This window comes from Callospermophilus lateralis, chromosome 20 (assembly GCF_048772815.1).
Source record: "Callospermophilus lateralis isolate mCalLat2 chromosome 20, mCalLat2.hap1, whole genome shotgun sequence".
Taxonomy (NCBI): domain Eukaryota; kingdom Metazoa; phylum Chordata; class Mammalia; order Rodentia; family Sciuridae; genus Callospermophilus; species Callospermophilus lateralis.
Window position 1 is genome coordinate 6806268 of NC_135324.1, and position 144179 is coordinate 6950446.

Sequence of the window (144179 nt, forward strand, 5' to 3'; positions counted from 1 at the left end):
TACAGATGCTCTGTACTGCAATAAAAGAGTTGAGTAGTTATAACAGAGATCACATGGCTTGCCCAGACTAAATACTATCTGACCCCTTACAAAGTTTGCCAGTCCCTGTTCTGTATCTCAGATGGAAAACTAAGCCTTTTCTACCTGGGAGTCTTTGCACATCCTGATCGAACTGCCCAGGATGACCTTCACTCATTTTTCCATGACTGCTTTCTTTATCACTCAGGTCTCAGCTTCAGTGTCAACTCCTCAGTGTGATTCCTGTCCAACCAGTCTGGAATGGCCCTTTCAACTACCCTAGTCACTTACCTATTATGGGCGGAGGGGAAAAAAAAAAGGTTATTTTTTTCCCTAAGATTCCCAGGGCCTTGTGCATGCTAGGCAAGTGTTCTACCACTGACTGAGCCTGGTACTTATAAAATGTACATTTAGAATTAGCCAGTTGGATTTAGTTTAGATGATTCCAGTTTTGTTGGCAATATTTCAAATATCCTAACCAGGAGCCAGCTGAACATATTTCTTTTTCCATCAGGCCTAATCTGGGTATTGATCTTGGTTGGTAATATCAATGTCATAAAACTTTTTCATAGGCTGATTAATCTGGTGCTGTTGGCCTTGATACACACACAAGCATGTTATCATCTTCCATCTTCTTCATGGCAGACTCAGTGGTTAGAGGAACTTAATAACAGCATAGTGTCTGAGCTTGCCTGGGGTATCTGGGCTGCCTCTGGAGCCAGAATGTCACAGATAACATATGCCTTTCAGCACTACGTTCTTGGTCTTCAAAGCATTTGCTTTGGATTTGGCTTTGGCAAGGGCAGGAGGAGCTTCCTTCTTCACTTTTGGTGCCATCTTGGTAAAAAGGGTTCAATACCATGGTACAGACTATTAATTACATACTAGTTTCATTCTCTCTCTCATTAGAATATAAGCTTTAGGAGAGATCTTAATTTGCTCACCCAATCATCATTTTAATCAGCATAATAAGCTTAGCACCAAAATAATGCCCAGCATTGTTTTTGAATGAGAATGAAAAAATATCTGCTAAACAGATGAGGTCAAGGCCAGGGAAACTATGCCAGTTCAAAGGAGATTTCAAAGGTCAGTTCCAACATAGCAGGCTTACTTACAACACTGGCCTGACCTCATCATAAAAGGCCAGAGGAAGATTAATCATTATTCCTAGCTCTATTATGGGGAAAACAACCCTACTGAGAGCATATTCTCCTGAATGTGGGTCCAACTTGCCCTTATTAGGTAAGGACAACACTGGGAAAACCAAGCAAGGTCAGATGAAGGGACTAACAAAAAAAAGTTCTCAACTTTATTATGGTTAAGAATTTTATTATCAAAATTATTACATCTCTTGTGAAAGTTCAAATGTTACAGCAAGGTGTAAACACTCCACTTGAGAAAGAAGTGAAACTTCTTCCCTTCCAAGAGTTCCCCCCACCCCCCGCCCCCACCCCCCCTAGAGGTCTGGTCTTGACAGCACCCTGCCCACACAGAGTGGCTGGGGTCTCTGCACGTGCCAGGCAGGGTGAGGGCCGCCTGCCCGCTGGCCTCTCCCCTTGGTTAATAGCCAAGGGGAGAATGCAAACCCCAGCCCAAATGGAGAGACATTTACATACGTTTTATATAATATACAAAGAAACCGGCATCCCAGGCAACATGATTTCCACTCCCAACTCTCTCCCAGACTGATGGGTTTGTGGGGGAAACAACAAAAAGAAAAGTACTCTGCTTAAGTTTCAGCATTGGAAAAAAAAAAAAAAAAAATCTCCCCTCATTTGAGCAAACACCTGATTTCAAATTTTGAAAAGTGAAATTTTGTAACAGTCACACACAAAGAGAGAAGACTGTGCATATGATAGTTGTAGGACAGGATAGAAAAGAAAGGGATGCAAGAGGCTGGTTAAAAAAAGGAGAAAACAAATTAGAGGAAAGGAGGGAGACTCACAGTATTATCTTGTCCAAAAGAAAAGAAGTAAGGTCCACTGCAGCACCAGGGATCACACCTGTCATATATTCACTACCCCTACCATGGTTATAACTGAATACAAAATTAGATAAATAAAAACACGCCGGATATTACAGTAAACAAGTGAAAGAAATAAGCTGGCAACCGTATGGAATTTTAAAAGATTGTGTACCCCACCTGGGCTGGCTCCAGGGCTCCTCCAGGGGTGTACAACAGGCACAATGCACTGATGGGGAGAAGCCAGTCTGCTCTCGTCTCATCCAGAACAGTGTTAGGGGTGTGGGTGGCTTGCTAACTCCCTCACCTGCCCACTCTCAAATAAGCATCCCCCAAAGAAACGTGGGGCAAGCCCACACACAATCACAGTCCTGTCGGTGCCACTCCACAAACCTATCTTCCCATTCTTACCCTGCAAGTCACAAGTGCATGCTCCCCAATCATGGAGGCGATCCTGCTCATGGGATCGTCAACTCCTGATTAGTTGGGAGTAGAAAAAAATAAAATTCAAAGAAATCCCAGACCACTTGGGATCCTTCCTAATCAAATCTATTGCCAAAAGCTGTTAAGTAGCAATGCAATTGGCCCATCTCACTTCTCATTCCACTTCTGTCTACTTACTCCATGGGTTACTAAGCTGTGTAACAGCTTGGGAAGGAGGAATAGAAGATTGTCGGCTCCCAAATAATCAAGAGCTGACCACAAGCTCATCTTCAGAGAGCCAAGCATCCCTCAGTTGGAGCAAGATCCAAGCTTTATTATCCCTGCCTATTTCCTGGTGATTTAAGACAAAGGTAGGGAGTACACCTTGGCCAGATATCTGCTTTTGGAATGGTTGTCTTAGGGATAACATTTACATACCTACCTTTATTCTTAAGTGCATAAAACCCTAACACTATTCAGATGGCTTGGGGCTTTGAGATTGGCTCTTTTCACTTTTTTTCCTTTGAAACAAAAACTTTTTTTTTTTTTTTTTTTTTTTATTATTTTAAAAAGATGTCCTCACTGCACAAGTGACTACAGGCTACAGGCAAGGATGGGAGACAGAGGCTTCAACACAACTCATTGCACTTAGAACCGTTACTAACCAAAACACCATTTGCTTGTCAACAATGTACCCTTAACAGCAGGGAGAAACTTCTTTATAGTCTCTGCTTCAGACAAGATTTACATCTTTCTCCAAGGCCAGAGGCCAGTTGGGACCACAAGTCTTGTTTCTTGTCGACCAGACCCAATCCTCTGGCATCTTGTACCCCCCTCCTCCAGCAATATGCTCGGCCCAGGATCCAGAGGCAGCTGGAAGGAAGCAGCTATGGGCTTGTTCAGTTCTGTTTGCCCATGTCCAGAAGCCCTAGGAAAGTCCTGTCTGAGTCTTGACTCCTGACCCTTGCAGTGGCTGGAGTCGGTACTGGTGCACACTCCCACTCCCACGGTGTGGGTAGTGCTGTGAATTGGAAACCGCAGATACCCTGGAGGCCTGGTAGGCAGCGGACTGCCCAGCACTGGGCAGACTGATAGTCCGTAAGTCTGATGGCAATGACGACCTAGAGTTCTGAGGAAAGGAGGTGGAACTCAGAGTTCCTGTGCTGGACTGAGAAACCGAGTCTGAGGTTGGTGAGTCTGAGGGGCCCTGTGGGGTAGGGCTAGCAGCACTAGAAGGACAGCTCCTCCTGGGAAGATTGCTGCCAGTGCTGTTTCCAGAATGTGGCTGGCTGCTATAATACCCTGGTGTCCCTGTAAATGGGGCCAACGAGTCTGTGGACACAGGGTGGGCGGGGCTGGGATAGGATGCAGAAGAGAGGGATGATTCAGAAGAACCGTGAGAAGGGGGGTTTCCAGGTCTCAGTGCAGTAGTTCGATAACTGTATCCTGGAGATTGGGTGGGATGTCCTCTAAAGGGAGAGGAACTCTGTTGAAGGAGACTTTGTGATTCTGTCCGTGGACTATCACACTGCAGGAGCTAGAAAGAGTTTGGAGGAAAGCATAAGGAAGTGAACAAGTCTCTTCAATGGCTTATGATCTTCACATTTATAACTTTATTTATTTATTTATTTTTTGATACTAAAGGCAGCCAACTCATTGTCTCTGATCACCTTATTTACTTTTGTTGTATGATTTATACTTGAGGGAAGGCAGACGACAACTTACTTCCAAGCCTGCTGAGACAATGCCAACACCAGCATCTCCTGTACAGGATGGCTTGGATCACAAAACATTCAGAAATGAGAATATATTCTTCTACCCAGAGATCAGCACTTTCTCAACTTACCTGGTAGCTGTATCTGGAAGGGCTGTAAACAGTTGCTCCTTTAGAGAGCGCTGAGCTCAATGTCTCTGAGCCTTCTCCATCCGCAGGGTCTAGAAGGTATTATAAAATCAACTTGGCTTCTCAGAGCAAGAGAGAAAACAGCCAAATCACCAATGCCATCACCAACCCATGCTGCTCTCTATGACAAACTGAGTGAGTGCAGCATGCCAGAAGGGCAAAAGGAGTGGTTAATTATGGGCTATGTTTTAAATGCCTGATCTGATTCCCGTCTCCTTCCTTCTCTTCATCCTTCATCGAGGTGGAGCTCCAGGAATTTGGAGAGATGAGAGTTACAGAAAGGTATCCCTTGGGAAAAAAGAGCAGACAGAGAGCAAGCAATGCTAGACCTTACAAAATGATGTAGGCCCAAAGAGCAAGACTGAGCTGGAGCCTAGCAAATAGCAGAACCCAAGTGTGCCAGAAACTGACTCACCTCACCCTAGCATTTGGCATAAACGGTGAAGAGCCTGGCTTATGTGTCCCTCAACCTGATTGACAGAAGGCGGTCATAGACTCACCTGAATCTTTCTCAGTGATGTTACTCTCCCATGTGGGAGAGGGTTCTCCCTTTTGGGCCACCCTCACACTGCTTCGGAGGACCTTAGGGATGCTCCCTCCTTCTCGAAGTCTTTCTACTGACGTGGGAACCATCCTGCAAAGGTGAGAGGGACAAGTTTAAGCCAGAAGACTTATGAGTCAAAGAGTCTAAAACAAATGAAGCTCTCACATAGGCTGTACAATATATTCTCTCAAAAGAAAAATCACTTTTAAGGATGAAGAAATAAAGGGAAAAAATGAGTTAAAGATACCAACTTTTTAAGTCCCCATTTTGAAATGCTAAATTTTCTCCTCTATGAAATTATGCACCTGACTGCGAAGTAGCAGTTTAATAAAGGGTTTCTTAATGAACATAATCATTTGAGCCATGTTTTTTCTTTCTTAGACTCAGTTTAAGATGTCTCTGTTTCATTCTCTATTTTATTCTTTGATACTCAGATCTTGTCACCAGTATTATTTACCTTTTTCTCCCGTTTTCCCATATTAGGGATTGAATTCTGGTGCTGCACCACTGAGCTACATCCCAGCACCATCCTTTTAATTTTTTATTTTGAAATAGGATCTCACTAAGTTGTTCAGGCTAGCCTTGAACTCCTGCTTTAGACTCCCAAGCAGCCAGATTTGTTAAGTGTTTGTCACCACACCCAACTTATTTCCTTTTCTAGTAGTCTCCCCTAAACCAGATAAGTTCTTTTAGAATGTTTTGTTGTTCTGAATATGCAGTTGCATGGAACAGAAATATCTGTTGCTAATTCAAATGGAACTTGGCTGGACTCCTGACTTACCTTTTACGTGAACTGAGAAAATAGGAGAGGCAGTGTTAATGCCCAAACAAAATAGTTTATGGGCATCCATAGCTGTATGTTGTCTAAGAGTGCTACTCTATAGATTTGCTGGTAATTCTTTGCTTTTGTATGGCTAGAAATGTAGCTTATACTATTAAATCAGCTGAGGAGGACAGATAGCACTCTTAGACAGCTGTGCTATTAGATAAAGTGCTCCCAAATACTTAATATCAAATTGGGAATGATCCTAGGAGGGTATACTTCCCTCCTGAATTTAACTATAAAGCATCAAATATAAACTTACCACCTACTACTGATATTTTCTTGAGGTCTGCAGTGAGATGAAGTGCCTCTGGAATCCGATGGGCTTACTGCCTCCAAATGGGACATTGAGGAATGAGATGGGGAGAATTTTTTATGAGGGGATGACGGGGTTCGGGCTGAGGATCCCTGCACACCATGGGCACCAGTGTCAGAAACAGAGTTACTGTTGCTCTGCCCAGCTCCTGCAGACTTGCTTTTGCTCTGTGCAGAGTCTCCTCCCCCACCAGCAGAATTCTCCTTGGCTTCTTGTTTCCGTTTACGGTACTCCAGCAGGGATACCTAGAAAGAAAAAAAAAAAAAGAAAAAAATAGTACATTAGCTGGATATCATTAGTGGAGTACTAGCAACAGGGAAAGAAGATGGAACCCCAACAAACCATTGGTCAAGCCGTGCAAACAAAGCAGGTACCAAACATGACAACTTTTTCTAGGTGTGATAGTTCTGAGCAGTTACAAATTTGAGACAGAAATCAGTAAATGGAAGAGAACAGTCTAGGAGATGCCATTTTTGAATAACAGTATTCACCAAGCAGACTGCAACCCTTTTCAACAAAACAAAAACACATCACAGAAGTGTGTTATAGTTATTTGCATCTATGGGACTACTTAGAAAAGCTTGTATAATTACAGAAAGTCTCCCCAGGTTGATTTTTTTTTTTTTTTGGGTGCTAGGAGTTGAATCCAGAACCTCGCACATACCAGATAAACACTCTAGTGAGCTACATTTCCAGTCTTTTATTTTTTATCTTGAGACAGGGTCTTGCTAAGTTGCTGAGGCTGGCCTGGAACTTGTGATCCTCTGGCTTCAATCTACAGGGTTCACTTAGGATTACAGGCCTGTGCCACATCAGCTGCTTAGCCCTTTTTAAATACTAGTTTGAGGCAGGGTCTTGCTAAGTTGCCCAGGATAGCCTCAAATTTGGGATTCTCCTGCCTCAGATTCTAAAGTAGGTGGTATTATAGGTATGTGCTTCCCAGGACTCTGGCCTTCCAGGAGATTTTGATGGCTATTGTTCATTGACTACAAATGAAAGGAGTTAGGTGTTCTATGTTCTAGCCAATGTTCTGAGGTTTTAAATATGCTCTTATTTTTCAAGACATAGAGATTTAGTATTATTTGTCTTATACATAGACACTAAAATAAAAAGAGAAGAAATTACCAGTTTATAATTTAGCCAAGTTACCTCTAGAAAACCTATACCTACCTGGAAACTTCCCCAGTGCCCCCATGACCTGCCTCACTCATTCTTTCTTTCTTAAAAAACAAAACAAAACAAAAAAACTATCTATCTATCTATCTATCTCCTTTATTTTATGTATTTATCTTTATGTGGTGCTGAGGATTGAACATTGAACCCAAGGCCTCAAACATGCCAGGCAAGCACTGTACCAGTGAGTCACAACCCCAGCCCACTCATTATTTCTTGATTGCCACAATAGACCCTATTTCCTGCCTCCCTGGCACATGCCTCTTTGCTGATGCACCACACCTGCTTATGTCGCATGCTATACAATGTCTTGCTAATTCCTGAATAAACTGTAAGTTGTATGAGGGCAGAGACCAAGTTTATTTGGCAGTTAAAAACAAATCCTCCCTACAAACAACAACAAAAAAACCGAACCAACCAACCAAACAAAAAACCTCCAAACTGCACAAAAACTTGGTATACTTCACTTGCCCAATACATTTTCAGAAGTGATTCTGAATAATATTTTCAATCACCTTTGTGCATAATAAATAAATGAAACTAGAAATTCATGTTATTTTTGTTTCTGGTAGTCAGCACTATTCATGCCAGTCTTTGAAACCCATTACTCTCTTAGTCAAAATTACCTGCTTGAATTTCCTACTCCTTCTATCCCCTAAGGGTTCTCATTTTTCTGTCCAACTGTAAAAATATTGACAGTAAAGATAATTATTTACATGCATTTCTATACATGATCTTGGAAAGAAGCCAGTAATAATAAATTCTGGTAATGCATTATCACTGTAATAAAAATACAAGAAGCCACTAAGTTTTCAACAAGCTTGTTTTTTTTGCCACACAGAAAATTCGGCACCATTAGCCCTGAACAATAAATGCAAATCACTGTGTAAACCACAAAGTACTCCCATGCATTTTCAAATGCCCATAGTTGAGAACCACTGATACAAAAAGTACACTTTAGGTTTTGTGATTTCTAGAACAGGTATTATGTATAATAAGCTCTCCTGGCCCTGCTAATCTCATTACCTTTCTTTAGGTGCTCTTACTTTTTACCTGACACTGTAACCACATTCAACTTTTTGTACCACAATGCACCCCTGCTGCTGACCTAGTGAAGTGTCACAGATTTACTTGCTCTGCTCATTCTACTACAATATCTTCACCCTCATTTGTTGGCTACCTGACTCTTGCTTCCTGTTTGAGATTTTACCAAAGCAATAACTGCAATTTCTCACTCTACCTCTATCCCTTAAACAGGCTACCACCTTTCAGACTAGGCCAAGTTCCTCAGCTATCGTGCTCTTACCACATGTGAATAATTCCTTTGGAGCATCTATCTCACTATTAATGTAATTATCTCTAAAGCTCACTCTCACTTTCTATAAGCAATTAGGGGAGAATCTAGGTAATATAGCAAGGTGGAAATATAAGCATGCAATCTGGAATTAGACAGTGTCCTGATTTTTCCATTTACTATGAGTGACCATGGGCTAGTTTTTCAAATTGCCTTAGTTTCTTTATCTGCAAAATGGGAAATCACCTATCTCACAGGACATGGTTAGGATAAAATGAATGTAAACTGCTTATCACAGTGTCAAAAACCTGGGAAGTGCTGAATAATTTAAGTTTTTTCCTTTTCACTGTGTTAGCCTTTCAACTGTCTAGCAAATATATGGCACATAACAGATATTTAAATTTGTTGGATATTTATTATTATATTTCGTGCTGGGGCTGGAACCTGGGTCCTCATGCACGTCAGCCAAGTGCTCTATCACCAAACTACATCACCAGCCCTGAATATTTACAATACTCACCAAAATATACTAAACTGACTTTCACTAGGCATGATAGAGACTAGGTCTTACTTATATGAGAAGCCTGAGCACCTAGAACTTGGTAAATATCCACTGAATTATTCGATTAATGGTCTTGGGGAGTGGGGAGCTCTGTAACATAAAAGACTTACCTTTTTCCTTTGTGGTGGGTTCTGGGGGGCAGATGGGACCCCTTCACAGGTCCTTTCACCACCAGGTGACAGGGATCCACGAGAAAGGTCTTTCATAAAGCCATGTTCATATCTGCTGGGGAACCCTTCCGCTGGGGAACAATATCCCCCATCCAAATGTAAAGGCTTCCTATCCCCTACTAGGGGAGACCCTCTATATAATCCATCTGCTCGAGGCATAGCATTCAAAGGGGAGTAGGCATACATCAAATTGAACTCTGTCCGAAATGCCTGGTCTGAGTTTCTCAGGAGGGTCTGATGTCCATCTCCACTTCTGCTTGGGAAGCCAGTCTCTGAGGTGGGCCCAATGGAGGGATGAGGAGCCAGGTCAGGATGACCTGAGTTGAGCAGGGAAGGTCTGTCAGCACAGTTGTTAGTGTTGGAATCAAGGTATCCTACTTTTGTCAAATCCAGGTCTTTTCGGTGACAGAGCTGAAAGAATAAAAATCAACGGAGACATAGGGCAGGGGAGAAAGGAAAAAGTCAAAGGGTAGAAAGGGAGGTGAGAGGGGCAAAGGTGAACAAGGAAAGAAAAGAGGGATGGAAGTAGAGGAGAGAAAGCCATTAACATTGGTGAAAGTTCCACAAAGCAATAGATACAGGCCAGATTACTAAAGAATCCTGGCCTTTCCCAAAATGCTTTAAAGTCTTTCTGGATGAGAATACTGGGAAAGTTAGAATTAGGTAACTGGCCAAATGTGTCTATTTTGCCTGCTTAGCCTTTCATCAGGTTTGCTGAGTCATTGTGCACTATACTATAAGGGACTGGTGGTATAATTTGGAATATACCTGAGCCCCATGCAAACTACAGAGGTACCTTAAGATTAACTGGCTTTTGGTGTTATTAATTTTTACTATTGATGGAAGGTGGGTGTAGGGAAAAAGGTGGAGAAAAGTAGAAGGTAGACAGAAAGGCAAGTATTTAAGCTACTGGTTCAGTAAAGGAGAATGGCATTAAAGACATCAACCAACCAGTTCTTCATTCACTTTCACTATTAAATAAGTGTTTCTCATCTCATACAACTTCTTGACCACTCAATTCTTTCTTTATCCTCTAATGTATGCCAAACATATCACAAGACCACTGATGCTCAACATTGCAGAGCATGTGAAATGCTGAAATGTACCCAAAATAAACTTCACCTTCAATTTGGTTATCATTAGCTCTAACACCAAGATTTACCACCACTAGGCCAACTGTAGCTTAACTGTCTACAAGCATGGTATCAAAACCCCAAATGCCACACCATGTCAGTCTCCAAATTATATTAACTTAGAATTTTTAACAACCAGCTGAGGAGAAAGTGAGTGAGCTGTACTTTCCTAACAAGATAGTTTAAATACCTGCTACATTAGTGGAACACAACCCTTTTCCAGTTTCATACTGATTTTATAAAATCTGACAGATGCAGAGTTTGGCTAACTCTCATGGACTTTAGCCCTAATTTTTAAATTGGAAGTGAGTGGGGTTAAAGTTTCAGTAGATTCTGAAAGGTTATAAGACTTCCTCTTTAAGAGGAAAAAGTTTCCATGTAGACTCATGGGGTTAATTAAGCCAAACCTTACAATAAAAACTCTAGCACTAAAATCTGATTTTGGCATTTCCATAGCATTAAGGTTTCTGAAAAACACACTCAACTGATATTCTAAGAGATACCACTTGTACAGCAAACTATATCCCAACCACTGCAGAATGAAAGGAGGCCTATGACACAGAAGCCATGGACTCAGTTTCCTTACACACCCATTAAGAAGCTACAGAAAAGATTTAAGAAAGCTGTGAGACAGAATAACTTTCCTAAGGAAGCTTCTTTAATCTATCAACCACAGCCCCAAACGTCTGGTTACATAGAGCTGTCAGATTAACCCTGGAACAAGGCATAAGTCACTGTCCAACTCTTCCAATATACACTGCCTAAGAAAATAAATATTAAAAGACAGCTCCTACCAACTTTCCTTATTTGTTAACAAAGAGACCTTATTTATTAATGACTTTAACAAGGCTCTTATCACATACTCAGCATCCATTAAACTTCTAATTCTGTTCTTCTTTAATAGAATTCTTCATCCACCCCCTCCCCCAAACAACAAAGATCAACCCCATCACATACACATAGCTGCTTAAATTTTCCTCCATCTACATGAACAATCCTGTGTAGTCACAGTCACACAGGAAGAAAGATTCATTCAACTTGCTGTGACTGATCGGCCGCCCTCCAGCCCATCTCCCCATTCACTCAGACCCCCAGCCCTCCCCATACACTCAGGAACACACTCATGCACACTCACTCTCAGCCTCCAAGTGTGATTGAGATGGTGTGATAACTACCTCGGGTGACAGGGACTCGGGCCTATGCGCAGGGGAACTCTCAGGGGAGGATATGTTCTAGAGGAGGGAAAAGCATCTTGTTATTCATCTACTCCAAGTCAAGAAGCAAAACAAAACAAACAAAAAATAAAGCAAGCATAGATGTTAGCCACAACTTGGGGAGGAGGGGAGGTGTTGGATAAGAATGCACCGGGGAAATTGTTTAACTGCAGAATTCATCTAAATGGATAGAATGACTTATTAAAATGCTTCCTGGGGTCTTCGAAAGCATTTAAGGAAAAACTGGTTAGAATGTTTCATGCTGTAAGTAAACACCTCAAGCATACTATCAGGAAAGAGGTGAAATTTTATAGGGTTATATATTTTTTTGTATCAGAAGAAAGTTTAGCAACTTTTAGTACTTGTTATTGAAGGCATCCTACTCCCTATTCCTTTTTAGAGGAACCTTGTTCATACACCCACATCCCTTCTCATCATCCCATTCCTTCATTGTCTTATATGTCTCAGGCCACCATGGTTATCCAGGGGGAACATCTTAGCATACTGGGGACTAACAAGAACTGGTCAGTTTCTCTTGAATGAGAGCCCAAGGAAGTGTGAGTGATGAAATCCCTAACTTACAAGCTGGATTTGGCTCTTGGCACAATCTAATTGGACCGGAGCACTTCTAAACAATATTATCTTGGTTAGCATCCATTTTACTTCAGGGAACATAGCAAAAAAAGAAAAAAACATGTATGTTCACCTAGAATCTACACAGGGTAGTACTCTCACCTGAGGCAGCACTTGCCCAACAATAGAGACTAGGCAGTGGGCTCATGATAGGTAGATGTAAATGACATGTAAAGAAAGTAATGGTGCCGACTGTGACAAGGATTCAGAATGCAAGGGCTGAGGTGAGAAAAGGATTTCCCAACATTGTGGACTCTGGACAAGTGTGGCTCTGGTGGCTGACCTATGCTCTAGTGGGTAGGATTAATGATGCTGTTTTCAGCAAAGCAGGCTTTTAGCTGTGAATTTTATTCAGTGGAGGGTGGCTAGTATCTGTGTGGAGTATGGATCTGAGAGCAGAATAGAAGGGAAGGGTTATTCTAGTGAAAACGAGAGGTGCCTTCCCAATGTTACTTTAATTTCTCTTTCTAGATGCTGTCCCCCACACCGGCCCACTACCTCAGCACTGGAGTTTCCTCACTTATCTCCTGAATATTCTTCCCTTTTCAAAAATATTTTCCCCCAAAGTAAGCTGTTTTTTTACTTGAATATACATAGAGTGTGGCCATTAGTATCGTAATAAGGATGGGTCAGGGAGGTAAAGTTTTTCTTTTTTCTTTTGAATATTTATTTTTCAGTTATAGATGGACACAGTATCTTTATTTTATATTTATGTAGTGCTGAGGATCGAACCCAGTGCCTCACGCAAGCTAGGCGAGCGCTCTACCTCTGAGCCACAATTCCAGCCCCTTCTTCTTCTTCTTCTCCTCCTTTTTTTTTTAATGAGAAAGGCTAAATTTCCTTAATTAAATCACAAGTTTACAACAGTGAAACCTTGCACTGGAATTTCTGCTATTTAATATTTTCTTTCCTTCCTGGTATTCTGCTTCATTAAAATGATTTTTGAGTTTTTAAATTTTTTAAATAAATAAAAACCCCTTTCGTTTGTATAGTGTTTCACAATTATTCAAAACAATATAAGGAATACAGAATGCACTGACTGCTTGTTTTGGAGGAAAACTTACTTTCTGATTTCTGTAATATCACTTATAATAATATAATTTGCCTTGATAAAACATGCTATTATATTCATATAATCTAATGGCCTCCAGAGAGAATTTTCTCTCATGATATATATATATATATTTTTTAAGTTATAGATGAACATAATGCCTTTGTTTATTTTTAAGGGGTGCTGAGGATTTAAACCTAGTGCTTCACATGTGCTAGGTAAGCACTGTACCACTGAGTTATAACCCAAGCCCTTCTCATGATATCTTATTATAAAATTCAAATTGCTTAATGAAAAGTCAACTGTAAGTACATAAAATAAAATAAAGAAGTTTTGAATTTGCTGCCTTAATATTCCCTAACAAGAATACCATAAGGAATTTGAAAAAGAGTAATTTTTCTAGAAAGGTCAAACACAACCAGGAGGTTTATTTATTTATTTATTTTTTTAAATCTTTATTTTCTAGTTGTAGTTGGACACAATACCTTTATTTCACTTGTTTATTTTTGTATGTGGTGCTGAGGATAGAACCCAGGGTCTCGCACCTGTAAGGCGAGCACTCCACCACTGAGCCACAACCCCAGCTCCAGGAAGTTTTGTTCCAAAAGTAAGATATTATGATCTAAAGTAAGGTACAGAACAAAGCTGTGCTTTCAATGTTATTTTCTCCTTCTGAGTATACACAAAAATTCCAGCTTTTTTACTCTTTAGTTTCTCAAAAAGGCTGAATAGGGAGGGTGGGATTGGTTAGAACATTTAATGATCAAAACAACCTCTAGAGAAGTGAAAGCTAAGTACGTTTAGTGGTCAGAAAAAAGTTTTCTGAGAAGAAATAGTGTCCATTTAAGGTAATTACAGAAGAAAGCAACATGCAAAATAGGAGTTAAAAAACAAAAACAAAAAACAAAAACGCATGGACTCTATTCAAACCTGCCACCCAAACTTGAATACTAAAATGATTCAGAATTACATTTTGAAACAGCTGAGGTATAGATTTCTAACTTAATCCAAAGAAGTGAATGTAACAAATTTGACTTTTATAAATGCATGTTGCTAGTCTTGTGTCCATTTTTCATTCCTAATGCATTGAAACAAGAAGGGAAAGTAACCTGGAGTGGAAAAAAACAAAAACAAAAAGACAATCGCCATAAGCCATTCTCCAATGCTTTCTAAATCTGCTCACTGAGGCTCCAATGAAAATACCAAACAACCTGGCAAAGACACCTCACCCATTTACATGGAGACACAACCCATCAGTACAATCTAAGCTCTCAGGCTGCTGCTACTAATGGTTACTACAGGCACCTAGAAGCCTCTTTTGACCAAAGTATACAGTAAAGATGTAAAAAAGATCCAGCATGCTAATACCTAAAGTTAAGGAGACTGAGGAACTGCATGCCAAAGAGAAATGAATGTGATCTGTGGTAGCACTCTTCCTATTCTGAGAAGCACAGGGGCTGCCAAGATGAGAAGCTACCAGGTTAACAGGCCACACTGACCCTGAGATTTTCCATTCTCTTGGTGAGATGGGGAAGGAAGACAGTAAAGAAACATTTGAAATGACATTATATTTGAAATGAAGAGGTACAAATGATGATTTTTCATATCTAGTACACCCCCAAAACCAAACCCAAATCACCTCGAACTGCAGAGGAGTGTTGCAGCGACTAGCAGTAGTAAGAGACGTGATTGGCGAGAACATGAGGCTGTATCCATTTCGACACTCCTCTTCTCCTGGGTGAGTCTGGCCAGGTGCGGTCAGTTGGGGGCTCTTTGAGCCTGAACTGGAAGGGGGTGGTGTGACCGGAGACAGAGGCCGAAGTAACTTGGTAACATTCTGCTCCATCAGATAGCGAGACTTCCATTTCTTTAATGGGCTCAACAAGTCTGTGAAATACAAAGCTCGCATGAGAGATGAACTGTAGCTTAATGGGAAGCTCTGTAGTCAAGCTATTAATCTCTGCCCTATAATGACTTGTATCTCTTTTGCCTCATCTCATTAAATTAACTCCTGCAATCAAACAAAAAACCCAGAGAAACTCTTAATTATAACTGCACTGAAAATAAGTCTTAAAGCACTCTCTCAGAGAAATTCAAATTACTCTGACAGTTCTTTCCTTTTGAAGACACTTAGGTCTGTTATATTGCCCCTGCTGTGCTGCCCACCATCCTGCTGCCTTAGCCTTCTAAGGAGCTGGGATTACAGATGTGGGCCACCACACCCAGCTCTGAATCTGACAATTCACATGACTGATACACAGAACTAATTTACTGTATCAGAACAAAAGAGAAATTCTTCCTATCACACCAAGCTTCCAAAAATTTTAAATCTGTGTTACTTTGTTAAAATCACCCTCTACTTAACTGCCACATCACCAACTAAAATTATTGGCATGCCAAATTGCATATGCCGTTTACCTTTTCTTATGTACTTGTGCCCCCTTTCAATGGTTCTATAACATTTTGAAAAGAAAAGGCATACATAGTTCCTTGATATGGATCTAATCTCTAGTGAAAAGTGTGTATTGATTTTTATAAATATTTATCTCAATCATTAAAAAAAAAATCTAGATGTTACTCCTTTTCTCATTTGGCTAACCCCATTTTCTATACTTCTTCAGTCTACTTAAAAAGCAAATTACTACACTACATATGTCAATGACCTTTCAGGACAAAGCAGCCTACTTACTGGAAAATACATACTCCTAATTCTATTCATTGATTGATTTAACAATGGCCATGAATTTACTTAACACCTCCTATATGCAAATCACTGATGCATAATGACACAGGTGGTGGGGGGGAGAGATAGTCAACACATATTCTATTTTCAAGAGCTCAAAAATTTGTAAGAGAAGCCGGGTGTGGTGGCGCATGCCTGTAATCCCAGCAGCTCCAGAGGCCGAGGCAGGAGGATTTTGAGTTCAAGGCCAGCCTCAGCAACTCAGCGAGACTGTAGGAGAAAGCACATATAAAACATGCTTGATACGTTTGATGATATTGCTATGTGTTAAAAACAATAGTTAAAGTCAAGTGTGACAGTGTGTGCCTGTATCCTAGCTACTTGGGAGACGGAGAAAAATAATTGCTTGAACCTAGGAGTTCAAGTCTAGCCTGGGCAAGTGTTGTGTGTGATTTTTACATACTAGGCACTGTTCTATGTGAAATATCTGACTTAGTATTAACAAATCTATAAATCCAGTAGTATTGTCACCCCACGTTAAACAGGAGGACATTGCTGCATGTACAGAGATACAAGGTAATCTAGCTCCTATCTTCATTTTATTATTTATTTATTTTTTTTTGGGTGGTGCTGGGGATTGAACCCAGGGCCTTGTGCATGCGAGGCAAGCACTCTACCAACTGAGCTATATCCCCAGCCCTCCTGTCTACACTTTAATCACTATGTTGAATTACATCTGCAAAGCTTAGTGAAAGGAGTGAACCTATCCAGGATTTCAGGTAAAAGTTTTGGGTCAGCAGTTAATGATTAGAATAAAACTGGTAACTGGGAAACTATTTGGAGTTAAGAGGTGTAAGGCACCGATTAGGGTAACCTATTTAAATGCAGAGAGAAGAATAAATGCAAAAATATTGGAGATGTTTATATTCTTTCTGGTATCTCAAAAATTTTTTTTAATTTTCCTATGCTGGAAGTATATTCATGCTTTCCTTTTTTTTCTCCTAGATACTAAGTTTTCTCTCCTCTTTGATAAAAAGACCTCTGTTCTGTTAGGTCCAACACTGATAATTATTAAAGTCAAGTAAGTGAAGTGATAAAGTTCATTGTAGAAAAACTAGAAAATCTGGGTAAAAACTATTGCCTGCGAATCAGTCTACAGGAGACTCATTTAACATATTTACTGAGTACTTATGACATTCTAATGCAAAAAATAGACCTGACATATCCCCTTATGAAGTTTATAGGCCAGCAGTCTTTGATTACTCACTTTCCCCTCCCTTTTTATTTCATTTTATTTTGTTGCACAATAGTTGTTACCCCCTACCCCTTTTGTGGTGCTGGGGATTGAACCTGGAATCTTGTGTGTGCAAGGCAAGCATTCTACCAACTGAGTTATATCCCTAGCCCAGTTGTTAAACTTCACTCAAGTACTTCTCAGGATTATTATATATGTAGGCTGAGATTGTGGCTCGGCGGTAGAGTATTTGCCTGGTATGTGTGAAGCACTGGGTTAGATCCTAGGCATCACATAAAAATAAATTAAAAAAAAAAAAAGAATGAAAAAATCTTTATTTTGTATTGTGTCCACCTATAACTAAATTTTTAAATATATATATATATATAAAACATTATATATGTAAAAATACACACAAAAATTGAAATCATACTCACAAATTAATGTACTGCATTAAAACCTTCTTTCTTAACATGGTCTTAATGACTCCTGTCTTATTCACACTGCTTAATAATTACTTTTACTCAGAAATACATGGTAAAAACCTTGCTATGAAAATAAATAAGTCTGTAATTCAGTTTTTTAAGGACTGCATGGCATTAATATTACCAAAATTTTATCAGCTTAAGTACCTTTCATTTTTTTGCTATTATAAATATACTTCAATAAACAAAAATTTTACTCCTACATATTTTCTGCACTTGTTTCATTGTTTTTTTCTTTCTTTTTATTATGACAAATGGCTACATGCAGGATTTTTAAACCAAAAGAATGTTCACATGTTTACTAAAATTGTATTTATTCTCTTTTAAAATATATTTTTTAGTTGTTGGGAGACCTTTATTTTATTTGTTTATATGTGGTACTGGAGAGTTGAATCTAGTGCCTCAAACATGCTTAGTCACAACGCTGGCGCCTAAAATTGTATTTATTCTTGTGAAAACTGCTTGCTCATGCACCTAAGCCTGCATTTCATTGGTCTTTTTCTTGACGTTACAGGCTCTCTAAATAATGATACTGATCCTTTGAAAAAAATGTTTCAAATGCAGTTTCTTGATTTGCTGCCTGCTTTTAAATTTTATTTAAATATTGTCTTTGCTATGTAATGTTTTATGTTTTTACTTAGTTAAATGCATGAATCATTCATTTCTTTGATTTTCTGCCTCTGATAATCAGGAATATGTGTCTGACACCCCACCCCAAGACTATAAAAATACCAGTGGGTTCTCTCTTTATCTCCAGGTACAACTGTTTAACTTTCATTCAGGTTTATTTTCTAGTGTACTCTCTTTTTAACTACTGTGGACAGAATATGCTTCTCTAGTACTTTTTTTTTTTTTTTTTAGTTAATTCTCCTGGGATTTCTAGGCAGATGATCATATTACTTGTATATGACAACAACTCATGCACCCTTTCTTTATCAGTACTTTTACCTGTTATTCTTTTTATTTTGAGTAGTCTCTTTGGCTAACAGTTCCAGGATATGTTAAATAATAACAGTGGGATAATTTGATAACCTACTTCAGGGCTTAAGTGGTTTTTACAATGGAGTTTATAATTGGCAACTGTTTTTTACATAGATTAAAACCAAGCATGTTATTTTATTATTAAATTTGTAATAGCCAATGTGCTATTACTGTTCCTTCCCTATTTGACCAACAAATGAATTATATTAATAAATTCTCAAGTATTAAACTATGTTTACATTCCTAAGAGAAGTGGTCCCTAGGACACTTGGTCATCGTATAATATTCTTTTAATACAGACTTAAGGTGCTAATTAAGATCACAAATCTAATTTAAAACTGTTACTATACTGTTTTGCTCCCCCCTTTGAGAGAGAGAGAGAGAGAGAGAGAGAGAGAGAGAGAGAGAAAGAGAAATTTTTTTTAATATTTTATTTTTTCGTTTTTGGCGGACACAACATCTTTGTTTGTATGTGGTGCTGAGGATCAAACCCAGGCTACATGCATGCTAGGCGAGCGTGCTACCGCTTGAGCCACATCCCCAGCCCTGCTGTTTTGCTCTTTAAGTTAGTTCTAATGCTACATGATTTAAACTTTTAGAAATTTAAAGTCTTTTTTTTTAAAAATATACTTTTTCAAAGTTGTATATGGGCACAATGCCTTTACTTCATTTATTTTTATGTGGTGCTGAGATCAAATCCAGTGCCTCACATGTGTTAGGCAAGCACTCTACACTGAGGTACAACTCTTGCCTGAGGAATTCAGAATTTTTAATGTAACTAGTATTCATGTTTGACAAGAAAGAATACTCTGTGTAGAGTAACAATTATGGATCTGATACTGTCTTGAGCATTTTATGTGCTATTCAATCTCATATTAGCCCCATAAAGCAAATATCATTATTCTCATTTTACAGATGAAGCTTAGAAACACTTAGTAACAACATATAGTTGGTAAAGGACAGTATTGATTCTCAAATAAAGGTCTATTTGATTCTTTTCACTATATTGATATGTCTCCCTTATTAACATCTCTTTGGTATTTTTTTTTTGAAGTTTCTTTTAGTTGTAGACAGACATAGTACCTTTATTTTATTTATATGTTTTTATGTGATGCTGAGGATCGTACCCAGTGCCTCACACATGTAAGGCGAATGCTCTACCAACTGAGCTACAACCCCAGCCTCTCTTTGGTATTCTTGAAAATAACAACAACAACAAAAACCTCTAACAAATATTTCCTCAGTATTTATACTAACTTTTAGCAATATAAGTCACTCAGGGGCGTCTAACCATTGAGCCACAACCCCAGTCCTTTTTTTGGATTTTATTTAGAGACAGTTGCTTATGGCTTTGTTCAATTGATGAAGCTGGCTTTGAACTTGCAATCCTCTTGCTTCAGCCTCCCAAGCCCCTGGGATTATAGGCATGCACCACCATACTTGGCCTAGTGCTTAATTTATAAATTTTTCCTTATGTTTGTTAATTAAGTGAATCCTCCCACTGTTTGCTACAGACATTTTTTGAGCAAAAGTTCAAAAAATGCATTGATAACTAACAGTCTAATTCCCCACTAAATAGGGCATGTAGAAACATACACTTTCTAGTTTTCAAGGCACTTTTCCTTTAAGTCTCTGCTAAGTCAGGACATGAAGTGCGGTATAATCTCCTTTTCTAATCTTACTCACACACCTACATATTACACAGCAGACACACATACACACACACACACACACACATAGACCTAGACCATCTCACCTAAATTACTCTAACTAAACTTCAAAAGCTGCCAATAGCTGGGCATGGTGGCACATGCCTGTAATTCCAGAGGCTTGGGAGGGTGAGGCAGGAGGATTGTGAATTCAAAGCCAGCCTCCCCAAAAGTGAAGTGCTAAGTAACTCAGTAAGATCCTCTCTCTAAATAAAACTAGAGATGGGGATGTGGCTCAATGGCTGAGTGCCCTTGAGTTCAATCCTTGGTACCCACCCCCTGAAAAAAACCTGCCAGTAAATTGATAATACTGATGGACATCTGCCAATGATTTCTTTATATTAATATTATTTATGTTACACATGGATTAGTTCATAACTTATAAGGTATAATCCAATCTATGGAGAGAAGAATAAACTAAGTCAATAATTTAAAAGGTGGTGGCCCAGTTTTTCAACCCTAAATTAAAAAATCCAAATAAAAGCATATATATATATATATATATATATATTTTTTTTTTTTTGGGTAGTTGTGGGGGTGATGGGGTACTCAGAATTGAATCCATAAATGTTTTACCATTGAGGTACAACCCCAGTCCTTTTAAAATTTATTTTGTGACAGCATTTTGCTAAGTTGCTGTGGCTGGTCTCAAATTTTTGATCCTTCTGCCTCGGCCTCTTGAGCTGCTGGGATTACAGGAGCATACCACTGTGCTCAGCTAAAAAAAGCAGACTTTTAATATAAAGCAAATGTTACTAGTAAAAGTTTATTTAACTGAATTCAAGTTTATAAATATAAAAAATATTTTTATGAAAATATGAAATATTATCTTGTGAGCTATAGCTTTATATAAGTTTGAAAATCTAATTCACTGAAATACACCCCGGACCTGAAATATTTTTTCAGTTGACATGAACAGGAGAAATTTTGTTAAAAAGACTGTACTAAATAAGTTAACATGTCACCACAAGTTAATATACGAATGCTTTCAAAGAGAATCCCTTCAAGAGTCACTGTGAAAACCAGTGGTGGAATTTTCATAGCCATATTGTTCAAAAACTCATAAGGAGCTTAAGTTGAATTTAAAGCCATGTCTTCTCAAATATTTTATACTAATTATACAAGTTCACTTGAAAACAACCAATTAATAACAATTCCTTATATTTATTTCATTAATCCTCTGCCCCTCAACCATGCCCCCAACTCAAACACTTACATTTTTTTCCCTGAATATTAGTATTTCACTTTCTTGCCTTCCCCCCTTATAAATATGAATATATATTCCTAAACTTACTACTTTAAATGTATCTAACCTTTTTTATAACCATTTCTGCTGTTATCTGTATACTGTCTAGTTCCTTCTTTGTCGTCCTTGGAAAACTGATCCCTGACTTGAGATCTCTCTCTTCCTCTGTAAAGACAGATGTAAAGTAACTATTTAGAGAACATGCTATTTCTTTTTTTATATCAGAGTACGAATTCTGAAATTTTTAATGTGGACCTCAAATAATGATTGATCATGTATTTAGAAAGGTTTTAGATACATACCTGCATTGTCTTTGCAGATACTAGAATTACTATTCTCATTACTTTGGTATAGTTGCTGCGTTCTAGTCTCTTGGGGTACAGGTGTTTGAGTCATCCCTTCTTCCAAGGCTTGCTTTATCCAGCGCTATAAGGGGGGAAAATCAGAGAATTATCAATAACACCTTAAAACTTTTCAGTACTTATTTTAAACACACTAAACTAGGTCATTTTACATCAAGTGCTGGGAGAGGCAATCCAACACATTCATCCAATAACATGTCAAATCTCAATCTCCAAAATAAGTTTTGTATTTCACTGTATTAGAATACTACCCGATCAATTCCTCTACCAGAAGAAATTAAGGGGGAAAAAAAAAATACAAGTAAAAACTCCAACTATCATACTGCTTAAGACGGGGTAAATGGGAAGAAATAAGAAAGAAATCTTAACATTTATTTAAGAGACTGGTCAGGTCATACAGAACAAAACTAACACAGAAATATGTGCCTAAAAAGAAGATAAAGTTTATTCTCTTATGAGTTGTCTGCTCTATGCTGGGACATCTGAAGAGATAAAAGATTCACAGGAGGACTTTGGATGAGAATAAATAGCTCTTTATTACATACCAAAAGACTTACTCAGAAGTGGAATAACCTATGAACTTCCCCCAATCAACTAGTTTGGTTAAATTATGCAGGAATAATGCAAATCACCAGAAAAAAAATCAAAAGTCAAAAAGAAGACCTCTCTAATAAGTTACTTTCTTTGGTAGTGAATATTGGAATCTAAATTGATGAGAAATAAATTTAGGTCAGACTGTAAGCCTACAAAAATTAGGATAGTAAGAATTTATATCCTGTGGAAGAGAGAACATATATTACCAATAATGTATCTCTTAAGATACATAGTTGTAGGTTCCTCATTGTTCTGTGGTTCCCCTTCCCTGACAGAAGACAGATTGAGTTTTGACAAACATCATTTTCTAAGTTAGACTCTGCCTCAAATGCGAAGAGAAAAGGTGAATAAGTTTCACACCTTTAAAGAACATGTATTACAGATAAGCAAATATTCTCTCCACCAGAGAGAACAATTCTGATAGATTTTCCCTTTAGAAACTTATGATGTAAATGTCACTGTGGACTGCCAAATGAAAACAAAAATAAAATTGTGAACATGAGGAGATGGGAGTGAATCAATATATAGAGGAGACAGGAGTGAATGAATATATAAGAGACTCAAGGATCATCTGAATTTCATTAATATTCTAGGATATGACCAGGTCACTGAAAAGACAAGACCCAAAACTCCCTTACATACAGAATACCTTTAGAGCTGAAAAGAGATCTTAAAGTCATCCTGTCTAAAGCATTCATTTAGCAGAGGAGAAAATTTTACTTGGGAAGACGTGAGTGAAAAATCCTTTGTCTTAGATACCCTTAGTACAAGTTTTTTTTTTTTTTTTCTTTTTCTCAGAGAAGATGACAGCAGTCATTTGGTGGTTCCTGAGTTTTCCTCTAGAAGTTAATTTTTATAGCGTCAAGTAGATGTACCCACAAAAAAATTTTACATTATGGATCTGATGACCACAAAAATGAAACATAAAAGAAAAACAGGGGTATTCTAGGAATAAGATGCTACCACAGTTGATAAGGTTAAACATAGCAAATACGATCAAACCTATTCTCTTCCTTGGCCTGTTTAAGATTCTTTTTTTTTTTTTTTAATTTTTGTTTGTAGTTGTAGATGGACAGAATGTCTTTCTTTTATTTGTTTATTTTTATGTGATGCTGAGGATCAAATCCAGTGCCTCACCCATGCTAGGCAAGTGCTCAGCTGCTGAGCTACAGCCCCAGTCCCTGCCCCTATTGAAGATTCTTATAGTATTTCAGGACAAGTATAAAAAAGAAACATGAAAACACTTCTTTGAATCTAACAAGCTCCAATCACCCCTATTAATTTTAGAACACCCCCCCCCCGACCAACTTCTATTTGGTTACTAAAGAACATTTCTCCTTTCTCTGAAACTATATTAAGGAGAAAAGTTTGAGGATCAAACCTAGTGCCTCACCCATGCTAGGTAAGTGCTCTACCACTGAGCTACAACTCCAGCCTGAAAAAATGTTTTTTTTTTTTTTTTTTTGAAAAGTCAAAGATAGATGAGAAAGGGTAGCATTATTATGGGGAAAGAAGAAGGAAGTAACAGGTTTTGGAATCCCAATACCTGAGTTGAAACACGGCTGTGCCAATAAACAAGATGCTTTAATTTTGGGCAAGTTTTTTTGAGCCAAAAGTTCTGAATCTAAACTGTGCCCAATAATACCAAACCCCACAGGGTTGTCATGAAGGGTAAGTGAGAAAACATACACAAATTTTCAGTATTTTTTCAATGAAATTTCAACACATACTTAATGACACACATATTAATAATCCTTCAGAATATACAATAAAATACCAATGTACAAGTAAAGTATTTCATTAGTCTGGTAGGTTTTTAAGAAATGGAGGAGACTAAATGATTTTATAGAAAACGATAAAATGTATAAAATGACTAAAGATTTGCTGGTCATCTATTTATTTATTTATTTATTTTTAGAGATAGAGAACTTTTTAATATTTATTTATTTTAGTTTTCGGCAGACACAACATCTTTGTTTGTATGTGGAGCTAAGGATCAAACCCGGGCCGCACGCATGCCAGGCGAGCATGCTACCGCTTCAGCCACATCCCTAGCCCTTTGTTGGTCATTTATAAATGCTTCTTTTCTAAAGTACTGTTTAAGTGAAATCTAAAAAATAATAAAATCATAAGATATCTTCTTTTAGGAACTATGGCTCAATTTAATTTAGACACTCCAGGGATATCAATAAATGTTCTGACAAATACTCTATCTGGGTACAAATATATATAGATCAGACTTTTATTTGTCTCATACTATTTTTAACTTATGAGGCCTACATTCTTTAACCAGATATTAAACAGTGAGCCTATTAAGAATATGCATTGTTATAACTAATCCCATGGAAGGTAGTTTTTTTTTTTCATTTATTCATTTAACTTATATTCTGAGGGATTTTCAAAATTTATTATGGTTTGGTTTAATCATGGAAATGTTCTTAGGTCTTGAACTAGATGTGTCCTTTCTAACCAATCTAAAAATAACTCTTCTCCATTCCTACCTAGGATAAAGATGACTTCAATTTCTAGCTAAAAGATTCAATTTTGTTTATTCTGCCCACAAAAAAGCTGCATATTTTGTAACATAGATTTGTTTATAATAAATATTAAACCAGTGATTTAATCTTAACTAATCTAGATATAAACAATTTAAGACCCCAATGCTATGATAATTCAATGTACAGTCTAATGTCTCCCTAAAGACTGATCACGACACATACAAAGTGCTTAAGTATAGCCTGTATAAAATGAGACTAAGGATGAAGGCTGAGACTGTAGCTGAGTGGTCCAGCACTTGCCTAGCATGCACAAGGCCCTGTTTTCAATCCCTAACACCACAAAAACCAAACAACCAACTGGCTGGCCAGCCAACCCACACATCCACCCACTCTCCAAAATAAAAGAGGCTCAAGAACGAAGATAGATGCATACAGATGCATTTAGAGAATATAATATGGATTTGAGTTAAATGGAATTTTTTTTTTCTCTTCTGTCAATGGAGATAGAAAGATGAGCTTTCAGATTTAAGTCTTAAATCACAACCAGGTCAAAAGGGCTCAAAGAAATGGATTTTCTACTGAATGTGAAGTCACAATTTTAAACACACATTTTCAGTCTTTAAAGGCTTCTGCTACTTGGAAAAGTAAGAGTTTAATTTGTCTTTGAGCACAATAAGACTGTATCCTAGAATCATAATTATCAAGAGGCATTTCAAGAAGCTAGTTCATATTATTTACAACAAAGTCTTTATGCCAACCCCTCTTAAAGACCAAAGGAAGAGCGTTTACCAACTAGCTTGAAAGAATCTTTTAGCAGCCAACATCCTTAGAAATCTAGTACCATGTCCAGCCAAACACAGAACAAGAAAGTTATTTTAAATATATTAAGCCATCTCTCAACTTGCTCCTCATTTAAAGACTATATCTACCCCATTTCTAATTTTAAACACTCCTTACAAATATATTTATGATTTTGAGCTGTTAAATCTTATTGAGCAATGCTAAAAACAGGAGAAGGATCAGTTTTCAGTTTTGTATCTCACACTAGAGCTAGCAGCATTCTAATTCTTACAGAAGTATAATCATAATGCTTTTTACATGGCAAACCATTTTTCTTCTCCTCAAATAATCACTAAGACCCAAGATAAAGAATTCTTCCTAAGTGACATACTTGGTATAAGAAAGTTTCCCTGGAGACCCAGTTCTCCTTCATTACTGAGGCAAATTTCCTGTACAAAAGCTTTTCAGAGATTTTCTACTTATTTTTAAAAGAAAGTCGTCACTGCTTTTATTTCTGACACCTGAAAGTCACTCCTGTTACTTTATTATTTATAAACCCTCTTGGCAAGGATCTTGTGACCAAATTTCTGTTTATGATTTCTTCTATTTGGGATTTTCCCCAAACAAACCAAGATGTACTCAAATACTTAGGTAAGACGCACAATTAAGAAAAGACAGTGCAGCACATGCTGCTGCTCATCCAGCAGTAGTGCTCTTCCTTTATGTACATATTCCTGTTGCCCTCCTCCCCTCCGTATCCCACAGTACTTTGGCTCATCTTTCACTCCCCCCCACCCCCCAAGAAATAATTTCTGTTCTTTGGAGAAAGAGAAAAGCTTTAAGTTTGGAGAAGTCAGGGAAGACCTGCCTGGAGTTGGAGACTTCATCACACCAAATAATCTACATGCAGCATCCTCATGTACGTGATGCCAGTGGAGGAGGGCAATGGCAGACACTGAGGAAGGCAGCCTGAATCCAGATCTGAGGATAAGAGAAAAGGGTGTTCCAGGGAACAGAACTCTACCTCAAGGAAAGACCAAATGAAAAGGTGTCCTATACTTCTAGAAACACTGACACGACATAATAAGTCTGAGGGAGTGATCTAATCCTGAGAGACACCTTTGAAAAATATGTAGGGCTTCTGGGAATTAAGAAAGCACATTCCCCAAACAACCAACCACAAACACTGCTGCCATTAGATCCAAAAACACTAGGTATCTAGAAAGAGAGAGAGGTAGAGAGAGGCAGAAAGAATCTTTTACAATAGCTTCCATATTCTCTAGGGAATAGACAGTCCAACCTGTTGTCATTTGATCAAGAAACAGGAATTATGCCAAACACAACAGGACTTTTCCCTCTAACCTCCTCCAAGTGATAATAGTGATCGAATTGATTCTAAACACAATTTTATCAAATTTTACTCATTCAATAGTGCTCTAAAGTATCTGGGGGCCAATCACACAGTAATCACAAATGGATGTTAACAAGTAACACAAGAGCACAGACATAACATACCCCTCCCTACCCAATCATCAACTGCTGTGTGCTCTCACAAGAACCTCAAAGGCTCCCAAAAGAGACAACAGTGAATATTCACAAAATTGAGAACCAAAAATACAGTATACATTTCACGTTACTCCCATTGGCTTCTGATTTATCAGTATTCGTGTTGAACAATTTACTCATTATCAGCGCACATGGATACAGTGGCTTTCTAGAGTATGTGTTAAATAAATTATAATTTTAGGCACCCTGCCTTAAAACAAAACAAAACAAAACAAAACAAACAAACAAAAAAAAACAATTACATAAACACAGACATACCTTCTTACAGGAGCTGAATGTGCCATCAGGCAGAAGGGGCCTCCGACGCCTCTCAGGCATAAAGGGTGAGCCAAAGCGAATGTAGTGTTTGGGGGTGGTGCAAATTAATGGGGAATGAATAAGACCCGGTAACATGTTCAGCGTTGTTGCTAGTACAGTTGGGTCTGTGGTGATACGTAAAGGGCATTCAACAGGGCACTCTTGCTTCTCGGCTTTGTCGTTCAGCCATTCTGTAACTAGATACTATGGTTAAAAAAAGGAGAGAGATCATTAGTTAATGCTGCAGATGAAAAGCCAGAGGCAGTAGTAGTGCAGTTCACAAAGACAAACCTCATCTAGAAACTAGGACAGATGCCACAGCTGCAGTGAGAATGAATTGGGCATTCAGAACACAAGGCTATCTTCCTTTACCCTCTCTGTGTCCACTAAGAGAGGAACAGTTTCAGTTACCAATGATTTAAGTTCTGTCTAAAAATAAGGGAACAAAAAGTAGTAGAATGGCTTGAGGCTTTCTCATTAAAGGATTTTATCTAGAACTTGTGATCTAGCAAACACTGAGATTAATTTTTTTCTGGGGATTACAGGTACTTGTGTTTTATTAACACACCTCCTGCCATACTAGACTCATGAAGATGTATTCATGACTTACCTTTTTGGTTTTGGGGTACTTAGATGTAGCACGGTTAACATGAGATCCAGTAACTGATATCACAGTTGGGTCAGATCCTGTTAACTGCCTGTTTTCTCCTGAACTGTCTATACTTCCAGTTTCAGTAGGAGTTACTGAGTTGTTACTTCCTCCCTCTTCCAAGGCAGCTTGTGACAACTCTGCCTGTTGTGCACTGGCCTGCTTCTGACGTTTTAGTCTTTGGGCTGAACTGGTCCGGTACCGAGAAATTCGACTCTTCGGTCGGGGTCTGGAAGGCTTTGCTGGAGGTGGTTTGGGGACTGGTTTTTCTGCAGCAACATCCTGTAACAACATCAGGGTCAAATGCTGACCAAAAATTCTTATCAGTAAACATTCTATCCAATTTCTTCTTTAAGCATTCTGAATGCCTACTGGTGAAAAAGATAAGGATTTGGAAACAGTCATTTAAAATGTATTCTTTAAAAAAAAAAATTATTTTTTAGTTTTAGTTGGACACAATACCTTTATTTTATTTATTTGTATGTGGTGCTGAGGATCAAACCCAGGGCCTCACATGTGCTAGGTGAGTGCTCTACCGCTAAACTACAATCCCAGCCCTAAAACGTGTTCTTTAAACCCCAAAATTTATACATTTAAATTAACTAAAGAGGTTGTGAACAGATATCTGGGTTAGTTATTTCTATTTCTGATAAGCATCTATAAAATAGGTCATAAGTCAACTAAAGGGAAACACCTAATTTTAGGGTTCTTAGCAGAAAGAGAATTCCTCCTTGTACTTCTTTCCTAGACAATGAGGTCTCAGCTTAAGGCTTAGATTCATGGCCGGGGGGAAGGAAGGAAAAGAAGGGTTTATCTTGAGAATCCTATGAAAGGTACATGAGAGAACTCAAAACAATTTTATTTTTTGGTGGTGGGGATTAAAACTGGGGCCTCATACATGCTAAGCACTCATTCTAACATTAAGTTCCACCCCTGGCTTATAAACCGAATGATTTTTATAAATTCACCACCAACAGTTTATCTAGCAAAAACAGTACCAAGTTCCACTGAAGCATGAAGGTATTTAGTCATTCAAATTCTGAATTTACCTGTTTCCCTGAACCCCATAAATCAGCTGATGAAAATGTTAAGTGCCGTTATTTACTATGACAAGGGACAAACCCCCAAATATGGATTTTAACCATCCAAAAGATAGTTTAAAAGGTAATTGGCAGGGGCTGGGATTGTGGCTCAGCGGTAGAGTGCTCGCCTAGCATGGGCGGGACACGGGTTCGATCCTCCACCACATAAAAATAAAAAAGCATTGTGTTGTGTCCATCTACACCTAAAAAGTAAATATTTAAAAAAAAAAAAAAAAAAAAAAAAAGGTGGGCTGGGGACGTGGCTCAAGCGATAATGCGCTTGCCTGGCATGTGCAGGGCGCTGGGTTCGATCCTCAGCACCACATAAAATAAAATAAAGATGTTGTGTCCATTGAAAACTGGAAAAAAAAAAAAAAAGGAAATTGGCATTAGCAAGAGCAAAGATGCCTAAGCCCTGGTCTTTTCATTTCTTACCCCTGCTTGGGAAGACCTCCGGGTGTTCACTCCAATACTCTGTGGGATGCTTGGGATGGAAACATTTGAAGTAAGGTTGCTAACTTCAGATTCAGAAGCTTCTGTTTTTGTCTCTTCTCCAACAGGAGTCTCTGAGGTGGTGGCAGTAATCTCTATGTCAGGGCTGCTCTGTTCCAAGGGCTGATCTCGCCGTTTCTTTCTCTTTTCTAAGTTTTCGAAAGCATGCATAATGGCTTCAACCTTCCTATCCTCTCGGGTCTAGAAAGAAATAGCATTGGTATAGAAGGAAGCCCCAGTAGGAATAGGAGAATGTCAATCCAGAAGTGTTATTAATGTAAATTTATAGAAACTTACTTAACTACCAATAAGATAACACATATCTTTGAGAACATAAGATAATAACTAAAAACAAACTTTTTATTTTAAATGCTGGTAACAGGTATAAAAGAAAGCAAACCAAACTATACTTTCTTTCAAAAACCCAAATGGGCTTTTTGGAAAAAAAAAAATTATATTTCTTTTTTAGTTGTAGTTTGAAACATACCTTTGTTTTATTTATTTAATTTTATGTGGTGCTGAGGATCGAACCCAGGGCTTTGCATGTGGTAGCCAAGTGCTCTACCACTGAGCCACAACCCCAGCCTGAAAATTTTTAACATGTAAGAAAAAAGCCATCAAAACCAAATTTTCTGCAGTAGAGCGCTTGCCTACTGCGTGCGAGGTCCTAGGTTCGATCCTCAGCACCACATAAAAATAAATAAAAACAAAGGTATTGTGTCTACTTACGACTTAAAAAAAAACCCAGAACCCAAAAAAACTCCATAAAAACCTACAAAATTTCTAAGTCAGAGGAAAACAGTGCCAACACATCTTGTTTTTAACCACTGAGTTTTGGGCTAAAAAGATTATTATAAAGAAACCTCTTAAGGCAAGGATTAGATGGTCAACAGACAACTACTCCATGCATGTGTGTGTTCACCTATGTGTAGAGAAAGAAAATAGAAGCAAAGGGATGTTAGACAGCACTCACCCTCCTGCTCTGAGCTGTGTTCTCATGGTCATCTATAACCTCTTCTTTCTCTTCTTCTGGTTTTTCTTCTGGATTGTCTACTTCCTTTAAATAGAAGCAATATTAAATTATATTCTTAAACTGGGGTGGGGGAAATCAATCAATTTTATTCTGGTAGCTTAAAATTGCCCAGAAATAATTTCTAGAGCTTTCATTTGTTATTCATGTGAGGCCACATGGCAAACAGATGATAATCCTCATTCTCCAAATGGAACCTGGACAGTAGCTAAAAGGTGTTTTTTTTGTTTTTTTTTTGGTGTTGGGGATCAAACCCAGGGCCTTGTAATTACTAGGTAAGAGCTCTCAACACTGAGCTATTGAAAGGATATTCACAAGAAAATAAATGAATGCAGATGTATGCTGATATAAATAGCTATTAAGTATATACTACTGCTTCCTTAAAAATGAAGGAAACCTGGGATAAACTTTTTGGAAAGGAATGATACCACATAATCTGACCAGAGGAGATTACCTCATGATCACTGGATAAAGTTACTTTTTCTGGAACTTCTTGTGGTTGCTGGTCATTATTCTCCTCTGAAGCCTCATTCTGCTGCTCCATCTCTAGCTCTTTCCGTCGTGCTTTTCTACGTCTGGTCTCTGCCCCAATGGTAGGGAGGATTGGAGGAGGTGGGAGTGGCAGTTCTGCAGCATTTGGATTCCTTTTCTGTATAGGGCAATTCCGGTTCCCCTTGTGACATGCACAGTCCACTTTATAATTACTGCTCCAAAGAAACAAAAAATGTACTTGTCTCAGTATCCTTGAAAATCAGGTTTATCACCATTCATTCTTTTGAAACACCAGCAGGATAATTTCCTTTGGAATTATCTTTAAATAAGTTCAAAAAATTAGAGTGTCTCTAAGAATACTTTAATATTCTGTTTCTCTATATATTTCCCACTCTGTGCCTATGTATGGCCTGTAGAAAGAAAAGTACCCGCTAAATTTAATTCTCAATTGCTTTTATGCTTATCGATAATCAATCAGTAAGAGTCTGAAATGGCCAAACTTCTATTATGCTCATCATTACTGCGTCTTCACTTTTATTTGAAGGACTACTTATTAATTTTGCTTTTTCTTATTCCTGGGCGGTATGAATTTACCATATAATTTGGATTTTGCCCAAAACAACCAAAAGAGAAAAAGCATCTACTTTATAAAACCTATTATATATTCACCTATGACTTGCTATCTGTTTTTTTAAAATATATTGTCATATACAGCTAGATTACATAGTTTGAGTAAATGAGGTGAATCTTTTGTCTCATTTTGTGTGGCTCCTGACACAAATGCTCTGCTCACACTAACACATGCCATATAGCTTCCAGGAGTGTCTCATATACCTTTTTGCTATTCCTGCTAAAGAGCCATAAGTTACCACCTTTGTTAGGTGACTTTGTAAATGGTTACAAAGAAAATATCAAAATCTCTAAAAACAATCTTCAGTTGGTCTTCTCTTTCACAGGTAGAAAATATATCATTTGTGAAAAGATTAAACCAAAAAATGGCAAGGAATGAAAGCAGACTTCATAAATAGAGTCAAACTGCTTAATATCTAACACAAGGTGATCCATGTTAGGAAAAATTTTTTGGGTCTTACCAGTTACTATACTCATAATCAAATGCAATGGTGACTTCAGCATCCTTGGTGATGGCAGAAACAGCATAAATACATAGATGAATCATCCCATCTGCAATCATGTGTCGCACCTGTATGAACATGGCTCAAGGTTGGATTTATCATAGACTATTATTTTCTCATAAAAGAGGAAAAATGCTTTTACCAAATAATTTTACTTAGAGTTATAATAGTCTGTGTAAACTTCATTATTTCACATGTAATTATTATATAGTAAGGTCCTGATATTTCTTGAAATAATCAGAGAAACCTTGAGATTTAGAAATTGGGGGGGGGGGGGTTCTTAAAGTTGTTTCTGGTTCCACCAGACAATTAAAATTCTTCATCCTATAAATTAAGCTCTGTGGATTTTCTTGATGCATTTGATCTGGTTGCACTGAGTAATGAATTCAAAAAATATCCAGAATCTTACAACACTGTTTTCTCAAATCTATAAAAGTGAAACCAAATAGCTTAGCTGATCCTAATGATATCTTCCCCATGTGACCACTTCAACATAATCGAACTAATTTCTTATCTATCCAGTCTACCTTTTTCTTCTTAGGAAACCCTAATTTACTTTTTCTCATTCTCCTGCTTTAAGAAAATCCATTCCTTGCCCTAATACCACCAATGTAAAAGCAGTATTACTTTTGGTTTTCATCTTTTACAATTAAAGATTACAACTATTAGCTACAGACCTTTTTCTGGGTGATTTTCAGAATGCTTCTTCAGTAAACTTGTCCTTTGGTGGTTCCATTCAAATGGAAGTTGTTACAGATATCTTACCTCTGCATTTGGTGTACATGATCTTCTGATGAAGCGAGCATCATTACCGAAAGTACGGGCATCCACACACATCTCTACACCATTGAATTTTGAGTAGAAGAGCACAAAGGGATATGGTCTAGGGATATAATTAAAATTCCTGTAATTCTCAACACAAAATAAAAAGGCCACCCCATGACTCTAAATATGAAGCATATGCTGACAGAAGAAGCAGCAGTCCTTTGCAATGCCTAAACTTGGAAAACATCACATGCTTGTCTGCTTTTGATTAAAGTACAAGCACAAAGCAAGGAATGCTGGACTTGGAAAGGAGTCATCACCACTTTATACATTAAACAATTAGCAGATTTATTTGCACTTCACTACAAATAGCAAACAGGCATGAACTTATTTGAATTGTTATCTTTTTCCCAAAAGCAACCTATCAACCAGGAAGAGTTTTATATCAATACTGGTCAGCCAGAACCATGTTAGCCCTCAATGCTCAACAAACCATGTTCTTACTTTTTGAAGAAATGCCCATTGACCTCAAATTGTTGCCGTAACATGACTTTCCCGCGGTACTCTATTATAAGAGTATCCAAAGCCAAATCTCTTGCAGCCCTCAGGATTTTACGGTGCTTTTGAACCCGAGTGACTCTTCCCAGCTGTAACTAAATAAAACCAGAATATTAACATTAAACAAAATAGCAACAGCAGCTTAGTAGACAAGTTTTTGAATTTGATATAAGCTCAAATTTTCTAGGAAAAATGCCCCACCTAGTGAACCTGCTACCCAGAAAAGGGAAGAAAAGATCAAAGAAATACCCACGATTAAGATTTTAGTGATTCTTTCTCTAAAATAAGAATGAGGGTTAGCTTTCTATAAATCCTACACAATTCCTAGAGCTGTGTAAAATTTCCTATCCTGATTTATTTTTGATTAATAAAGATAATTAAAAAATATGTATCCAGATAGTTTCCAGTAAATATAACCTGTTTTTTTTTTTTTTTGGTTAAAAAATACAGTGGCTAATTTGTTATTCTAAACTTTTTACATTTAGAAGAATATTTGCAATCCATGCCTTTTCCTGAGATTTCTAAAAAATCTCTACTTCTTTAATTAACCCTTTGTTCCTTACCTGCATTTGGGAACCAATAACTGTATTATTACAGGCCAATTCGGTCTTATTAATAGTGTCTAAAATAGCAGGTTTGCCCACAAATTCCTTGCTAGAATGTAGATGTTGTTCAAGGGCGTTCTGTACATCTGCACTGTACTGATTAGTGAAAGCTTCTTCATACTGATCAGTCCATAGTCTTATCCGATTTTCCCAGCCCTCAGTTGTATTCTCATCTAAATTCTGTGCTTCAGAGGGAGAATTCTGCAGAGAACAAAGGTCAGGTAGGTTAGTATAGTCCATGCATAAAAATGTACCAGGGTGGGTGGGGGTGGACAGGCTGAGTTTCCAAAAAAAAAAAAAAAAAAAAAAAAAAATTCACTTGGCAGGTGGTGTGGCATAAAATAAAAATGGACTGGGAGTCAGAGGATCTGGCTTTATCAAAGTCTTATTCACAATGAGTTGTGAAGTTTCCCCACTTAAAAAAATTAGTCTAAATCACAGTTGCAGGCCATCACTTATTTTATGACCATTTTTAAGTCTCAAAAATTGCATTTATCTTATGAAAAGTATTACATCAAGTTCATAAGAAAATCTATAAAAAGGAACAGTACAGACACTGCAAACTATCAAAATGCTTAAATTCTGAATCTTATTGAACATTTATCTGTGCTAGTGTGATAGCCCAAACTGGTTTGTTTTATTATCTCCAGAAGAATGATTTTGTCTGTATGTCACTTAATGTTTTCATTATACAATTAAGAACTGTTCATACTAAATATACTTGTGATCCCAATCAATCAATCACCATGCTACCACCCACAGAAAAAGTTATTTTGTAATATATCTTTCCAATACTCTAAACAATTTATATAGCCACATTCTAAATAGTCTGAAAAGGAGAAGTGAGAGGAGGGAAGTGGGTAGGGGGACTATAAAAAAAAAATGTCTTGAGAGGAAGGTACTTTCCCATAGTCCTCTAGGAAAATCATTGCTTTCTATGGTGACAGTACTAAGAAAAGATTATTACTTTTCAGCAACAGATCTTGAACTGTGTATATAAATCTGAACTATAGAGACACAGCTTAAGTATGAAACATGTTCTTATCCATGGTGTTTAAGATTTGAGGTGCTGACAGAAAACAAACACACTGATAGTGATGATGCCATGCTAGTGGTGATTAGAAGGAAAAGATACTGTAGTGACTGAAGCTACATGAAAACCTATGTCCACACTAAATTTCCCAAACAGGCATAACAAAATTATATATACTTTCCATGCATGGTACAGAACACACTGATGTCTACTATAAAAATTGCTTCCCTTGGCCACTTTTGTAACACTGCTGTTGACGGACTTTCCACAAGAAACAGGAAAATGTAAAAATAAATCAACAAAAACACCATGGTTTTCTATAATTTTCACTAGGGTCCCAAAGACCAAACAATAAACAACTAAAAAAGAAATACCTGAAGCCAACACACTGTGAACAGAAGTATCACCTACTTGACATTATTAGTAGCAGCTGAGCAAGAATGGTGGGAAACTTGACTTAAGGCTGCATAAGACTGGGGATTAAGGATGCCCAGAAAGTATTTCCAGATTAAGCATTCAATATCAATCACTAAACTTACAACTTGTTAACTTACTGTATTTTGAAAGCCTCTGCTACAGTATTAGCTGTTGTTCATTAAGCCGACTCTTTCAGTAGTTCTTAACTGGGGCAATTTGCTCTCTGGAGACATTCAGCAACACACATTTTTGGTTATTACAATTCTTTGTATGCATGTCTGTTTGTTTTATTGCACCTACTGGGTAGATGCTGGGGGTGCTGCTAAATGTCATACAATGTGAAAAATAGTCCCTTCTACAACACAGAATTACTTAATCTGAAAAGTCAATAGCATCAAACAGACACTAATTTAATGGCAAGTCTCCACTACGAAAGCTCTTGACTTTCAGATTAAAAACCCAAATGATAAAAATTTCCCCCTCCTACAGCATCTGTCTACCTGGATCTTTGATGAAGTCAATTAATTCAGAGCACAAAATTTGTAACTCAGAATTATAAGATAACAATCAAAACACTGGAACTGTTTTTCTGTTTAAATTTTAACTTGTCTTTGGAGCTGTCAACTTCCTGAAACTGTTTTTTTGTAAACAAAATTTGGGACTTATATCTACTTTTCTGAGTGAGCCAGGCAACAGTTTCCAAAAGGTTTTAAGTCTCTGAAGGTGAATTACAGTAACTGGCTGACAAAGAGAAAAGAGCTCTGCAGCAGGGACTAGGGATATGTTTGCCCCAAGTATCTATTTAAGATCCCTTCTTAGTAAATGAAAAATGAGTTAAAACAAATTTGGCTCCTTTTAGGAGGTAAGTCTAAGCAAGCAAATAATGATTTTAGGTTGTATCTCAAACCACATTTCAGGTCTCTGACAGTCTGTGGCCAAGTCCTCTCCCATCTCTACAAGCTGAGGCCTTAGAACTTTAGATAAATGTCACCTATAACTTTATGCTATATAACTGCCAATCGAAAAAATCCTGCTTTTATATAATACATACATCTAGGTATATGAATACTAATAGAATTAAACTAGAACTTGATTCTAACAAATCCTTTGAAGCCATATCGGATAGATAAAAGAAGATACTATACAGTATCTAGATAGCAAACTTTTTGTCAACCAGTACCTAAAAGTCCTCTGAAACACTGTACATAATTTCTGTCCTCCAACCTTTTTGTAAAATCACATAAGTTCTTTTACTTGATAAATAAAGAAAAGCAACACTAGCATCACATGAGTCCTTTCCAAACAGATAAGCCAAGAAGAAGCAGTTCAACAGTACGTCATTCCAACAGGATCAACTATCAACAATATAACTTTGCTGCTAATGACAAGTTATTCGTGGAACTGGTAATTAAGCCTACTTGGTACCAGGGTGGGAGCACAAGAAATCCTCTATCATTACCACAAAATCTCACTCCTGAAATTCAGTCCAAGCACAGTGACAAAATACACCAGCCTCATTTTGTTCGGCAAAATGTCACTTACCCCCCAGCAAAGCAGCTAATGAAAAACTAATAAATGAAGGCTAATTACAGAAAGAGAAAATATTTCAGAAATTGGCCAAGAAAATCTACTTTGGAGAAAATCTCTATGAAAACTGAATGGTAACAATTACAAACTAATGAAAAGCAGACTCCAAGATTCCCAGACCATCGATGTCAGGAAAAGAAGCTGACCAAAATGCAAGATCACAGTGAAGTAAAACACAGCATCAGGGAAGATTACCCCTTACCTTCATCCGCAAGGACTTCCGGGATCCCTCTCGAAATGCCTATCCCAAAGAGGAAAACAAGTAGAACAAAACAAAACTTGGTACCAAGAATGACAGTTAAACCTATTTGAGACTAAAACTAAAGCACGAACTAGTGTTCTATTCTGCCCCCTTTTCTCTACCTAACAAATACCACGGAATTCCCAAAAGTACTTTCAAGAATAGGGGTATAGCTCACAGCCAATGAACTCTGAAACTAATTCTGATAATTTCTATTGTGGAGCTAGGAAACTAACAGGGAAGAACATGCACCATTTAAATCCTATATGCACCCCGACACTAAGAGAAAAAGTCAATAAAAAACCTTAAGTTGCAGATATACCAGTTTTGAAATTAAGAAGGAAACAAAGACCAATCCCCTTAACAAGGGGTGGGCAAGTAACCTATGAGCAACAAAGTTGCTGTGATGGGGAAGAAAGCAAGCAAAACAGAAGAGATTTCTCCTGGAAGCTTTTTACTTGAGAATACAGGAAAGTGACCACAACACTGAGGAAGACTAGACCATTCAAGAGATGTTTCCTGAATTTAGTTTTGTGATTTTTTTTTTTTAAATGAGGAAAACCCATCAACCCAATGACATGAGGTGGGCATGTAAACAGGACAAGAATTTCAGACTCCTTTGGGGCTGGAAGTCAGGAATATTATAAGGATAGTGAAAGCCTAGCTTCAAGGCTGCAATATGTATGGGCTTGTGCCAGGTAAGGCTGGAATTTCATACCTGGGATGGGTGTTGGTGTAGAACACGCTTTGAGCCAGTGGTGATGGTATGATGTGGTAGAAGAGAGGTTGGTCTATATGTACATAACACAGATTATCTGATTTTTTGTAAGCAGAGCAAAAGTGGCCTTCTAACACTTAGATCAAATTACTTAAGAGTATTTTGGTGCATTTTCTGCTCCAAAATTTGAGCTACCTTGGAAATATTTCTATTTAGAATATTTTCACCACCCATACCTTGATTTTCTTCGTCTTTGGTGCTGCACGACCCTTTTCTGGACTCTTTTTCCGCTTCTTGGGTTTGGTTCTTCTAACAGTTAAGGTGATGCTTGTAGGTGTGTGCTGTGTTGCTGTATACAACACAGTGGAAGGAGAAAGCTCCTCATCCCAGCTTTCTGTTGCACTGCTATCCCCACCTGAAAAAAGATGATTTCACATTTCAGATACCACAAGCCTTAGAGGTGTACTAACAATAGTTTATTTCTTAGGTATGTACTCTATCATTTGTAAAGGAACATGAAAATAAGATCTTTTCCTTATGAAAATAAGATCCTCTCTATGTCACTGGCTTTAAGCATATACACTCTGTTCTATATTAAACCTATTTCTTCCTTTGAATAAAAAGGGAGATTGAATATAGTCTCCAAGCTCCATTGCCTCAATCGGTAATAATTTAAGATGGGACAATGAAAAAAAAAAAAGGAAATAAAGACTTTTTTGGGGGTGGGGGATGTTCACAAGAAATAACTCTGATCTCTATCGGACTTAATGTCGTTTCCATGATAGCATTATATAGTAATTTTGAGAATACTTGTGCCTCTTTCCACAAAAAAGAGCTGAGCACCACACAAATTACTGAGAGGATTACTGAGAGAACATTGAAATCACAGAATATTTACACGTCAAACATGGGCACAACCCATCTTCTGCTTACCTGATATGTTGTCCTGCTTCCGCCGATGAAGTCTAATAACCTTCCCCCTGCTCATTCCCCTAAAGAGGGAAAATAAACTTAAAGTAGTCCTTCCAACAGCATGCAGCACATCATAGCACACATGGGAGAAGAGTCTCTGCATAGACTACCCCCTCCCTCCCACCTACCAAATGTTTCCAGGACATTAAATTTCATATCAAATTCAATAGCTTTAACATCAATCTCTCATTCCTTGTTGTCAGCAATTCTCACCTAGTGCAGAGAATTCGAGCCAAGGAGCACTAAGGAATCATCTACATTAACAAACACAAGAAAGAATACTTTGAGCTTTTCCCTACTAATAAGAAACCCTAATCCCAGCAACCCAGGCTTGAATTTAGATAGAACAGGATCTTACCTGCACTTGTCACAGTTGAGAAGGAAGCCATCCTGAGAAAGACCACAAGGACACCAGGTAGGAACAGTCTCTCCTTCAGAGTTCGGGCTGTCTCCACAGCGTTCCTCTACGGGCGACGGCAGGCCATTCAGGTCAGAACGAGGGATGATCGTCTGGACAGGGGGAGAAGCAGGAGGTGTCGGAGGAGGAGGGGCTCCGTAATTATGATCCTGAAAATAAGATTTTTTAAATCAACAGTGTCCAAACACTGGCCCCTCTCTCCCCTAAAGTATGGTACATATGGAAAGAAAGAAGAAAGTAGTACCCTTCGTTTTTTGGCTTCAACCAGGAAAGTGATAAAACAAAATGCCAAGGTCAACTGGGACATAAAAACAAGAACAATGATGCAGGGCTAGACGTCCGCTGGAGGCAGGGAAGTGCAAAAGGGGCAACTTCGTCATGCTGCATATAAACATTTCAAGAAAGTCACAATGTGTAAGAATGGATTACACTCCAGGAAGATCACTGCTCTGGAGAGAAACAAATGCATACTCACAGCATAAGGCAGTCCTCGACACCCATGCCTCTGAGTGGTCCCATAATTATGAGTGGAATACACGCTCTTCTCATTAACTGCTGGACTAGCCTCCACAGATTCAGGGCTGCACAAAGGCGAAAAGCAATGCATGATAGCATAACACCTAATCTTCCCTTAAACTAAGAGTTAACTTCCCATTCTAACCCCTCCTCTTTCCACAACCACCAGCCACTAGAATGAGAGAGAACTCAGTGAAACAATTTGATTAACATAACTAAGCCTATAAATAACAGTAGGAGTGTTACTGAATGTGAATTTGTGTGTAACATGAAGCCAGTATAGGCAGATGTCTCAAGGTAGGCACCTGGGATACAAGGTGTCCCTAATGACAAACACAAACGTACCAGCTGAGCGGGGAGTTTCCCCTAGAGAAGCCACTCTGGGCTGGTTTAGACTCAGAACTATTCTTCTTAATTGGATCTCTTAATACTTCCATGAAACCTCACATGACATTTGCAGTGAGTGAGATGATGAAAGTGCCTTCTGCACTGCCCCAGGGACCAGGCCCTCTTCCATTCACTACCAAGACAGGATACCCTGAAGAAAGTACAGGTAAAAACAATGGCATCTTATATTTATCACACCTCTCATCTTGAAGAACCCCCAAACACCTTTCACATATTAGAGTAATATTTTCTATTCACCAATGACATGCAAGCATATAAAGAACACAATTATTTAACAGCTGCATGGCAATACCCTAGGACTTCAAAATAATTAAATCTAAACTCATAAGTTACATTAGACCGGTGACAAATAATAACAATTGTATAAACTATTTTGTAATTTGCCTAACATTTGCTTTATACTTGCTGATTCCTTTTAAATTCCGCAACCACTAAATTTGGTGAACAGCACCCAGTTTTTGTAGAAGAGGAAGTTGAGAAAGTTAGAGTACATGGCTTCCCCAAGATCATTTGTTGACAGAGCTAGGACTGAAAACAGTGCCCGACTCCAAAACCTATACCCTCTCTATTATGTCTTTTTGGAAACAAGGATAACATTTTATCTTTAAAGAAATTATTTGAGACCTTTATTAACCAGGTTTAGTGAGAAACCTGGTTTAGGATCTTTCTGATTGAGTGAAAAATAAATGATTCAAGCACAATTTGTTATTATTATTGAATTTTGAATGTATTCAAATTTAGAAATTTAGTGTAAGCCTTTACTTGATAATAAAAAGGCACAGGTAGCCAAGGATAAAATAATATTTGTGGGGGAAAAAGAAAAAACAAACACCTCAGTTTTAACTTGTTACCTGGTAAGATTTGGGGGAAATTGGAATAATTATGGAACATAGTTGTATTACTCAGCAGAGATGAAAATGGATAATCTATAATTTATATTAGGACAGAGATTCACAAGACAGACACTCCAAGGACTAGAATAACTCAACCTTAGAGATCAATTGGACTTTCAGGGAATCAAATAATGTGTAACGTTTGCTTCAAATAATAGACATTTTTCCTGCCTCAGGATATACAATATATAATACTTGGCAGGAAAAAAGAAGTATGCAGTCCAACTTGGCACATCAGTTGAGAAGTGAGGGATAAAAGAAAATTCTGAGATATGTATCCAACTCACCCAGTTTTATGCTCCAAAACTGTGAGAAGGGATAATAACAGCAAAGGTAATTTCTAGATGAAGAAGAACTTTAGACATAGGAAAGTATTCTCTGTTAGTGAACTGCATGCATTTTATTATTTAACAGTGTCTGCAAGATGGGAACTGGGGGCAAGGTGTGGTACATCAAGAATGCAGGTCAGTATTCTTGAGAAAAAGATGATCTGAACATGGCTTACTGAGAGGCAATCAGCTCTGAGTATTAGGAAACAGGTGGGGTTTCCTAAATGAAACCAAAGGCAGACAAGCATTAATAAAATGAAGGTAGAATTTAGTTCTATGATGGACAGTTAAAAGAGAGTAATGAATTTATACATAGTAAATTTACTAGGTACATTACTTGACAAACAAATATTCCATAGAGTTGTACATATTTCATATAGGAGATTTTGTACTATTAAACACATGGGTGAAAAATGACAGCTATTCATTAGAAATGGATTTTTTTTTGGGGGGGGGACAGGAAAAACAAAAGTTGCATGAAATAAAAGATGGCCATGGAGATGGAGCTATGTTGGTTATATCTTACCCATCTCCAAACTGGGTAAATATGAACATATGCACTTCACGTGCAAGTCTAGGGAATAAAAATAAAATGTATATTGTGGAGGTTAACAGGCCATCCTACCACACAACACTTTCTAATCAAGCATAGCATTTAATATACTGCCATGCATATCAAATCTAAAATTTAAACTCATTTCATATGATGAAGAAACTGCATTTTCCATACTGGTTAATGCTTAAATACAGAGTGAGATGTTAATGGGTAACTGTAGGACTGTCTAAAACATTCCCTAACATATACATCAGTTCTTAACTATATTTTAAAATACAGATTAAAAGTTTGGATTATTAGGATTGCATCTCTTTTATTGGCCAACCAATTCATGCAAACATAACTGCAGTCTTTCTTTTTCAGTAAGTGATTTGTTTTAACAGTAGGGCACATACATAGAAACCAAGCTAACAACAGATATACTCCATTAATAGTACTCAAAGTATAATATGCAACCTGTCACTATTAGGCCACCTCTTAAAAAATGACTGAAATTCTGTTTGGGAAGAACTGGAAATTCAAAAAAAACCTTTGTATCTTTTGTTACATCTATAAGCTCTCCTATACATATTCAAAAACAAAGCAAAACAAAACAACAAAAACTCCCGCCCCAATGTATTGTATATTACTGCCATTAAATTTAAAACTTATGAGGTGAGGTCTAGTCTTTGACTCTGGTATTATGTTGCACTTAATACCAGATTTAATCCTAGAGAGTGTATAGAACAGTGGGATAGACATGGTGAACACTAACAAGTGTTATTAAAACTGAGCAGAATAATTAAAAAGGTAATTATTGATGTACCCTTCCTTTGTAAATCTATAAAAGGGGTAGGTATGACATCAATTCTGACCATAGTATCAGAAACCTGTCTGAAGATTATGGATGAAAATGTTCAGGAAATCTTAGTGCATGACACTGCATTCAAATATATAGAACAGAAGATTTTTCTTTTCTGCAATCATTCCTGGATTCCCCAGCAACATTTGTAGGCAGTTATCTTTTTACTCTGGGGAAAATATCAGTTGTAAGAATAACTGCTTTGTATCTTTTCCTTATCTACTAACTCTAAACTTACTGATTAAGTCTTTTTGTTGAAATTTCTCACAAATGTCAATGCTGTCTACTTATACAGTCTGTTATATTGTAGCAGGTTAGTAGCTGACTTCATGAAAAACTACAAACACTAAACAACTGAGCTATCTACTAATGCAGACAGGGCCTTATTGGGGGAAATAATTATAAAATTGAAAGTCTCAGATAATGGAATAACTAATCTCTTTGGCATGCAAACAACAACAACAACAACAACAACCACCACCACCACCACCACCAAAACCAAAAGATAACAAAAATTTAAAAAAGCTCTAGAAGGACACAACCCACTCTTTCCCGTCCCCCACCCTCCTTCATCGTTTTTATATGGGAATAGACTTGAAATGTGCTTTCAATTCCACACTACCCCAGATTATTATATACTACTTCTTAGGGTAGATTTATTTTAAATCTTCCTCTCCCTCCCACCCCCCACCCTGGAGCTGGGGATTGAACCCCAGGGTCTTGTGCATGCTAGGCAAGCACACTGAGCCACATCCCCAGCCCTTAACTCTTCCTTGTTAAGGAACTCAGTAAACGGACAAGTTAACAATAAGTGGCTTTGAAGAAATATACATGCTCTTTAATAATATTCTCAGTTTTTAAGGAAGAAAACCACTATTAATGAGGGATGCCATTCAACCCAAAATTCTAGTACAGTTGCTTTGCTGAAAGGGGAAGAATCCCCAGGAACTGTGAAAATGGCAAGAGAAACAGGGGAATTAGAGCAACACCCACCTCACTCAAGAAGTGGCTGTGGGATCAAGAGTCTGAACTGGACCTGAACATATTCAAAACACCAGGATTTTTCCAGCCCAGACCCTAATCCCTGGTACTGCCTGGAATAGACTTGGCTTCTGGGGGTGTGCTGCCCCCTAGGCCCCTTGGGTCTCTTTCGCTGGACTTTCACATCCTGGTGTAGTGCCACTTCGTCTTGAAAGGTAGGGGGCTTCCACTTCCTTTCTGTAAGCAAGGAAGATTGGGTACAAGGGAGGTAAAAGGACAAGAGGGGAATCTGTGAGCAGGGGGAATCTTGGACAACTTAAAAGAGAAGGGATACAAAAGACTAAAATTTTTAAAACTGTGATATAAAGTTGTATAATGAAGGCCTACCTTCATTGTCATTTGGCATTTAAATTCTTCAAGAACTGAGAGTCTATTTTAGGGATTGGGCTTTTCGACAAACTCTGAATTCCTAAAGCTGTTCTTAGCTGAAAAAAAAGTTTGGTACCACTGATTTTGAAGGTCCTCTTTCTAGGCAATGAATATTATTAAAAAACAAAAACAAAAACAAAAACAAAAAAAAAAAAACACCCAGATGATACTGCTCTCCATATTTTCTACCCCAAAATCAGAAGGTCTAAGCAACTTGCCCACAGTTTCAGCCCCTTTACTCTAGAACAATGAGAAGTACATAGGAAGAGGCCTTCAAAGGAAATCAGTTGGAAAGAACACCTCCTATCTCCCTCCATCAGAATAATCATTAACTCTATGGAAGCAGGTAGTGACACCTACTTTATTTCAATCTTCCCCACCCATCAAAACAAGGAAAATGCAATCACTACTTTGCAACTTTGATTCTACTAATCATTCACCCCCAAATCCTTCCCTAAAAGCTCCTTTCCTCCCGCTTCTAATTCCTTTTTCCTCCAGCTTCTAGGGGAGAAAAGGGCAAGGTCTAATGTCATTTATAGTGGGATACACTTTGGTTAAGAAAATAATACATAGATCTTATTAACTACCATAAGAAAACTGTCTCCATACAAACTGGTAGTGTACCTATTATCTAGGAAGTAGCACTTACTCTGATCCAGCAGCCATATCTGAGTAGGATGTATCTGGTGTGGTGACTCCCAGAGGGATTGCAATGCTCATGACGTCAAACACAGCAGAAAATGGAAATCAAGGGATCCAATTAATGGAGACTGACCACTCTGAGAGTGGGGGTGAGCTCCAGAGCCTCAGCCAACATGTTATGGACATGAGGAATCCTGCCACAGGAAAGAAAAATATCTTGTAACTAGGTAGTTCATTATATTTACCCTAAATGCTATTAAACATTTTTATATTGTTTTGACAAGGCCCCCAGCAGTGCAGGATCTAACAAATAAGTTTTAAGAAATAGGATGGTTATTACAAATGCGCTAGTTTAAATAAAATAAACTCTATAAAAAATTCAAGGTCTTCATTTAAACTGTGCACCACAAATAAACAAAGTTTTACAGATAGAAAAGATGAACTTGTTTGTATTTGATTGGATACAGTTGTTTCTTCCTGCATTCTTTTGTCACAGAACACTTTCTTCTTTCTTTCAAACCATTTTTATTCTAACTGTAATTTGGGAGGAAAATACAATTATCTTAAGGACTGTATTTGGAAGATAATATACACTGCTAGATATAAATAAAAACATAAACCATGGGGAAGGCTATGCATGTATGAATGCAGAGAATAAATGGGAAATCTATATACTTTTGGTTCAGTTTTGCTGAGAACTTAAAATTGTTTTAAAAAGAGTGTGTATGTGTGTATATATATCTTCTGTCCATCTCTCAAGGGACAGCACAAAAAAACTATAACTACAAATAATATTGTTTCATGACAGAGATTAGAGAATTGTGTATAAAAAAAGGACTGAAGGCTTGGTGGCCACAAACCAGTGGAATTTGGGAGGAGAAAGATTTTCAAACTTTTGAAGAGAAAAAAGGGAAAAAAAGTATAGTAAGAGATTTGGAAGTATGGTACAAAAGGGGAAATTTTACTATTTTACATTAGTGGCTTTATATCAATGTATAAAACAATTAAAAGGACAAAACCACAGAAGCATTTTATGGAGAAACGTCAATGTGAATGTAGAAGATCAAGGTTAACAGGATTTTTATAAAAAAGACTACATATTGATTCATGACAAATAAGAAGAAAAGCTAAACAATTATTAATACCCCCAAAAACACAGGAATAAAAAGTACATGACTCTGAATGAATCCAGGGGGTTAATTCAGATTTTTTTAAAAATATTTTATTAGTTATTAACAGATCTTTATTTATTTATATGTGGTGCTCAGGATCAAACCCAGTGCCTTACACATGCTAGGCAAGCACCCTACCACTGAGCTATACTCCCAGTCCGAGATTTTAGTTGTTGTTTTTTGTTTGTTTTTTAAAGAGAGAGGTGAGAGAGAGAGACAGAGAGAATTTTTAATATTTATTTTTTAGTTTTCGGCGGACACAACATCTTTGTTTGTATGTGGTGCTGAGGATCGAACCCGGGCCGCAGGCATGCCAGGCGAGCGCGCTACTGCTTGAGCCACATCCCCAGCCCCTAATTCAGATTTTTAATGGTAAGTTTATCTGAGATGTCTAAATCTTATTTTGATTGACCTGAATACAAAATCTGACTATGAATGAGGTAAAGATTTTTCAGAACACATGAAGATAACATTACTTTTGAGCCATTAGTTTAGAATGCTAGAATAGTTAGCTACAAACCAAGAAGTTTTCCCTGGCCCATAAGATATCAAAAAGCTGGCTCTCACCAATGAATCCATGACTCCCCAGGTGTTGCAATAAACATGTTACTACCCAACTGGAGATAACAATGCTAGACTGGGAATTGAAATGCAAAGGAGGTCAAGTTTTTCTATCTACTGTTTCCTTATGGTTCACAATAGAAAAGTTACTTATTTACTTTTTGCCTTTGGGCCAGGCTTACACATCTAAACAGATTATGGCTGCATATCCTCTAAGCCACTGGGAAACTGAAATGAAATCTGCAATGTCAAAACAGAGACCACTTACCAAATAAGTCCAAAAGGGCTCAGTTTGGTTACAATTCTAAAAAGATTAAAAAAAAAAAAAAAAAAAAAAGCAAGGCCCAAAGTTGCCTTACCACACAACCAGAATAGAGTCTAATAATGATCGCACAAGCCCCCTTGACCACTAAAAGGAATCTGAATTGTGTTATATTTTCTGAAAAGGACATTAAAAAAATGGAGGCGTTACTCAAAACGACAGGGGGGGGGGACCCTCTGGCATAGTCATTATTATCATATGCCTATAAAAAAGGGGGGGGGGGACAATTTATAAACCTAGACAGAGGTTTTTTTCTGACATTAATTTTAAAGAGACATACTAAAAGAAAGAGTTAATTCACCTAATATTTCCTCCAGGAATAAATAATGATTTCTACATTCCCTAAAGAAATCCTAACACAGTGATTAAAAAAAAAAAATATACACACACACACATATATATAGTTGTAGTTGGACACAATACCTTTGTTTTATTCATTTATTAGCACGAGCTATGCAAGTGATCTACCACTGAGTCATAACCCCAGCCCCAACACAGTGACTTCTGATAGGTGATAAGTAACTTTAAAAAACATTAAGTGGGGCTGAGATTGTGGCTCAGCGGTAGAATACTCGCCTATCACATGCAAGGCCCTGGGTTCGATCCTCAGCACCACATAAAAATAAAAATAAAGATATTATGTCCAACTACAACTAAAAAATAAATATAAAAAAAAATTTAAGTGAATTTCTTTCATTTTCCTTTTGTCTAGTTTTATATGATCCTTCCTCCAATAGCTTGGCCAACTCATTCCAAATAATGCTTTTATAATAACAAGGCTTAATTCAAATTTTGATAACTACTTCAAATTTCTCTTATGTAACACTGAAAATAGCTGGGCATGGGGGCCCATGCCTGTAATCCCAGCAGCTCGAGAGGCTGAGGCAGGAGGATCATGAGTTCAAAGCCAGCTTGAGCAAAAATCAAAGCACTTAAGCAACTCAGTGAGACCTTGTCTCTAAATAAAATACATAGCAGGGTTGGGTTTAGTGGTAGAGTGCCCCTGAGTTCAATTTCTAGTACCAAAAAAAAAAAAAAAAAAGGAAAGAAAGAAACCAAACTAAACCAAACCAAACCAAAAAAAAAAAAAAAACCACTGAAAATAGTTCCTTCTCTATATAATTAGGTAAAATGCAGGTATTAAAATACTCACTGAAGAGGCTACCGCAGTAGCAGCTCAGTGGTAGAGTGCTTGCCTAGCATGTGTGAGACACTGGGTTAGATCCTCAGCATCACATACAAATAAATAAATAAATAAAGGCACTGTGCCCATCTACAACTAAAAATAATAATAACAATGATAAAAAGCTCACTGAAGGCCCTCTAAAAGATCATCTAGATGCAATAATACTCTAGTTTTTATATACCAACACAACTAACTCCTGCTGTAGTTTATCAAGCTCAGCAGTCATAGCAATTATTAATCTATAGACATATAATTTAGAGATGTGTACTGGAGAGAGTGGTTAAAAATTAACTGTCTCTAGGTAGAACAATTTCAAGATACGTTTTACTTGTTACTTTGTCTCTTACTACCAAAACATAAACTGTGTAGATAAGAATTTTTGTCTGTTTCATCAGACTGTATTTCCAATTGCCAAAAACCAACTGACACATAAAGAAGGTTCAAGAGATATTTCATGAGCAAATTAAAAACACCATTATTGTATCATGATGTCAGAATTCATTACATGCAAGAAATAAAACAAATTAATAATTGAGTCAGTCACCTTTATATAGACCTCTGAATATGAAGTCCCCCCAAATTATCTGCCAGTAGCTCTGAAGACCTAGAAAAAGTTGAGACACAAATTAGCATAGGAAGAAATAACATGAATGAACAGAGAATGGAATTCTACAGACATATTAATAATAATTTTGTTTCATTTCTGTATAACATTTCCTCTGGTTTTGTTTACCATCCATTTTATCCAAAAATACATTTTTTTGTTCTTTAACCTGCATAACCCATTTTCTTGTAAAACCAGACTCTAAATAAAGGGCGGTGAAGGAAATTAACTGTATTTAAGCAGTGATAAACACTTATTATGTCATTGGCTAATCTTTCTGTTTCCTTCAAATTAGAATTCTCTCCATTTCCCAAGGGATTGTCTCTCTCCTCTGTTGACCCATTCCACTCAAGAAGCTTTTTAAAAAAAAACTGTCAAATTTACTCTCCAGCCAGATGAGAGACTACAAATACCTATTAAGTTTTTATGGGGGCAGGGGTGGGGTGGGGAGAGAAGTACTGGGGATTGAACTCAGGGTACTTGACCACTGAGCCCCAGCCCCAGCCCTAGCCCTATTTTGTATTTTATTTAAAGACAGGATCTCACTCAGTTGCTTAGCACCTTGCTGTTGCTGAGGCTGGTTTTGAACTCATGATCATCCTGCCTCAGCCTCCTGGGATTACAAGTGTGTGCCACTGGGCCCAGCCACCTATTAAGTTTTAAGTTCACATTATCCTTTACTTTCCTCTCATTCCATTCCATCTGTCCTACAGAAAAGAGTGACAAAAAGGGAGTCAGTTGTATGTGTAAAGAATGCCATAATGGAAACATGCTGAAAAATGGAGCTTTAATTAATATTCCCAAAGAGAAGGAAAATAGATAAGCCAGATTTTGGGGGTGGGGAGCCGGCGGCGACGAAGATCAGTATTCCTTAAAATTCTCCAAAACATAAAGTTTAACATTAGCCAGAATGAGTTATTAAAACCTGAAATACTAATTATCATAAACACGAAAAAAGCTTTCACCGTACTCCAGTTACCAAGCAATAGAGCAATTTACTTTATTTATGTTGATATTTTATGGATTTGATTTTTTTAAATAAATCATTCTTTTAAGAGCATATTCAGGAAGAAGTAGACTCTTTTAGCAATAGTAAACAAGAGAAAGGACAAGAGGGGAAAGAGAAATGATTGTATAGTAGCAGAAAAATTAATGCATCAGAATTTCAATTTCTTATCTGTTAATTAATAAACACTAATAAGTTCTTGGATTCATAAACAGAACTAGCCTGTCCTAGTAATGATTACTGTTTTAAGTAGTTACCATCTACATGCAGCTTCTAGGGAAGAGAATGTTAAATAGAACATGCCAGAAGTGGTTGATAATTACCCTTTTTAATTGGGTTCAGAAATGACCAGTAATTTCCTTATTATCATGGTAGTCTCTTTTCTATAAGATTTGCTGAAAGCCCAAGACCAATACAATCTGTCTGGTCACCTTCACAGAAGACAAACAAAAGTGTTTTAACAACAATTCCAACAGAGATTTCAGAAGAAAAATTGCATCAGACAGGTGAGCCGGAAGCAGCTGGGAGACAAGAGTCCAATAAACAGCCAATCCAATGAAAGAAATTCAGAATAAGTCTGCTTCAGTAATCCTGTGAAGAGGACTGGCAGGAAGAGGAGTGCCGCTTCAGAAAAAGAACAGGCCTCATATGCTTCAGACAGTCTTTGTACTGAGGCTGTGGACCTTGGCCATTATCCCAGAAATGATGCAATCCTGATGAACAAGATCTGCTGCCAGAGAAACAATTGTTAACAGCCTCTGCAGACAGCAACTCAGCCAAGGAGCAATTTCTAATCAGCTCTCTCCATAAACCATGAGAACGCCAAATCTCTTCCTCAATTGCAGTCTCCGATGAAACATAAGTGAATATATTTTCATATCTGTAAGAACAAGTAATTTCTCAAAATGTCCTTTTCTTTTTAATTCCTTTGGCTTTGTAATATGTATCTACTTTGCACTTAAAACATTGAGCATTTTTACTTTTATATACTGTAATTTGCCAAACATTAACAGTAAGGTTATTACATACAAAATTTACACTTAACAGTCCTCACTCTCATAAGAAAAATCTTTTGGGAGGTAGTAGCTTTACTCTAAAGTGTGTCACTGAAACCTAGCACTCAATTATGAGATTTCAAAATAAAGACAAATATACATACTAATTCTGATATCAGAGAGGTACATTTCATAAATTTGAAATTATATGGAATTCAACATTAAATACTGGCATCTTATTAGAGGAAAAAGAAAATGTATTCTTGCTTAGGTTGACACAAAAAGCCGATGAAGCAACATTATCTCACAATGCTATTCACAATGACTGAGGAGCAACAATATTACAATATCACTTCTGATCTTACAAGAAGGTCAATTTTTTTTTTTCATTTTGTTAACCACAATTTAGTTAAAAAAAATATCCCCAATTAAAAAATCTCCAGGGCTGGAGCTCCAGTAGAAACACTTTGCCTAATGCATGCAAGGCCCTGAACTGCAAAAAATAAATAAATGAGTAAGCAAAAATCCTCCCTTGAATCCTCATTTCTAGGCCTGTTTTCCAGTTTTGATATAAGGTTTTTCACATTATATTGTTACAAGTCATTTTTTCTTACTTCTTAAAGACCTTATATGTAGCAAATCTCAGTTTGGTTGTAGCCTGAAACCAACAGCCCTTAAATTGAGATTTAACAATAACACAAGCATCTAAGACATGTCCTGAAATAAATGTATTCAGTCCAATGGACTATCCCTATATCTGGGACTATTAAATGGCAAAATTAATAGATACATATAAGAGCTCTAAAATAGATCTTGAATAGGCCAATAAATAAATAAAATTTCCTCATGAAGAAAAAAAAATCATAAAAAAATTCAATTGGGGTCAAAAGGCAGTCATTAATTTTAAGATTAAATTTTTGAACCTAGGCTAACATTGTGGCTCAGTGGTAGAGCACCGACTTAGCATGTGCGAGGCCCTGAGTTCGATCCTCAGCACCACATAAAAATAAATAAATAAAATAAAGGGATTATGTTCAACTACAACTAAAAAATAAATATTAAAAAAATTTTTTTGAACCTGATTATTCAAAATTCTGCTACACATGTAAAGCTGAATATTTTCTTAAATAACTTCTATGCTGCTAAGTATTTTCTTAAATACTCCAGTTCCTCTTTTGGATAATTTTGTAAAACAGTAAAAAGGAGAATGGGGAAAGAATATTAGGAATTTTTCTGAATGACAAGTTTTTTACCATCAATTTTAAAATCACAGCTCAAAATGCAATAAATATTATAATTGCATTTTTACCTACATGATATCTTGTTTGAGAAGTAAACATAAATATATGTGCCAAATGCACACATTATATAGTCTATATGCTTATTTTCCATCTCAATCTGAACTTGGAGCTAGGAAAAACTCTACAGTTGTATCATAATATATAGCTTTTTAGCCTGGAAGAAGTGTTATTCCAAGTGGCTTACGCAATTTATGTAATGTCTATCATCTCAGTTTTCTCATCTGTACAACAAAAGAATAACAGTCCGGCTGCCTCATATGTGCACATGGACTAGCATTTGTAGCAAATAAAAATTTAAACGGCTTTGTCTCTTTTAAGTGTGTGAAGAAAGAGGAGCTGCTCATAACCTGAATAAAGCTAAAAATGATTTTCACTCTTCTCTATTCTTTTCCAATAGCATGAATTTAATTTTGCTAGAGTAGACAATGTGGGAAATATGAGAACAAAAACAAAACAAAACGACATAAAAGGAGAGAGAAAGGTAATAAGCATTAAGAGATGCAGTAAAAAAGTTCACGCAACTGATATAATATTAAGTTAGGCTTACAATCTGAAGCAAGTGAATGCAGGTGAAAGATCTAGGAGTTCAGGGCTGAAGAGAAAAAGAAGAAAAAACAATGATTGGGGTAAACATTAAGAGTCCAAAGAAGCATCATGACTTAGTAAGGTAGAGCCAATATACATTTTTTTGTTGCCTCCCACCTCTTCTCTCCTATACAAACAGTTTATCCTTTGGTTTCTTTGCTTGAATTATACTCTAGGGGCTCCTGGGCTTGCATAATAAACCAAGGTCTATAAAAACTCTGGAGTTTACTAGCATAGAATATAATTAAAAGTCAATTAAAATAAAAACTCACTTTATTCCATAGTAAGAATTTCTTCCTCAATGAAAAATTTCATTTGTAATGAATATTACAGAGACCAAGTCATACATAGTAGTACTTGGAAGAGACGGGGGAATGCTGGTAGTGTTAAGACTATGTACAAGTAATAGAACTAAATACTGTGATTTTAAATATTCACTGCTAAACTAATCAATAATGCTTAGACTCTTTGTATGTTTAACAAGAATCAGGAAGAAATCTTCTAATTATCAAATACAGATGATTCCCTTGAAGAATTTAGTTTTTTTAAAATTGTTAACAAGCTAAGAATACACATCCTGTGTTCTTAGGCTCAGAGTATGCTTTGAGATGGACGCAATAGCTTTATTTTATTCATTTATTTTTATGTAGTGCTGATGATTGAACCTAGGGCCTCACACGTGCTAGGCAAGTGCTCTACCACTGAGTCACAACTCCAGCCCCTTTGGAGACTTCTTACCAGGAATGTACCCTACTAGGTAGGAAGAGAACCCTCATACCTCTCTACACTTGGTTGCCTCTGTGAATTTAAACCTTTTTCGTTTTCAAACCCTGAAATGAAGATCACTTTTACTTACAAAGGTGATTATGTACATTCATAGGGCATTAATATCCATTATACTTTCACAAGTTTAGGCAAAGGCTTCCAGAGTTTGAGAGTTTAGAGTATAATTCATTATTTTATGGATGAAGAAAGAATAGAAAAAGATTAACTTGTGGGGTTGGGGGTGCAGGTCAGTAGGAGGGCATTTGCTTATTAGCATGTGTAAAAAAAAGATTTAACTTGTAAGAAAGTTAAGACGATTTTTATGTTTAAACTTTACTAAAGCAATTACTACTTACTTTTGATAATATCTGAATTAAAACTAATTGTTTTTATTTCTTGGTGCTGTTAGATAAACTTAAAATTCCTGGCTCTCCTTAGGTAACTTTGAATTGTTGTTGCTGTTTTTTGTTTGTGGTACTGTGGATTGAACCCAGGGATACTTTGCCACTGAGCTACATTCCTAGCTCTCTTTATTTTTTATTCTGAAATAGGGTCTTGCTAAGTTGCTGAGGCTGGCCTTGAACTTGTGATCTTTCTGTCTCAGTCTCCCTAGTTACTGGGATTATAGGCTGTGCCACTGTGCTTGGCACCTTGAGTTTACATTATGTAGATATGCCTTTTAAAATTCATCTTTCCTTTACATTGTTTTAATGCAATTATTTTTCTTTTTAAAATTAAAGAGCCCTTCAGGTGACTGTACACTTAACTCAGAACTGGAAACCACTGGTTCCCAGTTGAAAATGCATTAGCTCTGTGTGTTTTCCTTGTGTGCTGTGTGGATTTGTCCACTTCAGCCTTTCATATAGGGTTTATAGAGAACAGATTTGCCATGTTGAAAAAAATAAAAGAATGATTTTCTTAAAAAAATCCTTCCTTCCTTCAACAAACATGAAATAACTACTATGCATGTAAAAACTATGTTAATTGCTATTTTAAGACGTTTCTTCTATCCAAAGTAGGAGAGGGTAGGCAATTTGAAAACTCTTTAGGTTCGCCTATGTGCCAAGTATTGCATTTTTTATAACCATGAAGAGGAAAAAAATAAAAACCATAAAATGTGTTTCTATAACTGAGTAGATTCCTTCTACCCAGAAACCCTAACCCACTCCACAGTTTACCAGTGTAAGAGTCAAAAACAAATTCTTTTCTAAATCTCTTATGCTGTTTCGACAAAGCTCACTGCTAACTGGTCTCCTGGAAATTTGTATAAACAATGAAGGCAAAGGGGCAAAAAAATTCTTCAAAATACAGAAGAATCTGACCACACATGTTCTGTGATTCTTGGCAGATCAAGTGGCAAAGAAAATAGCAGTAAAGAAACGTAACGCTGGGCTGTGGCTGTGGCTGTGGCTCAGTGGCAGAGCGCTTGCCTAGCATGTGTGAGGCACTGGGTTCAAACCTCAACACCACATATTTAAAAAACAAAACAAAACAAAAAAAAAAAGTAAAGGTCTATCAACAACCAAAAAACATTAAAAAAAGAAACATAACACTTAATTCTGATATGCCCAATAACCGCTCCCTGCATGGCTGCGTCAATATTAAATTACTTATAATTAACTTGTTGGGCTGGAGGTTGTGACTCAGTGGTAGAGTGCTTGCCTAGCATGTGTGAGGCACTGGGTTTGATTCTCAGCACTGCATATAAATAAATGAATGAATAAAATAAAGGTCCATATATAACAAATGTGAAAACACCAATATTCTAGGCATTTGCAGGTAAATGGAGTTAGAGAAGATGATGCTAAGTGAAGTTAGCCAATCCCAAAAAACCAAATGCTGAATGTTTTCTTTGATATAAAGAGACTGATTCATAATGGGATAGAGAGCGGGAACATGGGAGGAACAGACAAACTCTAGATAGGGCAGAAGGGTTATTAATGATGGTGGAATGTGATGGACATTATCATCCAAAGTGCAGGTATGAAGACGCAAATTGGTGTGAATACATTGTGTATACAACCAGAGATATGAAAAATTGTCCTATAAATGTGCAATAAGAATTGCAATGCATTCGGGGCGGGGGTTGTAGCTCAGTTGTTGAGAACTTGCCTCCCATGTGTGAGGCACTGGGTTCGATCCTTAGCACCACATAAAAAAATTAATAAATAAAATAAAGATATTGTATCCACTTACAACTAAAAAAGTAAAAAAAGAATTGTAATGCATTCCACTGTCACATATAAATAATAAATAAACAATTTTTAAAAAACAACAACATTCTAAGAACAACAAAAAGCAGAAATGAAATTCTTGAGTAGGTCCCAAGAAAAAAGTAACCTCACTGGTTCTACAACCTGCTTTTAAAATTTAAGCAATGTTTTAAATATCTTTGTATAAATATGTACAGATCTACTCCTCCTTAAATTATGCCACAGTATTCTCTTCTATCAATTCTCTGCAAGTGGATGTTTGAACTGTTTCTAATTTCCCATAATATACAGAGTGCTATATTAAACATCCAGGTATTTACCTTGTGTGTGTGTGTGTGTATGGTGCTAGGGAACCTACCCAGAACCTCATGCATGCTAGGCAAGTGCCCTGCCATTGAGCTATACCTCTATCTCCTATCCTTTTCTTTATTCATATGCACAAACATTTCTTTTTCGTTTTGTGCGCAAAACACTTCTTGAGGATAAATTTCTGCAATCACTACAATGGCATAAACATGTTTATTGGTACCAATGAAACTAACCACCAGAAAGTTAAAACCATTTTACATTTTCATAAACAATTCAGTTCCTGATTGATAAGGGAAGGCTAAATTTTATAAGGTCTAAAATAATCTCAATTCTAACTTTCCTTGTACAGTTTTTTTTTTTTCCTCAAAGGTCCTCTGCATTCTAAAAAAAAACCCTGAAATGAAAATTAACTGTAAATTCAACAATTATGTGACTCACCTCCCGCCCCCAACTTCAATGCTGGGGATCAAGCACAGGCCCTCACACATGCCAGCAAGTATTCAACCATTGAGCCATATCCCCAGCCTCATGATTCACTTTTTGAAATTTTTTAAAAATTGTAGATGGACACAGTATCTTTATGTGGTGCTGAGGATGGAACCAAGTGCCTCACACATGCGAGGCAAGCATCTACCACTGAGCTATGGCCTCAGCCCCTATGATTCACTTTTAAAGACTAATGCTAAATGAGTAGGGCACTGTGGTACATGCCTATAATTCCAGTAACTCAGGAGGGTGAGGCATGAGTAATATCAAATTCAAAGCCAGCCTCAACAACTTTAGCTAGACCCTGTCTTCAAAATAAAAAGGGCTGGGAATATAGCTCAGAGGTAGAGCACCCCTGGGTTCAATCTCCAGTACTGCCAAAAAAAAAGGCCTCCCCAAAACAAAAAACAATTTCTGTTCTGATGTGGTACTTTCCTCTAAAATTCTTCCATAATAATTAGCAGCAGACCTCAGTTTTTTCCCCACTTAATTTTGTTGGGATCTTCAAAATAAAGTTAGATGAAGCAATATTTCAGAAACAAAGTCTTTTCTTATAGTTGAGATAACTTATAATTCTTTTAATAGAATGCAACCAGCTCTAAATTTCTTCCAGTAATGAAAAAACAAATTATGCCAGCCATCTGTAATCTAGCTGGCATCTGTAGAATTCTGACTGAAAAAGCAAGTAAACTAGAAGATTTAAGCTCTTCGTTTCCAAACAGATTATTAAGACTCTGTTCTAGTGTTTCTGCCATAGGGGTATAAAATATGCTTCATTGTTAATCACCTCTGGAAAGAGAAGAAACCCAGAAACTGTAAGAAGCTTATCTGTACTGATTAAAGGACACAGCCAAAATATTGACCTAATTTTTACCTAGCCATAAATTTATTTAACATACTCCTCTATGACACCTGACACTTTCCTGGTTCAAATTCATGTTCTGGCCAAAAGGACTTGTGTTGGGGGAAATCCTCCTTTTTGTTGTGCTGGCTCTAGCACCTGAATGAAAAACCTGCATACAGAACTACTTCCCTTTGAAGTGTTTCACAATTTGTCTTAAAACAATCCATTCACCAACAATTCTCAACTTCTTGTAATGATTTCAAGGTTGCATTTTATCAGTGAACTGGTCTCACTCCTTCAGATTCTCAACCTTCCAATCTACTTTAGATTCTTCTACGTTAACCCTTTTAGAACATATCTTTGACTGTTATCATTCCACTCTCAGAAGTCTACAATGGCTCCCTTAGTACTTATTGAGTTAGTTCAAACTCCTCTGCTTAAATGAAACAAGACCTTCTTTGTTAGTTATTAACTGTTTCTTGTCCTTTAAAATTTTGTTCACAGTACTCATCCTGCTGGATGTGTTTCCCCCATCTTAAAAAAAAAAACAAAACAAACTTTTGTATTATAAGAAATTTCTAACAATTATAAAACTCCAGACAACTCTGCAACCAACTCTATGTTCTCTACGTTTAACCAACAATTAACTCATGGCCAGGCTCATAATGCCCCCGCCCCCACACTGCCCAAATTATTTTACAGCAAATTTCAAAATATCAGTTGTGCATATCACATTATTCTTTTGCAAAAGTTCAGATGGATTACAAAACCACACAATTTGCTGAGTAATGTTTAGTGTGATGATTATACACTTAACTGTTATTTAGTCCAGTTATTGAAAAATAGGACCAAATCACCATCAATGCAAATATACAACCCTATACAATCTATTACCCAAGTAAATCACCATAAATTGTTTTGATAATGTGACTAAATTTACAATACTTCTAATTTAAAAAGTAACAATAAACAAGTTAAACAGTGATATACATTTAAGTTTTGCCTAAGCAAAAGTAGCCCACATTTACTCAAACAGGTTATTGAGTACCATGCAATTTTTGGAATGGTGAGCACATTATTTTCCTAGAAGCCCATGAAAATAGATATCTGAACTAGCTAGTGGCTTGTAGTCACCCAAGACCTTCAACAGTTCCAATCATCCAAGCAACAAAAATATTTAATTTAGGACTGCAAAAACTTCTTAGAACTTAATATGAACAATTCTACCTGTTGATTAGAAAACCACTTAAAAAGTATTTTATGGAAAACTAATAATATTTCTGCAGAGGATTCTTTTATTTTATATCCTTAAAGATCATTAACAATTTATAGGTTGGTAAATATATCAAATAACACTAAGGGCAACAAAAGGGGAAATGAAGATGATCCCTGCCTCAGAAGGTGCCCCACCATTGACATACTGGGTCTAGTGACAAGCCACCATGAAACTCTTCTGTAAAAGCAATGTCTAAATTAAAAAAAAAAAAAAAATTACATGACCAATGAAGTTAGGATTTCTTAAGAATCCACCAAAATTCATGATTGCTTTTAACATTTAAAATTCCAACTCTTTCCCAACTCTGTATATGAAAACAAGAAGAAAACCCCATTAGTCTTTCATTTGTTCTTGTACCAATATTCCAAGATTAATCCTGGGTGTAAAGTGGCTTTTTATTGTTTTCCTAACAGATTTCAGACTTAAAATACTTCTTAGCTATTATGTGAGCACACACACCTGTGAATTTCTACCAGACTTGCTTTGGTGAATTGCTCAAAGGAGACAATATTTGCTTTATCTTGGCAATCAGCCTGATACACTACAAAGGTACTACCTTAGAAACCACTCCTTATTCTCCTGAAATACAAATTCTTTTAGGAAGTCTTTCCTAACTTCTAGATCCGTTATTAGTGCTTTCCTTTTTTCACTTCCTTTAAAAATATCTGAACTTATCAAGGACAATGGAGTGTGCATCAATACCAAGTCTATACAAGTAAACTAAGTAGGACTCAATTTCTACTAGTAAAATTATTTGAATTTCCAAAATAGAAGCTTAATTTACAAATCATTTCTTTGATTAAAACAACAACAACAAACTGGGGCTGGGGTTGTGGCTCAGTGGTAGAACGCTCATCTAGCATGTGTTAGGCACTGGGCTTGATCCTCAGTGCCACATATAAATAAACAAAATAAAGGTCCACTGACAATTTCATATATATGAATGAACAAAACAAACAAAAACTGCTTTCACAGGTGGGCTTCATAGTGGTTTGATGTTTGTCCCAAAAGATCAAAGCCAGTCATTTTTTGGGTCAATGAAGAATTAAATTGACTCTGGTACTTGTTGCTATTTTAGGAACCAAATCCTAGGATAAATGTAGTTTTTATCTTTTTGTACTGAGGATTGAATCCACAGTTTCCCACTGAGCTATATCCCTTGTCCTTTTTTGAGAGGTCTTCCTAAATTGCTGAGGCTGTCCTCAAATTTGTGATCGTCTTCACTCTCCCAAATCTCTTGGATTACAGGTACACCCCACCCTACCAGCTGGATGGATACTTGTGGTCCTTAACGATGTTAAGATCTGATAGACTATAAACCATTTCTTCAGAAAAATACAGAGAAAAAAATCTGATGTGAGACTTTTAGGAATTTTTAAGTTTCTGCTCTATATTCACTCCTCAACTACAGTCAATCTAGGATTAAAGGAGACTCCAAAGTGACAAAATGGTAAAGTATGAGTTCTTGGAAGAGGCCTAACTATTTCAAAAGTTACAATCACTCTACAAAGGAACAACCCCCAATAATGTACCATCATTTCCTTCTTTATCCACATCCTAGGATCAAAAGGCCCTTGTTAGGCAAAGAATCCTGAAGAAAAAAAAAAAAAAAAGAGCAAAACTACAGGGGGGTAGCAATATCCAAAGTCAAGAGCAGAGGAAAGGACATATTTTATCAGTAGAGTTTGTAAAAGATTCTAGAAATATGGTAGGAGATATGGTATAATAAAAAGATCCTGGAATCAACCAGATTTGGTTTACCATATGATTCAATTTGTTTATACTGTAAACCACCTAAGAGCACTGTCCTGAGAATTAAGCAAGATAACGTTCATAAAAGAAGCTAGCAAAATATTCAGCACATTGCAGACTCCCAATTTTGGTATACTGCATTAGAGTAAGAGGTAGAAACAGAATAGAAGCCCTAATGAAGGCAGGAACTACTTTCCTGCTTCCAAGGCAATTCTATCAAGTACAGAAGAGGAATCTATACTTGGACTCCTATAACAACTGGCTACTAAAAGTAGTTACTAGCTGCAGAATAATATCCTTACTCATGTGTTTGGTTAATTTTCTTAGGTAAATCTTTACCATTGGGTATTGATCTGACATTTTTATAATCTTTTCAAATATTCAACCATTTCATGAAACGAAATCTATTGTAAGCTACACATAATAATTTGCTTTCTCAACCTTCTGGCCAGGAATGCTTTCCAAAATCTGCATAGGCTTTTAAAAAATATTAAAATTTAAAAATCATATGTATCTTTGCAGCCTATTCTATTTTTCACTGTAAATATTATGTGATGGTCAGGAGAGCAAATGGGCGTAGAGGGAAAGCAGTACCAATAAGAGACACAGAAACATCTGGTTATATTCATCACTACAGAGGTCTCCTTTATCAGGACCCACCACAGTCACATCTATGAATATTTTTGTTTTAAATTTACAGTTTTTTTTTTTATAAAAACTTTCAAACCAACACAAAAGTAAAATTATATAGAGAATTCCATTTAATTATTATCACTGTTTCAACAGATGATCTTGCTTCATTTATTACCTCCTTTCCATTCTAAAGTAAATCCCAAACAACCTTTCATTTCATCCATAAATACTTCACCATATCTTTAAAACATATATTTTTTAAAAAAAAAGAAATGTGCATTTTAGATCCAGGCTTTTTGGGGGGGAGAGGGGGAGTCTAGTCCACCATTTTGTCCATTGCTACACCTCCTCTTCCCATATCTAAAATACCATCATCCAACCTGAATTCATTTTAGCACTATTCAATCTCACTCTAATCTCAAAGTATTATAAAAAACAAAAACTTGAATTCATAAGCAATCTGGTCTTATACAGCTTTATCTGAAGGCACTAAAAAAAGCAGATGCTAGGGCGGGGGTGATAGCTCAGTAGTAGAGCACTTGCCTACATGTGTGAGGCACTGGGTTCGATCCTCAGTACCACATACAAATAAAGGTATTATGTCCATCTACAACTAAAAAAATATTGAAGAAAAAAAAGGCAGATGCTAAAATTAGAAAATTAAAATAAATTCTATTAACTGGTTAATATACATGAAACTATTTAAAATAATATAATTTCTAAAGTTTGAAGAATGAAAAAGAGCTTTGTTTCCTTAAAGTTCCTTTCTCTATTAAATTTTTAAATGTGATTACATTTATATTATAAGCACTGGCATATTTATAGTCTGAGGCCTCAAACAAATTTCAGCTAAATAACAATTACCCTTTGTTAATAATTAGTTCTTTTCATATAACCCATGGTGTCATGAAAATCAGCTGCTGTTTACAGCATCTGGACATTATTTATTCTAAGTAAGATTCATATAGAATTTAGAAGAGTAATCAAATATTCATAACAATAATATCAACCACCAAAATAAGTTAACCTTTACTGGATGTTTATTTTGTAACAGTAACTGTTTCCTCAATCCATTTTCATGCACTAGCTTATATAATGCCCATAACTATTTTACTAGGAAGGTACTAATTCCTATTAAGTCAAAGAATTAAACTTGGCAAGAAACTTTGAGTAAGAAAACCAGAGCTAGAATATGAACCAAGATCTATCCAATTTCAGAACACTCACATTCTTATTAATCACTATTTTTTCACCATTTGACATATCCTGATTCAGTACTTTTATCCTATACTACACTGCTGAAATATGGTATTGTAATTTTAAGATGTTATAGCTAGGGGTTGGGGTTGTAGCTCAGTGGTAGAGACCTTGCCTAGCACATGTGAAACACTGGGTTCAATCCTCAGCACCACATAAAATAAATAAAATAAAGGTATTGTGCCCATCTACAACTAAAAATATATTTTTTTAAAAAAGATGTTACAGTTAGCAAGAATAAGGCAAATTTAATGGGTTCATGAGTTTAAAAGATCTAGCTCAGTGCAGTGGCACATGGCTGTAATTCCAGTTACTAGAGAGGCTGAAGTGGAGGATCCCAATGGTAGACAATGGTAGAGCCTACCTGGGTTGAATCCCAGTACTGCAAACAAACAAAAATATTTTAAAATATTTAACTTTGTATTTAAAGCTTATAAAATAAAGTAGTTTGATGCAGGATTGGGTGACACATGCCTGTAATCCCAGTAACTTTAAAGGCTGAAATTGGAGGATCCAAGTTTTAGGTCAACCTAGGCAATTAATTCAGCAAGAAAGACCCTGTCTCAAAAATGAAAAAGGCAGGACTGGGCTTGTGGTTCAGTGATAGGACATTTGCCTAGTATGTTTGAGACAGGTTAGATTCTCAGCACCACATATAAACAAACATTTGTTTATTTTATTTTACTTAAAATAAAGGTCCATCAACAACTAATAAAAATATTTAAAAAATTAAAAAGGCTGGGAATATAGCTCACTGGTAAAGCACCCTGTGTTCAATACCCAGTACCACCAAAAAACAAAACCAAAATCAAGTATCTTAAATTTTACATGACAAAATAAGAGATGACATTCTTTCTTTTCTTTGCAACAATAATCCTCCAGACTTAGCCTCCCCAGCTGCTGGGATTACAGGCAAGATCCACTGCTCCCAGCTAGATGACATCCTTTCTAAATAACATCTAAATTAAGGTGAATTATTCAAGAAATATTAACTGATAAACTATATTAAAAGTAGTACCAGTTTGCCAGGTATGCCTAAAAACAGGAGAGAAATACGATCTAGCATTTTGAGAGAGAATTTACTGGAGAAAGGAGTTTCTTATCTCAAATTTATATTTAAATCAAGACATTCTGTTTCCTAAAAATGAATTTAAAAAACCCATGTTCCTCTTTCACGGAACAAAGATACCAGTTACTGAAAAATCCAGGAAGACATAGTTTTAAGTAAACTAACTTAAATGTTTCTTGTGTCAGAAGTATGACAAAATATCATTTTGAAAATTCAAGAGGAATTTGTAAATCTTACACATAGGAGAAGGAAAGAACAAGGTGGAAGAAATCAGGAAAGCAGCTAGATTTTTCTGACCACATGGAGTTTTGTAAATTGCACTTAGTAATGATTTAAGTATTTTACATAATTGCAAAACAAAAAGTAGTCCCTGAAAAATCTGAAAGTACAAAGAAACAAATTACTCTTGTTGTATATCAAGCTGGTGGCAAAAACATAGAGAACCATTCCAAGTGATTTCAAAACACTGTAATTTGACTGAGTATCTCTAAAGGGATTTACCCTAAGGGCAAAAATAAATAAAAGACCACTTTGACCTACCATTCTAAACTGTTTGAGTGTATTGTGGCACGAAGAAAACTTACACTGGTGTTAGTGGAAACCAGGATTTGGGGGCATAAGGAAAAGGGAGAAACATCCGTTTACATAAACATTATGTACTACTGAATTTGAAATGGAAGTTATCAAGTACTAACAAATGAAATTTTAAAAATGAAAGAAAACATTTTTAATGCTCAGACCATTGAAAATGTCTAGAAACAAGTACTGAAACAAGAGCAATGAACATTCCTAGTACACAGACTGTGGTCCGTAGGCACCATTTCTCATTAGAAGAAATTAGGAATTTTTGCAGAAATAGTTGGTTTCAGGTTTGGGGTAGAATATGTACAAAATGATCCTGGAACATCTTGCTATACTAGAGAGCAAGGAAACAAACAAGGGAAGAGACATATTAAGAATGAATTGAAAGGACTTAAGATCCAACAGCCAAAAGCAGGACAATCTGAATGTCAAAAATAGTAAGAGCAGAGATTATAACATATCAAACATGTTTAAACCATGAGTACACAATAATACTTCACAGATTACCTTTGGAGCTTGCTGAATTACTGATACATTATTTTGAAAACTGGTAAATAGAATGGGGTGGGGAGTAGAAGACAAGCACTTATCTTGCCTTCTGTAGTGAAATAATATGTGAATATTCCAGAAAATAAATGCAGAAGAGATAATATCACCACATTTTGGGGTTGGGGGGTTGGGGGTAGTACTAGGGATTGAACTCAGGGGTACTCAACCACTGAGCTATATCCCCAGCCCTATTTTGTATTTTATTTAGAGACAGGATCTCACTGAGTTGCTTAGCACCTCTGTTGCTGAGGATGGCTTTGAACTCACTATCCCGTCTCAGCCTCCGGAGCTGTTTGAGATCACAGGCATGTACCACCACACTCGGCAATATATCACCACTTTGCAAGCATAAAGGAAAAAATGGATCTAGGCAGTGATCCTGATAGTATGGTTTGAGAATCCTGAAGTCTTTCTCTAGATTCTTTCAGGTGATATGTGACCTCATTCCTTTTAACTATATTATCTGTACAAGGCCAGATTTTGTTCATAGTTTTTAACCAAAACAACTTAATCACAACATATTAGAGGCAGAAGCAGTTATGGAAAAGGCAGCTGTCTTCGATTGAGTCTGATACTAAAGAGATTAGCAAAGATGTAAAACAATACTACTTAAAAAAAAAATTGGAGAGCTGGTGTTGTAGCTCACATGCTTACTTGCCTAGCGTGTGTGAGGCACTGGGTTTGATCCTCAGCACCACATGAAAATAAATTAAAAAAAAAAAAGGTATTGTGTCTATCTACAACTAAAAAGAATAAAAAAAAAAAAAAAAAAAACCTTGGAAATAGTTTTCATCTTCAAATCTACACAGATAAAACCCACACAAACAAAAGCTCTAACATCACATAGACAGGTACATGCTATAAAACTCAATGGAAGTACACAAATACTACTATTATAAAGTATGTTTGTAACCTATCTAGTCACTAATTTACATGAAGTATAGGCAAGAGAGGCCATCTAAAACTGGACCCTATTAAATGAATCTTTAAAATCTGAAGAGTAGGAACTCTACAAAACCATAAATTTCTTAAGCAAGCATGCTATGCGTGCGCGCGCGCACACGCACACACACGAAGAAAGCTTAAAGACTCAAAACTTAACAATTATCTACAATGTATATAGCCTTTATCTTAACCAAGTGGATTTATTGGGGGTGGGGGGTTGGAATGCTGACTCCAGAGCCTCATGTATTAAGCATATGTACTAGTCCTAAATATATAGCCAGGCCTCAAATATATTTTAAACTAATAGTTTAATAAAATCCAAAGGAAGTGTTTTTATTCTATTTGAAATTTTTCATAATGAAAATTTAAAAATGAATCAAATCTGTATCAATTTTTTCCCATACAGTTAAGTAAAAGGAGAAAGAAAAGGCATTCTAAAAATTACTCATTTGGAAATGGGGGTTCATAGAGACCAAGAGATAAATCATAGCACAGAGGAGACTCCAGAATCTGAACTCCTTCATGAAGAAAACTGGATTGTTAGGTGGAGACTAAAAGTTCCATGACGACCTATAATTAAGGTAAGCATATAATTTATGGTCCAAACTGGGACATATTTTAAGAGTGAAAGGGGTGCTATTACTAATTATGCTAAAGTAGCAGGCATAAACCAGGACTGTTCCAGGGAAACTAAGACACTATAAAAAATTGTTCTTAAAAATCATTTTCACCAAAGATATCCAACTTATTGTGAAATAGAATTAAGAGAAAACTCCCAAAACAGAATTGACAAAAAATTTGACTTTCCATCTCTCTTGTCACACAGTTATTCCAATAATAATAATAATAATAATAATAATAATGATATATATAATAAATGTTTTGAGGGTAGGATGTCTATTTCTTGCTCAGTGTACTATGCAAACTTCCAGCCATTTCTTTTCATACCAACAGTTCATGATAAACTCTAAGAGGAAGGTTAAACCTACCCAGAGTCTCACTTGTCTAAAAATACATGTCTTCCCAGGGGACTCCACAAATGGCCTAGCCAGACTCCTACTCATCTTGTGAACTGATATATTATTCCTAGCAACACTTCAAATTTTAATGGTATAGGGGTTAAGGAAGACTGAAGTAAAAACATATAGATCAGGTCAACCAAGTCCAAGGTTCCAAATGAAGAGGTCTAGGGTTGGTTTTATTACCTACTTGTTCTAAGTTGTATGGCTACAGTAACTTTTGAGCTCTAGATGTTAACATAAATTTTGTTTTAAGGACTGGGGATATAGCTCAATTGGCAGAGTGCTTGCCTCGAATGCACAAGGCCCTGGGTTCAATTCCCAGCACCAAAACAAAACAACAACAAAAACACGAAAGTTTTATTTGCTACAAATAAAACTAAATTTGTCTAGACAGAACAAAAACATTTTTAAAAGGGCTTCAGAATTTTAGATGTGCTCCTAAACTTCCCTCAGACCTCTTTTTTTTTTTAAGATGGACACAATACCTTAATTTCATTTATTTATTTTTATGTGGTACTGAGGATTGAACCCAGAGACTCACATGTGCTAGGCAAGTGCTCTACTATTAAACTACAAATCCCATCCCAGTTCTGTTTTCTTTTCTTTCTTCTTTTTTATAAGGCATTCCATCTGGTATTTCTCAGGCTGTGGGTATAAAGATGTATTTTCTTCCATGATTATAGTAGTTTGTACCACAGAAACTGAGAAAATAAAAATTTATGCTTTCATACAATCTAATGCTAAATTCAGCATGTAATTAATCACACACTGCCTCAGAAGTCCTTCTCTTTGTTCTGGTTTTGGAGGTTAAGTACTTGATAGAGTTTTTAAAAAAAATTGTGCCCTAATGATTCTATCCCAAATGTTATAAAGAACAAATTTTAAAAAATGGACTCTCAACAGTCCACAACAAAGGAAAATGTAATATAAATGCAGTCTAATTATCAACAGGTCCTTCCAGGTTCTTCTTCCTCAGAAGTGAAACCTTTCTTGGATACCAAGAGTGCCCCAATATTTGATTATTAACTGTACAGCATCCTCCTTCTTCACAGAAGCTGTGAAAGTACAAATTGTATGTGTTATGGCATGCACAGAGGATGGTGGTAGGAAACAGAAAATTCAACAAAGCCCAAAGATCCTAACAGGAAAGGAATTAGAACCCCCCCAAACATGTATTAAAATTAACATGAGACCATTATTCAGTATGCTAACAGATACTAGAACATCCTAATCATATCATTATATCTAAGAATTACGAAGTAATCATCTTGCAGTACAAACACTTATTAGATTATTGGGTTTTGAGTCTTCCCATTTCCAGAGCAGGGAGGGGAAAATCTCAGCATCAGAAGACAAGAATAAATGTTTTGAGGGTAGTGTTGAATAAAGAAGGCTGGAAGGATAATTTATACAGCTTGAAGAACTCAGAGGTATGAAAAATTTATAGTCCAATAGCTTATTAATTTTATTCCTACTAAGGTTACAGGGCTAGTTTATATAAAGGTTTTTTTTTTTTTTTGGTACTGGGGATTGAACCAGGGACTCTCAAACACTGAGCCACATCCCCAGCCCTATTTTCTATTTTATATAGAGAAAGGGTCTCATCAAGTTGCTTAAGTGCCTCACTTTTGCTGAGGCTGGCTTTAAACTCGTAATTCTCCGGCTTCACCCTCCCAAGCCACTGAGCCCAGTAAGGTTTAATTTTATCAATCTTATTTTAGTCATATATCTAAATTACACAAATTATTTGGAAATTCAACACAAACTGCAAGTATAGTCTATAGAAGGGCTTCCACCTTTCTTCAAGCGAATAATACTAATAGTGGCATCTGGTAGTAATGATGGTGTGAAGAGCCAGTGGAAATTATGCTTAAAACCTTTCTTTCTGTAAAAGGTTAGGAATCTCAAATGGTTTATCAAGAAATTGGACGACACTAAAGTTTTAATATCTCTACCACAGACTTTTCCCCCACATTTCAAAAAATTCTAATTTGTTATGTATGACAGCAGAATGCATTACAATTTATATTAAACCTACAGAGCACAAATTTTCATGTCTCTGGTGTACATTCTACCACAGACTTTTAACAATAGGCCAAATTAGCTTTATATTTAAGTATATATAAATAAATCCAAAACTTAACCATAATAAAAATCATATTAGCCCATCCAATTTCCCCCCTTTTGTCCTAGTTTCTTTTTTGCTGGGAAGAGGCGTAGTGGGATAATAATAGCAGGAAATAAGGTGGAGCAGCTGCACAGGCAAGATGAGGTACAGTGTGTTTCACCTCCGTTCTAGCCTACTGATGGCTAGGTCTTATTAAAATGAGATTTGAAGTTTGGGGAGCCATACATCATTAAAATGTTTAGAATCAAGAGGTGGTCCCCTATTTTCTCACTTTGGCAGCAACTTTTTAGGGCCTCTAGCAGGATTCAGTTAATACAAGCCATGCTGAAGAGAATTTAAATTATTTAGGAAAATTCAAAGGATGTGTATCTTAAAGCTAGCAATAATTGTCTGCTATAGTCTAGGGCTTGAACTAAATTTTAGTCCCACAAATCTAGGGAAATAACCCACAGAATTATAAAGAAATGACTACTCTAAATATCTGTAATAATATTTAATATAGTTCATCGAACTTCACCTTAATGTTGTTGTTATTTTACTGAGACACTAACAGTGATAATTACTTAGATATCCTTTTTCAGGTCAAAACATTACATCTATTATAACTACCAAGACTAATAAACTTTGTGAGGTTTGCTAAATTGAATAACATATATTATGAAGATAGTATTTTGGTTATATCAGGTTAAAACAATCTCGTCTTTGCTAATTCATAAAAAGAAATTAGCATCTCAATTGTTGTTTCATGCAATATGTATAGAAAGGAGAACTTTAAGATTAGTTTAATAACATTGCAATACAGGTGGTATCTCATTTAAGCAACAGATTTGCTCTTGGAAAACTGAGCTCAAACCAGCTACTTATAAAAAAAATCAAATATTAATATATAAGAACATATACATTCATATGCTGCTTTACAAAGGAGGAATCCTTTTGCAATCCAAATAATTGCTATGTAATTTATAAATGCAATTTTAAAAAAAGAACAAGCACAACTGTATTGTTTCAAATTTATTTTAAAAGTAACTAAAAATATTGTTCAGGTCACTGATCCTTTTACCATTTTAACGAAAACCTCAACAGTAACCCAAATTTTGAAATATTTCATGATTTTACTTCAAAGGGTCAGGTAATCTAACCCCATGATTCATATTAAGATTAATAAACTGGATGCAACCACCCTAGCCTTCAGCTGGGAGTTTAGCACAAATCTATCAAACAGTATTTAGCCTACACTAAAAGGGTTGTGGGGGGAAGGAGTAATCCCTAGGGAATATGAATTCTCCAAACAGGGAAGAGGGTGAAATAGTAAGTAGCCTTTTCCTCAGTAAGCATGAAAGCTAGACAATGCTTTCCATATTACTGAAATAAAACTGGAGCTAACAATATGCAACTATTTCACAAAGGGAAACAAATTATTCTTCATGTTCTGGTCTAATCCCAGCCCCGATAAACACAGTGTATACTGAAGTATGAGTTTTACTCAGGATATTCTTTTCCATTTCTTAATAGAATTCAGCTGGCACAAGCTCTAGACCTGGTTGATTAGGAGGTGACCTGTATTTGAGAGGGCGGACAACATGGGACTGATTTTATTTTAACCTATACAAAGCTTTATTTACTTATTTTTCCTTGGAAGAGAGTATGGGTCCCTATCAGATATTCTGGAATATGTGAAATTTGGGGTTAACTGTATGTAGCTGGTATAAATTCAATACTCGAGAGGGAACTAAAAATGATTTAATTGTAAGCCAAACTGAATGATCTCCCAGGAAAAAGAACCTCCTCCTCTCCTGCCTTTTCTACCTCCTGCCCCTCCCCCACCAACACTGCCTCCCTGCTGTGCAAAGAGCCCTTTGTCCTGCCCCGCACTTATCTAGCTGTTTGGCCATATTGACAGGCCTACTGGAGGCATAATAAGGGAGTCAGTTTGACATAAGCAGCTGGCAATTTGAAACAAAAATCTTCCTTTTCTACTCAGACCAAATCCTGCTGCAGAGGTCTCTGGCTCCTCCCATACTTCCATCTATTTCTCAAACAGAGGAGCAAGGATTTTAGTATTTTCCCCTGATTAGGTTGCACAAATCAAAAACTTGATTCCCTAGACAGAAGCCAATTCTGCATGAATTCCTACAGCCATTGCTTTTTCAGTGAATTCATGACAGAAGCCAAAATGCATCCTTTGCTCTGGGTGTATGTATGTAACTAAGGAAATGATGATTTATTCAATTTGCCATCAAAACTCTGGGAATCCTTAAAAGACAAGAGCACAGAATAGAAACGAAGCAACATACATGTTAATCAAGCAAAACTGACCAGTAATTTAGTGTTTTAAAAATATTGAGATTACAAGAAGCACAGAATTCATTTCCCCTTCTTCATATCAAAGATACTTAATGTGACTTTACATTAAGTAAGATACTCCCCCGCCCCAGGTATTCAGCAAACAAAATCAGTATGATGGAAAACCTGAGTGAGGTAGGATGAGATTACAAATTTCTTGCACAGTGAGGGCAACATAAAGTAGACTAAGACAGCTTCATTGTTCCTTTATTATGTGTCATGGTTCCCATCATTAAGTGTTAATAATACATTTTATCAAAATAAGAGAATCCTCTAAAGTGATGCTTTCTAATAGCACCAGCCTTCAAAGTTACTGGGCATTGTCTCAATTTATAACTGAATACACAATAGGAAAATTTTCAGAATGCTAAATGATACAACAATTAAGTATAGGTAAGGGAAGGAAAGAACATTTTCTCTGCCTTTCATGACCTTCCTGTTAGAGAAATTCCTATAATGACCATGTTACATTTACTTTCTAAGGAGTAACTCTGAAAGGATATTTTAAATCAAATTATAAACAACTACCAGTTATTTTACTATATATGTTATCTTACACATTTTGCAGAGCTAAACTGTTTTGTCTTAAATAAAACATACCTATCAAATTTTACTTTTCAATAAATGAAACACAATTTTTAAAATATTTCTTTTTTACTTTTAGGAGGATACAATATCTTTATTTTGCTTTTATGTGGTGCTGAGGATAGAACCCAGTTCCTCATGCATGCTAGGTGAGCACTCTACAACTGAGTCACAACCCCAGCCCAAATGAAACACCATTTTTATAATCAAAATTCACTCCTATTCCTTTAAGTTTCAAACTAAACTACTAACCACCAGAATTCAACCAAAAGTTATAAAAGATTTGTATTTTACTCATCATCTAATTTCTCTCTGATAAGATGTTTGCAAATCACTAACTGTTAACTATGGCCTAATATTTCCTGGTATTTCAATAAGTGGAGGATAAAGTAAAAGTGGTTAACTGCACATCTGCATTTTATACCGTTTTTTCCAAAAAATAGCCACTGCTCTCTAAAGGACCAGAATACTTTCTGAAAGCATGTTGTCCCTGGACACAAAACACTATCAAAATATGTTAAAAAAAAAAAAAATCAAATATACAGTTCAATAAATCCTTCTATAAAAATGTCCTCTATGATTCTCCAGAAAATGATTAAGACCACAGTGGGCTCCAAAAACCAGAAATATAAGTGAAAAAGCAATTATTTTATTATGTAACATTTATATTATATAGGAATAAACTAAAACACTTGTATTTTCAATAATTAAGCCAGTCAGAATTAGGGAAATTGTATTTATTGACACAGCATCATTCATATATATATATATATATAATAGTAATAAGAATTAGAACCACCTAAAATATTATCCATTAAAGGCTCTGCTTTTAGGCTTGCTTTTATCACTGGAAAAACAATATGAGCCACATTTGTGAATGACAAAAATGCTTTCCATTCTTTCTGGTTCCCTGCCACAAATGCCACAGTCATACTACAAATTATAGATGTTTGTGGGATTTAAGTACATTTATACAAAACTGCATAAATCAAAATTCGGAGGAAAAGAGGTATAGGTTGCATGGGGTTGGGGGGAGTAACACATTGGGCATATGTTAAATACTGCATGCAATCAGTGCTATATTTGGGTGGTAGTTCTCCCTCAAGTACTTCCATATTGGACAGACTGTTCTGCTTAATCAGAGATCATCCTAATGTTCAGGAGTTGTGGGGGAAGGGAGACAACGTCAGGGACTCAGGCTGTCTTTCAGTATTCAGAACTAGACTTACTCAATTTCTTAACATTTCTTCTGTTTTGTCTTATATTTCAGATGTTTTATGGCCAAAGATATATCCCTGTGATGTCCAACATACATATAAAATGCATCAAATTTGTTGGTCAAACACCAAAGAAAATATATAACCTGGAGATGTCTACATATGAATAATTTTTTTAAAAAACTGTATCTAGAAAAAACTCCAAAATGAAATCTCTTTTTACAGTTTAAGATTTCCAAGTTTAGCAAAATGTCTAGCAAAACATCTATTCAATAAGATAAAAATGGCCTATTCAACAGAAGGAAGGAGACACCCAACAACAACAAAAATCAAAATTGACTCAATGATTAAAGAGATGGTCAAAAAACATGCCAGCTGCAGGGGAAAAAAAAGAACACCCCCCCCAAAGACCTTTGATTGGTTTTAAATGGATTTAATAAAAAAAAATCAAAACTCTGATGGAACTTTTAATTTTATACAAGCATAAAATCCCAGGTTAAGAACAAAAATCTGCCCCCAAGCCCCCAAACCTAAAAGCAAACAAACAAATATCAAGAAAGTCTTTAAGTATGATGCAATTTCCAAATACTGATATCCATAAATGGACAGATTATGAATTACTAATTCTCATCTCCCCACCAATAAAAGGCAAACCAGCTCAGCAGTGAAAATTCCCAGGAAAGCAAGGTTTCTTCTCAGTCCTGAGGCAGCCATCGCCTAAGTGCAGCTCCCTGCAGCCAACAGCATTAATGGACGCTGCACTGCTGTCCTTCCCTGGAGACAGCAGCCAGCACTACTCAAGCTTCTCACGTAGCAACCAGAGCTCCAGAGCCAGCAGCTGCTGCTGCCTTGTATACTCACCCCTGTGATCCAACACAGGAACAACCTTCTCTTTACCCCACCCCCACTCCTCACACTTTTTTTGGGGGGGGAGGGCAGGGGGGGGTGGTGGTGGAGGAGATGCTCCATTCTAGAAGGGCTAGAATTATGCTTTTAAAAAAACAATCCTAAGGTCACCCTTTTAAATTGAGGACTTTTATTAAGGGTGGTGTTGGGAAATAAACATTTATCAAATTCTAAATATTCGTTTTAATCAAGTCAGTAATTCAGGAGTAAAGATTAAGGTGTAGTCTTTAGAAGGCCAATTTTCCAAGCACTCAACAGTCGAATTTAAATTTGCAGCTAGAGACAGACCCTTGTGTCATGTCCTACCAAAGGACATAATTCATTTTTCTACACATAATGACAGTGTGAGTAAATCTTAAAGACTCTAATCCCATAACGGGCCAGAATTTTGGGCTACAAAAGAGAACTAATGATCCTCCTGAGAAAACTGGAAGAAATCCAATTAAAAAAAAAAAAAAATTCCTGTGTCCTCCAAGAGGCCCAGAAACCTCTGATTATGTGAGAATTCTCTGCTTTAGTCCTAGCTCATATCCCCTTTTAATTCTTCTCAGTGACCTAAAAACATTAATATAAAATTAACCATTAAAAATACTTTTCCCCAAATGCAGAGCATATAAACATTAACCTGAAAAGCTCATAACACTCAGCTGGATCTTTCTCAATCAAAAGTATAGCTATGAAACATATGCCCAACTAAGAAACATAAATATGACCTTGGTCACAAATATGTCATTAAAAACAACTTGTTAAGCCAAGGCATGAAGGAAATTAGGAGAGAACCTGGGGATTCTTTCAATACAACAAGCACAAGGAAAATTGGAGAAATGAACTCAGGTACAGACAAAGCCCAGTGGAACCCAGAGCTCTGGACAAGAAATGAGTACTGGTGAACACATTGCACAAGTAACATGAGAAAGCAGAAAATGCAGGTCATACACGCACCCCTGACCCAGACCAGCAGAGCTAGCTGCAGCATCAGTATCCAGGAGAAAGACTACTTATTCCTTAAGCGACACAAGCAAAGGAACTCTATAGAATAAATTAGCATAGAAGGGGCTTTCCCAACAGCTAAAACTTTCCCTCTCACGCGCCTCACCTACTAAACCAGGGCTTTTCCCCACCACCATTCACTTCACATCTAGACTTGCACGCAGAGAGAAACAGAATTCATAAAGGGTAAATTTTTCTGCCTTTAAAGACGTTCTAAAAAGATCGTTTTCCACGCCCAAGGCAGGGAAAACAACAAAATCTGGCTCAGCTCCGGTCTGAAACCCAACAAATTCAATGGGGGAATATCTCTGGGAGAGAGGGGCATACGCCACAGGAAGCCCAAGAATGTGAGGTGGGGGTGGCAAAGGTAATATCTTCAGTGTGGCAAAGAAAGCAGCCATCGGAGGTGGGGACCCAGAACCCAGAGGGAAGCCATCCAGGGAGACCATGGAGGGGAGATCGGGGCCCCCAAGAGCTATGAGCTATGAGAGTTGTCACAAGGCCTCGAGAACGGGGGTTGGGAGGTGGGGGCTCGCGGACAGGAGGGGGAAAAAAGTACACCCGTGTATTTTGAGAGCAGGGAAGCAAGAGGCCTATGTTCAAGTAAAAGGTAAACGTGGAGTAGGCAGTTCCCAGGAAAAGGGGTGAAGAGGCGTGGGGGGAGGGGAAGCGTCCTGACCCAGGAAAGACATGAAAAGGGTAGTGGGGTCGACTCGATCACACGGGGAGCCTTTTTCCCTTGGAAAGAGGGGTGCAATGATGTGTAGGGGTGGCGAGGAGAGAAGGGGTAGCATCTTCCTGCTATGTGCAGGGGAGGGCCAGGCCCACGTCCCGAAGAGAGGGAGTCCGGGGAGACGGAGGAGGTGACCCTTCCTCCCCCCCCGGGGCCCGGTGGTGAGGGTTGGTGTCTCTTTTCTATCGGACCCTTACCTTGTCCCAGGCGCTGCCGGGGCCTGGGCCCGGGCTGCGGCGCACGGCACTCCCGGGAGGCAGCAAGACTCGAGTTAGGCCCAACGCGGCGCCACGGCGTTTCCTGGCCGGGAATGGCCCGTACCCGTGAGGTGGGGGTGGGGGGCAGAAAGGCGGAGCGAGCCAAAGGCGGGGAGGGGGAAGGGCCAGGGAGGGAGGGGGGCCGGCACTACTGTGTTGGCGGACTGGCGGGACTGGGGCTGCGTGAGTCTCTGAGCGCAGGCGGGCGGCGGCCGCCCCTCCCCCAGCGGCGGCGGCGGCGGCGGCGGCGGCAGCTCACTCAGCCCGCTGCCCGAGCGGAAACGCCACTGACCGCACGGGGATTCCCAGCGCCGGCGCCAGGGGCACCCGGGACACGCCCCCTCCCGCCGCGCCATTGGCCTCTCCACCCACCGCCCCATACCCATTGGCCAGCTCGCCGCCAATCAGCGGAAGCCGCCGGGGCCGCCTAGAGAAGAGGCTGTGCTCTGGGGCTCTGGCTCCTCAGAGAGCCTCGGCTAGGTAGGGGAGCGGAACTCTGGTGGGAGGGAGGTCCGGTGGACTGGGTGGAGGGATGGGTGGTTGAGGTGGCCCCACTATGGCTGGAGAAGTCGTCTTCTCCCGCGAGATGCCGGGGGTACAACGTTTGTACGACTGGAAGGGGAAGGGGGTGGTCGGTCGGATACGGGTGGGAGGTCGGCCCGCCCTGCGGCAACCGGAGGGGGAGGGAGAAGGGAGCGGAAAAGGTTTGAAGCCGGACGGAGCCATTGCTTCTGCAGAGGGTGGAGCGCTTCCGGTTCTCCTCTTGTCTCTGATTGGTCGCTTCTCCTCCCGCCGTGTGTGAAAACACAAATGGCGTGTTTTGGTTGGAGTAAAGCCCCTGTCAGTTACAGCCTCCAGAGTGCGCAGCCGCCTGGTGACTCTCGCGTTGCCCCGTGGGTGGGGCGAGTAGATAGGTGGGGTGAAGAGAGGTGGACGTGTGGGCGCGGTCGGCCTCCCGCAGGGGGAGGGGAGGGGGAAGGAGGGTCAGTGAAAGTGGCTGCTGTGTGGGGTTCTCTTACCCTCCCCTTCTTTTAGGGGAGTCGGTTTACCCGCCGCCTGCTCGGCTTCATCATCTGATTGGCTACTGTTGCTGGGAGAACTAGTCCTTGCTATTGGCTCGAGTCCCAAGTGAACGAAACCACTGCGCGGGCCGGTGGGGGTGGCAGGGAGGCGGTCGTTGGTATGGTCCTCCCCGAGGCCCAGCGCCGCAGTGTCTGGCCCCGCGCCCCTGCGCAACGTGGCAGGAAGCGCGCGCTGGAGGCGAGGGCGGGCTGCGGACCCAGGCTTCTGGGGGTGGCAACCATGGCTCCGCCCCGGGCCCCCTCCGCTAGGGGGGCGAGACAAGCCCGACCAGCTCCAGACACCCGTGGGGGTGGGGGAAGGAGCGGGGGTCGGTCCGACTGGCTTGTGGGCGGGAGGCGCGTGGTCTCCAAAAATCGGCGGGCGCGCTGCAATCCTGAGGGAGCTGCAGTGGAGGAGGCGGGGAGAAGGCCGCACCCTTCTCGGTAGGGGGAGGGGAGCTGCCGCAATACCTTTATGGGAGTTCTCTGCCGCCTCCGGTCTTCTAAGGACCGCCTTGGGCCTGGAAGAACCGCCCTGGGCCTAGAAGAATCCCTTCGCCCTTCCCCCTCCCCACAGCGTGATCTCATCATCGCCTCCATGTCGAGTCGCTTCACAGTTATGGGCGGGATTCTTTTGGCCAGGCTGAAGAGCTGATCTGGTGCCTGGGCGTTGTCCTGCTGGGGAATTGAGCAGGTGTAAGATTTGAGGGACGAGTCTTCCCACGGATTTGAGTTTGTTTGAGGAGGTAATTATACTAGGGGAGAAGCAGGAAAATGGAACCTAGGCGTTCACCTGGGGTTAATTTTATTCAGTGAGACTGCGGGTTATTACTACTTAAGGTCTTTCTGGAGTATTATTCCTAGAGATAGATTAAAGGTATGATAACCCGAGTTTTTACTCACCCCACTTGAGACCCTTGCTACACTACCAAAGTACAGCATCTTGGATTAAATCGTAATCGTAAAATTTTAGCCTTTGCTTCAGAACCCAGTGCTTCCCTCTCTTCCTCCATATCCGTCCTAGCAGGCATTTTAGTAACTCTTTAAGACTTTGGTCCCATTTTTTTCATCGTTATACTTGCTCATCCAGTCTCCAGACACATACTGCTTTCTCTCTCTCCTGATCTTAGGTAGGTAGCTTCATGAGTCATGAAACCAGACAGATTGGTTCCACCACAAATTTAGGCTTGATGTGGAGCCTCCCTCATACCCAGCAGTCTTCCTCCTTGATGCACTTTATTGGAATGTTTACCTTCATTTTTATTTTACTTTTTTTCCCCCTTAGTTGGGATTCTACCCCTGGGCCTCTTCGCAGTTCATGTAATTTGAATACTGCTTTATTGAGAATTGGACCTGAGGCTCAGCATTCAACATCTGCTTTTCTCTTTTGAATACCACTCATTCCATCCCTTTATATTTGTTCTCATTGGATAGTAACTAAGTTCATTTGCCACTATAATAGCCTCCAAAGTGGTGTGTCTTCCTGCACTAGCATCTTTTGGTTCATCCTACATGTTGCTACACAGTTGTCCATGCTAGAACAGGAAAATGAGACTTGAAACTCAACTTGCTCCTTACTACATACATGGTGAATTCAGTTCTCACGAATGTGACATACAGGGACCCCAAGTTGGACTTGTATTTGCAGTATTGGATATTGAACCCAGGGGCTTGTGCATGCTAGGCCTGCACTACATTCCCAGCCTCTTCTCTTTTTTAAAATGTTTTTAAGACATGGCCTTGCTAAACTGCCCATGCTGGCCTTGAGCTTGGCCGTCCTTTTGCTTCAGTCTCCCAAGTTGCTGAGATTACAGGTGTGCACCACTGTACCTGGCTGCTAACCTTGTTTTTTTTAAGCTGCTTTTTCTATTGTCACTGTTTTCCATACACAGGTCAAACATCTTAAGTTACACAGAGATGTTTGCTGTTTGTCCAAGTCATAATGACACTTTCATGCATCTTTGTAGGGTGTCTCCTTCTGGAATGTTAGCCCTATTTGCACCTTACCCTTTAAGACAACAGATTCACTTGTCTGGAAGGATCTATTGTTATATGAGCCAGTCTGCCCAGATACCCTTTAGCATTTTATACTTGCTTGAGTCATAGCATTTCTTGTGTTGTCGTCGTTGCTGGCTTGAACATGATTACCTGTGCTGAGCTTCTTGAGGATCCAATCTCTTGTTGGGTCTTGTACTGCTAAACTACTATATTGCTTGATGTTTAGCCAACCCTAAGTAAAATGGAGTGAGCAGCATGTGAATGTTTTTAATAAAGTTTGATATTTTATTTGTCTTTCAAGTGCTTGTTGTGTTCTTGCTAGTACCTGAGATTAACATTGTCTAGGAGAACTAAAGGACTAAAATTTAAATTTTGTTAGAATTGCCACCATGAACAGTGTATCTGTAACCTCTAAAGTAATTTTGATCCAGAGGATGTATAAATGCCAGCGTATCTTAATACTAAAAATTTCTTATGTGCTAATGTGTATCTTGTAAATTTCATTTTGTATATTGTAAGACACATCGCAGGGGGGTTTTCTTAAAATTTCTCTTTAGGACAGTGATCTTCAAACCTTCAGTATACACAAAAATAATTGCCTTGCTTTTTTTTTGAACCTAAGGGTATTTAATCACTGGGTCACATCTCCACCCCTTTTTATTTTGAGAGGGTCTCTGACTAAGTTGCTGAGAATAGCCTTGAACTTGTGATCCTCTTGCCTCAGCCTTCTGAACTGCTGAGATTATAGGCATGGACCACTGCTCATGTTTATTTCTTTACTGTAAAGGTGTAACTGCAGGGCTATGCCTTTTTACCTGTAAAAATAGATAACATGTTTTCCATGTACTTTGTCCCTCAAAATTTTTCTAACCTAAACTGTTTCTCCTCCACTTTACCCCACTAAGGGGGAACATTTTGAAAAGCAAAGAATAGTAATTTTTTTAACAAGAAAAGTTAAAATTTAAAGATATTTTCATGTTTTTCTCACTAAATTGCATTCCTCAGAGATATGTCTTTGATTCCCCAGTGCCTAAATACTGAGTTGAGAACTCAGTAAATGTTGGTTTTATTGATTTTATTTGTGAATTTAGTTTTCAAATAATAATTTTAACCCATAAAACATGGAAGCAAGGCTCTTTTTATCTTGGAAACTTTAGGGTCATACTTAACCTAAGTCTCCTCAAATTCTATTCACAGAGGAAACTGATGGCATGTGGTCTCTGAATGCATCTGTCCACTGTTCTGCTCTTCCTTCAGTCTCTTGTACTAACCATTGCAGTTATCCTCTTCCTGTGCTTCATTTCCTTTGGACTTTTTGGTTAAAATAAACCAGCTATCTCCTTTTGAAGTAGTGGTATACTATTTCCTGTACTCCTAAGACAAAAGCTTATGAAATTATGAAATACTTGGACTCAAGAGAAAAATGGTGAAAGTTTTCTGGGGGTTTGAGGGTTTCTTTTTAATGAATAGAAATTTGGTATAGTTACATAATTATGATTTGCAATTGTTGTTAATCCAGAATATGATAAGGATCAACTTCACAAAGATAAAAGACTAGTTTGAGGCCAATCTTAATTATAGAGCACTTTAGTAGGTCACAAATCTAGCAGTCTTGATTTTAGGTTGGGAATTCTTGATTTTGTTTATCTAGTAGTACTCCAATTTATATTAGAGGACATACTTCTCCAAAAGATTTTTGTTATTCACCACTCCCCATTCTTGATGGAGTAAGAAATTGGGTTATTAGAGAACTGCTAATGAGCATGGAATCTGTGTTCATGTTTATTTTATCTAGGTCATTGTTAAACCAGATGAATTTTTCCTGCTTTGTTGGGGCATAGCCAAATCATGTTTGTGGAAGTGGTTATTTTCTCACCCAACTAGTGTATGCATTCTAGTCAACTCAACAGTCTTCATAGCCATACCTATTTATATACTTTTCATGTAAGTTTTATCCCAGAAATCAGGTACTGCTTCTTAAGATAAATAAAATAGTGTGATAGGCAAAAGCTAATGGAAACATAGGTAGAAGCAAATATTGAGTGCCTTTTATGAATGAAGTGGTGTGCTGAATTATGTGTTTGGTGTGGTCATCATATATAAAATCCTGTTTTACAGAGTAGGAAACTAAAGCTTATGCTTAACAACTTTCTCATGGTAACAAGTTGAGAGCCAGTGATGAAAACACTGGTCCGTCTAACCATCTGTGTTCTTTAACCAACTTGTACTCTCTTGCTTTCTTGGAAACCTCTGGCTATAGAATACAAGATGGGGTGGTAGGGATACAGATATTTGAAAGCAGAGAGACCACTTTGAAGGTTCTCTTATAGAAGCTCACACTTGTGAAGTGAGACAAGATCTGGTTTAGGAGTGATGGCAGTCGCAATGGAAAGGAAGTTAAAGGATTTGTTAACTAATTGTCACTGGGAAGGAGAATGGTCTCAAAACATCAAATTTTAAGGGATGCAGGGTAGGGAAAGTTAAAATTGATAAATTTGGTTTTATGTGTGAATATGTTACAGTGAAATCCACCATTCTCTGTAATTGAAATGTGTCAGTAAAGGAAAAAAATGACTTCTCAAGGAAAGTTTTGATGCCCACATTCCTAAGAGAGTAACTGATCTTTTTCCTCCCCTACTTTAGGTTGCTTCTTGAGGGCAAGACAGTACTTATGAACGGCTGTGTCCCTGTTGCCTAAGCAAAAGGAGGAAAATTCTTTTCATAATACCATGGTGTTTGTAAATTGTTCCACATTCTTGAAAGTATGTAGATGCTACATGATGTATGATGACATTGTCACAGATGTTAATTCATGAATGATGATGTATGTACTTGAGTTTTCTAAGGTGGCAAGCAGGTAGGTTTAGGTATGAATTTTTTTAAAAGAAATTTTTAGGTTATATGTTCTATAACCTACAACCTCAATGTCATGCAGTTGTCTTTAAATCATGTCATTTTACTTGTGCTTTAGAAAATCCTGGCATTTTTTCACACTGCACATTTTTAAATTTGGTATACATCTTTTTTCTTTTTCTTTTTTTTTTTTACTTGTAGATGAAAACACAGTTATCTTTATTTTTGTGTGGTACTGAGGATCGAACCCAGTGCCTCACCCATGGGAGGCAAGTGCTTTACCACTGAGCTACAGCCCCAGCCCCATACATCTTGTTTTTTGCAATGTTTTAAATATTTTCTCCAAACTTCCAAATTTTAGAACTACAGCTTATTTTAGAATTTAGTAATTTGTACTAAAAGGCTCAAAAAAGATAAGGCTACTTGTTCAAGCCCCAGTTTTCACCATCTATGATTTAAAATGCTACACAAATTGACTTGAAGGAGGGAAGAACTGACCAAAGAAACTATATGAAATTAAAATATGAAAGCTGTCTTTTGTTTGGCTTTAAAGATAATTTAATGTAGCATGTCTTATGAAATGGTACCCATCTATGTTGTAGAGTCATTTTGAAACTAATTCAAACTGTTGCAGTTTTTTTGGTCGTTCTTGGTTTTTTTTTTTTTTTTTTTTTGTTTTGTTTTGTTTTTTTTTTTTTTTTTTTGAAAGGTATTGAGTATTTTAAATGTTGACATGATACAAGAAAACAAAAAATCATTAGAGGTTTCAAACCAGAAATGAAAAAGCTACTGATGAAAATTATTGCATTGTATTGGCTGGAAAAACATACAAAAAAGCTAAGAAATTTAAGAGGTATAGTGCACATTGCTAATTATCTGCTAGATGATAAGAAATAATTATAGTAGTTCCTTTTTTGTACATTACAGCAACTTGTCATATTAAAGATTTGGGTGCAGATGTGAACTCTGAATCTCTTGTGGAAGTGTACTTGCACTTTACGATGTATAAACATGGCTAAGCTTGTTATTTTACTTGTATTTGCTCGGCATCAGGTAATCAAAGAAAACCTTTATATGGAAGTGTGGTAATAAACACTACATGTCCTAAAATAGTCCAAGTGTGGAATTACTTTTTAGATCTCATGCTTTATCCTGAACAATTATCTGTTGATATTTGCACTAATGGTGGGAAAGCAACAGTGAGTAAAACTGTGGGCACCTTAGCACAAATTAAGGCAAATACATAAAACTGGTAGTCCTTCATTGCCATGCATCACTAAAATAAAACCAAAAGGATTAAAAAGCCACTTTCTCTAGGTATGGTGGCATAGCCTGTACTATCAACAGTTTGGGAGTTTGAGGCTAGCCTGGGCAACTTAGCAAGACCCTGTCTCAAGAGAACTAAAGACATAGACCCCCTCTGTGTCTTCCCTCCCCAAAAGCCAATTTTCACATGAAAACAATAAAATTGTTTTGTTAAATGTGGACTCCACTACTGGGGATTGATCCCAGGGGAGGCCGACATATGCTAGGCAAGTGGTCTTATGATGAGCTATATAATAGCCCTTTTTAAAATTTTCTTTTCAAGATTGATCCTGACAAAGTTGGTCCTTGAATCTTCTTACCTCTGAAGCCCAAATAGCTGGGATTATAGGTGTGTACCACAGTGACCAGTATAATTTGTCGGTATGAATGAGGGAATGTAAAGTTTGCATAAAGTACTTTGTACAGTGGTTGTCTTTAGAAAAACTACTCGTGTAATAGTGTTGCAAGCTGAATGTTTTTCTTGGAGCGCCATTTTTTACTTGAAAGAATGACAAGTGTTATTTGTAGTTTGCTACTGTGAAGAAGTGAGCCTGTTCAGGAAACAACTAACAGCAATTAAAATCAAACCTTGAAATGAAAATCAGAGTTTTGAGAAAACTTGTCTCTACTCTCAGCATGATAGTTGGGCTTTTATATGCTGATACTTGAGGGCCAACTTCTGGGAGTTTCCATAATTCACTGTGTATTTTCCAGCTAACCAATACAAAAATAACAAAACGACAATGTCTCAACCAGTTGAATGCAGAAGATAAAAACCCAGCTGCTTTCCATTAAGCCAGACCTAAGAAACTTAGTTATAAAAAATGTAAAACAATGCCACTTTTAAGAATGTGGAAGGATTCTGCCTGAGACCACACAAGATTGAAAAGTGGCTGTCCTAGCCTGTAATACACATGGTAAACAGATACATGGATGACTGTGTTAAGGGCATGCTAGGACAAGGAGCAGGTTTCTGAGAAAAGTGTATTTTGGGATGGGATATACAAGGCTAATAGGCAGTTACAAATTAAGAATTCAGGGCCTGAAAAACTAAGCACCATTATCCTTCCTAGTAAAAAACTGGTTCTACTATAAATCTGTCATTGAGTAACTTGTAACTTCACAACTGATTAGCAAACATGTTAACCTTGGGACAAAAGGGTAAGGGGTAATATGGTAGGCCTATTATGAAGCATCTATTTTTTCACATTGCACATTTTAAAATTCTGATATGCACACATGTTCTTGGGTGTCTAATTCTGAACTTGTTTTAACCTACCAAGGTGCGATAATTTAATCCCCCGCCCTCAGTTGTCACACTTTGACTATATCCCCACTGACCTTCATGCAGGACACCTCACTTGAATGTGGAAAAGGCTATGCTGAGAATGGGCAAATAATTTTTCCTTTTTTCTGCCTATGTCACTAATGAATATTATGTACTCACAGGCTTTATTATACTTTTGGTACTTAATAAACCTTTCATAATAGTTCCCTTTTTCTGTCTTCAATTTATCTTTTGATCCCTGCAGTGCAGGCCTGAGCTTATATCTGAAATTTACAGGCTAAGTCCTCAGTTTTTGCAGTTTGCTCGGTCTTTTTATAGGTGGTGGTTCCCTTTTTTTGCCCATGGGGGTGGTGGTGGTAACCAGGGATTGGACTTGGGGCACTTGACCACTGAGTCACACCCTCAGCCCTGTTTTATTTAGAGATGGTCTCACTGAGTTGCTTAGTGCCTCACCATAGCTGAGGCTGGCTGTGAACTCGTGATCTCTCATCTTAGCCTACTGAGATGCTGGGATTATAGGCATGTGCCACTGTGCCCAGCAGTTGTTCCCTTTTTAACCACTCTAGTACACTGTCAGATCTCCAGAGATAACCATCCTCATTAGATTTGTAAAATCTTTCTCAATGTTTACATTGTTTATTACCCTCAAATAATATTGACTTATTCCCAATAATGTAATATCTGGTGTCTGACTCACTTCATTTTCAGGTTATTATAGATTTCCTTTCCCATCTCTTCACATTCCCATGGTCCTTTTTATTTTTCTCTTTAAACAACTAGTAAGTAGGTGGCAGTATCATCAATTCTAGGCTTTCTGGATCCTCAGTCCATTCCCTATTCTGGTCACCCTATAACAAAACACTAGGGAAGAAGGTGACATTGCCTACATATATTTGCACCACCTTGAAAAAGTCTGGCCATGGCTTTATTACAGTATTTAACAGAATTAAAGCTATGAGGCCCATGCCTGTAATCTGAGCAGCTGGGGATGCAAAGCCAGCCTTAGTAAAGCGAGGAGCAACTTGAGACCCTGTCTAGAAATAAAATAGGGCTGGGATGTGGCTCAGTGGTTGAGTACCCGAGTTCAATCCCCAGTACCAAAAAAAAAAAAAAAAAAGCTATGATGAATCAAACACAAAGCTGATATATTTACGTCATGCTAATATGCAGAAATATTATTTGTTCAGTAAATATTAAATGCCTACTCTGTGGCAGGTACTTGGTAAACAGTGGTGAAAACAGTCTTGAGTCCTTGTACTTTCTGGTTCTGTGGACTGCTGCTGACCAGCTTAGTTTGAAATTTAAATAGTGTGTCACAGGTGAAAAGTTGTTAATGTTCAACCCTTTTATAATGCAGCTATGAATTCTTGATAATGGTAAAAATGCCAGTGTGGGATATAAAACTTTTATAAATGTCTTACTTCCAATTCAAGAATAAACAATGAATGCAGTTCTCTCAAAGAATACTGTCCTTTTATTCTAAATGAAGACATCAAAAGGGAGTAGTATTATCACATTAGACACTGAAAATATAAGCTGAATGCAGCCAGATATTTCAAAATACACTGGGCACTGTAAAAGAATTCCACATAAAACCTCAATTACTTTTTATCCCAGGGAAGCACCATTTTACTAGGACTGACTACTGAGGTTCACTTTCCACAAAACTCAGGAAGAACTTCCTGTGAGTTGAAAAGCAACTAAATGTGAAAAATAATCCATGAGGAAATAACAAACTTAGATGGCCCATAAGTTTTCATTTGAACATAGACTAATTTTTTTCTCTCAACAAAAAAAAGTACTGAAGACATGTTTATGGCTGCCTTGAAAAACAACAGACTTGTAAACTGATTTGGCTTGTAGGTCCCACACCTCAGCTATCTATGTTTCTGGTACTGTTAAAAAACAAACAAAAACAGTAAAGTGTCTTTGCAAACCCTTTCATAAATTCTACCCCTCTGTTTTAGTTCTGTATATAAATCTAGATAACATGCATACTTTAATTTTTAAGGCAGATGGTAAATTTTCCTATAGGTCTACTCCATCTTGTCATGGGGCAAATACTATTCACAAAATGTAATAGTGCTTCATTTTTCTGAGGTTGAGGTAAAGAACTGAGCTATTAAATAGCAAAGCTGCATAGGTAGAAAGATGTAGCTTAAGACACTGTTTTAAGATTACTATGTTCTCTGCCTTTGGGCCAAGGTGGCTTTCCACTTGATACAATAAAAATAAAACATTCTAAAACCTAGATCCTAGAGTACCTTGGTAGGCGTTTCCTCTAATCATCTTTAAAGCAGTGTAAGAAAAATACTAATTGCACAGCTACCTTTTTCAAAATATCCCCAAGGAATATGTTTTCTTTTAAAGTTATATTACATTACTTTGTATTTTGCTAACCAAGGAGAAGAGCTTTGGACTTGTTTAAATAGTAGACTGCACTTTTGTTAATAACTATTTTTCTCTAAAGTTCTTCATGCTGACATTCCCAGTGTTGAAAAGTATAATACTCTTAATCATCTTCATCCTATGCATTACCGAGGAGTTCCTCTCTCTCCATCTTGTTCCACAGGATGAACAAAAGCTTGGGGTGTACGTTTCAGAAGATAAACTGCAGCATGAAGACCCCCAATATTCACCCAGACTGTATGCACTTTTCGCCATAAGTGTCCCATTCCAGATAATGCCTGTGTGCACACAAAAAACAAAATAATCAGGCTGACAATCTGCTTCTAAAGTAACCAGGGATCTTAGTTGCCAATTAAGAAACACTAGGGGAAGAGAAAACATCCTATTCAAACTAATATTCCAGGTTTACTTTAAGATCCTAAAGTTGCCATAGGCACCTTGGTAAAGCATTTCTTGTCCTGAGTAAGTAGAACAGCTCGGCCTGTCCCGGGTCTACAGACACGGCTCATCTCACGCAGGCAAGCTGGATAAAGATTCCAGTTTCTCTTCTTGGAGCCCATCCTATAAAAGAAAGTGTAATAAGCCAACCATTTACTGTTGCAAAAGATAAATATCTAAAACTTTGAACAAAATTTCATGCATACTGAAGGATGATAGTTGCCTTTTAGAAGCTAGAGCTTTGCCATTAAATGGCAGTGAAATGAGAGTAGATAAATTGTACATATTTTTTAACAGAAGAAAAAGTGACAACTTGTCCTCCTAATTGGTATATTAAGCAAACTATATAAACCAAACTAGTGGTTACAAATCGTTTTTCCTGAGGGACAATCAGAATCAAGTTTTCCTCATCCTTTTAATATGAAGTATGATTATGTAATTCAACAGGAAGTAAATTATAGGTAATTTTAAAAAATGAGTCCTGTGATGGGCAGTATCAAAATGTAGTTAATATATATTCGTGAATTCTCAGAAGAAACAAAATGGGTGAGTCATCATATTAAAAGTATTCAGTTAAAAAAATGGCTCCTCTAAGTCTTAAAAGGAACTGAAAATTTATATTCTGACTTAGAATAAGCTCAAGTTGAAATTTAGGAGACAAATGAGGACTAGAAAAAAACAGTGAAATAAAACATTGGGGTGTGTTTACCGGGGATTGAACCCAGGGCCTCAATATATGCGAGCAAGAGCTCTATCACTGAGCTATATCCTTAATCCTTTAAATCTTATTTTTGAGACTGTCTCACTATGTCACCCCCAGACTGGCCTTGACCTTGGGATTTTCCTGGTTCGTTTTCCGCTCTCCTCATAGCTGGGATTACAGACATGCACTGCCAAGCCTGGCAAAAGTTGTTCAAAAAAACAGTTCTTACCTTTTTCCAAATGGCATATCTGTTACAATAATGTCCACAGAACCAGTTCTCAATGGAAGATTGCAAATGTCCCACTGCACAGCATCAATGGGCAAACCCCAGGATGGTTTGCTGTGGAGACAAAGGAAGGGGAATATAGGTGCTTTAATATGCTTTAACATATTCTGAAGTAATGAAATTTTTTAAAATAATTTTCTTTAAAAGAGACTGCATAGCAAAGTATAAAATACTAAGAATAACAATGAGAACATCAATAATCTTAAATGTAGGAAGAAAGCATTTCGTCATAAGATAAAACTATTATAAAGACTGAAAGGGAAAATATACAAGTAAATTTTAAAAATGGTTAAGACCGATTTTGAAAAGATGTCGACATCTGTTTTCATATTACAATTCAAGAAAACAGATTGGGGAAAATGAGCTTGTCACAAAGAACTTCAAGAGACAAATTTACAGCATTGAAAGCAGTAAATTACATAACTAGTTATTGATGAAACAGATACACTGGGAAAAAAAATTACCACTAGAAAGATTATGAGTTAACATCTAAAGAATAAAGTCTGATAAATCTAGTAGTATTAGACATAAATATAAAATTGGTACATAAATAAAAAATAAGTAATCATATAATTATTTTAAGATTAAACAAGAAGAAATGTATGCATCATGCTGTATTTTATTTATTTATTTTTTTGAGTGAGAGAGAGAGAATTTTTTAATATTTATTTTTTAGTTTTCGGCGGACACAACATCTTTGTTTGTATGTGGTTCTGAGGATTGAACCGGGCTGCATGCATGCCAGGCGAGCGCGCTACCACTTGAGCCACATCCCCAGCCCCTCGTGCTGTATTTTAAAAAAACCAAAGAAGAAAGGTAAGACTGAAAACATGATGGAAGCCAGAACGAGTATCACAATAAATATAAAAGATTTAAAGCTTCCCCATTAAGATAAAGCAAACTTTTAAGAAACTAATAGGCAATAATGCACAGGCTAAAAACTAAAGCAAATCAAAGATTATGAGCAGAAATTGAGGGTTTTAATACTGAATAAGAACAATTTACAAAAATTCAATAATGGCAAATCTACATAATGAAAAAGCAGTTATTGAAAATATGTGTTATAACCAAAAGATTGTAAAAGTTAAGATAATTAATAAAAATCACATAGGCTGAATCAACAAAAAGTCAGAGGACTTGAACAACAAAATATTCAGAAACTTGAAGAGAAATAATTTGTTTAAAATGTTAATCAGTCTGGAAAAAAATTGATATGCTTAAGCCTCAAAACCTAATATGAAAAAAAAAGTGTACCATAAGAATCCATTCATCATAATAAGAGAGTTTTAAGAAACCTGTGTATATAAAATGATCTAAACTTGCTACTTCAAAGTTGGTACACAGATGAATAGCATAAGCATCACCCAGGAGCTTGCTAGAAAAGAATCTCTAGTCTCATCTCACATTTGCTGAATCTGAATATTAACAGGATCCTCAACTAATTCATATATATATTAATGTTTGAAAAGTACTGTCCTAAATGACTTAGGAGACAAGTGCATCACCAAAGATTTGGAAAGTAAAAAAACAATTATAAAACTATAGGATATGGTCAACATTAGCTATCAGAATAAAACTAACTTGAATAAAACCTTTCATAATTAAAAAAGATTAATAGTACATAACGTACAACTTGGGGAAACAAAAACTGTAAATGTGAAATAAGGATTAAAAAACAAGCACTTGGGCTGGGGATGTGGCTCAAGCGGTTGCGCGCTCGCCTGGCATGCGTGCGTGTGGCACAGGTTCGATCCTCAGCACCACATACAAACAAAGATGTTGTGTCTGCTGAAAACTAAAAAATAAATATAAAAAAAAAAAAATTCTCTCTTTAGAAAAAAAGAAACAACAAGCACTAGGGGCTGTGGCTATAGCGCAGTGGCTGAGTGCCTGCCTAGCACGTTCGAGGCATTAAAAAATAAAATAAAGACACAATGTCCATCTACAACTCCCCCGCCCCCCCCAAAAAAAACCAAAACAAAACAAAACAAAAAACCCAAGCACTAGCATAAAACCAAAGAACAACTGAGGATGTAGCTCAGTGGGAGAGAGCTAGTCTAGGCTAAGCTCCTGGGTTCTGGCCCCAGGACCAAAAATGTTAAAAATAAATAAAGAAAACCAAAGAACAAATAGTGTATGAAAGAACAAAACACTAGCAAACTTTATCAGGGAAAAAAAATCAGACAAGGAAACAGTCAATATATAGACATAAAATAGTATCAGACATATACCATGCACAGTACTAATTAGGAATATCTATAAAAATGACTATATTTAAAAAACATTGATTTCTACTTAGAAATATAAACCTTACACTATTAATGGAGGCAGCTGTTTCTGAAGGCCAATTGTGGGGATATAATGACTTCCTGTGTGATATATTCAGGATGTGGATGTGGAGCATCTGTAAGACTTAACAAATCAGCTGACCTTCTGCAGTTTTACCAAAGAATGAAGGACATTCACAGAAGGGACCAGAGAAGCAGACTTATGATGAGGCCTCTGGTAAGAAACTATAGGCCAAGTGAGTGACATTACAACTAATTCTTCCCAACTCACCTAAGACTTTCAAAAGATGATGAAAAGCTGACACAGATGGTATCAAATGGAATTTGGAGTAGTAGACTAGGGCCTAAGATACTTAAACTACATACATCTCAAAAGGATAACCAACAAATTTTCCCAAAGGCAAATAGACTTCCAAACCAAGGATATCAAAGGCACATGGTTTAGTAAGAAGCCGTTTACAAAGAACTAAATGTGATCTTAGATCTCTTAGCCTTAAGAACAGTGAGGAATACACATGTTAAGAAAGGGAGGAAAAGGTATATGGTTGAAGGGCCTAGGAATGTTTTGCTAAAGGAAGAGAGGATTTTGGGGGGTGGGCTATAGCCCTTCATATATCTGATTTCTGTCTTGATGTGAGATTGAGATAATTTTTTTCTTGATGGACTCAAGTGGGAGAATAAAAGCAAATCTGTGAAAAGTAAACAGGGAAACATTCACTAAAAGAAATGACTAGTACTTGGCCGTGCAATACAAAATAAACAGCCTTCAGGGACAGAATGATTAGAGGTATTTAAGCAGGATAGAGGGCCACTGGTCAGAATCTCCTATAGAACATTTAGAAATCATGGGGATGAGTGTCTTGGGAGGCTGAGGCATGAGGATCACAAGTTAAAAGCCAGCCTCAGCAATTTAGTGAGGCCCTAAGCAACTTAGGGAGATCCTATCTCAAAATAAAACAAAAAGAGCTGGGGATGTGGCTCAGTGGTTAAGTGCCCCTGGATTCAATCCCTGGTACCAAAAAAAAAGGTCAGTCATAGAAATCATGGGGATGATTTTCAGGTCTTTTTACAACTCAGATTCTCTGAAGTCCCAAATAATAGAGATAGGCTAAATTGTAATAATGAAATATTATGCAGTCATTTAAAATAGACTGTAAAAACACAATGTATTTAAAAACTTGAGAAAATGAAATGAATCTATACAGTAGTCTTTGAGAAAATAGATGTATGAACAAGGAAAGAAAAAGGAAGACAGACATAAAAGGTTAGAAAAGGGTAAGGTCACAATCCACTGCAGGAATTCATAATTCATTATGAAAAGTAATTTCCTAGATGCTACAAAATCTTGTAAATTAAAATTTTACCCATCTTTCATCTGGCTCTTGGTGAGTAAAGATGAGATGTTATTTGCTGCTCTTCTCACAGCCAGGGGATTATTATCACCAGCAATATGATAACAGTCAGCCCATTCCATTGCCCCCTAAAAAGACAAGAGTGTATTTTAAACTAGAAGTAACAAACACACACACACATACACACACAAAAAAAAAAAAAAAAAAAATCAAAGGGGAAATTATTTTAGTCATTGTCAATAAACAAGACAATCCAACCCAGTGCTTTTCTGAAGTGGCAAAACAAAGCTTGTTGTCAATTTTGTTGTTCCCTTTGCTAGAAATGCCTCCTGTTCTTTCTTTGCTTGCTGAACTCCTATTCATCTTTTAAGACCCAGTTCAAATGTCACACCCTCTAATATCAACCCCAACTTCCCAACTATCTTCTCAAGCACCCCTTCAAAAGCACGCGTACATACCTCTACCACAGTGCTTGTTTCATTTCAAATTGTTCATATCTGTTTGCCTCCCAACTAAACTTGTACATCCCTAGGACAGAACTAGTGTTTTATTCAATCCCTCAATCAGCAGTATCTGGCAAACAGAAGGCATTATAGTCCCTGAATAAATATGGTGTAAAAAAAATTGTCCAAACAGAACTGGCCAAACCCATAACCATTTTGGATTGTGGGAGTTAATCTTATCTATTCGAACATTTAACAGTTTCAAAATAAAGTGCCATTACCAATGCAAGATAGGCTTCTGAATGATAATCACTCTATCACTGAAAGGATTTTGTAATTTTAAAACTGAAAACATGTCAGCAGAACATGGTATTTATATACCAAGCTGTCACATATCATTTGTGGAATGAGGTGACATACTATCCTAGGCTGAGGCTGAACAATGTTTCTATGCAAATTAACAGAACATGAAATCAAAGAGTAACGAACACTATATCCTTTGTGAATGGAAACACACCTCCCCCTCCATGAATACAGTACTTCATAACTTTTTATTTTGCCTAGACATTTTGGAGTTATGACAACTCCAGTCTGTAATCTTACAATGACTTGAAACAAAAGGGATGTTGAAGTATGCCAGAATTTGGGTGGGTAGGGAGGTAGAAGGAACCTACAGTGTCTAAAACATCTTTCACATGATTCTGACTACCCAATATATTTTGAAAAAAATGAATCTGGATTTTCTACTTCAGAAGAAGATGCATTTTATAGTACTTCCAAGTTTTAAAGCAAATATTCTACATGAACAAATCTGCATTTATACCTTGTGAATCCTTTTACAATTTTCACTTTGATCATATCTCAGCTTAGGTTTTCCTACCTTGTACCTTGGCACCTTATGTCTACATGGAAGTGGCTCAAAACAATTCTTTGCCTTCATTTTGATCCTGTTCTTTAGCTCTATGGTACATTTCTTGATATAGTAGCCTTACCTGATATTTTACAGACATCATGGTTTAACACTGGAGAACACAACTGTGTCTTGTTTCAGATTTTTTTTTGTGTGTGTGTGTGGTATTTGGAACTGAACCCAGAGGTACTCTATCACTGAGCTACATCCCTAGTTCTTTTTATTTATTTACTTATTTTTAATATTGCTAAATTGCTGAGGTGGGCCTTGAACTTGATTCTCCTGTTTCAGCCTCCCAAGTAGCGGGTATTATAGACAGGCATGTGCTATCACGCCTGGCTCCCAAATTATTCTTGACCACAAATGGTTTTTCTCTATGCAGGTCTCAAGAGTAATTTCTCTAGCTGTCATTAGCAGAGCATATAGTCACTACTATGATTTCCTTCCTGGATTTTAACTCCCAAATCATGGATATATAATTTTCTAATTACGGTCTGGATTATTTTTCTCTTTGTGGGTTGCTTTGAACTTGATTATCTGTCCAGTTTCTGCCTGTTCATTGAATCTGTGGGATCTTCCTGCAGTTTTACCAGCTGGCTTTTGGTATACTATATGGAAGAATTTATTATGTTTCACAAAGGTTAAATTATTTTACTGTGAGCTTCCTTTTCTAAATCTTTTTTCTTTTCTTTCTTTTTTTTTTTTTGGTAGATGGACAGAATGCCTTTATTTTATTTGTTTATTTATTTATTTTTTTTAATGCAGTGCTGAGGATCGAATCCAGTGCCTTGCATATGCTAGGCAAGCACTCTACCACTGAGCCACAGCCACAGCCCATCTAAATCTTTTCTAAATGCATACATGATATTGATTCATTGAAACTCTGTTAAATGTTTTCTACTTAGAAAATACCTTTTCATTTCTTGGTTTGCCTTATGTGGTTTTTATGTATCTTCTCAACATCAAGTAACTGTGAAAGCTATTTAAGAGCATTTGGTATACAGCCTTGTCAGCCTTCCCAGAAAAATCCAAATAATGCTTATAGATACCGCTGCTTCCCATGCTCCCCACAGCACTGGGGCTGGAACCCAGGGCCTTGTGCATGCTAGGCAAGTGCTCTACCACTGAGCTACACCCCAGTAGCTCTCCCTTTTAAACACTATACTTATTCATTCCAGGAACATAAATAGATTAAAAGAAGAATCTTACTATGTAGAGATGAAAAATGCTTTCCTCCACTTTATGCTTATGCCTTCAATGATCTTTTCATGTGGAATCTACTGGATTATTTATTACAGAAAGGGCGCTCACCATCTTATAATTTCAGCCTTCTCTGTAATCCAGTCAGTAGATATATCACTACCTGGTCTCTTGGTCCTTGGATACTTTAAATAACATTCTGGACAGATTGCATGCTCATCTAAAAACTAAAGAAAAGTTATTACCTCTATTGGTATTGCCCCTGTTCCACACATTGGATCGATTATTATATCAGTAGGTTGAGGTGCACAAAGCCTGGAGAATAAAAACACAAAATACAGCCTATGAGAAGAGGCTCAACCAAAAGGTAAGATTTCTACAATGATTCCTAAAGCTAAAAGATTAAGGACCTATCACAGTAGCTTGAAGGAATACCAATCTACATTAAGTTTCTCTTCCGTTCTCTTGTCCTTCTAATCTTTTCATATTCTGTGACATTACTTACTTCATGCATGGTAATTACATCCCTCCTAAGACAGCTTCTTGGGTGCAGCTCTACCTTCTTGTTCCTATGCCTCAACATATTGCAACAGAGTCCTTGGCAGACCCATTGCTGATGAACTACGTCACTCACATCCTCTCTTCCAAGAATTTGGAATAAAGAGTAAGAAGCCCTCAGTAATACAGGCTGGTCATTTGAAATGGGAAATATATATATTTATATGAGGGAGCAGCAATGTGCACAGATGAGCAGAGACAAGAGCCCACAGGCTCTCAGGAGAGATAAAAGCAGCTGCCTAGGTTTCTGGGGGTTTTCTATAATCTAGTTTCTACTCTTAAGACATGGCTTTCTGGTTTTTTGTTTGTCTGTCTTTTGTTTTGGGGTGGATTCTACATGACTTCTTATAACAGCCTATCCCCTGATATAATCATCACTTAATTTATTCTAAAGTAGTTTACTTAAGTTCATAATATTTGCACCCAAAATAACTCTCTGTACCCCTGGCTCCTACAATAATACCTGGTGGTAGATAATGTCTGTTAAATGAATGAAGGTTAGGAACTCTTCCTTAATCAGATGGGCCCAGTTTTCTATTATTGTCATTGAATTGATATGTTCCAACTGTGCTGAAATATGAGGAGCAGAATTCAAGAGGAAGCAAAGATTGGAAGGACATAGTCATTTAACTACTAGGACATGTAAGGCACTGCATATAATAGGTATCTTGAGGGCTGGGAACATAGTTCAGTGGTAGAGGGCTTGCCTAGCATATACTGGGTTAGATCTCCAGCACTGCAAAAAAACAAAACTTGTTCTCTCTCTCTCTCTCTCTCTCTCTCTCACAGACACACACACACACACACACACACACACACACACAATGATATCTTGAATATGTTTCTGCATTTAATCTTCATTAATAATCCTTTGAAAAGTCTCCACATTAAACCCATTTTGTAGTTTCAAAATCAGAAGTTTGGAAAAGATAAATGTCTGAGTGGTGGAAGGAAGCACTCAATAAAAGGGAAAAGGGCCAAGGAAAGGGAAAACTAGGTCTTGCACTCTGAAAACTGGAAAATTCCAGGATGATTTCTGGATTGCTGTTCAGTATAACATTTAAAAATATGAATAAAATTTCTAGATTCAGTTACACATCATGCACATTCTAAAAATCTTTGCTTTCATCTGCTTTACTGCACATAAATGAAATAACAAAATCTGCTCTATCTCCCAACATACAATATATCCTTTCTAAACAGAAATGTGGCTATGCCATTCAAGAGGCAGATGAAAACTAATCACCCTAATTTAACAATCAAGAAAACTGAGAAACTGATTAAATGATATTTTTTAGTATTACAAGGAATCAATACTAGATATTAAGGAAGGAAACAAATCATTAGTTTTTTAATCCTTTTCATTATCCACTAAATTCCAACACCTTATGAAAGGAAAGAAAAAAATATATCAGTTTTTTGAATGGAAAATATAAAGGAAGGTGCCACTTGTGATCTGTACAGCAAAAAATACACTCCCTTACCTGAGCATCCCATAGGCAAGAGTAGATCTAAGAGTTGTAGGTCCAAAATGTGTAATATTTCTGCGGTGGAGACTTTCCTCAGTCAATGCAATTCCCACGATGATTTCATTATCGTGGATATTCAAGAGAACCTATAATTAAGTTAGGTCAGAAGTAAGTTTCAAGCTTGTTCAAACTGTACTTTTATTAAGACTTTTTGTTGGCACTGAGAATTGAGGCCATACCACTGAGCTACACCTTCAGCCCTTCTTTATTTTAGACAGGGTTTGGATCTCAAACTCAAGGTCTCAGGCTGGCCTCAAACTTGTGATTTTCATGCCTTACCCTCCCGATTGGCTGGGATTACATCAATGTGCCATAGTCCCCAGTTTCTTATTACTGATACTTTGGAGGCTTTTATACTTTTTTCTTGAGGTATACTCTGCACACTGTAGAGTACATGAGTCTTTTTTTTTTTAATAGCTTTATTTTATGTATTTACTTCAACTTTGTGTGTGTGTGTGTGTGTGTGTGTGTGTTGCTAGGGATTGAACCCAGGGCCTTGTACATGCAAGGGCGAGCACTCTACCAACTGAACTATATCCCAGCCCTTATTTATTTATTTTTATTTGATGCTGAGGATCGAACTCAGTACCTCACACATGCTAGGCAAGTGCTCTACCACTGAGCCAAAACCCCAGCTCCTACATAAGTCTTAAGTATACAGCTCAGTGAGTTTTTGTTACCTATATATACACTACATAATTGCTATCCTGATACCCTGATGAAGATATAGAATATTTCTCACATCCTATGAGAATCCCCTTGTCCCCTTCCTAGTCAATACTCACCACTACAAATTAGCTTCAGCAATTTTTAAATTTCACATAATATAGTATATACTATGTTGTAATTAATTTTAAAATTCATTTTATTCTTTTCATTCTCTGTATTTATAAGTTGATTATAACCAGATTTTCCCCCAATTTTATAATGTTTATGAATTGTGAAGGCTTATCTTTTAAATATAATTTGAATTCCTAACTTTTTTGAAAAAAAAATTCAAACAAACATACAGAAGGGCTACAAGACCACTAGCATAATGAACTCCTAATTATTCTTCACCCAGATTAACACAGTGGAACATTTGCTTTATAATCTATTGTTTTCTTAGTATTTTCAAAAATCTGACTCACTTAGCAATATGACCTCCAATGTACTATTTTTGCCATATGATTTCCTAACAAACCACAAATAAAAATAAAATGTTTCCCAATCTTTCACCTAAAATTTCCTCATTACAATCTTACCAATAACAGCAGCTGACACTCCTATGCGCAAGGCTCTATTCTACAATTTATCCTTATGACCTCATTTCATATTCACCCATCCAAGCTAGATAAGGAATCTGAGACACAAAGATACCAGGTCACTAGCCCACAATCATATAGTAACTGAGTTGAAATTTAAACACAGGTAGCCTGGCTTCAGAATCTGTCCTCTGAGCTATCTTGCTGACTTTTGGACATCATTCTTCTAGTTATCCTATTCATTCTCATGCCAGCTTTATGGAGAATTGTTCTCTGACATGCAAAAAAAAAAAAAAAAAACAAAGGCAGTAAGTGACTTGCCCCAGATTCAAATGTCCCAAAAGTAACAGAAATGACATCTTGGTAAAAATGTAAGCTGTTAGGGGCCTTTTAATTTGTCAGAGATTTTAAAAGCTCTAGTTCCTATTGCCCAAATAAGAATTACCCACTGGGTAATTACAAAGAGACTAAGCATGCTAAAAAGAGGTATCAGGGTAAGGGAACCTAGCAGAATTTAAGAAAGAAGAGCTGGCTCTAGGACAAATATTATTAGCCCTGATGTTCTGATTTGAGGTTGAGGTTTATTTTCTTTATTTTTTTTTCTTTTTTTAAATAGCAAAACTCTACAACCAGACACACAAAAACACATTCTTAAAATTCTAGTTGACTTTTACAATCTGATAATCCACATGATGGAGGAAAAGCATTAGATCAGAAATTGGAAAACTTGAGTCTTGATAACTTCTTGCATCTAATGAACAATTAACATATACCAGGGTATTGCACCAAATACTTTAAATGTATTATCTTGTTTAACCTTCAGTGCAACCTTAAAGGTGTATTGGCTTTATATGAAACAAGCTCAATCTTGTCCAATTTTATATAATTGTAGAGTCAAAATCTGCATCTAGATCTATGGTTCTCCATAGCACATACTGTTTGTAACCACATCCTCCCTGCCTAATTGCCCCTGATATTAGGTTTGTCTACAAAAATCTTCTTGAATTAGAGCCAGCACCTACCTCCACGTCAAAGTTGGTCATATCAGCCTTCCACTTAAAATAATCTTGAACAGCACCCCCAAAATCTCTTGCAGCCTCATTTGAGGTAAAGCAATGTTTCTCTCCTGCCCTGTTGCATGTGACTCTAAACTTTAGTGTTTGAAGCTCAGTTTCTTCTTTTGAGCCTTCATCGATCTCATCTTTGCAAGATGCCAAGTCATCACCTACTAATGTTGATATCTCCTCTTTGATGGCTGGATTTTCATAATAGTCTAAGATGTGTGAATCTAAATCATTGTTCGTGAATTCTTTAACATCTCTCTCATCTAATTTGTCTCCTTGTCCATTATCAATCTTCCCTTTACTGGAATTTTGATTTATCTTCTTGCGCTTTGTTTTTTTTTTCTTGAAACTGGTGTTAATTTTCCATACTTTTAAAGGATCTGACCATGGGAGTTTTCCAGCCAAGTCTTCAAAATCCTTTAAAACTTCTTCCTATAAATGACAAAAATGAAACCCATTCATTTCTCTCAATAAATAAAATAATGACTTCAATTAAGCAAATTCAAATCTCAATGACAAGGAAACATACATATTAAGCCACTGAAGAGTAGCCTAAGACAAAATGCTAGATCAGAAGCAGGATTTTAAGGTTAAAATTTTCTTTCTTTTTTTAAATTTTATAATTTTCTTTAAAATACTTTTTTGTCAGTGGATCTTTATTTTATTTACTTATTTATATGTGGTGCTGAAAATTGAACCCAGTGCCTCACACATGCTAGGCACTTAAGTACTCTACTACTGAGCCACAATCCTGTGGCTAAAATTTAAGCAGTAAGAAACTACTAAAATTTAAGCTGTGAGAAATTATCTCTGAAGAGTAGAGGTAGGTAGATGAAGGGCAGGGGAGGGATGACACTTATCTTCTTCTTCCTTTTGGAATTTTTGAATTTTAGGTTATATTATGTATTTACTTTAAAAAACAAAAATTTTTTAAAGGAAAAAAACTTATGTGGTTAAAAAATGTTCTAATTTTTAAATAGAGTCAACTTTTTTTTTTTTTAATATTTATTTTTTAGTTTTCGACGGGCACAACGTCTTTGTTTGTATGTGGTGCTGAGGATCGAACCCGGGCCGCACGCATGCCAGGCGAGCGTGCTACCACTTGAGCCACATCCTCAGCCCTAAATAGAGTCAACTTTTTAAACAGTCTAGCAATACCCCTTTCTTATTTAAAGCCCTTCAACAGCTTTCCACTGAAAGAAAATCTATATTTGTCACAAAGCCCAACTTACTCTGACTTCTGTCTATTTCTCTTACAACATTTCAGGTCTAACTCTCTCTCCCTACCTCTGCTTGGAAGATATTTGCTTTGCATGGTCTCTTTGCATTGTAGGCCCCTTTCTCATTACTTAAACTTAAAAGGCACATCCTGAGAGGCCTGCTCTATTTAAAGAAGTCCTTACAAGTCATTCTCTTACTGTTTTATTTTCTTGCAGGGCTGAGCACTGTAAAGATTACTAGGATTATGTACTGTTCACCATTAAGGCTCCTCCCAGAATGTAAGTACATGGTGGATAGAACTTTATCTACCTTGACCTCTGCTATAAGTCACACACCTAGAACAGTTCTGGTGGTCAATAAACAGGTGTTAAATTATATGTGATTAAAAGTTAAAATGGGAAGTATAAAGTAATGTTTTTCAATAGGGCAGCCACTAGTCACATGTAGCTACTGAAATTTAAATGATTTAAACTTAACAGAAAATTAAACAGTTCTTCCATTACTTTAGCCACATTACACACACTAACATCTAATAGTTAGCATGTTGGACACAAACATATAGAACAGTTCCATCAGAAAGTTCTATTACACGGCACAGATATTAATAGTATATGGGGTTTTTGTTGTTGTTGTTGTTGTTTTACGTGAGATAGAACCCAGGGACGCTTAACCACTGAAACAAATCCCCAACTCTTTTTAATTTTTATTTTGAAATAGTGTCTTGCTAAGTCTCCTAGGGCTTCACTAAATTGCTAAGGCTGGCCTTAAATTTGTGATCCTCCTATCTCAGCCTCTCCAGTCACTGAGATCACAGGCGTGTGCCACTGTATCTCATACAGTATATGTTACAAAGATCAAAGTAGAAAGAAATCATTGCTGACCAACGGAACTGTGATTTGGCAAAACTTGAAACCTGCTGACACAGTGTCAAACTTCAGGGTTAGCAAAGTCAATTCTACTTACAAATAACTTTCTTTTTCTTTTTTTAAAAAATATTTTTAGTTATAAATGGACACAATACCTTTCTTTGTTTATTTTTTATGTGGTGCTGAGGATTAAACCGGATGCCTCATATGTGCTAGGCAAGAACACTACCACTGAGCCACAGTCCCAGCCCCAAATAACTTTCTTATTTTAAAGGGCCTCTAGAGGACTGGTTGGTTTAACATGGTGTCATAGAATCTTTAGGAACTTTAGAAACTGTTTTAAAAGAAAAAGCAAATGTAACTCTTTTTTTTTTTTTTTAATATTTTTTTTTTTTAGGTGTAGATGGACACAACACAATGCCTTTATTTTTATGTGGTGCTGAGGATCGAACCAAGGTCCCACCCGTGCTAGGCGAGTGTTCTACCACTGAGCCACAATCCCAGCCCCTATAACTCTTATCTTAATTGAATCAATGCAGTATTTATAACCTTGAACTAAATAAAACACAAGGATTTTTAAGGGCAGTAAAGGTGAAACAGAATGTACAGGAAGACATGGAGAGTGAGGAGGTCTACAGATCTCAGACAAAGGGTAAAGCACAGTCTACAAAGCAGGTAACAAACAAATTTTGTTTGAAATAACACGAAAGAAGGACATGTACTTGTAGAGGGAGCTTTTCTGAACTCCGTTTGTACCAAGCAATAGCAGGGGAGAAAAATGTTAGCTGAACAAAGATCTCACAGATATGCTATATTTGCTGGACTCAGTCTGTTGATAAGGTAGAGCCAGGGAGATCTTGCACATACCAAACTCTACAGTTTGTAAAATGGCACAAAATTAGCACATAACCTATGTATATCCTATTGTACACTTTAAATCATGTCTAGCTTACTTGTAATACCTAACAAAATATAAATGGTAGGTAAATAGTTGTTATCAGTAAAGAACCCAACATTTTTCAAATATTTTCAACCTATAGTTGGTTGAATCAAACTGGATATACAGAGGGCAATTGTGCTGTGCTTTATGAATAACCCTGTTGATCCTTTGAGGTTGAGGAGAAGTAAGGTTTAAAAGCTTATTCAATGGAATGGAAATTATACCTCAATAAAGCCATACTCTTTTTTTTTTTTTAAAGGAAGAGGAAGAAGAAGAAAGAAAATAACTCATTTACCCATAATTATGTGTCTGACAAGAAAGATTTCCCTCTGGCCTGGAACACCTACATGGCTTCTCCCACCACAAGAACATTTTACACATAGCAGGTCCAAGAGGAACTCCCTCACTAAAAGATGAGCAATTATCAAAACCTGTCAGCACAGGACTTATATGAAAGTAATAAAAGGAAAAAAGAGGAAACATGAACAGGAAACAAACAGCAGTCAAAAAGCAGTAATGCCAGAGAGCAGATAAATCTGATCAAACACAATGACATTACAATTATAATGCACAAATAAAAAATGTGAAAAAAAACCAATGACATCAAAAACATGAAATGAGGAAATACCTTTGTAAATATGAGCTCAAAACAGAGATATAAAAGCAGAAAGAAAACGAGGAGGGCCACCAGAAGAAAATGGAACTCAAAGAAAATACTTAAAAGTGGAATAGAAAAAATAAAACTAGCACAGACCATACTGACAGTAACACATGTACGTGATACCACTGAATGGGGCTGGGGTTGTGGCTCAGTGGTAGAGTGCTCGCCTGGCACGGGCAAGGCCCTGGGTTCGATCCTCAGCACCACATAAAAATAAATTAATTAATTAACGATATTATATCCAACTACAACTAAAAAATAAATATTTAAGAAACAGAAAAGATACCACTGAAAACACAGTAAAGAGTGTGGAGGAAAGCAAAGCAAATAAAATGACATAAGCAAACAAGTTAAAAAGAATTAGATAGAAAATGATAAATATAAAATAGAGTCAAAAGAGATCCCACATATGTATAACTGGTTTCCCTAAAAACAGGATTTAAAATGATAAAACAAAAAATTTTCAATTAATCAAGAAAACTTTCCAGAAATATAAATGGATTAATATATCCTGATAAGGAACTGTCAACAATGAAACACACTCCAATAACTTATTAGGCTTTGAAGCTATCAAAAAAAAAAAAAAAATCTGGTCTTCAAGGAGCAAAGATACAGTATACTATGCTTCTATTTGTGTAAATAAGTAAATGAGGGCTGGGGATATAGCTCAGTCCATAGAGTGCTTGCTTTGTATGCACAAGGCTCTGGGTTCAATCCCTAGCACCACACACACAAAAAAAGTAAATTAAACACATATTCATAAAACAACACAAGAAATTGGTAACAGTGTTTTTTAAATTAAAAAAAAAAAAATTTTTTTTTTTGGTACTGGGGATTGAGCCCAGGAGCAGTTAACCACTGAGCCACACCCCCAGCCCTTTTTTGTATTTTATTTTAAGAGAGGGTCTCACTGAGTTGCTTAGCACCTCACTAAATTGCTGAGGTTGACTTTGAACTCGAGATCCTCCTGCCTCAGCCTCTCAAGCTACTGGGATTACAGGCATGCGCCACCGTGCCCAGCTGTTAACAGTTTTTCCTGAATAATCCACTGAAACACTTAATGCTAGAAGAGAATGAGCATAATACTTCTTTTTTTAATGTTTATTTTCTAGTTTTTAGGTGGACACAATATCTTTATTTTACATTTATGTGGTGCTGAGGATCAAATCCAGTGCCTCATGCATGCTAAGCAAGCACTCTACCACTGAGCCACAACCCCACCCCTAACCATAATATTTTTAAGGAAAAAAATTCCAAATTTTATAACCAAACTATTAACCAAATATAAAGGTCAAAGACAAACACTTCTGACTTCATGCATGCATTCAAAAGATAAAAAAGAAAAATATAACTAGGGTAGGAATGCACCTCTAATCTATTTAACTATAGTACTAAAAACAACCCAAAAAACAATTGTGGGGTTTATAACTGTAAAACAGAAGGTAAACATTATAAATTGGCATGTGGTTGGAAGGGTTTTTGTGAAAGAAGATGAGAAATAATTTAAGCATGCTACTCTCCTCATCTCTAAGGTTAAAGAGCAGAAGTTAGACTTGATAAATAAAATATATTTAAAGGCATAAAGATCAATACTAAGAAAAATAATAAAGTTGAAAGGTAGAGGGAAGAGAAAAATAATCAATTTCATCTTTGCTCTTAGTAGGGAATCAAAAAAAAAAAAAAAAAACCCACAGGAAAATTAGTAGATTAAGTACAAAATATCAAGTTGAAGTTATAAAAGTAATGGCCTGAACCAGACAGGAATATTCCAAACTATTAGAAAACACATGCATGGTAGAAACAAAACAAAAACAAGTTGCTCAAGAAAGGAATCAAAATAAAGAACCTGAGTACATTAAAAAAAAAAGGGGGGGCGGGTGGGAGAGGGGATAGTAGAGGATAGGAAAGACAGCAGAATACAACAGACAATAGTATGGCAGTATGTAAAAACATGGATGTGTAACCGATGTGATTCTGCAAACCGTATACAAGGGAAAAATGGGAGTTCATAACCCACTTGAATCAAATGTATGAAATATGATATGTCAAGAGCTATGTAATGTTTTGAACAACTAATAAAAAAAGTGCATAAAGAGATTTTTTAAAAATAGAAAGCAAAATGTATAATGTAAATGTGACAAAACCACAGCCAAACAGTATTATGCTATGCTTCCATTTCAGTAAATAAGTAAATGAAATATATATATTCATAAAATATCTCTAGAGGAATACCCAAGAAATTGGTAATAGCAGTTGCCTACTGTGAGGAAACTTCATGGCATGGGGATAAAGGGTCAAAGACTTTCCACTGATATCCTTTCAGTCTTTATACAAGTGCATTCTAAGTACATGTATTAACTAGTTGTTAAAAACTCATATAAGGCCGGGCGCAGTGGTGCATGCTTATAATCCCAGTGACTCAGGAGGCTTAGGCAAGAGGATCATGAGTTCAAAGCCTGCCCCAGCAACAGCCAGGCACTAAGCAACTTAGTAAGACCTTGTTTCTAAATAAAATACAAAATAGGGCTGGGGATGAGGCTCCATGGTCAAGCGCCCCTAAGTTCAATCCCTGGTTAGCACTCCCCCGCAAAAAATAACTCATATAAATCATAGACTTGCTCTTCTCAAAAAAAAAAAAAAAAAAGAGAGAGGGAGGGGCTGAGGTTGTAGCTTAGTGTGTGAAGCCCTGGATTTGTTCCTTAGCACTGTATAAAAATATATAAAATACAGATATTGTGTCCATCTACAACGAAAAAATATTTTTTTAAAAAGGGAGGAACTAATAAATTCATGATAGCTGAATAATTAGAGAACTCATGATTAAACTAACAGGCTTTTTTTTTATAAGACAAGGGAAAGTATAATGACACACACACCTGTAATCCCAGCTACTTGGGAGGATGAGATAGGAGGTTCAAAAATTGGAAGCCAACCTAAGCAATTCGTTAAGACACAATCTGAAAATAAAATGAAAACAGCTAGGGATACAGTTCAGAGGTAGAGTGCTCGCCTAGCATGTGTGAGGCCCAGTGTTTTGTCCTCAATACTGCAAAGTCTACAAAAAGAATAAGCTCAATCGTCAATAGCATGAAAGCTAGAAGCACATGTTTAAAAATGAGGTTTTACCCGGGTATGTTGTGACTGAAGTTCACAAAATGAAGGGCTTGATAATATTTCATGATCAGACACAGAAGTTTCTTTTGCACACCTCTGAAAATCTGCCTTCACCCTTACTGCTGTTCCTTGGAGACTTCTACCAGGAACCTTTTCTGCAGTTACTTACAAGGCAACTCTGAAAAGCTAACTCATGTAGAATATTCCATAGTTCTCAAATTCACCTCCACTTAGAGATCCAAATTGCCCAGAGCGATACCAATTTTAGGATGCAAAAATGCAGGAATTTAAGGATTTCTTTAAATTATTATTTAATAATGCCCTAGTTAAGTTATGTGGAAACACAGATTTTCAAAAATGCCTATTATAAGGTTGGGGATTTAGCTCAGTGGAAGAATGCTTGTCCAGTACGCGAAAGGCCTTCGGTTCAATACCCAGTTACTGTACTAAAAAATAAATTAAAAAAAAAAAAAAGCCAAAAAACAAAAACCACCTGTTAACATGTATGTATGTATAGTACTGACTATCAAAATTTCAAAATACTTAGCAGCAAAAATTGTCTATAGATTGTCTGTTATCCATTAGTTTCATAGGTATGATTCAATTGGCAATGACTATCCAAGGTCTGAAGGTTACTAGGGTTGAATGTACATTTGTAGTTAATAAACTTTTAACCTGTTATTCAGTGCAAATTCTTTAAGGTCTAGTTTTATTTTATTTTTTTTAGACTATGTGTTCATATCAGTGTGACTGGTTTTTAAGCAGCATATCCCAGTTGGGTTTTTTTTTTTTTTTTGGTAAGGGGTGAAGCGGGGGTACCAGGGATTGAAATTAGGGGCACTCGACCACTGAGCCACATCTCCAGCCCTATTTTGTATTTTATTTAGAGACAAGGTCTCACCAAGTTGCTTAGCGCCTGGCTTTTGCTGAAGTTGGCTTTGGAACTTGTGATCCTCCTGCCTCAGCCTCTTGAGCTGCTGGGAGCCACCATGCCCGACCCTCCCAGTTGGGTTTTGTTGTTGTTAGTTTTGTGTAGTACTAAGGATTGATCATAGGGTGCTTTACTACTAAGCTGTATCACCAGACTTTGTTATTTTTTATTTTGAGTCAGTTGTTGAGACACTAAGTTGTCTAGGCTAGTCTCAAACTTGTGATCTTGCTGCCTTAGCCTCTCTAGTGGCTGAGATTACAGGTGTACAGCACATTACCTGACTCACAGCTGTTTCAAGAAAGAATAATTCTAAGACATGGAATAACATTGATAAAAAAGTATTTAAGCATCTGACCAAAAATGAATGTGGAAAAAATCTAAAGCTGTACTGCAATCTAATTTCAACCTTCAGCTTAAGCAGCAGCTGAATATTTAGGACTCAGATGCTAAATACATGTTGAAGACAAGGCTGTTGTCTTAACAACTGAAGGAGTGTTTAAATATTACTTTGATTTTATTTTAAGAAATGAAGTTAGAGGAAAAAAACAGGGAAAAAACAGAATAGTGAGGAAGTGTTATTTGTAGATGGCACAAACTATCACTTGTTCTTTAGTTCTCACTGTGGAACCAATTTTATTTTGGAAATGAGTGTGTGTATGTGTTAGCAAAGCTCATTTAAAGTTTATATCTTGGGTAAGTCAAATAATTTTTCTCTTTTCTTCAATAATTTTTCAATACTAATTTTTTAAAATTTTGTACCAGGGGATTGAACTCAGGATCATTAATCACTGAGCCACATCCCCAGTCCTATTTTATATTTTATTTAGAGAAAGGGTCTCACTGAGGTGCTTAGCTCTTGGCTGTTGCTGAGTCTAGCTTTGAACTCAAGATCCTCCTACCTCAGCCTCTCGTGCTGCTGGGATTATAGGCCTATGCCATGTGTAACACCGCACCCAGCCTCAATACTGATTTTTAAAAGCAAACTTTGAGATGGACTGTCAGTAAATCTCTGAATTCTTACTATAAAAGAAAGTCTGACTGTTTATTATAAAAGTAGGGGTGGGAGTAGAGATCAATGATACAGCATGTGCTTAGCATTTGAAATGACCTGGATTCAATTACCAGTACTAGAAAAATAAACTAAAAACAAAGAGCAATAGTAATATTAAATGACAGACAGACTGTGAAAAAGTAGAAATAATGTCTTTTAGGAAGATGGAAAAAATCAGTTATCATGTTTAGGATAGCTTACCTTTGTATTTTTGAACTGGTAATCTGGAAATTCTTGAACAACCACAAATAAATTATCAACTGATCTCAGACAATGAACCTGGGGAGAAAAAAACTGTTAGGAACTAATTTCTGAAAAAGCTTTTGAGTAACACAAGCTATCAACAATTAAATATTTTAAAAATTAGTACAATTGTTTTAAAGCACTTGATATCTACATATAATTTTAAAAATATTTTTTAGTTGTAAATGGACATAATAGCTTTATTTTATTTGTTTATTTTTATATGGTGCAGGGGATCGAACCCAGTGCCTCATGTATGCTAGGTAAGTGCTCCACCACTGAGTCACAATCCCATCCTGATATCTATATTTTTTATTTAAAAAATGCCCTTTTAGTCTTCCATCTGTTCAGTTACCTACCAGTTTCTGCTTTTCCTTGGAGAAAGAGAAGGACAGATCAAACGATAGAAGCTTGAATTGTTATGTGGGCAACATGAATTTTGGGGAAAAAGGAAAAATGAAGAAAATCAAGTGAAGCTTTATCATCTTTCCCTCACGGCTCTCTATGGTGATACCATGTACTACAGTCACTAAGAGCACGGATTTAAGCTCCAGCTCAGCAATGACCCGTTGAATGTGGGTCAGGTACTCAGTCTTCGTAAGCTTAATCATGAAATCAACTACAGTACCTAACTTCATGAAGCTGTTGAGGGTATTAACTAAAATTTAGATGTAAAAATTCTTGATTGCCAATTCATCCCACAAATATTTCCAGGGTGCCTACTATATACCAGGCACTTAGTGCTTGGGATATACTGGCAAAAAACAAAACAAAATAAAAAACCCAGACAACAATCCATGCCCTCATGTTGCTTGTGTAGTAATGAAATGTATCATGGCTTTGTTATAGTAGGTGAGTAATTTGCTGACTTTCACTTCAGTGTAGTGATTCTTAATTACTTTTGAGCAAAAACATCTTTGACACAGGTTGAAGGAAAATCTCTGCTTTTATGCTTTATCACCAAATTATAAACCTCAACTAGATGCTGAGATAAATAAAAAAAGTATAGCCGCTATTCAAAATTTCTTCCTAAGTTCCATAGGATTCTTTTCAGTGAATTCAACCATCTCAAACTGCTGCTATCACTTCTAAAATATAGCAAGCTGAAATATATTTATGAAATGAATTTTATAAATATATAGAATACAATAAAAACGTAGTGAGACTTTTATAAATCAGTACCAAACAGAAAATGCAGTGATATTTTGAAATCACCTAATCTAGGAAAGTGCAAAGAAGAGCAGGGGTCTATAAACTAGTAAATAAGCATAAAATGATCAATTTAGAAAACTATTTTATATACTGCTTCATTCAAACCTGAGCCAGACTTTCCACTGGGATGTCAAAGTATATCTTGCCACGGTCTTTGCTGATTTTGCATGGTGACCTCAATTTCTCTCTCACTTCATCTGCAGCTGTTTGTTCAAAGCCAGTAGGAACAGTGGCTCCAATAGTGACATGGAGATTCTTGGACTCACTTCTGATGCTACTTTCTGTCACTGGTACAGATCTCTGGATGTCATGAAGGTTCACATCCAGGAGCTGGTTAGTAGCTTCTTGAATGTCAGACATGTCAGCAATGACTCCAAGGTCACTAATACAATCCCTTTAAAAGCAGTACAGAAAAAGAAATAAAGCCCAAACATAAATCACCTCATATTTCAATTATAATTAAAAACATCTGTTTTGGGGGCAGGAACAAGGCAACATAACCAATACAGTCATATTCAGGAACAAGGCAACATAACCAATACAGTCACATTCAGTCGTGCATAGATTAAGTATTCACCAAAGTTAAAACAGTAGAATACATAATGGCATAATGTGCAAGTTGTAAAACATGCTATCATTATTAAATAAGCAATACAGGAACCATGGAAGAAAAGGAGACAGATAAGTATTTCACAGCATTCAATGTTTAGTCTGGGGTTATCTATGATGATTAAAGTCATCTCGTAACTATAATAGTTAACAAAAGAAATAGAGGCTGCCACAGCACATCGAAATATATTTTTACATCTTGTCCTTTGTTTTATTCATTTATGTATTGGTACTGGGGGACTGAACCTAGAGGTGCTTAACCATTGAGACACATCCCCAACCTTTTTTTTTTTTTAATATTTTTTAAGTTGTAGATGGACACAGTTTCTTTTTTATTTTCATATAGAGTTGAGGATTAAACCCAGTGCCTCGTGCATGCAAGGCAAGTGCTCTACCCTTGAGCTATACCTCAGCCCATCCCCAATCCTTCTTATTTTTTATTTTGAGACAGGGTCTCACTAAGTTGCTTGGGACCTCACTAAATTACTGAGACTGACCCCGAACTTGAAATCCTCCTGCCTCAGCCTTCTGAGTTGCTGGGATTACAGGCATGCACCACCACACCTGGCTCAACCTTGTCCTTTTAGCTAGCAATTAAGAACACAGGGCTTTGGAGTTTCAGATAGACATGGTTTGAATTCTTGCCTCTTTTCATAGGCGGAATGACCTAAAGCAAGTTAATTATCCCAAGCTCATGAGAATTAAATAAATCTCTCTCCTAAGTTGTTGGGAGATTTAAGCGAGAGTAGCAGTTTAAGGTCAATGATTAAAACTTGTTAATGAGTTACCTATCGTCCTCCCTCTTGTGAAGTATTCGGTGACCCATGAATTTAAAAGAATAACTGAACACTTACTAACTAATAACATTAAATATTTGAAAGCCTACCACATGCCTGACTCTGGGATCCACGGATAGACAGCTGATCTCTGAAATATCTGAAAAAGTAAACCAAATTTACTGTACTTGAGCATGTGTGTATGCTAAGAGGGCGAGGGAGGAGTTAAGATGAGGGATCGATATCTCTCATCAGATTTTCAAAGGGTTTATGACTCAAAACAACTTAAGCTGTCAAGAGTATTGAGGCTTTGTGCTGTGCCAAGTATAGGCGATAGTGTTGAACGCTAGCAAGTCAGTTCCTGCTCTTAAAGAACTACTACTGTGAATAGGATCTGCATCTTCTACATAAAAGACAGTTGAAACCAGCGAGAAGACGTGTCCTGTCAAAGGTCAGAGCGCGCTAATTAGTGGCGCAGACTGGAGCAGAACCCACGTCCCTCTACTCCCACCCATTGGGCCCACGGACGCGAGTCCCGCGGAAGGGTGAAGGCCAGGCAGAAGCAGTAAGATGGGATCTGCCGAGACACAGGACTGAAGTCCGACCCCCGCTAAGACGAGAGCTGGTTCTCCCTCCCTCTCAAGGCTGCAGAGCCACTTCCACCCGCCGCCCGGTTACCGGCCGCTAGTACAGACCCTTCCGGCTCCGTCACCCCGCGGGCCCTGCGCTCAAGTCACGCCGCCGGAAGTCGCCTCACCTCCTCCGGAAACGGAAGTCGGGCCGCGGGTCAAGGCGGTTCCGCTAGGGGCGGGCGCCAGGACAAGGTCGTGGAGAAACGGGCTTGCGGAGAAAACTCTATGGAACTGAGGACGAGATGTTCCGCAAACTATGTGGGAAGCGCTAAGGGCCTTGTCGCTTGTCAGAGCAGTAGGTAGCGTTTGTGGAGTTCTTCGTTGTGCTAACGCTGCATTATCGTTTCACATGCGCCATCTCTTCAGTTTCAACCACTGTGAAGTGTGTGGGCCGCTCCCGTTTTAAAGCCAGAGAAACTGAGTCTCAAAGGAGTTAAATATCTTTCTTCCCTCAAAAATGCCCCTCGCAACAATTTAGAGATGGAGATAGGACTTGAACCCAGAGAGTGTGACTCTAGAATTCTTGCTCTTAATCTCTTAGCAAGTGTTGCTAGTTCCTGATTTCTGAATTGCCTTAACTGTTTTTACAGTGAAGGTATTGTTTAACATTTTTTAAAAAGTTAGCTCGTTTTCTTTTTTAAGAATTTAACCTTTAGTTTTTTAAAATTTTTTAAAATTTGTTTTAGTTTTAGATGAACACAATACATTCATTTATTTATTTATTTATGTGGCGCTGAGGATTGAACCCAGTGCCTCACCCCTGCTAGCCAAGCACTCTACCACTGAGCTACAACTCCCTCCCAAAAGTTAGCTTATTTTCAAAGGAAATTTTCACTCCACAATAACAAAACCCAATTAAAAACTGGACAAGGACTTGAATTAGATGTTTTTCAAAGATACACAAATGGCCAATAAATATATGAAGAAATGCTCAACGTTGCTAGCTATTAGGGAAATACAAATAAACAATGCAATACCTGTTGGAAGGCTAAAACTGAAAAGCAAATATTGGACAACCCAACTTCTAGTGAGGTTATGGAGCAATGGAGGAACACATAGATTGCTGGTGGGAATGCAAAATGTTTTAAAGACACTAGGAATCAGTTAAGACTTTTGACAAAGAATTTAAACTTGGTGCAGTATTACAAGCCTGTTATTCCCAGTGACTAGAAAGGCTGAGCCAGGAGAATACAAGTTCAAGGTCAATCTCAACAACTTAGCAAGACTCAACAACTTAGTGAAACCCCGTCTCAAACTAAAAAATAGAAAAGAATTGGGGGTATAAATTGGTGGCAAAGCACAAGAGGACTAGAAACAGATGTTCAAGCAAAAACTTGCATACAAATAGACCCATTAGCTTTATGCATGCAGCCCAAAAGTGGAAACAGTGAATATATACATGAGCTGATGAATGGACAAATGTTGTACACTCACATAGTTAAATATTATTTAGTCAAAAGAAAGGTTAAAATACAGGTACATGCCACAGCGAAATGCACCTTGGAAACATTACATATTAAATAAAAGAAGCCATATTCAAAAGACCACATTCATAATTTCATTTATATGAAATGTACAGAATAGGCAAATAAAGGAGATAGAAAGCAGATTAGTGGTTGCTTAGGGTTGAGGGCATTTGAGCTAAAGAGTATGGAGTTTTCTTTGAGATGATGAGAATATTGTGGAATTAGGTAGTAGTGATGGTTGAATATCATTGGGAATATTAAGAAATACTGAAGTTTATGTGAATTTTATTTCAATATATGAAAGAGGAAACTTGGGTGTTAGGGAACACTTATCATCAGTTTTCCTCATCTGCAAAATGATACTTCCACCCTAGAATTGTTGGGAGTTTTAAATGAGATTAACACATTGTTAAGCACATATTTAAAATAGATGGTACCCTTAAAAATAAATAAAATGAAAACAAAAGGGTTACTAAATTCTGACCAGATACTGTTCTTGCAAAAGATTCTTAGTAGGCTCTAAAATTTAAAACCTATTCTCTATTTTTTAAAGATAAATCATTAAGCTCTTGGGATAGAGAGAGAAGATGGGAGGGGAGGGGAGGGGAGGGGGGATAGTAGAGGATAGGAAAGGTAGCAGAATACAACAGTTACTAATAGGGCATTATGTAAAAATGTGGATGTGTAACCGTTGTGATTCTGCAATCTGTATTTGGGGTAAAAATGGGAGTTCATAATCCACTTGAATCTAATGTATGAAATATGATATGTCAAGAGATTTGTAATATTTTGAACAACCAATAAAAAAACAAACAAAAAATCATTAAGCTCTGAATAGTCACACACACCTGTAATCACAGCTACTTGGAAGAATGAGGCAGGAGGATTGTAAGTTTGAGGCCATCTGGGAAATTAAGTGAAACTCTATCAAAGTAAGACATTTTTAAAAAGGGCCGGGATGTAGCTCATTGATAGAGTACCCCTGGGTTCAGTCCCCATTACCATGCCCCCCATAAAAGATAAATCATCAAGCTAGCATTAAATGAGAGAACTTTTTGACATACTGAAGGGTTAAAACGTTGAAAATATTCTCTTGACCTGATTCAGTGTTAGTTAATGCATATCTTTATACTATCTAAAATCATGTCCTACAAACAAGTCTCAAACTTGGGGAAATGTTGCATTAAGGCACAGTATCCACCATTAGTATTACTTTGGGTCTGTCATTTAATCAACAAAATTTGTTGAAGATCTATTATGTTTTAGGCACAGGGGATAAGCAATGAAAAAAAAGAAGTCACTAAGTGTCTGAACTCCTAGAGCTTATATTCTAATGAAAAAGACAGTAACAGTAAACATGTATGTTTCTGTGATAAAGTTTTAAGGAGGAAAACTAAGCAAGGTCATGATAGAGGTAGAGTGCTGGAGAGATGGACAAGAATGCCAGTTTTCTGACAGGAGGTCAACCAAAGCCTTTTTGATAAGTTGACAAAGTTAAGCCTGAAAGAAATGAGAGTGAACCATTTAGATATCTGGGAGAAGAATACTCCAGGCCAAGGGAAGCAACATGCTCTACAAAGTCTAGTAATAAGCCAAGAGGTCAATAAGTCTGGGAAGGTAGAAGATGAAATGAAGTGAGTACCTCATATAGGCCAATGTTTTACAAATTATCACAATGCTTTACAATTAAAAAGGATCATTCTGGCTCTTGCCTAAAGAATGGCTTGAGACTGGGTTTTAAACAGTTGTTAGGCTATTTCAGTGGTCCAAATGAGAAATGATGATGGCTTAAACTAGAATATTAGGGCTGGGTGTGATGAAAATTGTCAAATGCTAGTGTATTTTGAAGGATTAGCTGGTCACTGCTAATAGATTGAATGGGGGGTTTGAAAAGAAGATAAAAACGGGAAGTTTGAGGATCACACCTCGAAGATTTGCTGGTCTAGAGTGCTCAGATTGTTGCATGCTAAAGAACTTGGGCCAAAATGCCACAAAGGCATTATGAATGGACATATTTGCTCTTTAGGGTTTATTGCAAAGCACAGTAGTATTTTAGTTTAAATCAGAAAGACCAAAATGATCTGTTGTGAAAATATTGACTAAAATGGATCTTTAGTTAAAGAAAAATGCTGGGTTTTGACAAATTTCATAACACAGGTGTGGAAATGGAAACCTCTAATATTATTCTTTCTAACTCACAGTAGTGGTTACATAAAGGTGAAGTGACCCCCAAGGAAACAAATGTTTAAATATCATAGTTTGTATTCGATATAGTGACACAAATTAAAAACTCAGTGATAGCTATTCCCAAGGATCTAGACATCTATTTTACACTGATATCTATCTGTTCTATTATTGCCTTTTTTTGGTGCGTGTGTTGCTGCTGGGGATTGAAGCCAAGGCCTCAGACATGCTGTGCTCTGCTCTGCTGTTGAGCTATACGCCCAGCCCAGTCCTTTCTTAAGATTAAAAAAAAAAAAAAAAAAAAATGGTTTAAAAAGTCACAGTGTGGAGCTGAAGTTGTAACTCAGTGGTATAGTGTTTGCCTAGCATGGGTGAGGCCCTGGTTTGATCCTCAGCACCACATAAAACAAAAAATAAAGGTTAAATTCTTAAAACAAAGGAGGAGGAAAAGGAGAAAAAGGAGGAGGAGGAGGAGGAGGAGGAGGAGGAGGAAAACGAGTGGTCACATTGTACAGCCATTTCCTTGCCCAGATCCATCCCCCTTCTCCAGAGACAAGGACAGTTAGCCTTTTGCTTTTAGTTCATTTGGTGATCACCTCCCTGTCTTCAAATAACATACTTGTAGTATTATTTCTGGTTCTTTCAATTTTAGTTATTCTCTATGGACTCTGTTATATACTTAAGGTTTAGTCTACTAACTTTGCTGCTTTCTATCTCCCCCTTCCTTCTTCTGCCATTATAGTTAAATCCCAATACAGGTTGTTCCTCTGCTTTAAATTTATATGTGTAAGTGATAGGTTAAACAACTTGTTCTGTCAACCTCAGACAGCATCTCTTGGTCCTCCACAGTGTACGGTAAGGGTTTTATTAGCACTCCTGGCCTTTCCTCTACCTCTCCTCCTTTCTTTGTACTTTACAGTCCATTTTGTTAGAGGAGCCCACTTGGCAGGCTGGATTCCTGTGGGGATGTAATTGGAAGAAGGGATGCCACTACACCTGCTTCTCTTTCAATAAGCTACTGAAATTCCATCTCCCCGCCCCATCCCCCCAACCCTTTTGGGACCTCATTGAGAAATGAGAGATGTGTCTATAATCCTATTAATGATATGATAGCCTAAGAGCCCATGAACCTTTAACCCAAAAGACCTTTGTCCTGTGGGTTGTTAACAACTAGAGGGTAAAACAATCAGCTTTAGCTGTGCCCTAAACAAGTCCTGGTATTTACTTTTCCCATGCCTTTTTAAGCCAATGGCTGTAAAAACTTCAGTAATATAACCTCTGTGAGAGCTCAAGTTGTAATTAGTGACCTTACAGTGAGTTTTCAAGAAAATGTATGAAATTTATTGGTTCTTTGTGAACTGCATATTGATAAGTACGTTGATTTTTTAAAAAGCAACTTATTCATTTTGAATGGAATTATATTTTTGCAGTAATTGAAATCACAACTCAGGAAAAGAAAATGAGCTGGGTAGTGAAACACCCCTGCCACCTAGTGGTTACTTATGCTGAAGCATGTGATTCTTTCAAAGCACAGAAAACGTAAACGGAATTGCGTTAGTATAGGTGACAAATCCAGCCAATGTCCTGAACCTGGGAAATTTTCATTCCCTTCTCCCTTTGTGTAATCAGAAGAACTAAAAGAGCATTAGCAAGGAAAAACGTTGCAGATAAACATAAGCAGCCACCAGGTCCTTAGCATGAAGTGCCAGCTGCAAAAGGAAGCAGGAAGTTCAAGAACTGAGCAAGGGAGTGTCAACAGTGAGACAGGATCCCTCAGTAGTGGAGCTCATGCAGCAGCACTGTGGGGCCAGGGCAAAGGAGGATCAGAAGCAAGGTCAGCAGGGACGATGATAAAGTCACAAAGGTTTAGGATTATTGAGCTGCAACAGCCCTGGAGACCATTGTGTTGGGACAACTATACTGCTTGACTTAGGGTAAAGGAATCAGCATACTTAGATCAAACATACGTTATCCTTAGGCATTGCAGGGGATTTGTTCCAGGATACCCACGGATACCAAAATGCAAAGATGCTCAAGTCAAATCTCTTACACAGGTTGAACATGGTGACACACACCTGTAAACTCATCAACTCAGGAGGCTGAGGTAGGAGGATTGCAAGTTCCAAGCTAACCTCAGTGAGGACCTAAGCAACTGAGTAAGACCCATTTTTTTCTCAAAATGAAAAATAAAAGGCCTGGGATATAGCTCAGTGGTAAAGTATCCTGGAGTCAATTCTTAGTACAAACAAGCAAATAAAACCATAATATTCACATATGACCTACATACATCTTGCTGTATACTTTAGTTCATCTCTATATTATTTAATGCAATGGAAATGCTGTGTAAGTAGTTGTTGTGGAATTGTTTAGGGAATGGTGACAAGAACAAAAAGTTTGTACATATTTAACACAGAAACAATTAAAAAAATATTTTCCCTCTGTGAGTGGTTGAAGCCATGATGCAAATCACACAGATACAGAGCTGTCTTAGGTCTGTGTAGAGCTTTATGTGTATTATCGTTATCTGGTTGGTAGATATTGACATCAGTTCTGTTATACAAGATTAAAACACAAACCAAAGTAATTTGACCCTAGTTTCCACCCTGGAAACATGGGGTTCAACCCCCTCTAACTCTATTGACTTTCATATTGAAGGATTGTGAATTGGAACTCTTGAGGCAGTTAAGATTTGATCCTAGATCTGCCACTTACTTCTGGGAGGATACTTAGCCTTTCAGGAACTTATTTTCCTTGTTTATAAAATAGGGATAAAAAGATGACTGTCTTATAAGTTGCTGTGAAGATTTACTGAGATAATGTAAAATTTCTACATATTACAAATGAACTAGGTAACCTACAAAGATAGTTTCTGACAGTTCTTCTCATTATTATAAGTATCTGTACTCCTTAGCAAGAGATGGAATCTGGGCTGGATCTATCACTTGCTTTGACATGTAGAATGTGATAGGGTCTTTTTTTGGTTGGGGATATTGGGGATTGAACTCAGGTACTTGGCTTCCACGCCACATCCCCAGCCCTACTTTTTAAATTTTTATTTAAAGGCAAGGTCTCACTGAGTTGCCTAGTGTCTTGCTTTTGCTGAGACTGGCTTTGAACTTGCGATCCGATCCTCCTGCCTCAGCCTCCTGAGCTGCTGGGATTACAGGTATAGGCCACGATGCCCTGCTGTGACAGGGTCTTAATAAGTTGCTTAGGACCTTGCAAAGTTGCTGAGTCTGGCCTTGAACTTGCTATCTTTGAATTTGCTATCTTCCTGCTTCTGCATTATTTACTCTAAATCAACTATGAATCACAGACAGTTACACTCGTGACCTCAGATTAGGAATTACAGATGTGCTATTTTTATTTTTTACTTTGAGATAGTTTTGCTAAATTGTTCAGGCTGGCCTTGAATTTGCAATCCTCAGCCTCTTGAGTCCCTTGGATTACAGCTATGTACCCCTGTACCTGGTGCAAAGACAAAGATTTGTTTTTTAATATACCTTTATTTTATTTATTTATTTTTATGTGGTGCTGAGGATTGTCCCACAAGCAGAGGCAAGTGCTCTACCGCTGAGCCATAACCCCAGCCCAAGGACAAAGATTTTAATAAAACACCTTTTTAAAGGCCTGCAGATGATGCTTTATTCTAACCTTTATTTCCTATTTATTCTTTTTCTGTCCTTACACATCTATTCTCATCTCCTTTTGCCTTTCTTATTTCTCTCTTTTTTATGCTGAGAATGGAATCTGGGATCTTGGCCTGCAAAGCACATGACCTACCCTGAGTTACACCCCCAGTCCCCTTTCCTTTTCCATCTCAATTATTTACTGTGGTAACTAAGATTCTCCATACAGAAATGCAAGCTCCAAGAAGGAGGAAATTTTCATCTATTTTGTTCTCTAAAAAATGTTCTTTGCTTAAAACCATCCCAACACACAGAGATGTGTGATAAATATGTGTTGAATGAATTAAATAATGAATGTAAAGCTCTTAGAACAGCATAGACTAGATGATGCTCAATAAATATAAGGTATGGCAATTGAGTATTGTAATAAGATCATTCACATTTATCTTTTAAAATGTTGGATTATGTTTAGCCTTTTTTCCTTTTAATTTTTTGCCTCCTTCTTTTCTTTCTTTTTCCATCACTGTGTGATCTTTTCTATCTTTACTGAGGTCTGCCGGGGACCCTCATAGATGTTGTTTTTGTTTCTTTGCATAGAGAATATGCAGAGAAAATGTTCTGGAACTTTGTCTTGAATTGAATGTAATTGAGTCTGTGATTCATAGTTGATTTAGGATTGCACATAAAATTCTGCCGTTGAGGTGAGTCTCGTTCTGGTGCTAGTGAATATTTTAATCAGAGTCCTACATGAGTGAAAATTGCAAGCTTATTAAACCTAACAAATGCCTGACTGTACATGTCTGCAAGCGTGTGGGTGTTTCTAGTGTCTGTTGGTGAGTAACCATGCTGCTCTTGGCAGTAGAAATGTGAGCAGAATCAAATAGGACTAATTTAACCAATTTTCTCTTCTCCTCTTTCTACATAAGGAAATGGAAATGTACTAACATGCAGTGGTCTAGTTCTTTCTCAGGGTGATAACATTACAGAATCCCTGTAGAAATGCAAGCTGGGCTGGTAGAAATCAGACCTCCATGTCCTCTTATAGGTTGCTTGTCAAGGTAAATCTCGTAGATTTTGAAAGCATGACTTCCCAGGGGTAAATGGAAAAATAAGAAGCTTTGAATTTATCACAGGAACCAATTTTACAGATGTCTCAGTTTCCTTGGGTAGTAACTCATGTAGGAAGATCTGGCTTCTCTTTCCTGCTAGTCTTTCATATTCAAATCAGGAACATTGTGGGTCTTCTGGCCCCTGGCTGAGTAGCTTGGGCCCAGTACAGAATAGTATTAATGCAGTTCTCAACACAGCCTTGTTTATGTTTAGATTATACTCATAATTAGCTCAGATTTCTTAACCCTGCTGTTGCTTAACAGAGTCCTGAATATATTCTTCTGTTACCTAAGACTGGTGTTTTAAAACTGAGAGTTGGAAGTAGAAGGGGTGAGTCTTTGAGTCACCCTGTCATTGTTCAGGATGATTGCTTTCAGCTCACTTTTCCCTCCAACCATCTGATCATCTTACAAGCAGTTATTTACTATGCCTCTTTACTGGTTAACCAACATCATAAATCTAGTCAACCAACCTAAACAAGGAAAGGGAGATTCTGAAGCATCTAGACCATTGGTTCTTACTTAAATGGGCCAAAAGATCCCAAGATATGCCTATCTCATCAATTCTGCTTCTGATGGGGAAAAAAAAATTAATGATAATAAAAAAAAATGAGAGAGGAACAAAATATCAACTCTAAACAGTAATATTGTAGTATTTATGCAGGAATAAAATGACCAAAAAATAGAAAAACAAAATTATTTGATGTGTGACATAACATAAGAGGGCTGCAGTTGAAACTCAAAACACATTGGATTACTACAGAAAATAATTCATATTGGAAATTATGGAAACTCCAGCTACCTATGTTTTCACATGTGCAGCAGGAAATTTGCATCATTGCCAAACTTTCTGTGGAGGGTAGAATTTTCAATAATTGGCAGTACTGCACTTTTGTGTGTATGTGTGAATATAAAATTTTAATTACCCTTAATAATTAAAGCTATTAAATACTTAGTCATAGGTTAAAATATGTCATTATAGCCTTGCTTGGCATTTGCTTTAATAATTGAAGAAAACACATGAATTTTTGGATCTTTTCACAGTTCATCCAGAAGATTCTAATGGGTTACAACTCTGCTTGTCTACATCCCCAGCCCTTTTATATTTTTTATTGTGCGACGGGTCTTGCTAAATCACTGAGGCTGGCCTTGAATTTGCAATCCTCCTGCTTTAGCCTCCCTAGTTACTGGGATTATAGGGGGCATCACTGCACCCATCTGGCAGCTTTGTTCCTGAGCTTCTTCTGATTTTCTGAATTTAACTTGTAACTTTTTCCAAATCTCTGAGTAGCAAAGATTTGTACATTAAAATGATCACTCTAATATTGAAAGTTTAATAATCAGATAAAACCTTTTTGGGAGAATATTTGGCAAGAGGTTCAAAGTCTTAAAAATATGCAGCCTCCTTGACCTGGAAATTCCAATCCTAGGAGAAAAATATGTTAAGATATATGTGTAAGACTGGAAGATGCTGCACCGAATTACACCACACGACACAGATCACCGAAGAGGTTCCACTTTATTACAAAAGGCTGTGTGTTTATATAGGTCTAAGGAGAGGTAGCAGGGCTGAGGTAGATAACAGGTTGCCCGTTTATTGGCAAGCTCTTCTATATGTCAGTTCCGGAGCCCAAGAAGTTAATTCTTATTGGGGCTAAGGCTTCCCACCAGCAGGATTTGAACATTGGCGCCGGCGGGAATGTTTCGCGCCAGTGAAAGAAACAAAGAGGAGAAAAAGGGTCGTTAGGCGCCATGTTGGGGTTTTTCTCTGGGGTGCTGCTGCCGTTATATGTTTTCCCAACAATATGTACAAAGATGTTTATTGCAGTGTTCTTTTTGGTTCTGGGGATTGGATTCAGGGGCACTTGGCGACTGAGCCACATCCCCCTCCGTGTTTTGTATTTTATTTGGAAACAGGGACTCACTGAGGTGCCTAACGCCTCACTTTTGCTAAGGCTGGCTTTGAACTCATGATCCTCCTGCATAACCCTTCCAAGCTGCTGGAATTACAGGAATGCACCACTGCTCTCGGCTACAGTGTATTTTTTTTTTGGGGGGGGGGGTCCCAGGATTGAACTCAGGGGCACTCAGCAACTGAGTCACATGTCCAACCCTATTTTTTTGTATTTTTTTTTAGAGACAGGTTCTCACTGAGTTGCTTAGTGCCTCCCTTTTGCTGAGGTACAGTGTATTTTCCTTAGACGTTGATGGACTTTTATTTTGTTCATTTATTTATATGCGATGCCAAGAATTGAATCCAGTGCCTCACACATACTAAGCAGTGCTCTACCACTGAGCCACAACCCCAGCTCCCAGTGTATTTTTTAATATTAGGAAATATAGAAAGAAACCTGAAGGTCCTAATAATATGGGATTAAAGAAATGTTATTTTCATCTAATAATATACTATGTTTTCATTACAAATAATTATAACAAGGAGACAATGACATAGAAAAATTGTTTACAAGACTGATTTTTTAAAAATTATGGCATATGAGTACACATGATATAATCCTTTTCATTTAAAGATGTATGCCTTGCCAGTCTTGGTGGAGCACACCTGTAACCCCAGCAGCTCAGAAGCCTGAGGCAGGAGGATCTCGTTCAAAGTCTGCCTCAGCAATCATGAGGCAGTAAGTAACTCAGTGAGACCCTGTTTCTAAATAAAATACAAAATAGGACTGGGGATGTGGCTCAGTAGTTGAGCACCCCTCAGTTCAATCCCCCATAACAAAACAAATAAAAAAACAATGATGTATGCTTATTCATAGAAAATGGCTGGTAGTATATATAAGGCAATGCTAAAAATAATTATCTGTTCTAGTAAGGATTTTTCTGAAATGTCAACAATAAATGTGTATTCCATAAAAAGAAAGAGGTAGTTACATATGCTTGAAACAAACAAGATCACTTTGGTAGCAATTAGAAGAATATGAATAAAGGAGATTAGATGAGAAATTATTGTAATGGTTTATGCAAAAGACAGTGCAATTAAGAAACAAGGTCATGGTGGTGTGGGCAAAGAAGAAAAACCTGATTTAGACATATTCAGAAGTCCTATGAGGACAATAAACATACCACACCTTCATGTCCAATAAAATTGGTCTTTCAAAAGAGCCAATGTGACTCATTGCTGTCCTTGTTATGCTTTCAAAAATGCATTTAAAGAAACTCAGAGCCAACTCTGATGATAGCTTTCTGGCTTGTTAGCTAAATTAATGGAGGTACAGTTGACCAAGAAAAAGAATACAAGGGGAGGACTGGATTGTGGAAGGAGATAATATATCTTATATAATATATAAGTTTGGAGATGAGCAATTTGAGGGGTTTATGGACCTGTGCTAATATGCAGTGCATGAGTCTGGAGCTTAGGTGTTTGGGCTATAAATAGATACAAAATAGGGAAATGTTGATGTTAATCATCAACATTTATCATGTTGAAACTGGGGTGATTGTTAAGGCTGCTTGGATAGTACACAGTAAAGAATTGGGCAGGCATGCTGTGTGACAGCCAGAGTTCAGGGGTGGGACAAGGAAAAGGAGGCTACTGAAAAGATTGAAGAGGAGTGGTGAGCTAAGCCAGCACGTAGAAGGATAGTCTGGGTTCCAGGTCAGCAAGAATGACCAGTTGGACCAGTTCAAGGTTGCTTTCATTTCAGCTTATTATGAAACCTGTGAATAAACCATGCAACAGGCACAGCAAAGGAGAAAAATGGCAAAGGAGTAGATTCTAGAGTTTCTTTTGTCTCCTGGTGGAATTATGACTAAAGTTCAGGAGTAAGTGTACCCCCTAGCAAATTTAACCCTCGATTAACTGTGTTTGCAATTGGGGAAGCCGAGTGTTTCTAAATTCTCCTTAAGGCAAATCCTTCCTGTGCCCCCTCTTCATCTGTACCATACTTGTCCATGGTGTACCAAAAGTGGCCAGAGAGGTTCAGAGGAAAAAGGAAATCTAGGAGAAGATGTCAGCAATAAAGAAATTGTTGACAATAGCAGATACTAGAAAAGCCAAGTAATGTTAAGTACTGAAGTGTTCTTGACATTTGACAATGTAGAGGTTTTTGGCAGCCATATATAGGATCTCACCAAACTCAGATTCCTGCAAAGTCATTTTCATTCTCATAAACTACAATCACAATATCTATTTTAGCTGATCTACTTTACTTGTAATTCAGATTACAGCAAAAGCTACTACTATTGTTATCAAAGTGTTAGATTATCAGGCAGCTTGGAATAATAGGACTCCATGAATGTATGCTTGGTAAGATGATAGGAAAATTCAGGTGGCACAAATGTCCTGTGGCTTGCCCAGCTGATGAATATATCTGTGACATTTATAGCCATAATCCATGATTAGAAGAAAGCCTAGTCTTTTCCCTAAGAGGCTTTTCTCAAAGGATTCTCTCTAGGAAAGGGAGTGGGAAGGCTTTAGGAAATCAAAGAGGGGACTGAAGGCTCTCAGATGCCATCAGAGATGCACCTCTTCTGGGTGGCATTGCTGCTCTTGTCTTTTTGACTTTTCACCTCTTTGACTACAATGTCTATAGTCATATATCTCAGTTCTGGGTTGAATTCAGAATTTCTTCTATAGGACTCTTGTGCTCCACTCACTTTTCCAAGTGTTATCAGCTCTCTTTCTTTGTCCTACTGCTTTCCATGTTGTGTGCCAGCTTCCTCTAGTTGACAGTCTTCACATTGCCCGTGGACTGAGCCTGTGTTGCTGCCGACCACTTCTCTCCCAATAGCTCTTCCTAGAATGCCAGTCTCCTGTATTTTTCCATCTCCATAAGCAGCTGGGAAACACTTTTCTTCTCATGAGCCCTAGTGACACAGTTCTCTGTGTTATACTTCAGGTTTTTCTTTCTCAGAGCAAAAGAGTACTTGAGTGTGGAGGGTGGGAAGACAATCATACTGGGGTGGGTAATAATCAAGGAACCATAATATTCACATAATGCTGCTCTGTATAGCCCACTGCTAATATTGAATGTCCCCTCCCCCACCCTATTCATATATTGAATCCCTAACCCTCAAAGTCACTGTATCTGGGGATATGGTCTTTTGAAGATAAGGTTAAATGAGGTATTAAGGGTGAGGCCCCAATGCCATAGGACTCTGGCTTTATAAGAAAAAAGAAGGTTCTCTGTCTCTATCTCTTTCTATCCCTCTCTCAGCCCTGTGAGAACACTTGCCTCTGTAAGCCAGGAAGAGAGCCCACACCAAAATCCAAACATGCTAGCACACTGATCTGAGAATTCCCATCTCCAGGATTGTGAAGAAAACAATTTCTGTTATTTAAACCACCTAGACTACAGTGTTTTGTTATGATAGCCCAGGTTAAGAAAAATACCCTGCCAGACTCCTTCATTTATGGCAGTTTTCCTTTAGTGGTCCCATTGTCTCTTCTGACAGTCCAGCCTATTTTTTTATTTTATATATATATATTTTTTGGGTTCCACAGTTCATCTCAAAAGATCATGTATCTCAGTTCTGGGTTGAATTTAGAATTTCTTCCATAGGACTCTTGTGTCCTATGCATATTAAGGAATGGGGCTAGATACTAGGTTCATTATTTCCGAAACTTACCAAAAGGTGAGAGAAGACTATTGGATGTGGGTTTTCCCAGGGCATATGATAGACTTCTGGACCGACTAAGGTCTATGAGGATCATCTCTGTCTTGTGAAATGCTCAGTTACTGTCATATGGCTAAATATAAGAAACACTTTCAAGAGGGATATGGGTCTCTTGCACACAATTATAATTACTTAGATTTATAAAGCAAGATGAAGACTTAGAAATGCTTAGACTCTTCCAGAAGGGTTGAGGCAGCTCATTTTTTGTCTGTTAGGACAGCTTCATTTAAAGCCCCACCCTGAAACAATGCGAATATCCCTATCTTTTTTGCATCTGTCGTTGTTTATTGTTGATTTTCCATCTGCCCTGCTCTAAAGCAGGAGGAGGAACAGAGGACAGAGGGAAATTGTGAGCTCTTCAGGGAAGTGGTGCCAGATTTGAAATCCATAAATAAAATAGATTGAACTGGAAAGAGTGAGTCAGAGATGAAGGAAGTGGGAAAACAGTTTCACACTGGGAAAATATAACCTCAGAGTGCTGACTGAATGTCCATGTTATATTGGGATTATCCCTTCAGTGGACACCTTTAAATCCCATGAGCACAACTGGGTTCCTGAACTGCAAGGGCCTCCCTGCTCTCTATTGAGCATCTTCCCTTGTTTCCTCATGTCTAGCCCTTACAGTCATTTCTGTGATGCAAGCTGATGACCCATGGTGAGATTTTCCTTTCCTCTGGTGATAATGATCCTGTCACTCCAGGTTCCTGTTTCAGCGGAGCATGAAAAGAATTAAGCTGATTGATTGAGACTGAGATGGAGTGCAATAAGGATTTCACTTGAGAGTCCATTAACCCTCCTGCATAATGTCTCAGAGAATATTTAAATTGGAAGTTACTTGAATGCCGTGACTTCTCAGGTTTAGCTTGCAAACTGGTGTTCCTTACACCAGATTTTTCCCCCCTCAATACTGGGGGTTAAAGCTTTTCTACCCTTATTATTTTTATTTTGAGACAGGTCTCTTGCTAAATTGATTAGGCTGGCCTCAAAGTTGTGATCCTCTTGCTTTAGTCTCCCAAGTTCCTGTGATTATAGGTATGTACCACCATGCCTCATAGTCAGATGTATTTTATTTGGTCCATTCTGGATTTGAAATTAGTTGCCAGCATTTTATTTTATTTTATTTTTTGGTACCAGGGATTGAACCTAAGGGTGTTTAACCACTTAGCCACATCCTCAGCCCTTTTAGAATTGTATTTACAGACAGGGTCTCATTGAGTTGCTTAGGGCCTTGTTAAGTTGCTGAGGCTGGCTTTGAACTTGTGATCTTCCAGCCTCAGCTACCTGAGCCTTTGGAATTACAGTTGTGCACCACCACAGATGCCAACATTTAAAGATAGGGATTTTTTTTTCCTGCTTCTCGTTAAAAACTGGAAGAATCTTGGAGCCTCATCCCTTGGCTGAATAGAGTGAATCACTGTCAGTTAGGGAAGACATGAGCTCTTCAGATAAGATTGCCAGAGTCCTCACTGCAGTACATGTTTATGTTAGCCACCATAAGCATTTGAATTTGTGTCCCTTGGTCTATAGGAAGGAAACTAGCATTTATTAAGTGCCTTCTATACATGTATCATTGTACCTTGTAATTTTCTTTTTTTTTTTAAAGAGAGAGTGAGAGAGGGAGAGAGAGAGAGAAAGAATTTTAATATTTATTTTTTAGTTATCGGTGGACACAACATCTTTGTTTGTATGTGGTGCTGAGGATCGAATCTGGGCCGCACGCATTCCAGGCAAGCACGCTACCGCTTGAGCCACATCCCCAGCCCTGAACCTTGTAATTTTCATATGTTATCTCCTTTGATTTTTCCTAAGAATCTGGTGAGATTTAAGCTCCATGACTGCAGAGATCATGCATGTGTTTTTTGTCACTGTGAGAGGACACAACTCCTGGCATTGCCATTGATACATGGTAGGAGCCCAAAGCTACCTGTTGAATGGGTGCATGCTTAGATGCATAAATAAGCGAATAAGGCATTTTTATCCCATTTTTGTAGATAAGAAAACCAAGGTCTGAAGCAGTTAAGCAACTGTTCAGAATTCATGCAACTGGGTTGCAGCTAGGATTCAAATGTGACACTGTGTGACTTCAGAGATCCAACATGGAAGAGAAAGAAAAAGACTGTGTGTTTCTTCGGGGCTAAATACATACAGTGCACTTGGTAAGTAATTGCTGAGTTGATTGACAATAATACTCAACATATTCATGAGTACAAGCATCCAGAAGATTGCAAGCATTTTTTTTTAAATTTGTGAAATTTGTCATAAGCTGCTGGTGTGGGACGCCTTGAGCTTTGTTATTATATAATATGTAGGCATTGCAGTAGAGGTTACTGTTGGCATGCAACAAGGACAGCATGACATGTCAGTGCCTGGTTGACTTGTGTGTCATAAATGTGGGGTAATTCCAAAGCTAATTCGTGCATATCTCAGGAATGCCTTCCTCCATTAGCAGGAAGTTCAAGGAAATAAGCCTTGAACTAATGGTGCTTGGGTACCACCATGGAGCTCAGAGTGGTGATCAGGAATGAATATAATTTTGTGCTTTTTTCTGAGGCTTTTCAAGAAGACCTGAAGCATGCCTGCCCCAGAACAAATCCCTTTTTAAAGAAAAGGAATTGGACTGGATGAGGGAAATGGAGAAAAGGGTAATAGTGACTTAGTTTCCAAATCTATGCTGATGATTCCCAAATTAATCTAAAATTTTGATAACTCTTACACAATCTCAGAATTCCAAAAACTGCTAGATATTTCTTACAGACTCTCTGTCTACCATGATTCCAAACCCAACATACTGATAACTGAACATATCATTTCTTTGTGTATAAGGTTCTGGGGATTGAACCAGGGCCTCATGAATGCTAAGCACATGCAGTATCATTGTGTTAGTTAGCTTTTTGTGGCTGTGACTAAAATATCCAACAAAAACAATTCAGAGGAAGAAATGCATATTTTGGGATCACTGTTTCAGAGATTCACTCTATGGTTGGCTGACTCTATCACTCTGGGCCTGAGGTGAGGCAGAGTGTCATGGTGGAAGAGCATGGCTGAGAAAATCAGCTCAGGATTTGGTGGCCAAGAGGGAGAGAGAGGGAGGGCCGGTGGGCTTGGGGATTGAGAGAGAAAGGGACTGCAGGGAAGATAAACCCTCCTAAGGGATGCCTTCATGACCCACATCCTCTAGCCACACCCCACCTGCCTACTGTAACTACCCAGTTAGTCTATGCAAATTAGGATGGACTGATGAGTGCTCATCAACCAATCATTTCACCTCTGAATATTCCTGCATTAGCAGGAGCTTTTGGGGGACACCTCACATCCAAACCAACATGGAAGAGAAAGGAAAAGACTGTGTTTCTTCTTCTTCTTTTTTTTTTTTTTTATTTATTTATTTATTTTTGTTATCGGCGGACACAACATCTTTGTTTTGTATGTGGTGCTGAGGATTGAACCCGGGCCGCACGCATACCAGGCAAGCGCCCTACCGCTTGAGCCACATCCCCAGCCCTTTCTTCTTCTTTTGATGGGACCCAGGGCTTGCACATACTAGGCAAGTGCATTGACTGAGCTATATCCCCGGCTCAACGTATCATATTTTGACCCTGAACCAGTCTTTCCTTTCATTTTTAAAAACTTTAAAAAATTTTTTTTTGATTGTTTTATTTATTTATATGTGGTGCTAAGAATCAAATCCAGTGCCTCACACATGCTAGGCAAGCACTCTACCACTAAGCCTACAAGCCCCTCATTTTTTTCTTCATCATTGGCTATTTATTCTTTTACTTATAAGGTCCCAAATTTTCTACCATTCTTTTCTATTTATAATCCATATATGCAAGCACTTTTCCATAAAATATTTCACCATCTTCCTTTTCTTCCCTATTCCCACTCAAGGCAAGCCTCTGAAGTGAAGATTTCCTGCTGGGCTCTCTGCTTCTAGGTCCTCACTCACTTTCTTTTTGTTGTTGTTGTTGTTTTGTTTTTTTCAGTTCTAGGGATGGAACCCAGGGCTTGTACATGCTAGGCAAGTGCTCAACCACTGTGTTATACCCTCAGCTTCTTTTCCTCCTTTAATATCACTACACACTGTTGTCAAATTTCTCTTACCTTGTTTTTCATGGCCCTTTCCACATTCCAAATCTATATTATCTTTTCATGGCTCAGAGTTGTACTCCTCAGTGTTATGTGAAACTTTGGTTCCATGGGAAAATAATAGGTATTATGTAAGAAACAGGTTCTATGATCAAATGCCAGGGTTGCCAAAATTATGAACCTTTTTTCCCCCTGCAAGATGATTCATAGCTTTGAGATGTTAATGTGCCTTAATATGCAGTATTTCCCAAGACTTGTATTTTCACAGAGGCTTTTTGATGGAGTATTTCACTGGCTTAGGCCCTTATGAAACACATTTGAAAACACAGGTTTACAAATTCCTGATTCCTGAGCCCCATCTCAAGAGTAAATCAGTAGGTTTGGGGTGGGACCAAGAATTTGCATTTCTAACAAATTCTCAGTGATGCTAATGCTTCTGATCTAGGGATCTCACTTTGAGAAGCACTGTCCAGGAGGATGAAGACTAAGAAAGAGAGAGCCCAGGTTACTCTGATATGATTCCCTGGGACTGAGGAAAACCTAACAGAAGGCACACTGCTGAAAACATTATTTTACATGGAAGTTACCAGTTGGTGACCTAAGCACCAAATCCAGTCCATAGTTTTTTGTTTTTGTTTTTTGTAGATTCACACAAAATTTTCCACTTAAAAATTAGTTAATATTTAAAAATCAAAGATTTATACATGCACACTCACACATACTAATCTTTTGATTTTTTGAGGGAAATAAGTTGGCAGCAGGGGCCCATTTTCCTACAGAGCAACATTCAACATTAACTGACAAAGCGTAGCTGTCCTGCTTTCCCAAATGAGCTTAGTTAGGTCCTGGTCAGCCTTCTAGATGAATATAATTTTAAAAAAAAATTTTTTTTTTTTTTTAAAGAGAGAGAGAATTTTTTAATGTTTATTTTTATTTTTTTTTTAGTTTTCGGCAGACACAACACCTTGTTTGTATGTGGTGCTGAGGATCCAACCCGGGGCGCACGCATGCCAAGCGAGCGCACTACCGCTTGAGCCACATCCCCAGCCCCTAGATGAATGTAGCTATATAAGCCAGGCCAGGCAAAACCACAGAGAGGGCTGGGGTTGTGGCTCAGTGGTAAAGTGCTCGCCTAGCGCATGTGAGGTCTTGCGTTTGATGCTCAGCACCACATATAAATAAATAAAATAAAGGTATTGTGTCCAACTACAACTAAAAAAATAAACATTATTAAAAAAAAAAAGAAAACCACAGAGAAGCTACCTAGTAGCCAAGAAAATAGTGAAAAGTAATTTACAATTGTTGATTTAAGCTAGTAGGTTGTGGGGTGATTTGTTATACAGTAATAGCTAATTGATAGAATTAGCAGAATCCTCTTAGTCAAATATGTTACTTTCCTGGTCCTTGTAGGCAGGCAAATTTCTAGCTTGAGTCTCACCTTGAAGAACACTAGATAGACTTCAAAGCTTTTCCCATACCTATTGTCCCAACAACCTTATAAGTTTAGCTGGTGTTAAATTTTCATTTTGCAGATAAGGAATCTGAGAACCAGATAGCTAAGGCACATTGTAGAGCCACGAAGTATCACAGCAGTATGAGAAACCAGCACTTCTCACTTCTAGTTCAGTGTTTTCCCTCTTCCAATGCTCTCTTCCAACTGTTAGTCTCCCCAAGTCATTAGACTTGGCAGCTGCCAAAGCCAAACTCTGTAATGAGTGGGATATTTTTTAAAAAGGGTAAAACCTCTGCCCAGTCTTGATTTTTGAGAATATTGTCTGTAGAGTACCTAACATAGTGAGCAGTACATTAATGAGAGATGGTTACTCATTTCATTATCCTGTTTCCATAGCATCCTTTGATGTTGCCATCCTTCTTTCCTTACCCCGTAGCACTCATGCCACTTGATTCATTCTATAGATTTATCAGCACATATCATACTGTATTGTATTTCTTATGTGTCTTTCTACTTCTCAGACCGTGGGTGCTTTATTTTCAGGGATCATGGATTTCCTTTTTATTTCCAATTTCTCTAGCTCAGGATCTGAGTTAGTACTCATTGAATGGAATTAAAATTTAATTGAATAGTTGCAAGATTCATTCAATTATATTAAAAAATTCTTTTAGCTTTTTATTTCACAATAATTACAGACTCATAGGAAGTTGCAAAATCAAAACAATACACACACACCTTAATTTGACCCCTATAGCAATAAGCCTGTGAAGCAAGTGTTATTGATATCATTAGACCCCCATATTAAAAATGAAGAAACAGAGGCTCAGTACCCTGAGATTGGTGAGGCTGAGGCTGTTTGCCAGGTTTTCCATCAAACAGTTGATTATTATTCTTTGTTTTTTTTGCTGTGTGTTCTCCTGGATGGCATAGACTAAATTTTATGTTGAGAGATGGCAAGTGGTTGATTTGAATTGAATTTACACTTATATACATTAGAAGCTATGTAGAGTACCACTCTAGGGAAAAATTTGAAAGTGCCATTTAAATAAAAGTCTTCTATGCTTGGGGCTGGGTGTGGCTCAGTGGTACAGCACTTGCTGAGCATATGTCATGCCTTGAATTCCATGTCCCACCCAGAGAAAAAGTGCTTATGATTAAATCTACTTTCACTTCATTTTACTAGTAATCAAAAGTACCCTCACTGTTGTATTACAATAGATCGGATGTTTGCTTGATGGAGTAGGGAGAAAGAGAGAGAGAGACACTTTCAGAAAAGAAGGACATGGGAAATTGCTGAGTAACAGGACTCCTGTCAGAGAGAGAATTCTCTCTTTGTGCTTCCACCAGAAGAATGTGGGGCTGTCATGTGAGGAGCAGTTATGTTCTTTGTGTATCAGGTTAGGCAGAAAGGAGAGGACTAAGGTTCAAGGAAAGGAGGAATTAGGAGGGAGGCCAGGTGATTGAAATCAACACAGGGAGAGGGCCAAGAAATATGAGAAATGGAGAGGAAAGAAAGGTGGAGAGACTGCTGTGTCAAAAGAGAGCAGTGAATGCAAAGTGACCTGCTGTGAAGGAGCCCCAAGATACCATCTGGATTCTTTTTTCCTATGAAACCCTTACACCTGAAAAGGATTGTCATCATCCAACCCTAGTCACCGTCACATTGTTTTATTGGTAGTACTACTTTTCATGAGTTACGTTAGCTTTATACCACCAAGTTTGATGGCTTTATTATTGTTTGTGTTCTTTCTTTCTAATGGTAAAGAAAAACATTTTTAAAAGTTGACAATCATTTTATTTTAAGGATATCATGATTAATATCTGCTAATATTCTGGAATCTTTTAAAAAATATCTTATTTTATTTATTTATATGTGGTGCTGAAGATTGAATCCCAGGGCCTCACATGTGTGAGGTGAGCACTCTACCACTGAGCCATAACCCCAGCCATATCTGGAATCTTGTAAAACAATAATATACTAAGTTATCCTGTCAATTAGCAAGGACATTTTTCCCCACCATGTGGTTGCTGATTTTATAGGGAATTACCCACATGCAAGAGACATCTCCTGGTATTAGTAGTGGGTTCTGTATCATGTTTTGAGCTAATATGATTTTCTGGTCCAGGGCCATTTGTGTCTGGATAAAAATGACAACTCTGGTAGCAATTTGTCATAATCTCCTTGCAGCATGTTCCTTTTGTTCATGAGTCTGTTATTATTGAAGAGTATTTAGTTATAGGTAAATGACCCTTGCCTTCTGTCTTAATTGAAACTCAGCCTGCCACAGTTAATATGTTACATGAGTCAGTAAGTCTTGAAAGAAAACCTAATGTATTATAGAAGGAAAGAAAAAAATTAATTGGTTTCAGCACACATTTTCCTATGCAAACAATTCCTTGTTTTTATAGAAAGAGCTCTTTTGACATTCTTTTTTTTGGCGGGGGCAGGGATGGTGTTGGGGATTGAACTCAGGGGCACTCAACCACTGGGCCACATCCCCATCCCTATTTTTGTATTTTATTTAGAGACAGAGTCTCACTGAGTTGCTTAACACCTCACTTTTGCTGAGGCTGGCTTTGAACTTGCGATCCTCCTGCCTCAGCTTCCCAAGCCACTGGGATAACAGGAGTGCACCACCATTCCGGGCACATCTCTTGACATCCATTTTTTGCATAATCTCCTGCACTTTCTTACTGGCATCTATAGTTGCATATAGTTCTGTTTTGCAAAGAGGATAACTTTAGTCTGTTTGGAAGGAAGTGTGACATAAATAGTCCCTTTCTAGATGTGGAATTTGGGTTTGATCTGCATACTAGGAAAGGAGGTATTAGTGAACCTCATGGAAAGGGCTTGCCTTACATTGCATTATTTTAGTAGTCTGGGTCAAGCACAGGCATCTCAATGACTTCAAATCTTCTCTCACTTGTAAGTTTAAGTTGTATCAGTTAGCTATTGTTGCATAACAAATCACCCCACAGTTACTTGAATCAATGACATAATGATGTGGGTACATTCTGAGAAATGTATCATTAGGCAATTCTGTTGTGTGAACACCAAAGAGTGGTATATTTACATGTCATTAGGTGATATAATCTTATTAGACCACCACTGTATATGTGGTTCATCATGTTTTTTTTTTTTTTTTTTTTTGGTTGTTTGTTTGTTTGTTTGTTTTTGAGGTAGAGAGATTGAATCCAGAGGTGCTTTACTATTTTATTTTTTATTTCAAGTCAGGGTCTCACTAAATTGCTTAGGCTGTCCTTGAACTTGGGATCTTCCTGCCTCGGCCTCCTGAGTTGCTGGGATAGCAGGTATGAGCCACCACGCCTTACTATGTGGTCTATTATTGAAAAAAAAATCATTGTGAATGCAAGGCTATATTACTTTTCACAATATTATGGATTTTCTGGGTAGATTTTCTTCTGGTTTTGGTTTTCACTGTTTTATGGGTTTTCTGGGTTTTTCTTCTAATTTTGCCAGGTCTTGTTCATATGGTTACATTCATTTGGAAGGTTTGCTCATTTGGAATAGCAAGATTGGCTGACCTTCATTTCCATAGAGTATTTCATTTTGAACTTCTTTACACCATGGTGGTCTTAGGGTTGAGCAAGTCTAAGTCCAACTCAGATTTGAGAAATGGGGAATCTACCTCTGAAAAAAAAGAGCTCTAAGACATTGTAGCCATTTAAAAAAAACCTACCACATAGCTAGTTGCCTAAGAGCCAATAATTGGGATATATATGGGTCTGAGTCCTTAGAGTGTATATGAGGGTAGCTGGGTGTGTGCATGTATGCATATATAATTGTATTCTATAGTCAATCCACATTGAATGGTTTTAAGCTTCATTTCTTCATATTTAAAATGAGATCAGTAATAGAGCCTCTCATATAAATTGTGAGGATTAAATGAGACAGAAAAATGCTTTGCATAGTACCTGGAACATGGTAGGTATTTTAATTTTTAATTTTTGGTAGTGCTAGAATTGAACCTAGGGCCTTATGCAGGCTAATAGAGTGCTCTATCACTGAGTTACATTCCTAACCCAAGTTTTTTTTTTTTTTTTTAAATCTTAGCTATTTGTGATTTTGTTTTATAAGTGATCTGTATTCCTTGCAAAAAAATTTTGGAAAATATAGAAAAGCAAAAGGAGGAAAAAATATTTCAAGATACTCAATATCTTACCATCCATATTTAGCTACTATCAATCTGTTGGTAAAAATATATTTAGAGTTTAGACTTTCTTTCAGTGTTAAGCACAGATTAATAAGTGCATGCATATGAGAGAGAGAGGAGAGGGGGTGGGGGGTGGAGAGAGAGAGAGAGAGAGAGAGAGAGAGAGAGAGAGAGAGATTTTTGTAGTTAGATATATTATAGACTTTAAGAAAAAAAGAAAGCCAGAAATGCCCATTCTTTTTGTTATTTGGACCTCCTTATCCAGGGATGTTTAGGGCACAGAGACTGTGTTGGTCAGTAATACCCAGTTCACCACCTGCCATTTAGTCTTCCTTGTATTTCAGACATTGAGGCATGGGCTCACACTTCCTGCTAGCTTAATTTCCCAAAGTAATCCCTGAAAATACTAGGATTTTGAAATGTTCTGAGAAAGAAGTTTCCTTATCAAATAAGTTAGAGAAATGGTGCATTATTCTCTTCCAGTCTTTGAGAATCACAGATGCTTATTAGCTTATTAAAGGTTCTGAGAAGTCTTGTATAAAGAATCCTATTCTACAGCATCTTGGGCAGGGGACCACACCTTTAACAGATCTTTGGGGGGACATTTTGGATCCAAATGATGACACAGTAAAATTAACTTTCTGGGGTGTATAGGTCTATGAAATTTCTTACATATGTAGATTCACATTGCCACCAACACAGTCAGATGTAGAACAATTTCACCCCACACCAGAACTCCTTATACTCTCCCTTTATATATACCCCTACCCCTTCACTTCTGGCAGCCATTAATCTGTTCTCTACCACAATTGTGTATTTTTTCTCTCAGTCTAATAATGTCATATAAATGAAATCATAGAATTGATAGCTTTTGTGACTGTGACTGGCTTCTTGTACTCAAGAAATACTTTTGAGACACATCTGGGTTGTTGTATGTATGAATGGTTATGTCTTTTTTATTGCTGATTCATATTCTACTGTAGGGATGTACCAAAATCTGTTTATCCTGCTGAAGGGTATTTATATTTTTCCCTGTTTGGTGTTAACTATGAACATGGTTGCTATAAACATTTGTTAGAGAAATGGTGCATTATTCTCTTCCAGTCTTTGAGAATCAGGTTTTGGCATGAATCTAAATTTTCACTTCTCTAAGATCAATGCCTGGAAATGGGGTTGCTGGGTCATCTAGTAAATGTACAGAAGCAAACTTTTTTTTTTTTTTTTGGTACCAGGGATTGAACTCAGGGGTACTTGACCATTGAGACACATTCCCCAGCCTTTTTTTGTATTTTATTTAGGGACAGGGTCTCACTGAGTTGCTTAGCACCTCACTTTATACTGATTCTGGCTTGAAACTCACTATCCTCCTGCCTCAGCCTCCCAAACTGCTGGGATTACAGGCATGTGTTACCACACCCAGCTTAGAAGCAAACTTTTTATTTGTGTAACACCTGTCAAGATTCCACATAACCAGTATTTCACAAAGCATACTGTTATGCTATGATTCTATGTTATGCTATGGACATACTATATTTCATAGAATTCATTTTGGGAAGTAAAGCTTTGAAGGCCTCAAATGCTGTCACTTAATGCTGTTTTTTGAAAGTCAGATCTATCTCAAATCCATCTCTCACACCCAAAGCTTGCTTAGGCTCAGCCTAGATTCCCACCACACTCCATTGGGAACCTACAGCCAACATTTGTATCATTATCTCATTTAAGTTAACCTTCATAACAATTGATTTTATAGATGAGGAAACTGAGGCCCACAGAGGTTAAATGACTTGCCTAAGTGTCCAAAGCTCAGATTTGAACAGCTGTGACTTTGTTTTTATACTGGGGATTGAACCCAGGGGCATTCTACCACGGAGCTGCAACCCCAGCCTCAACAGTTTTTATTTTTTATTTTGAGATAGAATTTCACTAAGTTGCCCAGGCTAGCCTTGAACTTGTGATCCTCCTGCCTCAGTGTCCCAAGTTGCTGAAGTTATAGATGTGCGCTACCACAGCAGACCCATTGTGTCTTATCTCTAAGCCCAGGGCTTTTTTTGCTACCTCCATTATCTGTCTTTTTCTCCCTTTCCCTCTTTGAACATTTTATTGGATCTGTAGTTGGTTGTCTTAGACAGTGGTAGTGCTGTTGCTGCCTACTTTCACATCCAGCTCATGGAAGATATTATAATTTAATTCTATCTCTTCTTTTTTATTTGTGTCCCATGCAACTTTTCAACTATTAGTTGATCTGACTTAGCACAGCTGATCACCATTACTGTTTTGGTCCTGGGCTTTATGTTATCTATCTATTGCTATGAAATAAACTAACCTAAAAGGGCTTATAAATAGTAAAAATCACTTTGATCTATCATGATGTCTGTAGGTCAAGAACTCAGACAAGGCCCTGCCAAATAGATGTCCCTGTTTCTCCATGCCTGGGGCTAGTGTTGTTAGAAGACTGAAATTATCTGAAGGTTTCTTTGTTCACTTGTTGATGGCTGATTCTAGGTGTTGGTGGAGGGCTGTTGTCAGAACATTGACTTGGTTCTTCTCCATGTGTCTTAGGCTTCCTCACAGTGTGGTCCCAAAGGCTAGCATTTCAATAAAGCGAGAAGCAGGTGGAAGTCACAAGGCAGCTATTCCACCATATTCTGTTTCTTAAAGTGAGTCACTACTTCTGGCCCATGTTCAAGGGGCAGTAAATTAGATTCCTCCATTTTAATGGGAGGAATATCAAGTAATTTGTGGAAATTTTTTAAAAAACCACCAGATGTTAAGCACATATTGGACATAGATGGTATCTGTGCAACAGTTTTTGTGTGGGCCTTGTGTAGCACTGTGAATAATTAAATATTGGAATTAAGGTTTTTAAAATTTTAATTGGTCACATTGGGAGCTTACATTGTTCAGAGCTTACATATAGCATACCCATGGTGAATATTTGTTGGCTAGAAAGAATTCTCTTAGAATCCTAACCTCTGTCCTTTGTTGGGTCTTAAAAGACCATTTCCCTTAGTCAGCAAGCACTTTAGCCAGACCCAAAGATGAGAATTCTGATTACAAAAACATTCCACAAAACATTGGGCCTAAATTGTCCTTATTTTCGTTATTCAGGGCAAATTTTTTTTTGCAGAGTGAAACTAGCAAGGACTCTTTCAGAATGTGACTGATACTGAACCACAAAAGAGAATTCACAGGTTCATTTAACTGAGAACTTCTGAGTAGATGAATTTGTCATAATCACATCCAGGTCCTAAAGGAATGTTCTTAGAATGAAGTTTCTCTGTATCCTGGTCTTCTTCTGTATTTTAGCCTAATTTTCCTTTCTGTTGGTTTTATTCTCAGGCAAGCTCTTCCTGGGAGATGTTCCAGACCAATACCACCTGCTCCAAAGCATTCTGACTCTCCCATGCCCAGTGGATCAAGTTGCCCCTTTTCCTGGAGTTCTAGAAAAATGTTGAGATTCAAGCTGATTGGCTAGCCTTGGGTCACATGCTCATCCCTGAACCAATCACTGTGATGGAATCTAGGCTGGGATAGTAGTTTGTCAGTCCCTTTTGAACCCATAAACTATGTTTGGGGGAATTTGTTTCTCAAAAGGATGAGATGGGCTTTGTAATGAGAAGTCATGTGAGACAAAAACAACAGATGTCCCCTGTATACACTGACAAGCATTTTGACTCTGAGGACTTTCTTCTATGAGGAGCTTTCCCCTCCTCACTCTTACAAGTGTGTTTCTATATAACCTTAGAGGCCGAGTTTCTCCCTAGGAGGACATATAAAGAGAAAAGGTTCAGCTCTTGACTACTCATGCCTGACTTGCCTCCATGACTCCCTAGATTCTCTTTTTTTTCCCCAAATTTATTTATTTATTTTAATTAGATATGTAAGACAGCAGAATGCATTTTGATACAGTGTACACAATTGCAGCACAATTTTTCATTTCTCTGATTGTATGTGATGTAGTGTCGCACCATATGTACAGTCATGTACCTAGGGTAATGATGTCCATCTCATTTCACCATCTTTCCTCCCCCCATACCTCCTCCCCACCTCTTCCTCCCCTTTGTCCAATCAAAGTTCCTCCATTTTTCCGATGCCTCCTCACCCCATTATGGATCAGCATCCACTTATCAGAGAGAACATTTGGTCTTTGGTTTTTTGGGATTGGCTTACTTTGCTTAGCATGATATTCTCCAACTCCATCCAGTTACCTGCAAATGCCATAATTTTATTCTCTTTTAATGCTGAGTAATATTCCATTGTATATATATATATCAATCACAGTTTCTTTATCCATTCATCTATTGAAGGCTACATAGGTTGGTTCCATAGTTTAGCTAGTGTGGATTGAGCTGCTATAAACATTGATATGGCTGCATTACTATAGTATGCTGATTTTAAGTTCTTTGGGTATAGACTGAGGAGTGGGATAGCTGGGTCAAATGGTGGTTCCATTCCTAGTTTTCTAAGCAATCTCCATACTGCTTTCCATATTGGCTGCACCAATTTGCAGTCCCATCAGCAATGTATGAGTGTACCTTTTCCCCCACGTCCTGGCCACCACTTATTGTTGTCTGTATTCTTGATAACTGCCATTCTGACTGATGTGAGATGAAATCTTAGAGTAGTTTTGATTTCTATTTCTCTAGTTACTAGAGATGTTGAACATTTTTTTCATATATTTGTTGATTGAATGCTTATCTTCTTCTGAGAAGTGTTTGTTCAACTCATTAGTCCATTTATTGATTGGGTTGTTTGTTTTTCTGGTGTTAAGTTTTTTTAGTTCTTTATATATCCTGGAGATTATTTATCCTGGAGTGCTCTATCTGATGTGTATGTGGCAAAAATTTGCCCCCCAAAATGTAGGCTGTCTCTTCAAGAAGAAGCTTTTTAGTTTGAATCCATCCCATTAGTTAATTCACCACATAAAAATTAATAAATAAAATAAAGATTTTGTGTCTAACCAGAGTATTAAAAAAAAAAAAAAGATCTGGCACTTTGTGACTTTAAGTAAGGCTTTCAAATCTTTCTGAGTCCTAATTTTCTCATCTGTAAAATGGGAAGATAATATCTACTTCCACAGAATTGCCAAGAGAATGAAGGCATTGCAAGATAAAACTTTTAAAGTGTTACTATTTCTTGAGCTTTAGGAGTCTTGTTAGGGAAGTTGGGGCCTAATTCAGTGTGATGAAGATTTGGGCCTACTTTTTCCTCTATTAGGCGCAGGGTCTGTGGTCTAATTCCTAGGTCCTTGATCCACTTTGAATTGAGTTTTGTGCATGGTGAGAGATAGGGATTTAGTTTCATTTTGCTGCATATGGATTTCCAGTTCTCCCAGCACCATTTGTTGAAGAGGCTATCTTTTCTCAAATGTATGTTTTTGGCTCCTTTGTCTAGTATGAGGTAACTGTATTTATGTAGGTTTGTCTTTGTGTCTCTTATTGTGTACCATTGGTCTGCATGTCTATTTCGGTGCAAATACCATGTCGTTTTTGACTCCTTAGATTCTTGACTCCTGCCCTGGTCAGTATCTGTAAGACACAGATCCCTCTGTGTTTTTTGTTTTTTGTTTTTTTTTAATATGAGCAGTATTTTTATTTTTTAATTTGTTCTTTTTATTTATATATGACAATAGAATATATTTTGACATATTATATATATATATGGAGTATAACTTTCCCTCTTTTTTTAAAAAAAATATATTTATTTATTTATTTTTTTAGTTGTGTCTGAATCATTATTTTTTATTTACATATTTATATGTGGTGCTGAGAATTGATCCAAGTGCCTCACACATGCAAGGCAAGTGCTCTACCCCTGAGCCATAACCCAGCCCCTCCTTCTGGTTTTGATCTTAATTTTCTGCACTCCTTACCTTCTCTTACAGTGAAGACATGATTATTCCTTGGCCAATGGCCTTGTCTTTGGGCTTGTTAACTATTTTATCTCTGGTGTTTACAAACCTGTTAACATTTTACTTCCAGTAGCTCTTATCTCTGCCTTGATATTTCCCACATCTTGGCTTAACAGTGTCTCTTAGCCCAAGTAATTTCCTAACATATATCTTCTGATCAGTGTTCTGGGCCATACCTTCTACATTGACAGGACTCCCTCTTTCCTTTTCTCTTTTGGAGGACAAACTGAGGTATAGTGGAATGAACCTTGGATTCAGAACCAGGTTTTAAAATCTGGCACTTTATGGGCTGGGGTTGTGACTCAGCAGTGGAGCACTTGCCTAGTACATGCAAGGCCCTGGGTTCGATCCTCAGCACCACATAAAAATAAATAAATAAGGGGCTGGGGATGTGGCTCAAGCGGTAGCACGCTCGCCTGGCATGCGTGCGGCCCGGGTTCGATCCTCAGCACCACATACAAAAAAAGATGTTGCGTCTGCCAAAAACTAATAAATACTAAAGAAATTCTCTCTCTCAAAGTGGCCCAGTGTTGAAGAACTGAGTCCAACAGCAGTGTATTAAAAATAAATAAATAAATAAATAAATAAAATAAAGATTTTGTGTCCAACCAGAGTATTAAAAAAAAAAAATCTGGCTTTCAAATCTCTCTGAGTCCTAATTTTCTCATCTATAAAATGGGAAGAATAATATCTACTTCCACAGAATTGCAGAGAATGAAGGCATTGCAAGATAGAACTTTTAAAGTGCTATTATATGTGTGAGTGTTTAAATACCGCCCCCCCCCTTCAGTTTCCCCATTCAGACAGGCAGGCCATTCTGTGCTTATTGACTCAGGGAAGGAAATGTCAGAGCAGACAAAATAGAATCTTTCTGGCTTTGGTTTTCAAAAGCTTAAAGCCCTCAGGAAACATCAAGAGCACTTGGACATGGCCAAAATGAAGAGGGCAAGGGATTTGAAGGGAAAGGAAAAACTCTCCCTAATAATAGCAAAGATTCCACTGTCTGACCAGAAAAGGGTTCAGATAAAAAGAAAGAGCGACAGAGGATGTGAAGAATGTAGAGATGCAGCTGATCCCTGAGAGAGGGACTCCTGTGCCATGCTTCCCGGGCAGATTCCTGAGGAGAAGAGACATGACTGGGTAGTAACCCAGTGGGTTCTGGGTTGGCATTGTGTCCTGGAAGTGATGCTGGGCTGGAAGGGGTCAGGTAGCTTGAGAATGAGGGACACATCAAATGGCGATCAGTGAGGACTGATGCCTATGGACCAGACAAGCTGATGACAATTACACCTGACAACTGCATGGATGGAAGACAGCGAGGACCAGAATGCACCCCTCTCAATTTTTCAAAAATACCCATAACCTAGAGGCATTTTCTGAAAATGGAAAGACTGCAAATTAGCCACCCTTTTGTGCATATCTGCACGACAGTTTGAGACCATAATCAGTACCCATAGGAAGCACTTAGCTTGTGTTTGTAGATGGTTACCTCAAAATGTTTACTAAGTCTGAATTCAGATATGATTGAGCCTTTGACTGTATCTCATGGCTTTCTTGATATCTGAGACCTGAGATAACCATTCCCTATAGATGTGGTTCTTAAAGTGTGCTCCCTGGACCAGCAGTATCAATCTTACTGGGTACTTGTTAGAGCCTTATAGGCTCCACACCAGAATTATTGAATCGAAAAGTATTCAGGATCTTTCTGAAACATGCTTAGAGTTTGAGAACTACTATTCTACATCATTTCTGTTTTCTTATTCATACCCTCAGTTTTTCAAGCTTATTCTCAAACACAAACACAGTCCAGTTCCTATTGGGCACTTGACAGGCTTCAGCCACACATAGTAAGCTTCTCATGAAGACAAGAGAGTTTCCGACTTCCCCCAGAATTTTTCTCATAAACACCCTAGCTTCATTTCCCCTCATTGTGGCTCCAATTTTTTGAAGAAAAATAGAAAACGATAAGACCCTCTAGTAAATAAACAGGGAGAAGGAATGTCAGGCAAATGTGATCTAAACCTTTACCAAATCTCCAAGGAGTTGGTGAACTCCAGAGAGAACAATTTTGTGGCCAGGCAAACTCCTAAGGAAATTGATGGCTAAAGAATTTCCCTGTTTCTGGGTCAGGAAGTGATAGCACACAGATGGAATTTACAATGGGAGTGTGAATGGAGTCCACGCTAGCCAGTGGCCCCACCAAGGCAGCTCTGCAAAAGCCCTTTCATGGGCTCTGTTGGGATATAATGAGTGCTCCCCAGGCTAACTCGCTCCTGGCTGGCCCCTTTTTCTTTTTCCTCGACTGCTTTCACTTTTTCACAGAGGACTGGCCCGTTGTGGTCCACTTGGGATTGGTACGAGCCTTGATTTGGCAGGAGAAAGGAAGAAGTACACTGTGGCCTACAAAATTGAATTACTGTGCCTCCCTGGCCCCTTGCCTCAAATAATAGGCCTTTGTGCTTTGAAATGCAGGGATGTCCCAGTTTCTCAGGCTTAAAAACAAAACAACCTTCTTTCAACCTCCTCTCCTGCCTTAAGATGCTTAGCAGGGAATAGTAGTTGAGGGGCAGAACAATGAATAAATCAAATATTGCTTTATTAATTTTAGAAGTTGCTTGGAGAGCTGACTTTTCTTTAAAAAATGATACCTTTATTTATTTTTTATTTTTACGTGGTGCTGAGTATTGAACCCAGTACCTCACAAGTGCTAGGCAAGCACTTTACCACTGAGCTATAATCCCATCCCCAAGAGCTGACTTTTTTTTTTAAATATTTTTTTTAGTTGTAGATGGACACAATATCTTTATTTTATTGATTTATTTTTATGTTGTGCTGAGGATTGAACCCAGTGCCTCATGTGTGCGAGGCAAGCGCTCTACCACTGAGCTATCACCCCAGCCCCCAAGAGCTGACTTTTAAACAAATATATTTAATGTATTCCTTCAGAAGGATAAAAATATTGGCACAACTTAAAAATCTAGCTTGAAGAAAATCACATGGGACAAATTGCTATGTATATGGGGGTGGGGCCCATCCCTGAAAACCAAAACACAATTTTGGGCTTTGAGGTATGATTCAATTTCATGAAATATCTGAGAGAGCAAAACTGCATTACCAGAAAAGTTCAGCCTTCAGAATTCTGTTGAAATAGGTTTTGATAATAGACATAATTTAAGTCATTCAAACATTTTTCTTTACCTATTTTTTGTGCTTCTTCTCTCACCTTTTAAAGGTACGTATTAATAGCTTTGCATTCTTTTTTTTTAATCTTATAAGTAAATTATATTGAAAAATCCTTTTCATCATTTAGGCTCC

The 144179-nt window shown here is 37.5% G+C and overlaps 2 protein-coding genes and 1 non-coding gene across 19 annotated transcripts; all 3 read right to left on the reverse strand.

Moving 5' to 3' along the window:
• Positions 1-1481: 1481 nt before the first annotated feature.
• Setd5 (SET domain containing 5) lies at positions 1482-76305 on the reverse strand. 15 transcript variants are annotated; one of them, XM_076841193.1, is made up of 27 exons: positions 75976-76305; positions 49228-49287; positions 45450-45636; positions 44759-44856; positions 44384-44608; positions 40323-40428; positions 40092-40228; positions 39788-39996; positions 39391-39449; positions 38694-38872; positions 37701-37739; positions 34420-34662; positions 33803-33951; positions 33299-33416; positions 32492-32601; positions 31363-31612; positions 30852-30935; positions 29822-30079; positions 28266-28586; positions 27617-27859; positions 21861-21984; positions 14860-15107; positions 9130-9600; positions 5937-6235; positions 4808-4941; positions 4251-4339; positions 1482-3941 (listed from the first exon to the last, which is right to left on the reverse strand). In XM_076841193.1, exons 7-27 carry the CDS (start codon positions 40152-40154, stop codon positions 3333-3335), a joined length of 4299 nt encoding a protein of 1432 aa, XP_076697308.1. In that variant the 5' UTR covers positions 40155-40228; positions 40323-40428; positions 44384-44608; positions 44759-44856; positions 45450-45636; positions 49228-49287; positions 75976-76305; the 3' UTR covers positions 1482-3332. The 15 variants fall into 15 exon arrangements, 13 of the variants coding, with proteins under 13 accessions (XP_076697308.1, XP_076697303.1, XP_076697298.1 ...); XM_076841188.1 differs by lacking the exon at positions 40092-40228 and adding an exon at positions 40709-40901 and having other exon boundaries at positions 39788-39939; XM_076841183.1 differs by lacking the exon at positions 40092-40228 and adding an exon at positions 40709-40901.
• Positions 16525-16598, reverse strand: Trnaa-cgc (transfer RNA alanine (anticodon CGC)). The gene has a single exon. It is a non-coding gene; the product is annotated as a tRNA-Ala (tRNA).
• A 9686-nt stretch (positions 76306-85991) lies between the features above and the next one.
• On the reverse strand, positions 85992-111341 carry Thumpd3 (THUMP domain 3 tRNA guanosine methyltransferase). 3 transcript variants are annotated; one of them, XM_076841281.1, is made up of 10 exons: positions 111284-111341; positions 109309-109597; positions 107950-108027; positions 98923-99396; positions 96612-96742; positions 94815-94884; positions 92029-92144; positions 88320-88430; positions 87387-87510; positions 85992-87227 (listed from the first exon to the last, which is right to left on the reverse strand). In XM_076841281.1, the coding sequence occupies exons 2-10, from the start codon at positions 109561-109563 to the stop codon at positions 87075-87077; spliced, it is 1512 nt and encodes a 503-aa protein (XP_076697396.1). In that variant the 5' UTR covers positions 109564-109597; positions 111284-111341; the 3' UTR covers positions 85992-87074. The 3 variants fall into 3 exon arrangements, with proteins under 3 accessions (XP_076697396.1, XP_076697397.1, XP_076697395.1); XM_076841282.1 differs by lacking the exon at positions 111284-111341 and adding an exon at positions 111267-111277; XM_076841280.1 differs by lacking the exon at positions 111284-111341 and adding an exon at positions 110699-110742.
• Between the last annotated feature and the right edge of the window lie 32838 nt (positions 111342-144179).

Coding starts and splice junctions, on each gene's coding strand:
- Setd5 (XM_076841183.1), bottom strand. CDS start 40,800: ATGGAAGTATTAAGAGATCCAATTAAGAAGAATAGTTCTGAGTCTAAA. Junction 30,936..31,362: donor CTTTATCCAGTGATCATGAG/GTAATCTCCTCT, acceptor TTCTATTTAAAG/GAAGTAGACAATCCAGAAGA. Junction 21,985..27,616: donor CATTCAGCTCCTGTAAGAAG/GTATGTCTGTGT, acceptor CCCCCCTTATAG/CGCTGGATAAAGCAAGCCTT.
- Thumpd3 (XM_076841280.1), bottom strand. Junction 108,028..109,308: donor CAGTGGAAAGTCTGGCTCAG/GTTTGAATGAAG, acceptor TTTTCTCCCCAG/GTTCATTGTCTGAGATCAGT. Junction 99,397..107,949: donor ACCAGTTCAAAAATACAAAG/GTAAGCTATCCT, acceptor TGTCATTTATAG/GAAGAAGTTTTAAAGGATTT.